This window comes from Dromiciops gliroides, chromosome 2 (genome assembly GCF_019393635.1).
Source record: "Dromiciops gliroides isolate mDroGli1 chromosome 2, mDroGli1.pri, whole genome shotgun sequence".
Taxonomy (NCBI): domain Eukaryota; kingdom Metazoa; phylum Chordata; class Mammalia; order Microbiotheria; family Microbiotheriidae; genus Dromiciops; species Dromiciops gliroides.
Window position 1 is genome coordinate 674,423,695 of NC_057862.1, and position 121,896 is coordinate 674,545,590.

A 121,896-nucleotide genomic window follows, 5' to 3' on the forward strand; every position below is an offset into this window, starting at 1 on the left:
GAGAATCTTGATAAAGTGTGATAATAGTCCCAGCATATTGTGCCCTGGTCAGACTTCATCTGGGATATTTTGTTATTCTATGCATCAGCTCCCCCAATAAGAGTGTGCAGCAAGGACTGTCTTCTTTTTCTACTTAGCAAATAGCAGGCACTTCATTTAGAATGTCTTTTTTTCATTCATTTGCTGTATTCACTTCTAGATGCCACTCTTTAGGAAGGACATCAATCGGCTAGATCAGGTCCAGAGCAAGGAGACCAAGGTCATGAGGAGCCTCAAGACCAAGTCATATGAGGAAAGAAGTTGAAGGAATTGGAGATGTTTAGTCCAGAGAAGAGAAGGCTTTGGGAAAAGATGATGGCTGCCTTCATGTTGATATTCTGCTCATCCCCAGAGGTCAAGAATTAGAGTCATGGTGGCAGCTAGATGGTGCAGTGGATAGAGCACCAGCCTTGGAGTCAGGAGTACCTGAGTTCAAATCCAGCCTCAGACACTTGACACTTACTAGCTGTGTGACCATGGGCAAGTCACTTAACCCCAATTGCCTCACTAAAAAAAAAAAGAATTAGAGTCATGGGTAGAAGTTATGGAGGAATCAGAAAATAAAATCCATATCACCAAGAGCTATATAAAAGTAGACAAAGCAGGGGCAGCTAGGTGGCACAGGGGATAAAGCACTGGCCCTGGATTCAGGAGGAACTGAGTTCAAATTTGTCCTCAGATACTTGACACTTACTAGCTGTGTGACCTTGGGTAAGTCACTTAACCCTCATTGCCGTGGAAAAAAAAGTAGACAGAGCTACCTCAGTGGGCAGTGAGTTTACCTCAGTGGAAGGCTTCAAAAGGGGGCTGGATGACCCACTTGTTTGGGAATCTGCCCCTAGGTCAGATACAGATACTGACTGAGCTAGATGGTGTCTGACACCAATGATAACTTTGAGTTTCTTCTGTCTCCTACCCAGAGCCAGAGAAAATCAGAGCTGGAAAGGATTTAAAAAAAAAAAGCCTGGCTAGTCCAACCTTCATCAGTTTGTAGATGAGGGAACTGAAGCCCTTAGGAGAAAAGTAGGAAGGATGCTCAAGAATACCTAGCTATTCAGCACCAGAGACAGCAATTAATTCCATATCTTCTGATTTCCCAGTTCAGAGTACTGTACCATGCTGCCCCTTGGACTACATGACTACCAGCCATCCATGACCTATACCCCCAGCAGATTAATCTTTCCAAAACACTACATTTATCATATCACACTCTGCTGAGAAATTTTTATTGCCTTACCTCTGACACTTCCCAATATGAGCCCTTCCCTTCACTACAGCCTGAGCAGAATCTTCACTCTTCTCCAAACATATAGCATTAGACCTAAAATCAGGAACACCTGGATTCTAATCCCACCTAAGATATTTACTTGCTATGTGACTCTGAGAAAGTAACTTAACTTCTCTGTGCCTCAGTTTTCTAATCTCTAAAATTTGGGGACGGGAGAGTTGGAGCATGTGACCTGTAAGTTTCCTTCTAGTTCTAAAGCTATGATCTTTTCATATTTAATAAACAATGTAATTTAGTTGAATAAACAACTCAATAAACAAACATTTGTTAAACCCCTATTAGATGTGTTTGGCACTGTAGGGGCCAAATTTAATATGGGGAGAGTCAATTGGGTGTATCACCATAATATTGGGGTTCAGAAAATAATGAGGGACCTCTAAGTCCAAAGTTTCCTCTCTTCCAAACTACCTTTTTTAGTTATTTCTCCCAGGCCAATAAGAAAGGAGATTAATAGCCTCTTTTCCACAAACAAAACATATAACAAAGGTGAAGTTAATAAAGCTAGTGACAAGGGAATTGGGGAAGAGAAAAATGGATAAACTCCCTAGCTCTAGCCAAGACTCAATACCCAAACTTGCTTCCAGCTCAACTAATTCAAAGAGATTTCTATGAACTCACCACCTGGGGTCCATAGTTTCTATGGGAGTCAGCTGTGCATCCCCTCTCCAGTTCACTCTCAGAAGCCCACCAACAGGAAAGAGAGAGTTCCCAGCCTCAGCATGCTCTTTTCTACCTTTTCTCTCCTTCCCCCAAGAGGGAGGTCCTTCAAGTTGCATGGCTGAGATTGGTCCCCCTGCTGACGTCAGCAGTATATGGCACTCAGGGCAGGCCAGGTGTGGCCTATCTCTAATCATCCCAAGTAGGTACTTAGTTGGTTTTTCAAGCAATACGAAATCAATCAGGTGGGGCCCCTGGGCATCTGCCAAATTCCATTATTTTATCACAGTGCTAAGGATAGTTATGCATTGGACAGTCTCTGCTCTCAGGGTACTTAGAATGAACTCTGTCCATGCATGGGTAGTCCCAAGTCTTGAATCGCTTTGAGGATTGTCTAGCCATCACAGCTGGCTTGAAATCAATCTAGATGATTCTTGAGGTCCCTTCTGTAGTTGGGTGCTATGATATTATAATTAGGAAGGAGGCAACCAGGGCAAGGTCACCAGAGACAAAGGCATTCTCCCAACCACCAAAGGTGACTAGTAATGTCCTTTAAAAGAAATTCCCACAGTCTATAGCTTATTATTCCTATTAATTATTATATTGTTGATACTTATATAATAATAACAATTTTAGATGAGGGAAATAGGACTGAAGTGGTGATTTCATTAATATATAAAACTTCCCAGCATGGAAACTTCTCCCACTGAGGCAGATGGGAAATTCATCTGCACCTTCCCAGAATCACAGAAAGTTTATAGTTGGAACAAATGTCATTGACCATCTAGTCCAATGCCAAAGGAATCCTCACTATAACCTACAGAGAGGCTGTCATCCAGCGTTGGGTTAAGACCTTGGTGGAAGAGGAACCCACCACCTTCGAGGGCAACTCATTCTGCTTTGGAAGAATTTAGAGTCTGGGACACCAAGGTGTCAAGTGATTGACCCTGGGATCTCCCCATCAACATGTGCCAAAAACAGGACCTGAACCCAGGTCTTTCTGATGGCAAGACCAGCCCCTTCTCTCAATACTCTGTGCATTCTCTCAAAATAATAACAAGAGAATGAGTTTGGAGAGCTTTAAGATTTCCCGAGTTCCTTAGATAGAAAGGCAGCATGGTAGAGTGGAAATGCTGGGTTTGTCATCTGAGGACATGAGTTCAAATCCCAGCTCTGGCACTTAGTACCTGAATAACTTTAGCCACATGAATTAACCTCACCATGCTCAATTTGCTAATCTGCAAAACAAGGTGAGTAGACTCCATGGATGCCAAGGCTCCTTCCAACGCTAAATTTATGACACTAGGATGGCCATGATGGTCAGGGCACCTTGGGAATGGGTACAGTAGAAAGGATACTGAATTTAGGATCATGAAGGGCTGGGTTCAAAACCCAGTTTGGCCTCTAATACCTGAGTGAACTTGCGTGTCTCTTCATTTTTCTGGGCCTCAATTTCCCCTTCTGTAAAATGAGAGTTCTAGGTCCCTTCCAACTCCTGCCTATAATCTACAATCTCACTGGGTCCTCATCATAGCTATAACTTACACAAGCAGCTGCCCAAGGGGATTGGGTGTTGCTTAAACCAGCTGTGAGGCACTACAAACAGCCAAACTTGCTGAGAGGGGAGGCAAAGAGGGGCCTTTGAAAACGCCCCTTATTGTCAGCAGCTGTTCTTAGACAATGCCAGCCCTGCCTGCACTGCCCACTGAGCCACAGCAGGCCAGGATCCAGCTTTCTCAGCTCGGGGCAGAGGGGGCCCAGGCGACAGCCAGGGACTGGCTTTATTGCCAGCCCCGTCTGCAGCCGTTCCAGCTGGGCTCCAAAGGCCTCTCCTAACAGAGACGGCAGGAAGGCGATCCCCGCTGGCTCTTAATGGTGCACATGAAAATGGGCTGCTTAAAAGCAGCCGCTGCCTTTCCAGAAGAGCAGGGTGGGCTCCTGTGTTTTCAGTCCTCAGAGGAGAACGGATTTTCTCACATTCCATGGAGATAAAAAAAGGGAAAGGAGATCAGAGGAAAGAAGGGTGGCGGTGTCACAGACATGCAAGGCGCTGGGATCAGATCCTGCCTCTGAAGCTTACCATCTGGGTGACCTAGGGCCACAGGCTTGACCGCTACCCATAAAACCAGGGGTTTGCCTGAGGCGGCCTCTGAGGCCCCTTCCAGTGCCACATTTATGACACGCTAACAACAACAACAACAATAATAACAGCATAGCAAATAGCAGCATCTTAAGGTTTACAAACTGCCTTATATGCAGTATCTCATTTAATCCTCAAGACAGCCCCTGAGGTTGATGTCTTAAGCACTGTTCTTCCTGTTTTTCAGAGGAGGCAACAGAAGCTCAGAGTGGTTATGTGACTGGCCCTGGGTCACACAGCTAATAAATGTCGGGGGCAGCATATAACTCTAGGTCAGCGGTGCCCTTACCACTGCATCATGATGTCTTCCCCACCCCCCAAATCTTAGCTGCTTATTTATTCAACGATTCTCTGGAACCCCTTTCCAGCTCACAGTCAAGTGCCGGCAAAGTCACAGTTTATAGTTCTGTTAAAACTTACAGGATCCTGAATGTTCAAGTGGAAGATACTGATGCTCCAAGAGCTGATGTGCCTTGGGTCACAGAGCATGTGATCCTCCTTCTGCTTCCGGATTTCAAAAACCCCCCGCCCCAGGTGCCCTCATTCCCTCCCACCCCTGTGAGTTCCCTTTTGGGAGCTGACTTCCCCCATCAGAATAGAAGTTCTTCAAGGTCAGGGATTTTTTTTTTTCCTTTTTGTTTATATTTGTAACTCCAGCCTGTGCCTGTGCCTCTGATTGTCTGTGTGCCAAGATGGGAATCCAGGTCTCTCAACTCCAAATCTAAGATTCTCCTGACCATGCCACAAGCCTGCTCCCTGACTGTCCCAGGGTATGCCAGTACCCACCCACCCAAACTTAATCAGTCCCAAGCAGCCCCCCACACTCTGGGCCTTTCCAATCCTCCTTTTTGTCCATCAATGGCTCATCTCCTAAGAACATGACTCTCTGCTGGGAAGTGAGAAGTTAACCTGACCAATTCATCTGTGCTCACGTGCTCCGTTGTGTATGGGACAGGGATTTATTTGCCCTCACTCCCCACCAATTCTCCCACCAGCTCAACTGATACAGTCACAGGATGTAATCACAAATGGAGAGATGGGAATATTGTTAACATGCACTGATCTTTCCATCTCTCTGCCTCCCCAACCCCACCCCATCTGTCTGTCTTCTCACCTCTCTCTCTGCCTCCCCAACCCCACCCCATCTGTCTGTCTTCTCACCTCTCTCTCTGTCTCTCTGTCTCTGTCTGTCTCTGTTTCTGTCTCTCTCTGTCTCTCTCTGTCTCTGTTTCTGTCTCTGTCTCTGTCTCTCTCTCTCTGTTTCTGTCTCTCTCTGTCTCTCTCCTTCTCTCCGTCTCTCTCTCCCTCCCTTCCTCCTCTCTCTCCCTCACATCCCCTTCCCCCTCTCTCATTTCATCCTCTTCTCACTCCCTTCTTCTCCCCCTTCCTCCTCTCTTTCCCTCCTCCTTCTCCTTCCCCCTCTTCCTCCCTCCCTTCCTTCTCCAACTCAGAAATCTCTGGGGGGGTGAGGGTAAGGTGGAGGTGGGGGTAGGGATAAGAAAACTCTCCTCCATTGGCCATGTCAATTTGAAGTGGAACTATTCACCCAGTGGAATCTACCAGTGCTGCCAGCTTCAGGCTCAGCTGTGACACTCAAAAGAAATACAGCTACAATCTTTCAGAAAGAGCAGGACCCTTTCTAGGTTGGCCTAGGACTGGCAGCAGCCTCTGCAGTTTGGCTCCCTTGGGGGCCCTGAGTTCTGAAACTGGCAACCCCAAATCAGGAGAGGGGGAAATAGGGCTCCAACTAGTGCCCACAAGACTCAGCCTCTCCTTTGGACAACTAACTCCTAGTACCGGCCTGGTTCTGCTCTGGAAGAAACCTCACCCCACCTTCCCAAATCTGCATCTCTGCAGGCAATGATTAAAGCAGTAGCAGCAGCAGTAGCCCATTTATACAGGGGCCTTAAGGTTTGCAAAGTGCTTCCTGTAAGATCTCATTTGATCTTCACAACAATCTGATGAGGCAGATGAGGGGGAAAAAGAATCCAATAGGTGACTCCCACAGGGTCACACAGCTAGTAAGTATGACTCCACAAATGGTGGAAGGATACAAACAGGCAATTTTCAGAGGAAAAAAAATCTAAGCTATCAATAATCATATAAAATGCTCTAAATCACTAATAATTAGAGAAATGAACATTATAGCAACTCTGAGTAACATCTCACACCCATTAGATTGGCTAAGATGACCAAAAATATGAAAATAACAAGTTTTGTAGGAATAGAGGGACAGTAATGTACTGTTAGTGGAGCTGTGAGCTAGCTCATCAATCTTTCTGGAAAGCAATTTGAAACCATGCCTGAAAAGCTATTAAACAGTGCAGACCCTTTGATCCAACAATACCACTACAGGGTCCGTTTCCCAAATAGACCAGAGAACAGGGGAAATAACCCATATGGACAAAAATATTTATAGCAGTTCTTTTTGTGGTGGCAAAGAATTAGAGATCAAGGGGATGAATGCTTACCAATTGTGGGGTGCCTGAACAAGTTATAGTATATGATTGTGACGGAATACTGTTGCGCTATAAGAAATGATGAGCAAGATGCCTTCAGAAAAACCCAGAAAGACTCACACAAACTGATGCAAAGTGAAGTGAACAGAACCAGGAGAACATCGTACCCAGTAACAGCAATGTTGTATAATGATTAACTGTGACTTAGCTACTCTGATCATTACAATGATATGAGACAATTCCAAAGGACCGGTGATGAAAAATGCAATCCACCTTCAGAGAGAGAACTGATGGGGTCTGAGTACAGCTTAAAGTATAAGTTCTCTTTCTTTTTCTTTTGGCTGATACAAATATTTGTTTTGCATATTTGTAATGGGTTCTCTTTTTCTTGCCTTCTCAATGGGGGAAGGAGGGAGAGGTAGTGGGGAGAAAAAAAATTGAAACTGAAAATAAATAAAATTGAATTTAAAAAGAAAAAAAGGGGGGGCAGCTAGGTGGCGCAGTGGATAAAGCACTGGCCCTGGATTCAGGAGGACCTGAGTTCAAATCCGACCTCAGACACTTGACACTTATTAGCTGTGTGACCCTAGGCAAGTCACTTAACCCCAATTGCCTCACCAAAAAAAAAAAAAAAAAAAGCACTCCACAGTTTACAAGGAGCCCAACCACACTGCAGTGTAGGTAGGTGGACAGTGAATTACCCATATTTTCCAGATAAGGAAACCAAATCCCAGAGAGTGGTAGTAAATTGTCCAAGATCACATATCTTGTAAATGACAGAAACTTGACTCCAGCCTAAGGCAAACTGGCAAACATTTTGTGATGTCTAATGGAGGTGAAGGTTCAAAGCTTCCTGGGCCCACAAATGTTCTGGGATGACTCTGCTTCAAACTTCTCTGGCTATAAATGATTATAACATGGGGGAGGGAGGCACAGAAAAAATACTGGACTGAGAATCAGGAGGCCTGGATTTTAGTCTTATTTCTGCCATTTGCTATCTGTGTGACCTTGGACAAGTCACTTGACTGATCCTCAGTTTCCTCTGGTGTAAAATGAAGGGGTTTGACAAGAAGATCCTGAAGGAACTTCTCTCAGTGCCCGAGGCCTCCTAGGCTTGGAGCATCCAGCCATCTCTGCAGTCTTCTGAAGATGGATTATCCCTCTATAAGGTTCATCCCCCTCCCTCATTGGTGAGTTCTTCCAGGAGCCTCCATTTTGTGGAGAGGCCCAGACTGGCCTTCACTCCCTTCCTGGCCCTTCTGGATTTCAAAACCATTTTCCAGCACCAGGTACCTTCCTTCCCCTCTACCCCATCCAGCTCCCTTCTGCACACTTTCTTCCCTGGGTAGAATGTCCATTTCTTGTTTTCCTTTGTATCTCCAGGACTTAGTATAGTGCCCAGCATACAGCAAGCACTTAATAAATGCATATTCCCTTCCTCCCATCTGTTTCCTGTTTCCTGTCTCCTGCCTCCAATAAGTAATAGCTGTTTGACTATGAATTTACACCTTCCCTCTGACGATTACTGACTTGTGTGACCTTGGACTAGTCACTCTCTCAGCTCTAGGCCTCAGTTTTCTCATCTAAAGAAAAGACTAGATGATCTGAAATCATCTTGTATAGTAGAAAGAGCCTTAAACTGGAGTTCAGAGGACCTGAGTTCAAATCCTACCTCTACCCTTAGTCTTCTTCAGTTTCCACATCTTTAAAATGAAAAGGTTGAGCAAGATGGATGATAAAATCTTCCAGACATAAATCTGATGATTTTGCAAGCACCTTCCATCTCTGAATCCTATGATGCCCAAAATATTCAGGAATGAACAGGACTCATGGGAGGGACAGAGAATGAAGCCACTGGTCTTGTTTTAGGGAGGAATGGGCAAGAAGCTTCTTGATAAATGAGATGGGGGCCAGCTAGGTGGCACAGTGAATAAAACACTGGCCCTGGATTCAGGAGGAACTGAGTTCAAATCTGGCCTCAGACACTTGACTAGCTGTGTGACCTTGGGCAAATCACTTAACCTTCATTGCCCCCCACAAAAAAAAATTAAATAGAGAAGTGAGATGGGACCAGGCATCAAAATATTGTTAAAGGACAGTGGTCCTGCCAACAATGGCACCTTTCAGTGGTACCACCGTATTCTTCACCACTTTAGAACTATGGTATACAAGTGATTTTGACCCCACAATCCACAGTTCTTTATCAAAATGGGCATCCCACCCACCCATCCACTCTACCCTGTTCTCATTGACTAACTGCATTAGGTATCAAAGACTGAATTTGACTTCTAGTCTGAGCCCGAGACCTTTCAAAATGTCCTGCCCTGAAGTTGGAGGTGAAAAAAGAGGAGAGAGAAGAGGAAAAGGAGAGTCGACTTCCTTCAGAGCTCAAGGCAACAGCAGGTCCACACCTACTCCCATGCCCTTCCTAATATTCCCCCAATCCATGGTTCCCCACCCTCTGCAATGACTATATGTTTATTTCTTTGCTGTTTTGTATATATTTAAGTATATGTTGCTTCTTCCCTTGCTGGAATGTAAACTAGACGTCGGTGACTGGCTTGCTTTGGTCTTTGGAACACAGAACCACTTGGTGCACCCTTAATAAATACTTGTTGAGTCATTGATTGGTTGATTGAAGAAATAAAGAAAAAGAGCAATGCAAAGACAGACGAACATATGTAACAAAAGACAACCAGAGAAAATTCAGAGAGGTATGAGAGAGAAAGGAGAAGAGGAAGGAGAGAAGTCAAATATACAGACACAACAAAAAGGAGGAGAAATAGTATTACTATGGGCTGATTCTGGAAGAAGCCAAGGACCCGTTGTGGGGGGGATCTGAATGGACCAGCCCTCTAGGTAGGAAGGGGAAATGCTGTAGGGTTGCTGCCAAGTTGGCAGGCCCACCACCCCTGGAAGATGCTCCTGATGGGCCCCCTGGGCCTCTGATTGGCACAGCTGAAATGTCGGCCCTTTAAGCAGCCTGGCTCAGACACATTTTCTGTTTATAGGTTCTCTCCCTTGTTCCAATGACCCACACCTGCCCCGACAATGACTTTATTAACATTGATTATTTCAACAAACATTTGCTGAGCAAAGGTCTATTCTGGGCTGGGAGCTATGGTCCAGAGAGAAGGAGAAGAATCAGCCTTTGCCCTCCAGGAGTTCAGAAGCCAGCTGGGGAGACAAGGCCCCCATTTATATAAAAGTCTCATCCCTTACACAATGCTTCAGCAAGACTGGGATGTTGTTTGTGCTCAGGGAGCCTAGCCTAGAGGAGAGAGTGTATAGGGACTTGGCATCAGGAAATCCTGGGTTCGAGTGCCGCCTCTGAGCCCTACTAGCTGTGTGATTACAAGCAATGACTTTACGTCTGTGGGGTCCCAGTTTCTACATCTATCAAATAGTGAAGCTACTACCTGCATGCCTAGAAGAAGCTGAATGGAATAATCACTAGAATACTGAACTAGGAGTTAGAAAGATCCACGTTCCAATCCAGCCTCAGACACTTACTAGCTATGTGACCCCGAGCAAGTCAGTGCACCTCCTGAAGCCTCGGTATCCTTGGCTGTCAAATAATACCTGCCTCCAATGGTTGTTGTGACAATAAAATGAGATGACCTATATAAACGTCCATTCTTAACATAATTACTTTGTCAATCGATAGATGCTGATAGTGATTCTTGGATATTAAAAAGAGACCTGGGGGAGCTAGGTGGGGCAGTGGATAGAATACCAGCCCTGGAGTCAGGAGAACCTGAGTTCAAATCCAGCCTCAGACACTAGCTGTGTGACCTTGGGCAAGTCGCTTAACCCTCATTGCCCAACTAAAAAAAATTTTTTTTAAAAAAGAGACCTTCATATTTAGAAATATTGAGAACCATCAGTATAGTTTAGAGAGACAGCTAGGTGGATAGAGTACCAGAAATGGAGTCAGGAGGACCTGAGTTCAAATCTGGTCTCAAACACTTAATGGCTATATGACCTTGGGCAAGTCACTTAATCCTGTTTGCTTCAGTTTCCTCATCTGTGAAATGAGCTGGAGAAGGAAAAGGTTAACCACTCCAGGGTCTTTGCCAAGAAAACCCCAAACAGGGTCATGAAGAGTCAGACATGACTGAAATGACTGAACAACAGTATAGTTTAGACCGGGCCCTGGTTCTCAGGAGCATATAATCGTCGATCTAGAAATGGCGATGAGGATGGGGGAGACCCTCAGGGGCCATGAAGCCCTACCCAGAGAAAAGGGAGCAGGCTCCGCAGCCGGGATTCTCACTCAAGGCAGCAGACTCATCGATGCATGACATTTGGCTTAAAGAGGTGCAAACAAGGGCCTATTGGTGGGATCTCAAAAGAGGGGAGGGGGAAGGGGAGACTGAGGAGTGCAGGAAGGCTGTGACTATTAGACTCTTGGGGAGAAAATGAACTGACAAGCTCCCCCACTCAGGGATTGCCTGGGGACTCAGTGATTATGCTCCCCCTCCTAGAGGGATTGGCAGCTTTAGGAAAGCATCATAAGATGGCCTTCCCCGATCCAGAAAATGCCAGCGGCAGAATCTCAGGCACCGTAGCCAATCAGGATGAAGTGGCTTCTGGGTTCTTGTCACATCCCACTATGTAAGTATCCCTTTCATTCCATAACACGAAGGGATCATAGGGTTTAGAACTGGAAGGAGCTGTAGATGCTGCCCCATCCAACCTATTCATTTTACAGATGGGGAAACTGAGGTTCAGAGACCCAAGGTCACACTCTAAGTGACTGAGCCAAGATTTGAACCCACTCTCTCTGCTCCTTCCATGGACTGAGGTGGCTGCTCTAGACCTACTCCTAAAATATAGGTTATTTTTCTCAGGAGAGAGGCCCAAAAAAGATTTGAGAAGCCTGGGATGGATTGCTGATGAAGTTCCAGCTAGGGACACTGCAGCAGGGACAGAGTTAATGCCTCTAGCTGCTGCATATTAAATCTCAACCGTGACCGAATTTAAAAAAAAAAAAAAAGGAAAGAAAGACAAGGAAAAGAAACAGGACAGGGAGTCCTTTTCAGCCGCCTCTTGCCTCCTGTCAGGGACTTTTTCCAGAGATGACTTTAATTGGTCAAACTATGCGTTTTTCACCACCCGGGCAGAAAATGCATAAACCAGAGCATGAGTGATGTTTGGCACGGGGAGCTGCCCCCTGTCAGTCTCGGGAAACCTTTCACGGGAATCTGTGCGAAGGAACACTCTGTTATCTGCTGGGGTGGACAAACACTTGCAGCAGGCATCTCCTGCTCCCTGGCGTTGGGAGCCCACAGACCTTGGCAGGCCAGAGCCTGGCTGCCCTCTTCTGGAAACCCCCCTCACTCAGACCAGAGGGACCCATATTCTCCTTCCTGTCCCCTCTCCCTCACTCCCTCTCCCTTCCCCAGCTTTTTAGAGCTACCACATCTACAGCTGGGATGGTCCTGAGAGCTCATCCAGTCCAACCCTTGGATTTTACAGATAAGGAAACTGAATCCCAGAGAAGTGAATCAACCCACAGGTTGGGAAATGACAGAGGCAAGATTTGACCGGTGGCTGATCCTCTGACCCCAAAGCCAGTACTCTTCCCTCTGAATTCACAATGCCTCTAGCCAAGTTATCTCTCCTTCATAGCTTGAATCTCACTAAGTTCTAACCCAGTAAGACAGCTGAGATAGCGCTGAGTGATCCTGAACAATCCCCTCACCTCTTGGTGCCTCCAGGCAGCTCCCCAGGACCATAAACTGCAGACCAGATTCAGTCCAAAAAGATAACAGACAGCCACCCTTGGGGAAGTCCCTCATCACTCTGAGTGCATTTAGGACAATGAGATCTTTATTTCTAGGATGCTGTGGGGACTAGGAACATTTGCTGATTAGAGAAGAATGAAGAGTGCAAGAAATAAGAAAAGGAATCATAAACAGGAGGACATGGCAAGGGAAAAAAGGCCTCATGGCATCAGGGGTGTGCTGGTAAATGTTTAACAACCAGCTCTCAAAAAACAAACAAACCAATATAGACAAGACTTACTTTAAAGTTTAATCTGTGTTGTGTTCTCCATCCCTTTCTTAAATCCAGACAGACAACAAAACGATTAATTAAGCCTGACTTGTAGCATTGGCCAGTTTCCAACATGTAAATGCACACACTGGAAATTGGACAATTGGTCCATTCGCCAATTTCCAATGTGCAAATGCTCACACTGGAAAGTGACCAATTGCTCTGCAGAGCCCCAGGAGCTGGTTCCAGCGTACCCCCCGGCTGAAGAGTAACTAAGGCAAGCAGAGCACTGAAGCTGCAGAAACCAGCATGAGACAAGGCAGAAGCAGGCAGGACCAGACCTTAGAAGAGACAGGGAACAGTGACTTCCCTGGAGTTCTCCATCTACCTGCCCCCAGGTCACAGGGACTTTCCCTACTGATGTGAGTTCCACTCTTGCCTTCAGCTACCTTGTAGCAAATACACTTTGCATTCTAAAGACAGATTGGTAGCCTTGGTTGCTAACAGAACCCACAAGAAATAAGCTAACTTCTTACATTCTCAGATCCATCTGCTTAGGAGGCAAAATGTGAGCGAGAGAGGTGAGTTGTTTCTGACAATCCACAAGATCCAAGCCAATCCAACTACAAAGTTGGGGGTGGGTTGGGGTTTTGACATCTGCAAAGATGAATAGTTACTCATATATGATGCTGCCTTTCTCACAGAGTCCCAGCCAAAGTCCTTGACTCTGCTGGGCCAAAACAACCACCCTAGTCCATCAAAAAGTCAATCAACTGAGTAGGGGGAAGTACACTGAGGCATCTGGATTGGCATTAGTCAAATAAAACTGCCAGTCTTGCAGAGCCAACTTTGGAGAACTTTCCATGCGATTTTTTTATTTTCTGTTTCCACTGGTTGTACACAATTAAATACCCTTGGAATGAATTTTTAAAAGCTAACAGTGATCTCCAATGCCCTTAATGCTCCTCCAGGGAGGTGCTCAGGAAGGAATGCTTCAGGATCAATTAGGATTTTTTTTTGTTAGTCCCCACATACAGAACCTTCTGGATTAAGGGGTGTGGTAGGAGAGACAGAAAGAAAAATCAGAAGATACTCTTAGAGATGCCTCTTTTCTTAGGGGAGTAACAATGGCATCTCCAAAGATGGGGCAAGAACCAGCCCCTGTGCTCAGCGAGCCCCTATTCCAATGAGGGAGACAAAGCACACTCATTCATTGATTTGAGTCCCCCCTCCCTCCTGAATGCCCCTCACCCTCCAACTCACTGTGCATACGTGTTCTCCTGCTTCGGAGCCCAAGTCCACGGAGGCACATCCCAAACCAGTCAATCCCTGTCCCTGGCAACCATTCAGCAAATGCTTTGCAGGGGGAGAAGGCGATGTATTTGTTTTTTAAATGAGGCTTGGAAATTATCCATGCGTTTCATTTATGCAGGCTCCCCCTGCCCACGATTACCATTAATAATCATGAGCCTACTGCTGCTGAAATAGAATTTCTGGAAAGAAATGGGAACATTGGAAAGAATTGCCTGGGGATGAGCAATGCTTTGTCAAGTCCCCTCACCTTTGCTCCCCATCCTTTGCTGGGCTAGCACAGGAGCTGCTTTATCTGGGAACACATAAGAGTGTATGTTCAGGGGAAGCTAGGTGGCGCAGTGGATAGAGCACCGGCCCTGGATTCAGGAGGACCTGAGTTCAAATCCAGGCTCAGACACTTGACACTTACTATCTGTGTGACCCTGAGCAAGTCACTTAACCCCAATTGCCTCAAAAAAACAAAAAACAAAAACGAGTGTATGTTCAGGGGACTCAGAGCTGGAAAGAACTGCTACTAATGCCAGCCTCCCCGTGATTCTGTACACAACACACTCCATTTCTAGACTCCAGGCATTTTCTCTGGCTGTCCTCTCTGCCTAGAATGCCACCCCCTCCTTTTCTGTGCCTGCAGGCTCCCCTGAAGTCCCTACTAAAATATTAGCTTCTAAGAGAAGCCTTTCCAGATACCCCTTAATGCTAGGGTCTTCCCTTTATTGATTACCTCCAATGAATCCTCTCTATTTCTTGTTTGTGCATAGCTGTTCTCATGTCCCTACTAAACTATAAGCTCTTTGAGGGCAGGAACTATCTTTTGCCTTCCTTGATATTCCCAGCACATAGTGGACTCTTAATAAATGCTTATTGAATGACTAGCCATAGAAATCATAAAACCCAATCCCCCTCTTTTGATGGCAGAGGAAACTGAGGTCAAGAGCAATGAACCTAAATTCGTGTTCTAGATTGACCACTTAGTACCGAGGTGGCCTTGGGCAAGTAGCTGCTGCTGCTGCTGCTCTAGCCGCAGATTATCACAAGAACCACCTAGAAGGTATAGAAGGACTGCATTGTGGGTTGCTGGAGAGAATGAATACGCACATGGATGAAACCACGAAATCTTGAAATAAGAAAATCCTAGTTAATCTGTATGTGAAGTCCTAGAATCTCAGAGTTTGCGTGGTACTCAGGGCCAATATACTTCAGCCCACAGGTGAAGAAGACTTGCTCTGCAACATAGGCTAGGAGGACTCATCCTGCCTTTGGGAGAGAGAGGGTGAGGGGACCCTGGATGTCATCGGATCATAAACATGGAACCGGAATAAATGTGGGAATGTGGTTGCTCAGAAGGAACCTAGTCCAATCACCTCATTTTACAGATGGACAAACTGAGCTCCAAAGTGGGGGAATCATTTGCCCAAGGTCACACCAGTAGCAGTATCAGAAGTGAAATTTGAACCCAGGTCCTCCAACTGCATCCAGCAGTCACTTTCCAAGTATTACATTATTTCCCATTTCAAGGAGCGAGTATCCTAGACCTGCCCACAAAACTAATCACAAAGTGAAAAACTTAGTGACTGAGTGCATTTGAAGTACATGTGGGAACAGTACAAGGCTTTGAGATGTAATTTCACTGAATCGACTAATTTTTCCCTGTATTTAATGAACTAGTTGTGTACATAGACACGGACACCATGAGAATAAAATAATCAGTTAAATTGCTCATTGGGGAGTCTGCAGGCAGAAGCCTGTCCTACATGCAATTGTGGAGTGTGGCTTGGGTATCTCTGACTCTCCCTTTCAGTGTTTCTTCCCCCAGCCCAGCCCACAAAGCTTTCCTGTTGTCTCAGGTCTTTCTTGCCCAGAAGATAAATGGTATGAGAAGTTCCATGAAGCAATATATTAACTTCTTATTGTCTCTTGATCACAAGAGACAACATGGTGTAGTGGGCAGAGAGCTGGCTTGGGAAGCCAGGAAGACCTGAGTTCAAGTCCCATGCTTGATATTTGATGACTGAGACACTGGTCAAGTCATGACGCTCTAGGCTGCTCTCAGGTGACTCCCAGAATGTGCCCACCTGAATCAGGGGAGGGAATTTCTTCACCTGGGAGTCCCCTGTTCTAATAAATTCACAGCTTCATTCCCAATTCCTGTTCCCAGAATTGCAGGTTTGGAAGGAACTTCGGAAGCCATCTCTTCTAACCCATGCCAGAACTAACTTCTATAACACATTGAACAAGTGATCCCCATCCTCCACTCAAAGGTGGCCACTCAGGAGAAGAAGTCCTTCTAGATAGCTCTCACTGTTAAAAATGTTTCCTTTACCTTTAATCTAAATTGACCACTTTGCATCTTCTAACAATTATTCCTGGTTCAATAAGGATTCCATCAATAAGTATACATTAAGCACCTACTACACACAAGGCACTATTCTAGGCTCTTAGGAAAAAAAGACAAAACTGAGACTTCCCTTGTCCTCAAAGAGTTTATATTCTACTGGTGGGATAAAACCAGAAGTGTGATGGTGAATGTTTAACCACTATGTCTCCACAGGAAAAAATGTACACATGACAAACTCTTAAGTTTAATTTGCATTATTAGGATTTTCTTCATCACTTTCTTTTTTCATGTTTCTTTTGTTACCTGACTTTTAAAAAATAATGCTTTATTTTTTCCTAATTTTATGTAAAAACAATTTTTGACATTTTTAAAATTTTGAGCTCCAAGTTCTATTCCACCCTCACCCCTTCCTCCCCTCTCACTTGAGAAGACAAGCAATTTGGTATAGGTTATACATGTGCAGTCATGCACAATATTTCCATATTAGTCATTTTGTAAAAGAAAACACAGGACCCCCCCCCAAAATCAAGAAAAATAAAGTTTTAAAAAGTATGCTCCAATCTGCATTCAGATGCTGTCAGCTATTTTTCTAGATGTGGGGTAGCACTTTTCATCACAAGTCCTTCAGAATTGTCATGGATCATTGTACTGTTGAGAATAGTTAAGTCCTTCACAGTTAATCATCATACAACATTGCTATTACTGTGTACAGTTTTCTCCTGGTTCTGCTTGTTTCACTTTGCACCAGTTCATGTAACTTTTCCAGGTTTTTCTGAGAGCATCCTGCTTGTCATTTCTTATAGCACAATACTATACCATCACAATCATATACCACAACTTAGTTGGCCATTTCCCAATTGAAATCCCCTAAATTTCCAACTTTTGCCTCCACAAAAAGAGCTGCTATAAATATCTTTGTACATATAGATCCTTTTCCATTTTTTACCTCTTTGGGATACAGACCTAGTAGTGGTATTGCTGGGTCAAAGGACATGTACAGTTTTATAGCCCTTTGGGCATAGTTTTGTTTTGTTTTTTGTCGGGGCAATGAAGGTTAAGTGACTTGCTCAGGGTCACACAACTAGTAAGTGTCAAGTGAGTCAAGTGAGACTGGATTTGAACTCAGGTCCTCCTGAATCCAGGGCTGGTGTTTTATCCACTGTGCCACCTAGCTGCCCCTGGGCATAGTTCTAAATCATTCTCCAGAATGGTTGGATCAGTTTACAACCCTACCAATTGTGCATCAGTGTCTCAATTTTTCCACATCCCCTCCAACATTTGACATTTTCCTTTTCTTTCATATTAGCTGATCTGAAAGGTGTGGGGGTGGCACCTCAAAGTTGTTTTAATTTGCGTTTCTCTAAATAATGATTTAGAGCATTTCTTCATATGACAAAAGATAGCTTTGATTACTTTTTCTGAAAACTGCCTGTTCATACCCTTTGACCATTTTATCAATTGGGGAATGGCTATTATATTTATAAATTTGACTCCATTCTCTATATATTTGAGAAATGAGGCCTTAATCAGAGAAGCTTTCTGTATACATTTTTTCAGTTATGATTACTGTATATTTCCCTCCACCCTATTTTCCCCATTTATCCAACTCTCTCTCTCCTTTCACCCTGCCCATCCTCAAAAAGTATTTTTCCTCTGACTACTACTTCCCCCAATCTACCTTCCCTTCTATTCACTGCCCCCTTTACTTGTCCCCTTCCCCTTCTACTTTCCTGTAGGGTAAGCTAGATTTCTATTCCCAAATAAGTGTATATGTTATTCCCTCTCTGAGCCAATTCCAAAGAGAGTAAGATTCAATTATTCTCCCACAAATCCCCCATCTTGTTCTTTACCGTAAAAGCTCTTTCATGTCTCTTTTATATGAGATGATTTACTATTCTACTCCTCTTTCTCCCTTTCCCCTTCTCCCAATGCATTCCTCTTTTTCACACCTGAATTTTATTTTTTTTAGATAGAATCCTATCATATGCAACTCATACTCAATGCCCTCCTTCTAACTGCCCTAATAATGAGAAGGTTCTTAGGAGTTACAAGTTTCATTTTCCCATGTAGAAATGTAAATAATTTAATTTTATTGAATCCCTTATGATTTCTCTTCCCTGTTTACCTTTATATGCTTCTCTTAAGTCTTGTATTTGAAAGTCAAATTTTCTATTGAGCTCTTATCTTTTCATCAGGAATATTTGAAAGTCCTCTGTTTCATTGAATGTCCATTTTTTCCTGTGAAAATTATAGTAGGTGAGTCTTCTAGCCCCTTTGCCTTTTGGATTATTATATTCCAAGTTCTTGGATCCTTTAATGTAGAAACTTCTAAATCTTGTGTGATCCCTGCAATGACACTACAATATTTGAATTGTTTCTTTCTGACTGTTTGCAATGACCTGGGAGCACTGGAATTTGGCTATAATATTCCTGGGAGTTTTCATTTTGGGTTCTCTTTCAGGAGGTGATAGATTCAGATTCTATTTTACTTTCTGGTTCTAGAAAATCAGGACAGTTTTCCTTGAAAACTTCTTAAAAGATGATGTCCAGGCTCTTTTATTGATCATGGCTTTCAGGTAGCCAAATAATTCTTATATTCTCTCCTCTATCTATTTTTCAGGCCACCCATTTTTCCAATAAGATAGTTCACATTTTCTTCTATTTTTTTCATGTTTTTCATTTTGTTTTGTTGCTTAAAATTGTTTGGAAGGGAATATAGGAGAGTGCAGGTAAGTCCCTGCTTTTTCTCCACCATCTTGGCTCCACCCTTCCATCACTTTCTTAAGTGTAGGCAATCAACAAAAACAATAAATCAGTTTGTTGGTTTATATACATATAAATCAGTTGAATAAATCAAATGCTGATTTGCAACATTTGCCAAGTCCAGAAATGTAAATGTTCACACTGAAAACTTAACCATCAGCTTTCAAGAGCTCCTGAGAATTAGTTCTAGAATACTCAATCCACTCTAATGCAGTAAACACTTATTAAAAAGCCTACTACACACCAGGAACTGTGCTAAGTGCTGGGGATACAATTAAGAAAAAGAAAGAGGCTTCCTGTCCTCAAAGAGCTTATAATCTAGTCAGGGGAGACAACCCACAAAGGATGGCTAGAAAAGGGGGAGTGGGAAGATCTCCAGGGATTTCCTAGCTCAGGGGCATCTAATTCTAGGTAGATGAAGCCAGACAGAGTGACAGATGCAGAGTGGAGTGGAGTTATCCCCCTACCTACAACATGCACACAAGTAAATACTTTTTTTAAAAAAAATGCTTTTAAACAAATCTTTCCTACACAGAAGAGCTCTTCAGATTCTTAAAGATGGCTATCACATCTCCTCTAAGTCTTTTCTTCCCCTGGCTACATATCCCAACCTCCTTCAAGCTTCTAATATGACCCAGGTCCCAGGCTCTTCTTCACTTTCCTACTTGTCCTCTTCCGAAGGTTCTCTGGATCATCCATGTCCTTCCCAATGATGGCACCAAAACAGAACACAATATGTCAGTGTGGTCTGACCAGGGCAGGTTGGGAGGTATTACTGATACATCCAGGTAGAGCTAATCGGGAAATGGGTGTAAAGTGGAAGTCTGGCATTTGGGAAAGGGTCTGTGGCTGCAAGTAAACATTTGGGGGTCATCCACAAAGAACCAATAGCTCCCCACAATTCTGTCTTGAGTGTCCATGTTTCCCAGCTAGGAAGTTTGGCCACATCAGGGTGGGATTAGCTGTAGCCCCCCTTTCAGGATCCCAGTAGCCGGTGTTAGAAGGGACCTCAGAGGCCAGCCGGTCCAAGCCATGCTTGACCAAGAAGTCCCTCCACACCAGACCTGGAAAAGGGCCATCCGACCTTGGCTCAGAGATGCTAGCTTCCTCTTGGAGCAGCCCATTTAATTTTTGGATAGCTACGATTGTTAAAAAAAAAAAAAAAGCTTGTCCTGGGATTGAGACCCAGGGGGAGTCAGGAGGGGATGAAGATATCCTCCCTTTGTCTTCCCTTCACCCCCTCCCCAGTCACCAGGTAGCCCAGGCTCTGTTGGGGTGCCTAAATCTGAAAGGTGGGCAACTAGATAGAGCAGTGAACAGAGCTTTGGGCCTGGAGTCAGGAAGACTCATCTTCCTAAGTTCAAATCCAGCCTCAGATGCTTACTAGCTGTGTGACCCTGGGTAAGTCACTTAACCCTCTTTGCCTTGGTTTCCTAGAGAAGGAAACAGCAAACCACTACAGTATCTTTACCAAGAAAACCCCAAATGGTATCACCAAGAGTCTAACACAACTGAAACGACTCAGTAACAATTATAACAGGCCTGGAGGGAAGAGCAACAGGACTTTTCACACTGTTTAGATAAGCTCTAGGTCAACAACTCTATTCCTTCTGGTTAGACATAGTAGTGCTAGGCTTCTCCAGACGTGTGTCCTCTCTGAGAACAGGATCTTCCTCTCTCTGCTCCAGGCATTTTTACTGGTCTTCTCCCATGCCTAGACTGCTCGTCCATCTCCAGGCTTCCCTGGCTTCTTTCATGTCTCTGCTAAAATCTCACCTTCTACACAAAGGATTCCCGATCACCCTTAATCCTATTATCTTTCCTCTGAGGATTATTTCCAATATATCCTATGTAGGAGGCAGGCTAGAGTCAGGAAGATGAGTTCAAATCAAATAGTAGGTCCTTAATTAAGTCATGTTTCCTTCTGTCCTTCCTAAACCTTGTTTGTACACAGTTGTTTGCACATTGTCTCCATCGTCAGACTGTGAGCTCCTTGAGGGCAGCAGATGTCTTTTACCTTTATATTCCCAACACTTGGCACAGTGCCTGGAACATGGCAGCAGCTTCATAAATGCTTCTTAACTTGATGTTGACTACCCCTGCAGACCCCAGGGCTCTATCATCTGACTTGCCCATGGCCTTGCCATCTACCCTGCCACTGACCCTTAGGACTGCTTGGCCTTTCAATCCACCCTATAGCTGAACTTTCTTTTTTGTCTTGTTTCTCCCAGTTAGTATGAGAAAGCAGGCCTGACTCAAATTTTGTTTGTATCCCCTGCGCTTAGCACAGTGCTTGCTTGGCACATAGTAAGCTCTGAATACATGGAAAGCCATGTATACGTGTATTCATGTATTCATTTTTCCATTCAAACCCCTATTTTCATACACCTCCAACCCTTTGCTCCTGGTTTTCCCCTCTGGGGCCAAACCAAACCAGCTTAATTCTCCCCTCTCAGGACGCAGCCCTTGGAATATTTGAAAACAGATTTAATGATGTCCCCTGTCTTTTCTTCCCTTTTCCTACTAAACTGGGATTAACATAAACAGGAAGCATCATTTTTAATATTTATTTTTCCCCAGTGCCTAGCACAGTGTCCTACACACTCAAAAAGTCCTAATAATAGTTTATTGAATTTGTGGTATGGTAGGCATTTCATAACTATCTGCTGCATCGAATTGAATTTGTACATAACCTATGTCAGTTTCCAGTCCTAAATTCTAGGATTCGGTGATTATTTTGAGATCTGCTCATTTTTACTTTGCTTAGTCAAGCACGAAAATACAGCTTGACAACATTTTATAGTTTTACACTTCTAATACTTTGCCAAGAGAGATGGGTGACTGTTAAGAAGGGGTGATTCAGGCAGAATTAAATATTCCACAGTAACGTAGGCGTTCTCATTAATGTATGCCTTCTGATTAGAGCCACCTGAGCATACCATATATCAAATGGAATTGGATTGCAGCCCACGATAATGGAGCTAATTAAGGTAGGAAAAGGGCAGTCGACGTCAGCAGCTCATTCAGAAGGTGGGGGAGGCAGCCTTGCTGGAGTGGAGAGAACCCTGGGCCAACACTTGAGAGACCAGGATTCTGGTTTCAATTCAGAAATTAACCATGACGCTGAACAGTCCACCATAAATGTCTCTTGGCTTTATTTTCCTCCTCTATAAAATGAGGTGATCCCTCTTCCAACTCAAGACCCAGTTACTACAGTCTTTTCAAGAAGTCTATCATTCTACTCCTTGAAGCTGGTGGCAGAGCATCTCTCCTGTTACTAGGGCCTGGGTAATATCTGGGAAGTCATTCTCACAAAATCTGCCTCCACCCTGGGAATCCCTGGGAATCTCAGTGTCTAGCTCATTCTGAAAATCTCTCTGCCATATACCCCCACAGGGAAACCCTGGGAACCTTATTCTATGGGTCATTTTTCTTTCCCAAAAGGGCCCTCAGCTCCTCTACAAGCATTCATGGTAATAAGACAATTACATTAAAAGGGTTTTATTTTTAACACAAAAAAATACTGTAAAGACCCATTATTGAACCCAAAGTCAGTCAAAAACTCTCTCTCTCTCTCTCTCTCTCTCTCTCTCTCTCTCTCTCTCTCTCTCTGTCATCCGTCAGTCTGTCTCACACACACACACACACACACACACACACACACACACACACACACACACAGAGTCCCATGTGGCTCATAGAAAGTCAAACAAGTCAATTGCATTTATTGAGTGCCTACTATGTGCTAGGCATTGTGCAAGTTTTCTTGATGCCTTACTTTTCCAGGGTGACACAGCTATTATCTGTCCGAGACATGATTTGAAGGTGGGCCATAGGGAATTGGGCTTATAAATTTGTTCTCTTACTACTGTATTTTAATCACTTGGGAAATCTTCTGCATAGCATAGAATAATGGATACATTGGTCCGGTGATTCTCCTCTGGATCATTTTACACAAAGGATCCACCCCAAGACCTTTCTCAAGTTCTCTTGACATTGTGAAAGCCCCTGGCATGTCCCCTGGCCATCCCTCACTGTTGATTACATGACCAGCCCCTTACATTTTTCCAACAATAAATTCATTGTTGACATCCTTTATACTCTTGCACAGAAACACACAATCTGAAACCTGGAAGGGATGCTATCACCCATCCAGCCCAATTCATACCCCAAAGCAATCACTATTATAACACAACCATTGAAAGACTTTCATGAAATACTGAAAAATGAAATAAGCAGAACTAAGAGAAAATGTCATATACAGTAACAATATTGTTCAAAGAATAATTGTTAACAATCAAGTTATTCTGAGTACCACTCAAATCAACTCTAAAGGACCTTTGAAGGAAGATGCTATACATCTCCAGAGAAAGAACTGATGAATAGAACTATGCATAGTATGGTTTTCCATATATTTATTAATCTGTGTAAGATGGTGGCCTTATCTAGTGCAGGACAGAGAAAGAGAGAAGGAAACAGTTTGGAACTTGAAATGTAACACTAAAAAATTAATTTAATTTAATTTTTAAAAAATATCACACACCCAACAAGTGGATGTCCATTCTCTGTTTGAAAATTGCCAATAAGGGGCAGCTAGGTGGCGCAGTGGATAGAGCACTGGCCCTGAAGTCAGGAAGACCTGAGTTCAAATCTGACCTCAAACACTTAACACGTACTAGCTGTGTGACCCTGGGCAAGTCACTTAACCCCAATTGCCTCACCAGAAAAAAAAAAGGAAAAAGAAAAAGAAAATTGCCAATAAAGGAGAACCTACTACTTCTTAGCCCATTCCATTATTGATTGACCAGTTCTTATTTTAGTTAAAGTTCTTCCTATTATCAAGCCTCAATTTGCCTTTAATTTTCCTTTTTCTGTGTAATTCCTTCATAACATATTACACCCTGCTTATGCCCATATTATACCTCTCCATGCCCCTTGGGTGATCTTCGATCCCCATTTTTGGAGATCATAGTATGACATAACCAATGGCCGTACAACATCACCAGAAGAATACCAAGGTTAGAAAGATAGAATGTTGGGTCCTCCTGTCCATGTCCTTCCACAAAGCCTCCAGAAAGAGTCTATCCAATGCCTTCTTCTGGGCTTTTTAATATTTTGTGGGTTCCAGTGCACCACTGGAGCTGGCAGCAACTCTAGTCTTCACCATATGCATGGCCCATCTCCTTTTCAGAGTACACCTATTCCTCGTGAAGTCATTTGTGCTACTTCCCCCTGAATGGGTGGGTGAATCAATCAACAAGCATTTATTAAGTGCTTACTGTGTACTAAGCACTGTGTTCATTTCCCATCTGACTGTACTCCTCAACTTCACCATACCCTCCAGAATCTCATCACACTGTGATATCACATTGACCCTGAAATCCATACCTCCTCAGTACCTGGGGTTTCTCCCTCCCTCTAACTGGAGAGGGTAGAAGAAGGTGGACATTGGGAAGCTCCTCCCAGGTCTCCCATTTAAAGAGAGCACCTGTGGCAGCATCTCCATTCTTTCTCACCTGGCTGCACTTCTGGATTGCATCATGCCTCTGAGCCAGGTAACCACCCTCCAACCCCACCCCTCCATGTCTACTTCACCTTCTTTTTATGTGTTGTCTTAACCATTAGAATGTTAGCTCCTTCAGGGGAAGAAATGTCTTTTGCCTTTCTTTGTATCCCCAGAACTTAGCACAGTGCCTGCTATATAGTAGGTGCTTAATAAATGTTTATTGAGGGCAGCTAGGATAAAGCACTGGCTCTGGATTCAGGAGGACCTGCGTTCAAATCCAGCCTCAGACACTTGACACTTACTAGCTGTGTGACCCTGGGCAAGTCACTTAACCCTCACTGCCCTGCAAAAAAATTTTTTTTAAATAATAAATGTTTATTGACAGATTAGGGGCAGCTAGGTGATACAGTGCAGAGATTTGACCTAAGGTCAAATCTCACCTCAGACACTGACTAGCTGTATGACCCTGGGCAAGTCATTTAGCCCCATTTACCTTATAACATCCGGGGCCATCTCCAGTCATCCTGATAACATATCTTGCCAATGTACCCAGATGGCTCCAGGGGAGAAAGTGAGGTTGGTGACCTTGTATAGCTCTGCTTCATTTAAATCCAATTCAATGAAAGTCATGACACCACCCCAATGTCATAGTCCTCTTCAAGAAACAAAGGACAAACAACATTGACTGATTAAGAGTTGGAGTTTTTAAAAACAACAAATACAGTCTCTACCTCAAGGTACTCATTTTCTAATGAAGAAAATAATGTCGACCAAAAAAAAAAAAGAAAGAAAATAATGTGCATGTTAGAACACACAAATATGTATAGAATAGATGGAAAGTAGCTTTACAGTAGAAAAAGCATCATTGTCAGTATGCTGTCATTTCCCTTAGGACATCCATGGTCAGTCAAGGGGCTGGCCAAGACATCCACACAGAAGCAAAGTGGACGAAAAATGCATGTGGTGCAGAGTCTGACATACAGGTGGACAGCCGCCCAGTGCAATGGTCATGATGATTGACATTCCTACACATATTAACGTAGTACCACTGGTCTGTTCAATTTAAAGCATTTTCAAATTTTCCATTTAGTTTCTCATTTGAGCCTCAGGACCTACCTTCGATTGGCACTGCAGATGGAAAAGGAGCTGGCCCAGAAGTGAGTAAGAGGAACACATTGGGCTGGCCTTCATTTGGGAAACTGTACAAGGTTTTAATCATTCCAAGCTGTTCTGGTCTGTAAAAGCCTAGCTTTTTTAACACCAATTTTGTCTGAGGGACGCTACTCGGTACGGATCAGGGAACACAGTGATCTCTTAAGAAGCACAATGTGGGGAGGACAGTAGATCCCTGATGAGCCAATGAATAAGAGCCAACATTTATAGAGCCACAAAGCAATTTATGTGCATCATTTCACTTGATCTCCACAGCACCCTCAGGGAGGCAGCACATTGGAGTGAAGTGAATACTAGCTTTGAAATTGGAAGATCTGGATTCAAATCCTGACCCTGCCACATGGCATGCGTACAGTCTTTGGTGAGTAGCTCCAACTCTGTGGGCCTCAGTTTCCTCATATATAAAATTCAGCAGCTGAACTTGATGACCTCTAGGGTCCCTTATTTAAGATCCCTGCAAAGCAAGAGCTACAGGGTTCTCCCCTACCCATTTTAAAGATGAGCTTCAAAAGGTTGTACCGTCTGCCCATAGTCATGAGTTTAATGAGTGTAAAGGGAAAGATTTGAACCCAGAACTCTCCTGACTCCAAGGGCAGCACTCTTTCCACTATACCAGGACTGCTCCAGTTGTGATACATTTTCGCAATCGTGCCTCCTCGTGATGGTGGGATTACATTGAGTGTTAGGTGACCATTATAAACCTTCTTTAGCCCATCTCTTCCCAGGCTCAAAGATAGACTCTGGCCTCCCGCCAAAGAGGAAAACCAATTAAGGCCACAGTCTCCTGGGAGCTAATCCTCATTCTTTCAGATCCCGCTGTACCCAAACAGAATCATATGGATAATAGATTGGAAGCAAGGAATCCTGGGCTCTGAGAGCACATTTACAGAACCTGGCAAACCTTGAGTCCTTATAGAAATGTTAGCCAATATTATCATTATTGCTGGTGGTGGCAGTGCTGGTGTCCTCACTGTGTCACCAGTGACTGGGGATCGAGTCCCTCTGCCCCTTTGGACTCAGTTTCTTCCTCAGTAAAATAAGAGGGTTAGACTAGATGAGTTCTAAGGGCCCTTCTAGCTTGGGCATTTCTTGGATGTCGAGTTTATGCTGGGAGTACCAGCTCAGAGTTTATGGTGACCCCCGAGGGACAAGTCAAGAGTGAACTGGAAAAAAAAAAAAAACACAAACTGAAGCCTCGTGATAGACATCTTGTGAGTCCCTGGGGATCCCCGCCCCCTCCCTATTCTTGGCTTCAGGACTTTGAAGACAAATCTCTGCCACTGTCTTGTACTGGAACCTCCCTCCCACTCGCTGTGAAATATTCAACAACCGCTGTGCCCCTCTCAAGCTGTAGTAACCCTCAGTAACGCCTTCTCCAATTGGCAAATTTATCCTGGAGCCTCTGTTTTGTGCCATGGTCTGGGCTGGACTTCATTCTCCTCCTGGTCCTGTTCCTGGCCTCCAGACTTCAAACCCACACCCTCATTTGGGTGCCTGTGTTTGCTCCCTCTCCTTTTTTCAGTTCCTATTTTTTTGTGTGTGTTTGTCCCCTTTTAGAATTCAAGCCCCTTGAGGGCAAGAGACTGTCTTTTTGTTTGTATTTATGTCCTGACTACTTAGGCTTGACACAGAGTAAACATTTAATAAACATTTGTTTCCTTCCTCTCTTCTTTCTTTTCTTCCTTCCTCTCTTATTTTCTTTCCTCCTTTCTTCTTACCATCTTTGCTCCCCTTTTTCTTCCTTCCTTTTTCTCTTTCTTCTTTCCAGGCCAAAGAATGAGAGTTGTATTACATGGAGGAGAGAGATGTGCATTGTTGTTGTTCACTCATTTTTCAGTCATGTCCAATTCTTTGTGACCCCATTTGGTGTTTTCTTGGCAGAGATACTGGAGTGGTTTGCTACTTCCTGCTCCATCTCACTTTACAGATGAGAAAACTGAGGCAGACAAGGTTAAGTGATTTAACCAGGGTCACACAGCTAGTAAGTGTCTGAGACCAGATTTGAACTCAGGAAGATGAGTCTTCCTGACTCCAGGCCCAGCACTTTGCCACTTACAAAACAGGAGAGGGAGAAATAACAGTATCAGGAATCAGAACTAGGGCTTTCTGAAGAGCTGGCTATCAGAGCTCCCCTTGTCTAGGAGGAACTAAGCATCTCTGGGAGGAAGGAGACTCCCAGACTATTCCTGGAGGGATAATAACTGCCAACACTCAAGCCGTATTTTATCACAGGGTCAAACTTGTTCTGTGGCCCTGTTAGAGAGCCGTCTATCCATCTCTCTTCAAGTTCTCACAGCAATTCATAGAATGGCAGACTGAGAAGTAGAAGGGACCACAGCTGATACCCAGTCCAATCCATAAGGGGACTCTCCATTATAACACACCCTACAGGTGCTTGGTTGTCCAGCCTCTCTCTGAATACCCACCCCCTCCCCTTCCCGAGTATGTTCATATCACTTTGGGACAACCTTCATTTTTAGGACATTTTTTCCCCGATGTCAATATTATTTTTTCTTTTTTCTTTTCTTTTTTTTCTTTTTTTTTTCCTTTTCCTTTTTTTTTTTTTTTTTTGCTGGGCAATGAGGGTTAAGTGACTTTCCCAGGGTCACACAACTAGTGTCAAGTGTCTGAGGCCAGATTTGAACTCAGGTACTCCTGAATCCAGGGCCAGTGCTTTATCCACTGCGCCACCTAGCTGCCCCCCAATGTCAATCTTAAAACAGCCTCTTGCTCATTTCTACCCATTGTTCCTCTTGGGCCAAACAACAAATCTAATGCCTGTTCCACATGACAGACCTCCAGATCCCTGCTGGCTGTTACTATACCGACCCCCCTCCACAAGCCTGCCCTGCTTAACTGGCACAAATATGCCCATTTCTTTCCACTAATCCTCATATTACACAAGCCTTCACAGCCCTGTGTGGTTCACCAGCACAACTAAGGAGAAGAGACTCCAGTTCTTCATTTCTCATGATGCTTGAGGCCTAGAAAGATTGCTCACTGGAAGCAATACTGAGACACCATTCCCCAAGAGGCTGTCTGTCCAACCAAAAGGCAATGCTGTAACTAACTGAGTGAGGACTCCTATTGGTTGGGAGTCTTCTGGGAGTCATGAGGTTAACAAGCATGGCAACCTGAGTACAGGTGTGGGCAGAGCCAGAGTAGAACCAACCTGGCGGCCATCAATATAGAAAAAGGAAAAGGGGCCACATGGATGAATTTTGAGACCCTGGGTTAAATCCTAGGGACACAAAAGAAGGAAAAATTGTACAGTCCCAGTCTGACTTGGAAGACAATGCAAACAATTACATCCAAACAAGATATATGCAAGATCAACAGGAGATGATCCAAGGTGGGAGGCAGTAAGATTAAGATGGACTGAGAATGTCTCCTTGCAGAAGTGGGGAGCAGTGTCTGCAAACATGCCACATGAGCTGGCCCTTTGATTTCAATGGTATAGGGATTTCCCAGTAAGGAAACGCTTCTTACTGCTGTACTTTCTCTGCCAGGCTGATAAGAGCCCCAGCAAAAGCCCAGCATCCCAGACCCAACCATGCGAATGTTAGCCCTTGAGATGTTTCAGCAGCCACCAAGGCCAAACCCCAAACAGAAGCCAAACTGCAGAATGTCTGGCAATGTGTTCCCCGCTCTGTCCACCCACATGGGAGAGATCGCTTCCTTACCCCTTCTAGGACCAGAAATATGGTACCCACTTTGAGAATGGGAGTAGAGAATTATTGCACTGCTTCATTTCCAATTATTATTTGCCTTACTAGTCTACATTAACCAAACATGTTGGGAATGGCCATTGAAGACATATTTGGAGAATTCTGAATCCCCAAAAGGCAGCGTCTCAGTGAGAGCCTAGAGAGTGGGCCTTTGAAACGAGAAAACGAGGCTCAAGTTCCCACTATAACACATACTGGCTATATGATAGAACTTGGTATTAGAACTGGGTAAGAACTGTTGGTGGGAAGTTTTCTGGGAGCCAGATAGTTTAGTAAGCCATTTTAATAAATCATTTAGCCTCTCAATGCCCTAAGCATTCTCTATTACTATAAATAGCAGAGAAAATGCATTGGGTGGGGAGGCTCCTCACTGGGAACTCCCTATACCACGAAATCAGAGGCCCAGCTCATGTCGTATCTTGAAGAAGCAATATAGCATCACAGGAAAACTGCTGGATACGGACCTCAGTTTGAATTCTACTTCCTTAGCGATCCGAATGGCTAACATTTAGTAATAGTTAGCATTTATATAGCACTTGAAGGTCTGAGAAACACAGATGTTGTCTCATTTGATCTCAACAACTCTGTGAGGTAGATCCTATTATTGTTCCCATTTTAGAGATGATGAAACTGAGGCAGACAGGGGTTAAGTGACTTGCCCAGAGTCACACAACTAGTAAGTATCTGAGGCTGGATTTAAACTCAGATCTTCTTGACTCCAAGCCCAGGGCTCTCTCTGCTCTCTCCTGCTTTCCTCCCCTCAGTATAGCTGAGCACAGGGTTGGACCTGAGATATAAAAGGTCAAAAAACTCTTTCCTGCCTAAAAAGTGTGTACAAGTGTGGCTGGGTGTCAGGCTGCCTGTTTGTCCCAGAAGGGCTAAGAGTCTGCTGCTTGGGAATCACTGTACTCATTCATGGTAAAAGAGCCTTAATGATGCTCCGCAGGATTCGAGCTGTCATGGACCATTTTCCTTCAAAGTTCAGAGAAGGAAGGGCCATTTGGCAGCTCATTGTAAAAATGAATCCTTGAAAATGACTTTATGTAACAAAAAAGGCTCTTAACCAACTGAATGAACAGGAAAGAGGTGATTTCCATATTTTTTAATCTTCTCCCGGAAATTGCCCCCCTCCCTAAAGTCTAAACCCTGGGTGCTTTAAAATCCACCACCAACATCTCTCCTCTCACTGCTCCCTTTCCCAAACTCTCTTCAGGGCTGTAACCAGGGCAGTGTGAAGCAGCCTTTGCCCAGGGCACCAAAATATAGAGGGTGCAGACAGCACTGGTCCTGCAGCAGTGTAGAGACCACTGAGGTTAGTGTCTATTGATCAGTAAGTACTTATAAAGTGCCTACTATGTTCCAGACACTGGACACTAAAGACCATGAAAGACAATGAATGAGACAATCCTTTCTCAAAAGCACCTTACATTGCAGTGGGCAAGACCTTGCACAGCATATGGCATGGAAATAACAGGTGATAGGATGATGGGAGCCCCTTGAGAACCCAGTAAAAACAGTAACAAGAGCACAGTTTCTGGAGTCAGAACACCCAAGTTCAAATCTTGCCAATGTTGCTTGTTGCCTGGGTGACCTAACTCTGATCTCCCTCAGTCTCAATTTCCTCATGTATTGAATAAGGATATAGGTCAAAACAACCTCAGGAGTCTCTTCTAGCCTTACATCAATACTTCTTTGCCCCGTGGAATCCTGCCTTGTTCATTTCCCTCCTCCCCAGAAGCAGCACCCACCAATCACTCCAAGATCTCCATGACCACACATCCTCTCTCAGACTGACTGAGGGTGTGTTATGTGCCAGCCTCCTCTTATGCAGTAATTGCTAGTTACAGCTTTGTCCATTATGTTCCTTTTTTCTGTTTGCACAGACTAATTCTTGGTTCTTATCCTCCTAGCTCAGTCCTGAATGTCCCTTTACTGCCCCCAACCCTCCTCAGTTCATTGCCAGCATTTATCTCTTCCCATATCCTAGAACAGGTTTTCAAAAATCTACTAATGCATTGCCAGTGGAGCTGTGAATTCATATAGCCATTTTGGGAAATGATTTGAAATTAAGTAAATAAAAGAAGTAAATAATAAAAAGAAGCAAATGAAGTGTTTATAACCTTTGATCCAGAGATTCTAGTACAAGGCAAATATTCCAAGGATGTCATTGGTGAAAAGAAAGTTCCATCCCATATAAAATGAGATATTTTTAGCAAATCTATTTTTGTGATATCAAAGAAGTGGGATCAAAGTATATACCCATGTTTTGGGGAATTGCTAGACAAGCAGAGTATGTGAATGGAATGGAATATTACTGTGCAATAAAAAATAACAAGTATGATGAATACAGAAAAGCATGAAAAAAACACAGAGATGTAATAGGAAGTCATCAGAACCAAGAAAACTGTGACTCCATTGATGTAAATGGACAGAATGATCCCAAAAGAATCAAAAATGAATGTGGAAAAATGACAAAGAATGTACTTGGCCCCAAAGAGATGGGGAATCTGAGTGTCCCCTCCTTTGCAGGGGTGGGAAGTCCTCAGGGGTGAACAGTGAGTGTATTTTCAAAGTATTCTTGTATTGATTGATTTTAGTGACTACTGCAAGATGGCAGAGGAAAGGCAGTGAGCTCTCAAACTCATGACAAGATCGCTCCAAAAAACATTCAAATAATGTCATAAGACAATTCTTAGAGCAGCAAAACCCACAGAAGAATGTGCTGAAATCATCTTCCAACCAAGGACAGCTTGGAAGGTTGGAAGGGGGCAGCTAGGTGGTGCAATGGATAAAGCACCATCCCTGGATTCAGGAGGACCTCAGTTCAAATCTGACTTCAGACACTTGCACTTACTAGCTGTGTGACCCTGGGCAAGTCACTTAACCCTCATTGCCCCGCAAAAAAAGGGAAGGTTGGAAGGAGGGAGCTGCTGTGCTGAGACAGGAGTGGAGCCCAACCCCACAGTCACCCTGACACAGACCCAGTCCCAGGAAGGCCTCTCCAGAGATAGAGATCCCTAGAGCCTCTGAATCAGCTGCAGCACCAGTGTTGTCTGGAAATAAGATTTTAGTGACTAATTTTTTCTTCTTTTTCTTTAAAAAAATCCTCTAGTATACAAGAAAGTTACCTTGGACAGGGCAAGAGGAGGAATACCTGGGGCATACAGGGTAAAGTAAAAATAAAAGATATCAATTTTTTTAATTGTTTCTAAGACAAAGAAAAAGAGACCCCTTTTCCATGAGGGAGCGTGAGGATCGTGGGACAGAGCTGGAAGGGACCGTAACAGGAGGGGCCTTAGACCTAGAGAAATTCAGTGACTTCCTTCCTTGAGGTAGCAGATATAGTATTATAATCATCATCACAACTGGCATGTATATAGTGCTTTAAAGTTTGTAAGGCACTTTATATTTTATCTCATTTGATCCTCATGACACCCCCTATGAGGTGGCTGCTATTATCCCCATTTTATAGATAGGGAAACTGAGGCAGACAGTGGCTAAGTGACTCGCCCAGGATCACATACCTATCTGAGTAAGTGTCTGAGGCTGGGTTTAAACGCAGGTCCTCCTGACTCTACATCCAGGTGCTCTATCCATTGTGCCACCTAGCTGCCTTGCCCTAAAGCTACTCTATCAGTAAAGCAAAAGACTGATGTTTACAGATTGGAGGCCACAGGTAAGTTCAGGCAGCAGCGCAAAAAGTCTAGCCAAGTGAAAAAGAAAACCAGTGGCATTTGAGCTGAGCCTTGGAAAGAACTAGGGCTTCTGCAAAGTTCAGGGGAGCAGGGAGGGCATTCCAGGCATGAGGGACAGCCTGTGCTGAGGCAGGGCATGACTCATACTGTGCAGGGAACAGCAAGTGGGCCTGTCTGGCAGAAGAATGAAATGTGTAAGAAAGAAGAAAGTAAAATAAGCCTGGAAAGGTGCAGGAGCAGTGGTGTGAAGGTCTTTAAGGACCAAACAGAGAAGTTTTCATTTTCTCTTAGGGCAATAGGAAGCCACCAGAGCTTCTTGAGTGAGTTAGGAACATGGGCAGACCTGCATTTTAGGAACATCAATGTGAAATGTGTGGAGGATAGATTAAAACAAGAGGAGTCTGGATGCAGGGATACCCATTATGGGGCTGGGGCAATAATTCAGGCTTCCAAGTGGAGCAAAGTCACTGCTGCTGAGTGGTTTGTAAGCCAGAGCACCAGCCCATGGGCTAGTGTTATTTTTCAGTATGTGATGTGCCCAAAAGAAAGCCTCTGCCCGGAAAACTCCAACATTTCCTCCAGATGGGGCGTGGGTTTGGAAGGTCCCCAGGCAAGCACTGGGCAGCCTCCTATATCCAGGAGTGAGTCAGAGATGGCTGGCAGGTATATTTTGAGAGAGGAATTGTGGGCATATCAGAGACTTTGTTGCCACGGAGACTGCCTGGTGGTCTCAGGATGGGGCTGCCAAAGAAACAGGAGGATTACCTGGAACCTTTTCTCATCTCAAAACAAACGAACCCATCCAGGTAGGTCCCCCCCCCTCCCCGCCAGGGGCCAGCCTGGCATTCAGCCTCATAGGGAAAATGTCCCATCCCTCCCCTACCTCTACTCATTCTCCCACTGAAGTCCTGTGAGTATGGCATAGCGTGGGGCAAAGAGGGGTGACCTGGGATTCTGGGGAGGCCTGGGTGTTAAGCCAGCCTCTGACACATAGTTGCATAACCATGACTAAGTCACTTCTGCTCTTGAACCTCAGTTTCCCCAGCTGTATAATGAGGATAATGACCCTCTGCTCTTCTCTCCTCTTTCTGTTGCTTTTAAGCTTCTTTCCAGTCCCTTTCTCTGAAAATCTCTCTCAGCCCTAGCAAACCCCCTTCTCCTGCTTGGTCCAGTCTCCCTTTGGGGAAATCTTCCAGCCTAGAAAATTCCATCTCTGAAACCAAGCAGATGATAGTGTCCTCCCACTTGGGACATCAGAGCTGGGAGAGGAAGCAAATGGCCCCAGCAAGACTCTGCCCCTCCCTTTAAATACTGAGTCCTCTTCAGCATTATAGGACCTCCCTTAATATATGTTGAGATTTCCAGGCTTGCTGAGAAATGGGGACATGGGCACCAAGTCTTAGGGGGCAGCCTTCCAGATTCTAGTTGTATCCAGGAGATTCTGCACGAAACAGTGCCAATTACATGTCAGACACTATGCTAAGCACTACAAATAGTATTTCGTTTGCTCCTCACAACAGATGCTATTGCTATAGTCATTTTATAGATGAGGAAACTGAGATAGATGGCAGTTAAGCGACTTGTCCAGGGTCACACAGCCCATACATGCCTGAGGCTGAATTTGAACTCAGGTCTACCTAACTCTATGTCTAGTGCTCTGCGCTCTCTGGCGCCACCTAGCGGCCTTGAAGTCAATTACCTGGGCTCACATCACTCAGCACTAGTTGGGTGTGCAGCCCTGAGCAATTCATTTGCTGTCCATGTGTGTCTTCCTTTTCCTCATCTGTAAAACAAACTGGCTGGACGTGACAGGACCTTTAACTGTGATAAGTCACTCTGCCTCTCTGGGCCTCAGTTTCTTCCCCCATAAAATAAGCGCATAGGACTCCAAGGACCCTACCAGACACGGATCTCTGATCCAAGATGCAAACTATGATTTGGCTGAGTTCCCCTGGGTGGTTTGTTTTGGGTACCCTTCCTGACTCTGCTGTTGCCTCTGGCAGCCTAGGCAAGAAATCGCTGTGTTTGTTTTTGGTTGTTTCCTTTAAAAGCATTAACTTGTCAACCCAAATAGTCACGGGCACTTTCCCTGAGCCTGTTGGAATAAGCATGAGCTGAACAAGATGTTTGCTTCCAGGATGAAGTTTCAAAGACAGCATCTCAGAGGTGCCTCTGGTCTGGTCAGCAGCTCTGCATAAAAAGGCAGGAAGGGCTGGGGAGTAGTCCCTACTTGGACCTATACCCCTCCCCTCCCCAAGTATAAAGCAGCCATAATGCATGAAGCACCCAACCTGGAGTCTGAAAGATTCATCTTTCTGAGTTCCAATCCAGCCCCAGACACTTGCTTGTGTGACCCTGAGAAAGTCACTTAACCCTGTCTGCTTCAGTTTCTTCATCTATAAAATGAGCTGGAGAAGGAAATGGCAGACCACTCCAATGTCTTTGCCAGGAAAACCCCAAATGGGGCCACAAATAGTCAGACATCACTAAATAACAACCCCCACCCAAGGATCTGAAAGCACCTTCCACCCTACAAAGGCTGGCTCCCCAGGTCAAGGGGAAGAAAGAAGACATAGAAAGACAAGATGTTCCTGGAGGCAGTAAGGTCAAGGAGTGGACAGAGCACTGGACTTGGAGTCAGAACTGAGTTCAAATCCAGCCTCAGAAACTTACTACCTGTCATTACCAAAGAGCTTGAGGCCACAACATCGTCCACAATATACTCCACAGAATTCCATCCATTTACTGTCACTAAGAGAATCAAATGTCCACCATTCCCTCTCAGCATGGTAGGATAGAAAGTCAAGTCTTCAATCATTTATTAAGTACCAACTATGTGCCAAGAACTGTGCTCGGTGCTGGGGATTCAAAAGAAGCTGAAAGACAGTCCCTGCCCTCAAGGAACACACCATCTAAAGAGGGAAATGCAAATGGCAACAAACAAGCAAAGTGTAGACATGATAAACTGGAATACTAGATAGAGGGGAAGGCACCAGGAGAATTAAGGAGAATTGGAAATGGCTTCTTGTAGAACGTCAGATTTTAGCTAAGACTTGAAGGAACCCAGTGAAGGTAAGAGTGAGAGGTAAAGAGGGAGAGAATTCCAGGCATGGAGGATAGCCAGTGAAAATGCCCACAGCCAAGAGATGGGGTGTACTGTCTGAAGAATCCTTCTGTCGTCTTTGCTTGTCTATCGTCCACATTACCTCCCTCCTAACTGGGAATGTTTCCCAAGGTTTTGTCCTGGTCTTCCCTCCCCACCCCACCCCACCCCCACACCTCTCTCTGAATATCTTTCTCTCTCTTTCTTTCTCTCCCTCTCCATGTCTCTGTCTCTCTGCATCTATCTACTATGTCTCTCTTTGTCTCTTTGTTCACCTGTCTTTATCTTTCTCTGTCTCTGTTTCTCTCTTCCTATCTCTCCTCTTTCTCTTTCACGCACTCGTGCGTGCACACACACACACACACACACACCAGCATCATCAGGTCCCATGGTTTCTTCTATAACCTCTATAGTCTCTCACCTGAGTTTCAGTTCAGTTCCATATCATCAATTGAGGCAGCTATGTGTAAAGTGAGCTGGAGAAGTAAATGGCAAACCACCCAAGTATCTTTGCCAAGGAAACCCCAAATGGGATCACAAAGAGTCAGATATGACTGAAAACCACTAAACAACAACATATGCCAGGTGTCATCTCATTTGATCCTCATAACAATCTGGAGAGGGGGGTAAGTGCTATTATTTTCACCATTTTATAGTTGAGGAAACAGGCACATAAAAGTCAAGTGACTTGCCCAGAGTCACACAGCTAGCAAGCATTTGAGGTCAGATTTTAATTCAAGTCTTCTTGATTTCAAGCCCAGAGCTCTATCCACTGTACCACATAACTACCCTGCCTAGCATGTAGCAGGTTCTGTATAAATGCTTGTTCCCTTTCCTAATTGCCTGTTAAACATTTCAAACTAGATACGCTGGAGATATAAATTAAACTCAACATCTCCAAAAGATAACTCATTATCTTCCTTCCTTTCCTCTTCTAAATGTACCCATTTACATAGAATACACCAACATGCTCCATTCACTAGTCTCTCCTCCACAAAACCTCACCATTACCCTGGACTCCTCATTTCCCCTCACCTTACAGATCCAGTCAGTTGCCAAATCCTGTTTTCTGCCTCCACAATATGTTGGGGGGCTTTGTTTTTTTGCAGGGCAATGAGGGTTAAGTGACTTGCCCAGGGTCACACAGATAGTAAGTATCAAGTGTCTGAGGCTGGTGCTTTATCCACTGTGCCACCTAGCTGCCCCCCTTCTAAACCCTTCTCAATACTCACTTAGCTACCACGCTAGTGTAGACCCTCCTCACCTCTTGACTAAAAACTTGAATAGCCCCTAGTTTGTGACCTTACCTTGAGCTCCTCCCCACCCCCACCCATCCTGCACATCACTGCCAAAGCAAGTCTTCTTAAACCCAGATATGACCCTGTGACTCCCCTGTTGTCTCTAGGATCAAATATAAACTCCTCTATTGAGCTTTTTACATCTCTCATCACCTGATCCCAAACTATCTTTCCAGTCTTGGTGGCTGTTACTCATGCACTCTGAGGTTCAGCCAAACTAGCCTTTTCTCTGTTCCTCACTCACAGCTCTCCATCTGCTATCTTTTTGCCTTCACCCTAGTCGTTGCCCATGCCTAGAATGGACTTCCTCATCAATTCCAACTAATACAGTCCTATTCATCCAAAAACACCCTGAGGGAAATGATTTGGCCATATTAGAGTCCCCCCTTTTTCTGTTCTCAAGACCTCAGTCTCTGAATGTTGACTTAACCTTGTCTTCTATGTGACCCCACCCAACCTTACAAGGAATCTCTAGTCCAAAGCTTCTTAAACTTTGGGTTGTGTAACTGAATGTGGGGGTTGCAAAAAGTTTGGCAACAGTAAAATGTTATGTACACCTATTTTATATACCTATATACCCAAGGGCATGTAAGAATTTCTCTGGCAAAAAGGGGTAGGGAGTGGGAAAAGTTTAAGAAGCCCTGCTCTAGTCTAAGGTGAATTCCATTCAAGCAAACTGGGGCACAGACAGACCCTTTTGTCTAAATTGGGTTTGTCTAAATTACCTAAGGCTGGGGGTGGTCTGGGTTTAGAGATAGTCTCCCTGTCTAAGGGTGACATGATGTCACTCTTAGCCCTTCATTGTTATATCCATTCTCTCTTTAATTGTTAACCAATCAGAGTTAATTGATCTCCTACTCTTCCAAGGGCATATAAACTGTGAACCTACCACCATTAGGGGATTTTTGGTCTGAGAGAGAGAGCCAAATGACCACCCTTTTATTAGTAAACATGCTAGCCTTATAAATAAAATGATTAAATTACCCAGAAATTATGTCTAGAAAACCTATTTAAATGCCACATCCCCAAGCAACATCTTTTGCTTAAATTTCATCATCCCCAACTGCTAATGCCCTCCCTCCCAAACTACCTCGTATTTAGCTACTTTGTCTGTGTTTTTTAATTTTACATTTATACTGTATATAATTGATATGTACTTGTTATCTACTCCATCAGAGCATGGGCTCATTGTAAATGGAGATGGTTTCATTCTCTGTACTTATCTCCCCACTATCTGGCATATAGCAGGTGTTTACTGTTACTAGTTGATTGATTGACAGCCAACAGATTCAAATCACTTTGACAGAAATTATAAAGGTAACTTTAAGGAATAGAGACGAGCTTTGGAATTGGGCAGGAAGGGAAGGAGGGAGTAATGCCTCAGTCGGCCCCAGCTACGTGTATCATCAGGGTCCTGGAGGGGGAAGAAGCAACTGAAAGAATGAAACCCTTCCAATGGCCAGTCTCTAACCCCCCAGTACATCTCTGCATCTCGATCCACTCTCTGGCTGGGCAGACTCTATTCACATAGAAGGCTCAGCATCTCTCCCCTCAGGAGCTCAATCTCTACCTTAGGTTCCCACTGCAGCGGCAGCCTACTCTTCCTTCCTAGGACAAAAACAAGGCTGTCTGCCTAGACTAAATTTCCCAGAATGCAACAAGTCTCTGAGGATTCCTCCCAGCCTCTGGAAATCTATTTCCAAAATCCTCACCCTCTTAATTAAAGGTTCTTCTCTTTTCAGTTCACATCCACCCCTTCTTCGATGTCCTCATTCTACCTTCCCTCTTCAGCTTTTCTCTTCTCTCCTCTTCCATTCTCCCTTAAAGACTCGGATTCAGGAGTCATTCACCACCACTACCATTGCCTAGCAGATGAGGCTAAAACTTCCCCAACTTGGAAGTCAAGGCCTTTGCTCTAGCTGACTCAGATGACCAGAAAACACTTCAGTTGTCTCCTTCATTTCCTTCAAGTCTCAGCTCAGCTGCCACCGCCTGAAGGGGACCTTTCTTAACTCTTTCGGTTATTCATGCTCCCTCATTCTTCAAGTTTTCTCGCTCTTGCTTCATCATACAAGAGTTGTGTCTCCCCCATCCTACCAGAGGAATGCAAGCTCTTTCAATTCAGTGAGGATTCATTGTCTCCCTCATACCAGGTACGACAGATACAAAAACAAACATGAAATGATCCCTGCCCTCAAAAAGCTTACATTCTGCTACAGTCAACTACCTACATACAGAAAAGCAAAAAAGAGGGGGATTTGAGGTATTACTAACAACTTGGGTGAGTGGAAGACTAACTAGAGGAGCTAAGCCTTGGTGGCACCTAAGGATTTATGGAGTGGAAGTGAGAAAGGAGGACCGTCCAGGAACAGTCTGTGAAAATGTACAGGTCGGCATGTTCTCTAAGGGGGATATATATGTGTAGGGCACACGACTCAGAGAATAGCACCTCTGAACCATTATACCACCAGACAACCAATCATCTTTCCAATTATATACATGCCAAAAGTAAGTGCATCTTGTTAGTAGAGCTGTGAACTAGTCTAATCATTCTGGAAAGCAATTTGGAACCATGCCCAAAAAGCTATTAAACTGTGCAGCAATACTGCTACTGGGTTTGTACGCCAAAGAGATTAAAGAAAGAGGGAAAGGACTTATAGGTACAAAAATATTTATAGCAGCTCTTTTTGTGATGTCAAAGAACTTGAAACCAAAGGTATGCCCATCAATTGGGCAAAAGCTGAACAAATTGTGGTCTATGAATATGTTGGCATACTACTACTATGTAATAAAAAATGATGGTGAGGGTTTCAGAAAAAGCCAGGAAGACTTGTATGAACTGATGCAAAGTAAACTAAACAGAACCAGGAAAACAATGAACACAATCACAGCAATTATTGTTAAAATAATCAACTATAAAATGTTTAGTAATTCTGATCAACACAGTGACCCACTACATCCAAAGGTCCCATGATGAAATATGCTGTCTCAATAGAGAAATGATCAACTCAGAGTATAGATTGAAATATATTTTCTAGTCCTTCTTTCTTTTTCTTGCTTTATTGGAAGGGGAGGGTCATGACTAAAACAGAAATTTATTTTGCATGACCATACTTATTTTTAATAGGTTTTGTTTTTCTTGCCCTCAATGGGTAGGGGAAGGAAAGTATTTGGAACTGAAAATAAAATAAAACTTTAAAAATAAATTTTAAAAGCAAAGGTAAGTGTATCTAGGATGAAAGTAGAGGTGATGAACCACAGAGTTCCAACCCAGGATGCTGCTTCAAACCCAGGATACAGAGATATCTGGAAAGTCTTGTTTTGTTGAACTTGAGGTAATAATTCTTATACTACTTATCTAACAGGGCTGTTATGAGAAAAGTGTTTATAACCCATAAAAATGGGTTTTAGAGAAATTGAATGTTGTATAACTATCACCAAGCTTCTTCTTGAAGAAAAGATGAGAAATCTTCTTTCTTCCATACTTTTTTTTGGGGGGGGGAGGTAGAAAGGTGGAGGACTATGGGTGCTTGCTACTGCACACATTGCATATGCTCTCAGACACTATTAACAGGTTAGCTAGTTTTGCCAAAATGCTTTGATTTTCCTTCTATTTTATTCTTTGTTACAGGGCCCAGTTCACTGGGTCAATGGGGAAGGAGGTTTAGATTCAAAAATAAATATAACATGAAAATTAGTATTTTCTACAAAGGGAGACTAGAATCAAGTCAGTGATCATGGTAATATTGTTGTTGCTGTTGTTTGTCCTTCATTTTTAAAGAGGACCAGTGATTTGTTCATGAATTAGATTTAGTGGTTCACAATAAGTTTTCCAGGGGAGGAAATGTACACACTTTTAAGTTGTATATGCATTATTAACATTTTCTACTACAATAAACTACCTACATACAGATTTGAAGATTTGCATCTGCATTATTAACATTTTCTCCATCACCTTCTCAAGTTAAGCGATCAACAAGTGAACAATCAATAAATTAAAAGTCTAAGCAACCAACACGAGAATAAATCAAGCCCTGATTTGTACAGTTTGTCCACTTCCAAAGCATAATTGCTCATATTGAAAAATGTCATGATTGGCTCTCCAAGCTGGTTTGAGCTGGCTCTAGCACACTCCTAGTAGTTAAAATTTCCATAGCACCTTAAAGTTGGCAAGGTACTTTATGTATCATTTGAACTTGACAAAAACCATGTGAGGGAGATGATGTTATTATCCCCATTTTACAAATGAGGACATCTAGCCTCAGAAAAGTGGTTTGCCCTGGGTCCCCCAGGTAGTGTCTGAGGCAGGATTCCAGCCCAGCTCTTCCTAAATCCAGGGAGAGCAAACACGATCTACTTCTCTTTACTTTTTCTCTGGAGCAGTGTAAGCATCATTGGTCCCATTTTATGAATGGTAAAATTACCACCCAGAAAGGCTGTGACCTTCCCAGTGCCACATAGCCTCCTAAGAAACAAGGTTTAACATCAGATCTCCAGGGGGCAGGTAGGTGGCACAGTGGATAAACCACCAGTCCTGGATTCAAGAGGACCTGAGTTCAAATCCAGCCTCAGACACGTGACACTTACTAGCTGGGTGACCTTGGGCCAGTCACTTAACCCTCATTGCTCCCCCCCCCCGCCCCCTGCAAAAAGCAAACAAAACAAACAACAAAAAAATGACATCAGATCTCCAGAGTCCAAGTCCAATGCAGAAGAAAGGACCCCTCTTTAGGGGCATTGTGCAAAAATCAGCTAACCAGCAGCCAAGTAAAATATATTTGTTGTAATCATTATTGTTAGTCTTATTATATAAGAAAGCCCACTGCCACAAATGGGGTTCAGTTCAGGCTGCCTCTTTATTGCCAAGGCCAATTCTCTTCTGTGTCACCCAGTTCTGGAGGGAGAACCTCCAGGATTATTTGGGTTTTATTGCAGGGCAGAATGGCTGGGGATTCCCAGCTCCAGCCTGGCTGCCTGCCCTTCAGGAGTCAGCTCTGGAAAGAGTTTAATTAATGACTGTAAATCCCAAACTCAGCAGGAGGAGATTCCGGTAGCAGGCGAGGAGAGAACCTCAGAACTTCAGCCAGGAGATGAATCTAAGGAGGAGAGGGAGGGAGGGGAGGAGGCCACAGAGCGAAGGAAAATTGGGGAATTGAGAGCAGAGAGCGAAGGGGGAAATCTCCCGCTAAGTCGGACCTCTGTCTCCCCAAATTTCTCACCCACTTCATGGATTCTGAGGAAAGCAGAACAAGAGAAGTGACAAATATTTATTCTCGCCTTGGTTCAAGGACCCTTAGGGACCTAGGAATTCCTGCACAGACCCTAAAAAAGGTGGAAGGAGATGAAATTGATCTTTGAGGTCCTGGCCAAGCTCCTTTCTCCCTTCTCTACTCTTCCACCAACTCTCCAAGACTCAGTTTGCCTCCAGCCCCCCACAATAAGGCCGAACCTATGTGAGGTGCCCCTTGTAAAGGCCCCCAGAGTGATCTCAGCATGGGGGGGTATGGAATTCAATCAATTTGATTGAACTCCATAAACATTTATAAGCACCTACAATGCTGGGAAAATGTCCTAGGTACAAGGGCAGGGCTTCTGAACCTTTTTGTATGCCATGGAACCCTCCAGCAGTCCGGTGAAGCCTATGTAGTCCCTCCTTAGAACAATGCCTTTGCAGCAGCTAGGTGGCACAGTGGATAGAGCACCGGACCTAGAGTCAGGAGTACCTGAGTTCAAATCCAGCCTCAGACACTTAACACTTACTAGCTGTGTGACCCTGGGCAAGTCACTTAACCCCAATTGCCTCACTAAAAAAAAAAAAAAAGAACAATGCCTTTAAATGCATCAAATAAAACACATGGGATGACAAAGGAAATGAACAATATTGAGATAAAATTTATAAAATGCATATATTTTTTAAATTCACAAACCCCAGATTAGGAACCCCTGGCTAAGGAAACAAGTGCTATGTGCCAAGAGCTAGAAACACAAAGGCAAAACTCCTGCCCTCAGGAAGCTTAGAGAAAAAAACGGATCTTGAAGTCATTTTTCCCTCCCTCTGTCCCTGCAAAAGGTTGGTGCCAACATTATTCAACAGCCTCCGAGAACACAGAGCCCTTCCACAGCACTCTCTCTGGAGGCCTGACCCTAGAGAAATGGCATCCTCTTTCCATCAACGTCTTCCCATTGCCAGTGGACTGGTCTTCAGGACTTCATAGTGATGAAGCTTTATCATGCAATGCACAGTGGCAGAGGACATTTCTCCAAACACACACTTGTGCAGGCACACATGCATACAACATGCTTCTTTGGGGGACTTGAATTGCCCCCTCAAAACTGAGATACTTGAGTTTTCCTTGAGAAGGTCATTATCCTTTTCTTTTTTCTTTTTTTTTTTTGTGAGGAAATTGGGGTTAAGTGACTTGCCCAGGGTCACACAGCTAGTGTTAAGTGTCTGAAGCCGGATTTGAACTCAGGTCCTCCTGATTCTATAGTCGGTACTCTATCTACTGCACCACCTAGCTGCCCCTAGCCTTTTCATAGTTATGGTGACTTTAGCATCTTTGTATCTTCCTTTTGTCTGTTTTTAATCTTCCTTTTTACAAGTTTTTATCTTCCTTTAGCATGTTTTTATCTTTTGCACGTTTTTAGTCATCCTTTTGCCTGTTTGTATCTGCCTTTCCAACATCTAAAGTCTCTGCTAAAGCTCTCTCACCTTATCTAAGACCCTGACTAGTCTACAGTTTCACTCACCACTAGAAAGCTATCTGACGAGCCAATTTGTGCTAAAATGTCAACAGCTGATAATGGCTTCATATGCTACTTTCCCATGGGACATCCATATTTTAACAAGGAACGCTGCCTTTATCCAAAGAATGAGACCATAAGGATAAAAAGCCAGACACTTACAGATAAGGAAGATATTAGGGGCTTAGCGTTTGCCACCTAAGCCCTTTGAAATTCAATTCGGGTCAGACAATCGTAGACCTAAAGCTAGAAGAGACCTCAGAATCAATCTAGTCCAACATCTCATTTTACAGATGAGGAAAATGGGGCCCAGGGAGGTGGGGACTGGCGGAGGTCATGCTGGTTTCAAGCATCAGAGACAGAATCCGAGTGGCATTCTTAAGTGGCTACCACGTGCCTGGTGTGCTGCTAAGTGCTAGGGTTACAAAGACCTATATTAAACATACCCTGCCCTTAATAAGCTTCTGTTCTACTGGGGAGATGTGACATGTTATCCTGGCAGGGAATATAAAAGCATAGTCTGTGATGCCAAGTCATGATAAGAGGTAGAAAGTACTATTAACCAGGGGGAGAAGGGCAGGCCCGGTCAGGGCGGGGTCACCGGAGCTGTGCTTTGAAAACAGGTAGAGACTGGGAGCAGGGGTGCACTACAGCCATGGGGAACCATTTGGGCAAAGGCAAGGGGAAAGATGGAATTTTATGTGAGGAGAACAGGACCAGGTCAATTGTCTAGAATGGAAAGTAAGAGTGAGGATGGTGAAAAAGAAGACTCGAGAAGGAAGTGGGAGTCAGTTTGTGGAAGGCTTTAAACACAGGGCTGAGTTTGAATTTTATCACTAGTCCTTCTTCCACTCAGCTGCTAAAGCCATCTTCCTGGAGCATGGGTCTGACCCTGCTCTCTCCCACTCCAAAAACTCCATTGGCTCCCTACTACCTCTAAAATCCAATTGAAAATCCTGACTTTCAAAACCCTTCATAACCTGGCCTCTTGGCTCTTTTTTCCAGTATTTTAATGTGCTATTCCATTCCATACATGTTACAACTCAGGAAAACTGACTGCCTTGTTTTTCAGCAAACAGACCCTCCAGACATTTCCCCCTGGAATCCTCATCTCCCTCCTTATCTCCACCTTCTGTTTTCTTTGGCTTCCTTCAAGTTGACATCAGCTCAAATCCACCTTCCATGGGAAGCCTTCCTCAGTCACTCTTAGCTCTAGGGCTTTCCTTTTCTTGATTATTTCCAATTTATCCTATCTATATATTATTTCTGCATGTTGTCTATTCCATTGGACTCAGAGCTCATTGAGGACAGGGACTATTTTTGCCCCTTTTTTACATTTCTGCTGCTTAGCAAAATATTTGGCACATAGTAAGCATTTTCTGAGTTGCTTTGAATTGACTAGTGAAGGAGACAATGGAATAACTTAAGTAGGGAATGATATAGTCAGAGCAATGCTTTAGGAACATCGATGTAGCAACTATATTAAGGATATATTGGGCAGGGGAGAGCCTGGAGACAGAGATTGGCCATTTAGGATGTGATTGTAATAGTCCAAACCATAGTATGTAGGCATCCACCGACTCTGGGATGAGTAAGGTCAGCCCTGGTCCCCCTTTCTCACAACTCAGGACTCTGGGATTATAAGAATTGGAATCTCATTCTCATCAGCCTGATTTTGGCCATTTCCTGCCTCCGGAGCCCTTTCCTAATTGGTCTTCCATGTCATGACCCTAAAAATTGGCCCTTGCCCAGTACCACTAAATTACAAGTTGGGATGTGGGGGTAGATGAGAAGCTCAGGGTGCACAGAGATGGGGAAGTGGGGAAAATAAACACAGCAGTGACACCGGAAACCACAAGTTTCCATTTTGGCCGGAACAGCTGGAAGTTCAAAGCAGTTGGTCCTTGCACCCCATCCATCAGACAGCACATGGGCTGAAGCCCAGATGTGACCTTGTTGGTCTTCCCCATTGTCCTCTGGGCATATTTCAAACCCTCATTTTCTCCAGCCTTTCAGTCTCCTCTCACTGATTCATCCAACATTAGAGCCATTTAACCAAAGGGAAAACTGAGGCCCTGAGAGAAGTCACTTCCCCAGAGTCTCACAGCTAGTTGGTGGAAGACTAGACCCCAGAATTAGAGGGTCTTTGGGGAAAGGCGATCTGACCAACTGCACTGCTTGAAGTACTTAAATTGACAAAACTACAATCCAATTGCCCATATGGACCAGGAAAGAATTTCCACCTTGGAGATCCCTAGCACTGATTGAAATCACAACCCAAAGGCAATGGCTTAACAGATAGAGATTGGCCTTGAACTCAGGCCCAGGGTAAAGCCTCACCTCTGACACATCCAATTGTGTGACCAAGGTCCAAGCACCTCACATATGTGGGAGGTTCCCATTGGACAAAGGAATTACTTAACCCTCTTGTGTCCCAAGCAATTCTCTAAGCCCAGATGTATAACTAGAGATTCTGACACTCAGGAAAAGTACAGGGATGAAGGGACGATGACCCTAGACACTCAATCCCCACATCACAAGAGGGTAAGGAGAGGCAGTGGAGGGTGTGGTGATAGGAGAAAGTCCTCAGAAGAGAGTTCAACTGCATCGAGACCCCAGATGTGGAAAAACAGGACAGGACAGCAGAAGTCTATGAGCTGCAGGGAAAGCAGTTTAGAAGACCACCAGCTTGCCTCCAGTCAGATACTAGCACCCTTAGGCAAAGCCCTGGTTGCCCTTCCAGGTTATGGCTGTGTCTAAGACTAGACATTATAGACAAGCTGCTGCCACTCTGCATTGGTGGACGGCCTTGCCACACAGGGAACACACCCATATGAATGAAGTTACAAGTCATACCAAAGCAAACAAGCAAAAAGATCTAAGTGGAGGCAAGAGACAAAGCTTCCTAGAGGTTAAAGTTGTCAATGAAATGACCTTCTCCCTTTCCACATTTTATTTTCTCTCATGAAAAAGGAGAAAGTCAGAGTCACTGAGGACCCAAGAAACAAAGACACTTGCAAAGCAAGTCCTACTGGGACCCCAGGCAGCTCCTGATTATCCATCTCTGGAGCATTGGGCAACAAGCCAACCAGCTTGTACTTCATGTGGGAACATAATTTCTGGTACCGTCTCTCCTCTCCACCCCATCCTGTGCCTGACTCTCCCCGCCTCCCCCTTTCATTTCCAAGGCCAAGGAAGCCACAGTGACTAATTTCCAAATCAATTAAATTTACCCCAAGCACAGCATAAAAAAGCAAAGACAACAACATTTACATTTTCCCCTGCAGCTTGTCTCCACAGAGGGTTAGAGAGTGGGAGAAGAAATACAGAGCCTCTGTCCTGCTCATCTTTCATTGTTCTCAGTGCTACTCTTTCTTTCCCAAGGATAAAGCCCCTGGACCACCATCACCACCACCATCGAGCATTCCATCATAGCTCTGAGTTGTGCTACACAGCTGCAGAAATGGGCTGCACTGAGTCATCCCTCCCCCCCCCTTCTTGGTCCTCATGATCAGTGGCCTGTATTCATGAGGTGTCTGTGCCAGGGATGAGGAAGCCTTTCATTTCTTAGATTAATGGTCATTGTGTGGCTGGGTTTAGGGTAGCCCCAACATGGAATTAAGTATCAATCTGCAACCTGTATTCACTCTATAGTCAAGGATAATGGTCAGTTTGTGGCTTAGGTTAGGAGTCAGCCTGTGACCAAGATTTGTGGTCAGCATGTTTCTGAAGTTTGGACCAGTCCATGGCTTGGGTCAAGAGTCAGTCCATGGCTGGAATTAGGAGTCAGTCTATGACTAGAGCTAGCATGTCTCTGACTCAGAGTTGAATGTCAATCTGTAGCCTATAGCAAAAGTCTTTAGTGGTGAGGGGTATGGATCAACTTGGGTATGGTGATTTCTTTGGGGCTAGAGCTAATGGCCAGACTGAGTTCAAAATGAAGGGTCAGTCAATAACCATGATTAGGGATTGTGACGTTTAAAATGTAATGTGTGGTCACCTTATTCCTGTCCTGTCAAGTATAGGAAAAGCTAGCTAGGGTTTACTTATAAATTAGAAGCTTTAGCACCAGTTTGGGGCATTAAGCATTTATTAATGAAAAAAAGAAAACACCTGGGTCAGAAAGCCAAGAAAAAGCTTATCTAGCCTACAGTTCTCCATCAACAGCCTGTTTGAGCAACAAAATAACAGAGGAAGCTCCCTCTGCATCCCAAGGAGATGTGGTCCTTCCACACTGCTTCAAGCTAATTGGAGAGCATCAACCAAATCCATTGGTTCACTGGACTTGAGGGTGGTCCCATGCTGAGGTCAGAGTCCACAGCTTCTGAGAACAATACCCTCTTGGGGGCCAGGAAGATGTGGTTTCAATTGAATTAACTTTAAGTAAACTAATCAGCAAAGTCAGTCAACCTCAGTCAATCCAATCAATCTGGGGCCTTTGGGCATTGGCAAAGCCCATTATTTTCTTATAAGATCATAGTATCCTTGGAAAACATCTCACCTGTGCTTCAACTTTCTTTCAGGATTTCACTGCCAGTGATCTTTGAAAGATATAGAGACTGGGAGAGAGGTCATATGACTAAAGAAGGACTAACATCCCAGTTTTCAAAATGGGAAAGAGAATGGAGTCTGCAGACTGCAGGCCAATGAACTTGATTTTGATTTCTAATAACATTTTAAAGACATTATTAAAGAGGGATGGTTGGTGACTATCTAGAAAAGGAAGCAGTGATCGGAAAAAAGGCAGCCTGACTTCATCATGAATGGGTCATACCAAATCCCTTTATTCAGGGGAATGCTATGGCTGTGGTTTATCTAAATTTTACTACAGCATTAGAAGAAAGTATCTATTCCTTTGGAAAAGACAATAAGACATGAGTCACATGATATTACAATAGATTAATTCAGAACAGAATAACTAGCCAACCTCTAAGAGTAAGCATTAGTATATTAACCTGAGGGATGTCTCTAATGGAATTCCCTGGGGATCTATGTTTGGACCTAAGCTATTTAACATTATTAAGCCTGGACGAAAGCATAAATAGTATGATTAGAAAATTTGCTAATGACCCAAAACTGGCAGGGAAAACTAACAGGACATTGATCACAAAATACAGCCGACTGGAAGCTCATGAGGTCAATTTAATACGATGAAATTCAGTAGGAATAATAATAGCTCTTTACATAGAGTTGTACAGTTGATAAACATTTGACAAATATTATGCATTTAATCCTGGAAGGAAGTGCTATTATTTTCTCCACTTTACACTTGAGAAAACTAAGGTTAAGTGATTTGCTCATGACCTCACAAATAAGATCAGGATTTGAACTCATGTCTTCTTTTTTTTTTTTTTGCGGGGCAATGGGGGTTAAGTGACTTGCCCAGGGTCACACAGCTAGTAAGTGTCAAGTGTCTGAGGCCGGATTTGAACTCAGGTACTCCTGAATCCAGGGCCGGTGCTTTATCCACTGAGCCACCTAGCCACCCCCGAACTCATGTCTTCTTAATTCCAACTCTATCCATTAAGCCACCTATTTGCCTTACATAGGTTAAAAAAGTCTTCACAAGTACAAGATGGGAAGAGAGTAGAGCAACTAGAAAACAGCAGGTAATCTGAAGAAGTCCAAACGATTCAGTGTGTGAGATATGACAAAGTAGACAGTCGATAAAGCCAACACAACCTGGGCATGTATTGAAAGGTACCATGTCTGAAACTAGAAAGGTAACAGTACTACTCTACTCCACCTTTATCTGCTGTATTTGGAGCATCCTGTTCATTTGACACATTTCAGGAAGGACATTTAGAAGCTGGATGGTACCCAGAGGGAGATAAGAGGGAAAAGCCTATTAGGAACTGACTCTTTTTAGTCTTGACAAGGGGACACAGGAACATAGACGGAGACTTTGTCATCAAGCTCAGCCTTCTCGTTTTACAGATGGAGAAAGTGAGGTGCAGAGAAGTGACTTTCCAGGATCACAGGCTAGTGAGTGTCTGAGGCAGGATTCCAAACTGCATCATCCTGATTGCAAATCTACTTCCTTCACAACTAGGCCTTGGTGGCTTTCATGAGGAAGAATGAGGGCTGTCTTCAGGCCCTTGAAAGGCAGGCACAAGGAAGAGGAATTCTAGAGCTTTTATTTAGTCCCTCAACCCCCCCAAAAAGCAGAGCTAGGAGCCGTGGCAGGGAAGGTGCAGAAGGACAGACTTATCTCAACTCCCCATCAGGATTAAAGATCTAACCATTGGAGCTGCTCTAAACTGATGCTGGCAGCTAACATTGATATAGCACCATATATATATATATATATATATATATATATATATATATATATATATATATATATATATATATGTGTGTGTGTGTGTGTGTGTGTGTGTGTGTGTGTGTGTGTGTGTGTGTATGTATATATATATGTATATATATGTGTATATATATATATATGTGTGTGTATATATATATATATATATATATATATCCAGGCACTATGCCAAGTGCTTAACAGATATTCTCTCAGTTGATCTTCACAACAACCCTGGAGGGGAGGGGAGGTGCTATTATTATCTCCATTTGAGGAAGCTAAGGAAACTGAGGTAGACAGAGGTTAAGTGATCATAGAACCAATAAAGGATATGAGACTGGATTCGAACCCAGGTTTTACTGACTCCAGGTCCAGTGGCTCTATCCACTGTGCCACCAAGCTGCGTCCCAGTAGTGGACTCCTACTTCTTGAAGATCTTCAAGAGAAGGCTGGATGACATTTCAGCCATCAATCCACGGCCAAAGATTTATGAGCACTGCCTATGTGCCATGCCCTGGGCTGGGTTCTGGGGATGACAACCTGAAATGGAAACACTTGCTGGGAATATCGTAGATGGGAATCTCATTCAGTTGGGTAGGAGAAGGATCAGATGGTGTCTGACATAGATCCCAACTGAGAGAGTCTGTGATTGTTTGATTGTTCTTTCATTTGAAAGAGAATTGACCCTGCCTTCCCTCTCCCAGCAGGCAGATAGGAAGGTACTTATTCCCAATGATAGGGAATGTCAAATGGTGTCCAGTTTCTTAGGCACTGAAGGGAGAATGCCCTCCTTGAAGCCTTTATTCCATATTTAAGTACCCTCTGTGTCTTCCAGGGTCTGTCTGCCCCTGCTTCTTCCAGCTCTGAGGAAGAGTGTAGAAGAGCCCATGACCACTCTTCCCAAAATCATCCTTACAGTGCTGGGATTGGCCTCGAGTCTTCCACACTTTCCCTCTGATCCAGAAAATGGCCATGTTTGAACCAACCACTGTGAGCATCTAGACTAGCCCCCTTCATTTCAGAGGAGGAACCCACAGAGAGGAAGGGATTTTCCCAAAGCCATACATCTCACAACTGTCGTACCTGGGCCCTCAGACTTCCTAACTTCTCTTCTGGTGCCATCTCCACCAGGAGATCCTGTCCTCCCTCTGGACCATGCTCTTCAAGTCAAGCCAAGATGTATTTGAGTGAAACTCTTTAAGGGGCCACCCCTGAACTGTCCTGACTCTTGGCCCATAATTCTAGACCCCACCAAAAAAAAATCAAATGATTCCAGAAAAAAAAATGTCAAGAAATCGCTAAACTGTTCTGATGTCTTAGAGAGATAAGATGGTGGACACCACAAGCCCTGAAGCTTCAGATAAGCTGCCATATATAGTTTACAGAAGATCCAAACTTTACCTTCCATTATTTTTTCCACCTTTGTTTTATTTTTCATTTATAGAATAAAACAAGCATTTCCATAGCATAGTGTAATGAAATATGATTGCACATGAAACTGCAAATCTATCATGTATAAATTCTTATTCCTTTTAAATATATAATAAAGTTATCATGTAAATGTCTCTTTTTTCCTTCCCCCCTCAGAAATGTCTACTATTACACACAAATATATGTGTGTATATATATGTAAATTATTCTAAATAAACTTCTAATTATCAGTGCTTCCCCTGGATGCAGATAGCATCTTTCTTCATATGTCCTTTATAGTTATTGTGGAGATTTGTAAGAGTTGAAATGATTTATTCGTTCAATGTCATTCTTAAAACAATATTGGGGGGAGCTAGGTGGCTCAGTGGATAAAGCACTGGCCCTGGATTCAGGAGTACCTGAGTTCAAATCCAGCCTCAGACACTTGACACTTACTAGCTGTGTGACCCTGGGCAAGACACTTAACCCTCACTGCCCAGCAAAACAACAACAACAAAAAGAAACAATATTGGGGCAGCTAGGTGGTGCAGTGGATAGAGCACTGGTCCTGAAGTTGGAAGGACCTGAGTTCAAATCTCACCTCAGACACTTATTAGCTGTGAGACCCTGGGCAAGTCACTTAACCCCAATTGCCTTTAACATTGGGGGCCATTTGTCCTGATATATATCTTGCCACTGGACCCAGAGGGCTCTGGAGGAAAGAGTGAGACTGGTGAATTTGCACAGCCCTACCTCACTTAAATCCAATTCAGTGCAAATCATGACATCACCCCGATGTCATAGTCCTCTTCAAGAGTGAAAAACAAAGGGGCAGCTACGTGGTGCAGTGGATAAAACACTGGCCTTGGATTCAGGAGGACCTGAGTTCAAATTCAGACCCAGACACTTGACACTTACTAGTTGTGTGACCCTGGCAAGAAACTTAACCATCATTGCCCCCCACATGCACACACAAAAAGTAAAGACGAACAATAACAAATAAACAATATGGTTGTTACTGTATACAGTGTTCTTTGTTCCACTCATTTTGTTCTTCATTATTTCATGCAAATCTTTCCATGTTTTTCTAAGATCATTGAGCTCATCGTTTCTTATAGCACAGTAGTATTCAATCATAATCATATATCACAATTTATTCAGCCATCCCCCAGTCGATGGGCTTCCATTATTACAATGAATTATTCAAATAGCGCAGGTCAGATGAGGGTGCCTGTCTGGCCACCCCAAGATCATTTCCCATCAAAAAAATAAAATAAAATCCAAAGCACAGGGAGGATTCTGGGACCCTGAGGAAAGACAGGACTCAGCAGAGGAGGAGGAGAATTTTATCCATTGCTCGTGGGCTAATATTTGTCCTTGCATGTTTTCTGCATTTCTATCCTTGTAGAAAAGATGAGAAGATTTGGGCTAGATTATAGGGCCATTAAATGGATTAACTAGGTAAATATCCAGAACCAAAGAGGAATCATTAAGGATGCCAAGTCAGCCTGCAAGGATATCTCTAGGACAGGATTCCCCGAGCTTGGTACGTGGCCCTACACTGCTTCACATTTTTACAGTGACTGCGATAAAAGCATGGGTGGCAGACTGTTAAATTTGCATATCAGGATAAATTGTCATGGTGGAAAGTAATAGCTAATAGTTGGATGATAGTATCAGGAGCACAAAAGGTTAGGATGGGCTAGAACATTTGGTCCAAATCTAATAAGATAAATTCTAATAGAAATCGTTGTTTCAAATCTTACATCTGGGTTTAAGAAGTCAATTTCATAGGTCCAGGGTGAGGGAAGCAGAGTTAGATAGTTTGTCTGCAGAAGATCAGAGTGTTTTACTCTCAAAGGCTCCCAATGTCTCTGCAGTTCTATGGTGGCCAAAGGATAAATGGGCTTTAGAGAGGCCAAGTAGTTGAAACTAGGGGGATCCAAGTCCCACTCTGTGGCGTCCTGGTCAGACCACAATTAGACTCTTGTGTTCATCTAGTACACCACATTTTAGGAAGGTCACTGACCAACTAGTGTCCAGAAGAGACTGGCAGGATGGCAAAGGGCCTCGGGATCTTGTTAAACGAGCAACTAAGAAGAAAAGACTGTCATCGTGCATTTTGAAGATCTGTCTGTGAAATCGGGATTAGACTTATTCTACACATTCCCTTGAGACAAAACTGAGAGAATTAAGGGAAAACTTTCCAATAATGAGAGCCATCCCAGAGTAGAATGGATGGTCTAGAGATCTCCAGGCAAGAGCTGGGTGGCCACGTGGTCAGGGCCATGGTAGAAGGGATGCTCCTTCAGGCATGTTTTGGATTAGACATCTTTTGAGGTGCCCTCCAACCTTGAGGTCCTATCATTTGGTGACTGTTGGATGGCGTTTAGAATGGCATGATCCAGGGAACAGGGTTGAATCTTCTCCAGAGAGCCCCCCCAAAAAAAAAATCATAAAATCACTGGCCTACCTATTCGACCTTTTCACCACCACCTCCTCCAGGCAAATCTCTAGTACTCCAAACAGGAGAACTGGTGTCAATCTGCATTGGTAGAGGGGGTGTCCCCATTGGGAGCTCCCTTTAACCAATTGCAGTTAATTAATTGTTGACCAATTTAAGTTAACCAACTAATTAATTAAACAATTGATTGACCAATTTCGCCAAAATGATGACCTATGATTATAGGTCTGGCTCCATAGTCCTAGATAGAGGCCAGGCATTTTTCTCTGCTTCTGAGTGGTACACAGCACACTTCTGGGCAGACAGTAAGCCCTGAGGTTAATGACAGGACCCAATGATGACCCCCCCCCTCCCTCCCAGGATTTTCTGAAGCCTGGATCCAATTTGTGGAGTGCCTGGAATAGGGAGGCCTAGCGGAGGTAGATAGCTGGCTGACTGCACAGAAGGACTGGGAGTCGGATCCCAAGACAATTCGATTGGGTTAGAACATCGCTTCTGCAGAAGCGGAACCCGAGAAGAATCTCAACTGCCTGCTTCCCTCTAGTGGCTGGTGCGGGGAGGACAGAAGCATCTTTTCAATAAAAATTACAATCACATATAGCGCTTTACGGTTTGCAAAGTGCTTTACATATTTTAGCTCATTTGATCCTCACAACAACCCTGTGAGGTAAGTGTTATTATTGTCCCCATTTGGCAAAGTGACTAAAGAAATGAGGGATGGGGGAGGCATAGAGGTTTGGGACACTCAAAGTGAGAGAGATGGAATTAGGAGAAAGGGGAGAAGTAGGGGTGATAAGGGAAAAGAGAAAGACGAGAAAGGAAAAGGAAGAAGCTGAAGGGGAAAGAGGAAAGGAGAAAAGGGAGGGGAATAAGGGGAGAAAAGGAAAAAGAGGAGAGAATTAGAAGGGGAGACGGAGAGACAAGGACAGAGAACAAGGGGACTGAAGGAGGGGAGGGAGGTGAAAAGGAAGGAGGACAGAGAGGGAGAGACACAGTAAGGAAAAACGCAGGACAGGGAGGGAGGAGAGGAAAACGAAGGGAAGGGGGAGCCAGAGGAAGGAGGGAAAGGAGAGAGAGGAGGGGAAAGGAAAGTGAGGGAGAGGAAGGGGAAGAAGCGGGAGAGCAGAGGACAGAAGGAAGGGACAGAGGAGGAGGGGGAAGAGGAGGAGGAGGGGGACAGAGGGGGAGCTGGGAAGGGGAGAATTAGGGAATGAGGCTGCGGCAGAAGGCTGAGCCCAAGCTGCGGCTGCCGGCTGCCCACTCCTGAACCCACTGGAAAGTCAGACCCGCCCCTCCTCCTTCTCCCTCTCCTCCCTCTCTCTTCCCCAACCTCCGGATCCCTTCTTTCCAAAAGGAGTTTCTAGCTCCCCCCACCCCCGCCCTCCCAGAGCCCTCCTCCTGACGGCCCCTCCTCCCGGCTCCCCAGCCCCCCTTTGCTGCTCTCTCTCCTCCGCCAAAGTGCCAGCCGAGCCCGAGCCGAGAGCAGTCGGGAGACGAGCGGTGGCAGCCGCCTGGACCGCAGCCCCAACAGCTCCCGGACCCCAGCCGCAACAGACCACACCGGACTGCACCGCACCGCACCGCAGCTGGAGCCCAGCCTCCTGTCCGCTCTAGCCGGCTTGGCTTAACCGTGCTTGGAGATCCATTCGCTCCACCTCGGGGCTCGCCGCCTTCACCTTGGAGCTGGGTTTAGGGGAGCCCCCCAAGAGCCTCCTGCCCCCGGCCGCCCTTCCCAGCCCGCTCCGAGGCCCCGCAGTGCCCGTGGGAACTTGTCGGAAGGAGCCCGTCGGGGCTGAGGGGGGAGCGGGAGGCGGGGCTGACAGGGGAGCAGGAGGAGGAGGAGGAGGAGGAGGAGGAGGAGGAGGAGGAGGAGGAGGAGGAGGAGGAGGAGGAGGAGGAGGAGGAGGAGGAGGAGGAGGAGGAGGAGGAGGAGGAGGAGGAGGAGGAGGAGGAGGAGGAGGAGGAGGAGGAGGAGGAGGAGGAGGAGGAGGAGGAGGAGGAGGAGGAGGAGGAGGAGGAGGAGGGCAGCCGCCGCAGCGGGAGGGCCATGCCCAGCTCCCCGCACCCCGCCAGCCCCGCGTTCCCTCGGGTCCGATCCCCGACGGCAGCCCTCTAGGATGCCATTCCCGGACCTGCTCCAAGTCGGTTTCGACGGGCACGGCTCTGACAACGGGCCGGGAGGCAGCGGGGCCGGCGGAGGGGGCGGCGGGGGCGGCGGCAGTGGCGGGGGCTCGGACAGCCCGGGAGTAGTTGTCACCGGAGTCCCTGCCACCGCCGGGGGTGCTGCCGTAGTCGGAGCGGGAGGCGGCGAGGGCAACCGCACCTTCCCGGGAGCCCCGGGGGTCGCGTGCCCCGCGGGCAGCCCCGGCAGCGCGGGCGAGGTGAACGACACAGCTGCCGTGGGGGGCGTGGTGGTGAGCGCCCAGGCGCTGGGCGTCGGGGTCTTCTTGGCCGCCTTCATCCTCGCGGCCATAGCTGGCAACCTGCTGGTCATCCTCTCGGTGGCGTGCAACCGCCACCTGCAGACTGTCACCAACTACTTCATCGTCAACCTGGCAGTGGCCGACCTCCTCCTCAGCGCCACCGTGCTGCCCTTCTCGGCCACCATGGAGGTTCTGGGCTTCTGGGCCTTCGGCCGGGCCTTCTGCGACGTGTGGGCAGCTGTGGACGTCCTGTGCTGCACCGCCTCCATCCTCAGCCTCTGCACCATCTCGGTGGACCGCTACGTCGGGGTGAGACACTCGCTCAAGTACCCGGCCATCATGACTGAGCGCAAGGCGGCCGCCATCCTGGCCCTGCTCTGGGCCGTGGCCCTCGTGGTGTCTGTGGGGCCCTTGCTGGGCTGGAAAGAGCCCGTGCCCCCGGACGACCGCTTCTGCGGCATCACCGAGGAAGCCGGCTACGCGGTCTTCTCCTCGGTCTGCTCCTTCTACCTGCCCATGGCCGTCATCCTGGTCATGTACTTCCGGGTCTACGTGGTGGCCCGGAGGACCACGAGGAGCCTGGAGGCTGGGGTCAAGAGGGAGCGGAGCAAGTCCACGGACATCGTCCTCCGCATTCACTGCCGGAGCTCGGGCCCCGAGGACACCCGAGCCGCCAAGGGCCACAACTTCCGCAGCTCACTGTCTGTCCGGCTGCTCAAGTTCTCCCGGGAGAAGAAGGCGGCCAAGACTCTAGCCATCGTGGTGGGCGTCTTCGTCCTCTGCTGGTTCCCGTTCTTTTTCGTCCTGCCCCTAGGTAAGTGACATACACACACCTCTTTTCCTCAGGTCCTTTCCTGGCCCCCAAGGGCTGCCTCTTTGCAGAAGGGCCGGGCTTCTTTGCCCTCCCACATCCCCGACGTCCTAACTTGAATTGTCTCTGGTTGATGGCATCTCCAGCTTGACGGATGGGTAAAAAGAAAACAAAGCTGATAAAAATACAGCTGGGAAAATTAAGGTCTGCACAGAGGTTCTGTTGGTGGGTCAGGTTCGCTTGGGTGTTTATATGTGGGGGGGGGGGTTTACGTTCAGTGTGTGTAGGGGGCACTCGTGTTGGCATCCAGGTGCTAAGAGAGGGAAGAAAGCATTCTATCGTCGGTCTAACTTTCCCTTCCGGACTTTTCTAATTAGGGCCATGAAACTTCCCTCCTCCATGATGTTTCCCATTCTAGAACCCATGTAGCCCAAGGGTGTGAGAAGGTGCAGCTCTTGGTGTGCCTGAGTTCTCTGTCCATTTGTGGATTATACCCATGTAGAGAAACTCAGCCGGGCACATGTGGGTGCACACTGAGAGGCAAAGGGTACGTGGAGACCTGGGTTTTCTTTCCGTTGCAAAGGAAGGATCACTTGGAGTGGCATCAGAGAAGAAGCAGTGGACCGGGGAGTCTGGAGACTTGGGTCCCAGGACTAGCTCTGCTACTGCCTTGTTGTGTGACCTTGGACAAGGCCCTTTTGGCTTCTGGTCTGCCTCAGTTTCCTCCCCTTGTAAAATGAGGTCAGGCTGGGTGACCTCTCAGCTCCCTCAGCTCTGACAAATGTGCTAAAGCCACATCGCTCATTCTTAGATAAACCTGGGAATGCCCAGGTAAGCTCCCCTCTTAAGGGAACAGTACCAGCAGCACTCCTAGACACACACACACACACACACACACACACACACACACACACACACACACACACACACACACACACACACACACACACACACACACTGTTCCTTGCAGAGGAACCAGTGCTGCTGTCCGCTTCCTGCATTCACTCCAGGAGCCTCAGTGGGGAGAATTCTCTGTTCAGTACAATGTGACCCAGCTGCAGGTTCTAGCATCTCAGAGCACCAACATAACATCGTCCCCTGAGCAGCGCTCCCCTGTCTCAGTGCACGGGAGAACTCCAGACCCCTGCAATGACACAAACTGGGATGCCACCCCTAGAACATGCCGGCTCCACAGCCCAGGCAAGAGAGGAAGATGTGGGTAGCTCCCTCCTAGTCAATGAGGACATCTGATGATTCCCATGAGTGTGAGTGGCTATGCATACCTCTGTGTGCACCCATTTATCACATGTGTGCAATGATGCACATTAATGTGGTGTGCTTATGCAGGCAGGCAAGTGCATTGTTGAATTAAGAGACACATGCTTATGAATGGGGAGACAGCTTAGGTATAGCTGACCATCACTTTAGAATGGAGGGAGAGTAGAGGCCAACTAATCCAATCCTCTCATTTTACATCTGATAAAACTAAGGTCCAGAGAAGTCAGATGACTTGTCTGATCCCCAAGTAATAGGCTTGAGGAATGGAAATGAGCTGGATCTGAGTTCAAATCCTGCCTCTAACCCTGATTTCCTGACTATTCTTTCCCCCTTGGGCAACTCACTCTCTGGGTTTGTTTCCTTATCTGTAAAATTATGGGATTGGAACAGATGCATTTTCACATCCCTTCTATGGGATGTCCCCTCCATCGGTCCTTTGAGAACAGGTCCCATGTCATTTTTATCTTTATATTTCCAGGCAGCATGACATAGTGCTGGCCTTGGAGTGAGGAAGTATTATATCCCAAACATGGCACAGTAGATAAAGAGCTTACCTCCAAGTAAGCAAGACTTGGGTTCAAATTTGGCGTCAGACACTCACTAGCCTGTAACCCAGTACCCTGTGACTCTTAATCTCTGTCTGCCTCAGTTTCCTCAACTTTGAAATGGGGATAACACCTCCCTCCCACGGTTGTTGTGAAGACCAAAGAGATAATATCTGAAATGCATTTAGCAGTGCCTGGCACATAGTAGGCACTTAATGAATGATTGTTTTCTTCCTTCTTATTCCCTTGCATCCTCAGTAACTGATATATAATAGGTTCTTAATTGATTAAAACCATTCATCAGTGATAGGTAGCTATTCCCAAGACTCTTAGTCCAGAGTGCTGTCTCCATCAGGGTCCGAGGAGGGATGGTGGTCAAGGTGGTGGGAGTTTTAGCTGCCTGGCAGGTCACCTTTCTTCAGCCAGGCTGCTTTGTCTGCCCTGTGAGTGACAGTTGGTCAGAAGTTGGTGGCTTTACAGAGTATTTTGATTTGGGAATTCCTACCCATCCTCAAAGCTTCATTCAAATGCCCTCCTGCTAAGAAGCCTTCAGTGGATGGCCTTCCACATCAGCCCTTCCCCACAACCTCACTTGTGTTTCTCTCCTGCATTCATCGTGTACATTATGCTGCTGTGAGTCTGTCTTGTCTCCCCACTAAATTGTAGTGGGGGGAGGGAAGACTCTCAGTCAGACTCAACCTCATTATTATTATTAATTATTTTCCTCCTTTTTCTTCTCTTTTCTCTCTGTCTCTCTGTCTCTTTCTGTCTCTCCATCTCTCTCTGTCTGTCTGTCTCTCTGTCTGTCTCTGTCTCTGTCTCTCTGACTCTTTCTCTCTCTCTCTCTCTGTCTCTTCTCTGTCTCTCTCTCTGTCTCTCTCTCTTCCTCCCTCCCTCCTTCCCTCCTTCCGAGTCTAACATAGGCAGGCTATATTTGTAATGAACAAGTGATTGATGAATAGATGAATGAATGAACTAATGAATGAATGAATGAATGAATGAATGAATGAATGAAATTGTAGAAACTGAGGTGAGGAAGGAGGGTATTCAAAGCAGGGGAAGTATGTGTATATACATATATACATGCATGCATGCATACATATATGCATACATACACACATATTGCTGGGTTTGCCTATATCCAGTTTGCAAATATAAATACATTTAAGACAATATACCTGTATATACTTGCATGGACAGATGAGCTATGTCCATACTAAATATGAATGCCTGTGTGTAAAGATACATGTTGAGCTGGTACGTATATGCATTTCTGTGTACACATGTGTGCACATGGTGTTGCATGTCCATGTAAATTCGGTGTGTGTATAGAATGAGGATGCAGCTTGATTTGGGTGCACATGTATATACCTGGATAGGTATGTCTCTAAGAGTATTGTCAATGTAAATGTGGTATATTTCACTGTGTGGTGGCATTGCATGGGTGGGTGTTCATAGGGCTGTGTGGACAGTGTCCCCGTAATATGCATCTATGCAAAAGTGTGATAGAGTGGAAGGGGCCCTGATCAGGAAGACCTGGGTTTGAATTCCACCTTTGCCATTTACCATCTGTGTGACCCTGGACAAGCGGATTAACCTCTCTGGGCTTCAATTTCTCCATCTGTCGAATGAGGCAGTTGGACATGACTTCTAAGGACCCTTCTTGTTCTAAACCTATGATGTTGTGATTAGCAGTGCCCACAGGAACAGGAACAAGCGTGCCTTTCACCACGATGAGCTCATTAGAGACCTACTCCTCCTTTGTGGACCACATACACACACAAACACACACCCACACAAACATACATACACACACCAAATCACACACACCCTATACCACACAGACACACCACATCACACAAACACACGCCACATACCACATATACACACACATCACACATGCCACACACAAACATACATGCACACACCATACATACATACCCCATACCACACAAACACATCATATCACACAAACACACACCACACACAAAAGCTCACATACACATACTCCATACCACACAACACACACACCACAACATGCCATGCACACATCACACACCACACACCACATCACATACCACAAACACAAGTACACATGTATACACACCACACATAAGCGCACATATACACACTCCACACACACACACACACACACTCCACACCACACACCCCTCCAGCTATGAGCTACTTTATTTTAGCACCCATAAGGTCCTCTATCCCAGCTCACCGAGCCAAATGGGGAGAGGGGAGGGGAAGGACAGGAGCCCCCAAAGGGAAAGAGAAAGGCTGTTGGTGGGTTTTTCTCGAAGCTTCCAGGGACCTCCTGAGCATGGCCCCTGATGTCCTTGAGCACATCTCCAGGCCATGCTGGGCTCAGCAGGAGGCCCCGGCAGGGGGAGGAGGGGCACAGGACTGGAGCGGGGGTGTTTCTATTCAGAGTGCCTTCTCTGCAGGTTGGAAGCTTCCTGAACACCATGGCCTGCCTGGCACCTGCTCACCACCTTCGGCCCCTGCTGTCCTTAGCAAGCAGCGTGGGGTAGCAGGGAGGCTGGTCCGCCGGCACTAGCAAACCTGAGCTCCGATTTCTGCTTGGCTGCCTGCTACCTGCATGACCTCAGCAAAGCCCCTGACTCCCCAGGCCCGTGTTCCCTCCTGTGTAAAAGGAGCAGGCTGGGCCAGCCCATCTCTGGGGCTTGTCTCACTGTGAAATCGCCCCCTCCCCTGGGACTTGCCCTGTCTTAGTCCTGCGGCAGAAATGGAAAGAAGTCGGGGAAGAGCTTCCAGAAGGCCCCGGGGAGACAGGGGCCTGAGGGAGCCCATTAGTCTCCCTCCAGAGAAGCCCAGTTGCCCTCACTTCGTCCTCCCAGAAGAGCATCTCATGGTTGTCTTGTAGCTTCCAAGGTTACAGCTCACTGGTCGGGTCAGCCAACCCTAGCTAGGTGCAAAGGAGAGAGGCCGAGCCCTCTGTTCCTAAATGCCCTGCACGCAGGCCCAGGGGCCGCTGGAGACGGCGCCCATTCTGGATCCGTAACAGGGAAAACCAGGGCAAACCAGGGCAGGGGGTGGGGAAAGGTCGGGACCATGTGACAGACAGATAGATTTTTTTTTTGTTCAGTTGTTAACAGTTGTTAACAAATCCTCTTGGGGTTTTCTTGGCAGAGAGGCTGGAGTTTGCCATTTCCTCCTCCAGCTCCTTTTACAGATGAAGAAACCAAGGCAAACAGGGTTAAGTGACTTGCCCAGGGTCACACAGCTAGTAAGCATCTGAGGCAAGATTTGAACTTAGGTCTTCCTGACTCCAGACCTGGTGCCCTAATCCTTTGTGCCACCTAGCTGTCCATGACAGATAGAAAGATCATTTATTAAGCATGCACTATGTGCCAGGAACAGTGCACATGGAGGCATCTAGGTGGCACAGGGAAAGGGCACTGAACTTAGGAAGACCTGAGTTTGAATACTTATTAACCGCAACCTCAGGCAAGTCACTTAACTTATGCCTGCCTCGGTTTCTTCATCTGAAAAATTAGGAAAATAATATCACCTACTGCCCGGTGTTGTAAGGAACAAATGAGATAAGATTTGTAAAGCGACTTGAAAACCTTAAAGCACTAGAAATCCAGAGCCACTGCTCTACCAGCTACATTGCCTCCTTAATTAGTATTTAATTAATGTTAATTAAATGCCATTCCTTAATAATAATAATACCCTGACATTTGTATAGCGCCTTAAGGTTTGCATAGCTGTTTGTTTACATGTTATCCTTTTTTGATCCTCACGAGAGCCTTGTTGGGAGAAAGGTGATGTTATTAGGCCTATTTCAGAGATGAGGAAACTGAGGCTGAGATAGGCCCTATCACTTGCCCAGGGTCACATAGCTAGTGAGGGTCTGAGGTGGAATTTGAACTCAGGCTAGAGAGATTAAATGATTTGTCCCAGGTCATCCAGCTAGATAACGGCAGAGCCAGGATTTGAACACAGGTCCTTGGGTGTCAAATCTGGCTGCCATTCCACTTCATTGCTACAGGGTGCTCACTGCCCCACAGTGGGATCAGACATGGTCAAGAATTATTTTGGTGTAAAGTAGAACGTGATAGGCCCAAGAGAGGAGAATAGTAAAAACGGACAGAACCAAAGAAGAGCAGCAGCTTATCGGATCATAAATCTGGGGACAGAAGGTACCCCAAGGCCATAAAGATCCCAATCTGGAAGGACCTCTGAGGTCATCGGGTTCAACTCCCTCAATTTAAAAATAAGGAAACTGAGGCCCAGGGAGGCTGAGTGACGTGGTGGAAAGGTCAAAGTCACATAGGTAGGAAGGATCAGATGTAAAATTTGAACCCAGGCCCTCTGCCTCCACTAGACCAACCTGCTTCCCTGAGTTTTCCAAGGATTGTTTCTATCCAAAATTCATCAAATGTAGAAATGGAAAGAATAAGAACAGGAATAATAACACATGACATTTATATGCTCCTTTTATCATTTCCTTTGACCTTCTAAAAAATAAAATGTCTTCTGATATAGGGACTGTAGGAATGATTGGGTCCATTTTATAGATGGGAAGGCAAGTGACTTGTGTCAGAGGTGGGGTTTTCCTGACAACAGACATAGCGTAGAAGACTTAGAGACTTGGGAGCAGGAAGCGCTCATGATTTCTGGCTGGGGGCTGACACGACAGGGAGGGCTTCCTGGAAGAGGTGACCTTCGAACTGGACCTTGGAAGGCCAGCCATTCAATGGACTAAGATGGAGGAAGGGGAAAGGGAAGAGACATTTGAGTTTCATCCTCCTAAAGTGATTGAGTCTCCAATGTGCCCGGCAAGGTGCTAAATACTGAGAATACAAAGAAGTACAAAACACCAGGCCTGCCCCCAAGAAGCTTCCAATCTGGTAGAAAGTACAAGACATAAATGCTGCACTTTAGAGATGGAAGGGGCCTAGGTTGAGGGAAGGGGCTTACGGTGAGCCCTGAAGGATGAGTGGTATTGAGGGGGGGGGGAGGAAAGAAGGCATTCAGGGTGGAGATTGTGTGGGGCACAGTATGAACAAAAGTGTGGAGGTGGGAAACAGGCACTTGATATTTGAGGAACAGTCCAGAGACTAGCCATTCTGAAGGAGGGGGGCTGATATGTTGGGGAAATGGGAGAGCAAGTCAGAAAGGCAGGTTGGAACCAAGCTGTGGTGGGCCTCAAATGTCAAGCTGAGTAGCACGAACCTGATCAATAAGAAGCTGGGAGTTACTGAGAGGCTTTGAGCAGGGGTGTAGCATCATCCAGCATGTGTCATAGGAAGGTGAATCTAGCAGGCCAGGAAGGGGAGAGAGTGGAGACAGGAAGACAACCTAGGAGGCTTGTTAGGGAATTTCAAGTGATCCTTCCTCTCTTTTCAGAGGTGGGGAATATGGGTGTGGAATGCTACAAATGCTATTGGACATGGCTTATTTGTTCATTGGATAGGGAAGGGAGAGGGATATTCAGAAACCAAGAGGATATAAAAACAAAGAATGTCAACAAAGCTTTTATTATTTTTTTTTAATTTTACCAAAATGAGAAATGTCCAGGTCTGGGTTTGGAGTCTGAGGCTCTGGGTTCAGATCCCATTTCCATTGCTTACTGCTTGTGTGACCTTGGCCAATCTACCTCACCCCCTGAGCCTCAGTTTCTCTCTCTGTATGATGGGATGGCCTTTGAGGGAGAGTCAGGAAAGTGGAACAATCAGCAGGGCTTGGGGGTTGATGATGCCAGGAGTCCATCTCCTGGGGAGGGAGATCTAGGGATCAAGGTATGGTGGAACGGATGGGGGATCTGGAGTCAGGGAACCTGAGTTTGAATCTGACCTTGAGTAAATCAGATCCAACCATCTGAGCCTCAGTTTCTCCTTCTGTAGAGTCAGTGGGCTTAGGGTTAGAAATGGCATGTGGGAGGGGAGAATGAAGCAACAAGCTTGAGACCAGAAGCCATGCAGAACCCAAATGGAAAACAATGCCCCAGGGGAGGGGGAGAAAGAGCAGCTCCAGACTGGGCATAGAATAATCCAGATATTGTGGGTGGGGTCTATGGATGCTCCACCCAAAGCTAGAAAGAGATCTGGGAACGGGGCAGGATACCCCACCACCACCACCAAAGTCTTCGCCTCATGAGCTGTCATAACAACCCAGGGTCAATGACCAGAAGAGGAGATCGGATGCTCACTGGTCTCCTTCTATGAGTAAGGACCTCAGAGAAACCACAGGGATCAGGAGGGACTGAGAGGTCGACTCCAGAGCCCCCTAAGCGCCTCTTCAGGCTAAGGGCAGTGTTGCCCCATGGATTGAACAGTAGACTAAAGTTAGGAAACCTGGATTGGCATCCTCCTGACTCAGATCATCTCATTTTTCGTTTGTATCTCGGGTGCCAACACAGGCCCTGGCATAGAGTGGGCACTTAATGTTTGTCGATTGACCGACAACTAGACACTTCCTAGCTCCATGACCCGGAAGAGGCCACAACCTCTCTGTGTCCTCAGTTTCCTCACCTGTAAAGCAGACATAATAACATAGAACCTCCTTGACAGGATTGTGCTGAGGACTGAAGATGAAAGCAGATGGAAAGTGTTTTGCAAACCTTAAGGCACCATCCCAACATTGGCTAAGATTATTATGGGTTTGGATTGCAAAGATCTAAGTTCAGAACCCAACTCTGCTGTTAACTGGTTGCGGTCCCTTAAGCGAATCACTTAATTCCTCTGGGCCTTCATTCTACATAATAAGATACTTGGACTCATATCTCCTAAGCTCCTTAGAGCCTTAAATCTTGTGATTGGTAAAGGACAATTGCATTTTCATCTTTTTTTTTTAATGTTTTTGGTGAGGCAGTTGGGGTTAAGTGACTTGCCTAAGGTCACACAGCTAGTAAGCGTCAAGTGTCTGAAGCCAGATTTGAACTCAGGTCCTCCTGACTCCAGGGCCAGTGCTCTATCCACTGTGGCACCTAGCTTCCCCTTCATCTTTGTATTTTAAACCAACCACCCAGCATTGGGCCTGGCATATCAAAAGCGATTAATAAATATCTATTGATTGACTGGTCATTTGATATGTGGACACTCTTGAAGGGGGTGGTGAGTGTGGCCCAGGAACCCGGTTCCCAGCCTCAGACAGGACATGGGGAATCTGGCATGTAGGGATCAGGGGAAGCCATTGAAGGTGAAACCACAGGGCATCTCCATTCCCTCAGTGAAAAGTGACCATAAGGGACCTTTTCCCCACTGGGGAGTCCCAAGATTAAGATGGAAATAAGACCAGGAAGGAGAGCCCTAGAATGGTATAAATGGAAGGAACCTGGGAGATCATCTACTCTGACCTCGTTGTGTAGATGATGAAACTGACCCTCGGAATGACTAAGGGACTTGTCCAGAGTCACCCATCTCAAGTCCCTTTGTCTCTTTCCTTGTCCGAGGCTTCATTTCCTCCTCTGTTAAATGAGGGGGAGACATCCCTCTGGCTCTATTCTGTGAGTCTGTGGAAGAGGAGAGAATCCTGCTCTTAGAAGGGGAAGATGCTCACCGAGCTGAGGAGATTTAATGGGACTTCTTGAGAGCCCGTTGAACATTCCCTTTAATGAAGCAGTTTGCCAGGCTTTTGGAGAAGAGACCGGGATCAACGTGAAGCGTCTTTCTGTCTCCTACCTCCATCCCCTACCATGTTTCCTGTCTACAAATGCAGATCAGCCATTCTCCCTCAGCACTCTCTCTCCCAAGCACGCTCAAAAATCATCCACTTTCTAGGCTCTCTCTAAGGGCAGCAGCTGAACAGCCTAGACCGAGGGCTGAGGCGAGAGCCTGGACTCAGAGGGGAGGGATCACGGTCATGGCCCCTATTCTATCCTCTATTCCTCGGGAGGATTCCTAAGTCCTTCCCTCTCCCAGACTAGTTGTGTAACCCTTGTGTAGACCTCCTGAAATTCACCAAGCTCCCATCCCAAACCTTCAGGGACTGCATTTCTATATGCTCCAAACAATTTGCTGAAGTAATAACTAAACAGAGAGAGACAGAGAGGCAGAGACAGAGACAGAGAGAGACAGACAGACAGAGAGACAGATACAGAGAGAGACAGAGATACAGATACAGAGAGACAGAGACAGACAGAGACACAGAGAGACAGACAGAGACAAAGACAGAGATACAGATACAGAGAGAGACAAGACAGAGACAGACAGAGACACAGAGATACAGAGACAGAGACAGAGACAGACAGAGAGACAGAGATACAGAGACAGAGACACAGAGAGACAGACAGAAAGACAGAGACAGAGAAAGACAGAGATACAGATACAGAGAGAGACAGAGATACAGATACAGAGAGAAACAGAGATACAGATACAGGGAGAGACAAGACAGAGACAGACAGAGACACAGAGAGGCAGAGACAGAGACAGACAGAGACACAGATACAGAGAGACAGAGACAGACAGAGACACAGAGAGACAGACAGAAAGACAGAGACAGAGAAAGAGATACAGATACAGAGAGAGACAAGACAGAGACAGACAGAGACACAGAGAGGCAGAGACAGAGACAGACAGAGACAGACAGACAGAGAGACAGATACAGAGAGAGACAGAGATACAGATACAGAGAGACAGAGACAGACAGAGACACAGAGAGACAGACAGAGACAGAGAAAGACAGAGATACAGATACAGAGAGAGACAAGACAGACAGACAGAGACACAGAGATACAGAGACAGAGACAGACAGAGACAGAGATACAGAGATAGAGACACAGAGAGACAGACAGAAAGACAGAGACAGAGAAAGACAGAGATACAGATACAGAGAGAGACAGAGATACAGATACAGAGAGAGACAAGACAGAGACAGACAGAGACACAGAGAGGCAGAGACAGAGACAGACAGAGAGACAGATACAGAGAGAGACAGAGATACAGATACAGAGAGACAGAGACAGACAGAGACACAGAGAGACAGACAGAAAGACAGAGACAGAGAAAGAGATACAGATACAGAGAGAGACAAGACAGAGACAGACAGAGACACAGAGAGGCAGAGACAGAGACAGACAGAGACAGACAGACAGAGAGACAGATACAGAGAGAGACAGAGATACAGATACAGAGAGACAGAGACAGACAGAGACACAGAGAGACAGACAGAAAGACAGACAGAGAAAGACAGAGATACAGATACAGAGAGAGACAGAGATACAGAGACACAGAGAGACAGAGTGGGGCAGATGGGCATTTTAGATAACCAGTGTGGAGTAATAAATAGCATGCTGGACTTCTGGGTAAGGAAAATGTGAGCCCCAATCCTACCTGACACCCACAAGCAGGGGTGTGGTAGAAATAGAAGAATTTTTAAGAGCCAATTGCTAAATGTTCATTCTGAGCATTTGTACCTCATAAATCACCAAAAAAGTGATATAAATCAGGGTTTGGTTTATTGTTTTATTGATTATCTGGACTTTAAAAAGTGACGGAGAAAATTTTACTAATGTAAATTAAACTCAAAGATATGATCTACAAATTTTTTTTTAAAAATTTTCTGGAGAGCCACTTGTTAAATATTTACCAGCACACCAGTACTTATAGTCCTGGGCAAATCATATAATTTTGCCAATCCTCAGTTTCCAGGGTAGAGAGGGGGATGATACCTATAGTCCTTACTTTACAGGGTTGTAGGGAATCTCACATGAGATAATGTATGTAAAGTGCTTTGTAAATCTTGAAATGCTATGTAAATATCTGTTAATATCATTCTGCAGTGGCCTTCTGGAGACCATGCTCCTGCAGGGGTAGCCTTCCAAAAAGACACAGCCTTCCATAGAATCATGGGATTTAAAACTGGAATAAAATTTAGAGATAATCTAATCCAAACCTACACTGGCCACCATTTTACAGAAAATAAAACTGAGGGGGCAGCTAGGTGGTGCAGTGGATAGAGCACCGACCCTGGATTCAGGAGAACCTGAGTTCAAATACGGCCTCAGACCCTTGACACTTACTAGCTGTGTGACCCTGGGCAAGTCACTTAACCCCAGTTGCCTCACCAAAAAATAAATAAATAAATAAAAGAAAACTGAGGCCCAAAAAAGTGAATGCCTTCTTCAAGGTCTCAGAACTAATAACAGAATTGTTATTGGTCTCTCTGACTCCTAAACTCATGTTCTTTCCTTTCTAATATTTTTCTTAGGCCCCTTGTGCACCAAGATCATAAATCTAAAGCTGGAAGAGAGGGCAGAGGCTGCTTAGTCCAACCTCCTTATTTTACAAAAGAGGAAACTAAGGGGGCAGCTAGATGGCGCAGTGGTAAAGCACCGGCCCTGGATTCAGGAGGACCTGAGTTCAAATCCGGCCTCAGACACTTGACACTTACTAGCTGTGTGACCCTGGGCAAGTTACTTAACCCTCATTGCCCTGCAAAAAAAAAAAAGAGGAAACTGAGTCACGGGGAGGTTATGTCATTTGTCCAAGGTCACATCAGTGGTAATCATAAGAGATGAGATGTGAATCCAGGCTCTCTGACTTCAGAAGTAGGGCCGCTGTGCCACGCTAAGCTCCAAGCTAGCGTGTGGACTTGGTGGAAGTTGGGCCTGGAATCCCTGGGACAGATGCAGGGCACCTCCAAGACCTGTCCTCCTGGCTAGGGGATAAGGGGAAGACTCTCCCAGCTAGGCAGCCCCATATCTCAGGCAGGCTCCCCAGGGAACCATCAGCAAATTTGGGAAGTGGCTATTGAGGAACAATACTTCACTATGCAACAGCCACAGAGTGATCCAAAGACAGGAATAAATTCTAGAAGAAAACAACAGGAATCCTGCCTGAAGGCAGGGGGATAGCCAATATGACCTCTCAAGTCATCTCCAACCTGAGAATTCGAAAATACTAGGACAGGACCCCGAACATGCCTGGTTATCATGGGCTTGGTTCTTTTCCCTCTTCCCCCTCCCCCCACCATTCAATTCAATTCAATTCAATCCAAGAAATATTAATTAAGCACCTACTGTGTGACAGACCAGAGGTGGCATGGGTAGTAGATAGAAAGCCAGTCTTGGCATCTGTAAGACCTGGGTTCAGGTCTTGCCTCCGGCACATCCTGCCTGTGTAACCCTGGGCAAGTCACTTAACTCTCAGTGACTCTCAAGAAGCTCTCTGAGGATATTGGCTGCAGAGAAGTTGCTGACACACATGGATTGGTAGCAAAAAATGGTCATTCTAGTTTTTTTTTTTAAAGTGTGTGAGTTGGGGCAGCTAGATGGCGCAGTGGATAGAGCACTGGCCCTGGAGTCAGGAGTACCTGAGTTCAGATCTGGTCTCAGACACTTAACACTTACTAGCTGTGTGACCCTGGGCAAGTCACTTAACCCCAATTGCCTCACCAAAAAAAAAAAAAAAGCGTGTGAGTTACTGTATTGTCCCTGGACAAAAAAGAAAACAGTCCTGTCCTCAAAAGGCTTACATTCCAATGAGAGGACCCACGTGCTCACAGATAGACAAAGACAAAATGATTCAAAGATAATTCAAGAGGAGAAGAGGGCTCTGACTTGGGGGGATCTGGAATGGTCTGCCAGAGGAGGTGCTATCTCAGCTGGGCTTTGAGGGAGGTGAGGGAGGCAAGGAGATGGAGGGGAGGAGGGAGTGTAGACAAGCAGTGTTTGTGTGCCCTCTTTCTCTTAAGGAGAGCTCCCAGATTAGCAGGAGGGGCAAAGCAGGATGGGAGCTAGAAGGGATGACTCACAGCCATGAGTCAGGCAACAGAAGAAGACAGGATATGACCAAGAGCCCCAGTGCATATGTCAGAGTCTCCATGTTTGCAGGAAATCAGCGAAGGGAGAGATGGGGCTGGACCAGGGGAGCGTGGGAAGGCCGCCTGGGGGTTGTGGGCCTTTGATCTGGGGGCCCTGAAGGACAGGGGAGATTGCGATGCTATAGGGGCAGAGCAGCAGTGCAGGACAGGAGAAAACTCCAGGGGAAGGGAGGACACAGACAGAAGGGTCCCAATGGCTTCAACCTCTGTGAGAGTTGGTGCCTGCTCCAGAATGAATGCAGGGATGCAGGGTCATTACCTGCGCCTTGTGGTTAGAGATCAGCGCCTCTCCTGAGGCTTTCAAAAGAGACTCTCCAGAGCCCCTGGGGCTACTTAGCTCAAGTCAGAGTCACATAATGGAGAAGATCCCTGACTTGGAGTCAGGGGACCTGGGTTCAAATTCTGACTCTCCTGTGTGACCTCAAGCAAGTCACTGAACTTATCTGACCTTTGACCACCTCAGTTGTAAAATGAATGAGTTGAACCAACATCTAAATCTAATAATTACTAACATCTAAAGGGTGGTGTTGTTCAAAAATCTAAACGTGGGTTCTAATCTGCCCCTCCCCCAGTTTTGGGGGGAAACTGGCTAAAATCACTAATAAATTCACCAAGAGTTTAGGCTTTTAAGGGTTTATTAAAAGATATATTATAAGATAGTGAAGAGAGAAAAATTAAGAACAGATTCCTTATAGCATGAGATGAGAGAGAAAAAAGAATGTGTGTGTGTGAGAGAGACAGACAGACAGACAGAGACAGAGAGAGACAGAGAGACAGAGAGAGAGACAGAGACTAGGGACATCAGGGAAGGCTTCATGGAAGAAGTGGCTTTGAAGAAAGACAAGGACCACAGAGGAAGAGTTGACAGAGACACAGAGAGACAGAGACAGAGAAAGACAGAGATACAGATACAGAGAGAGACACAGAGAGACAGACAGAAAGACAGAGACAGAGAGAGACACAGAAAGACAGAGATACAGATACAGAGAGAGACAGAGATACAGAGACAGAGGCGTGTACTAGGGAGGGGAATAGTTTGAACAAACGAGCAGAGGCTCAAATGTCACACTTGAGGAAGAGAAGGTAATCCAACTTGACTGGAACATAGACTGGGCAAAGGGGAGCCCATAAAATAATGAAATAAGGCTTTGGGGGAGGTCAGGTTAGAGCCAGGCTGGAGAGCCTAAAATGCTAGACTGAGGAATTATATTTAAACCTGGAGGTAAGAGTGAGCCATAGAAGGTTTCAGAGGAGGGGAGTGGTGTGGTTAGACCTGTGACTTTGGCGGCTAGATACAAGGTGAATTGGAGAGGTGAGAGAGACTTCTGCTTCTGCAGGGAGACCCAATGTAATGGTCCTGGGGACAAGTGATGAGGGCCTGAAGTAAGAAAACAGTTGTGTGAGATAAGAAGAGGTGATGGGTGCAGAAATCTTGTGGAAGTAGAAACAAGAGGACTTGGTAACTGATTGGAGATGTTGAGCTGGGGAAAGAGAGTAAAGAGCCAGATGCCTCTGAGACAGAGCTGGAACTCGACATTATAAACCCAGAGCCAAGGTTCCCCAAATGTAACTGGATCGAGCAATATGGGCTCTGTCCTCAGACTGACTTTTCATTTTATTTTATTTTTTAGATGCAATTGGGGTTAAGTGACTTGCCCAGGGTCACATAGCTAGTAAGTGTCTGAAGCTAGATTTGAACTCGGGTCCTCCTGACTCCAAGGCCAGTGCTCTATCCACTGGGCCACCTAGCTACCCCAGGATCACCTTCTTAGATTAATTCAAGTGAGCACAATGAGAAGTCACTGCTATCGAGGTCACTTTGGGAGAGGTGGAGCCCCTGCTAGAGAGGTGGAGGAAGGAAGCTGCCATCTGGTGCCTTCCTGTTTTCATTCCTTGTTCTTGCTAATGAGGCGTTAAGCTATCAACACGTGTTTATTAAGTTTCTCCTGGGTACCAGGCTCTGTGCTAGGCAATGTGGAGATACAAAAACAAAAAGAAAAAATACAATTGACTCTGCAATTAAGGGAAGCTGTTTCTAGCTATAGAAGAAGTACAGACGCTCTCAGCACTCTTTAAATTTGGATACCCTGGGAAGAAGCCCTAGCTGCCTCGGGCTTGTTATAGCTCTTCTTGAGCTTACAAACGTGGGTGACTAGAAGAATGATTAGTACCCTCAATCAAAATAAGGAAAAAGAGGTGGCACCATGGGCCTGAAGTGAGGAAAACCTGGGTTCAGATTCCGCCATAGACTCTTTTTTTTTTTTTTTTTTGGTTTTGGTTTTGGTTTTTGTGGGGCAATGGGGGTTAAGTGACTTGCCCAGGGTCACACAGCTAGTAAGTGTCAAGTGTCTGGATTTGAACTCAGGTACTCCTGAATCCAGGGCCAGTGCTCTATCTACTGCGCCACCTAGCTGCCCCCGCCATAGACTCTTACTAGCTGTGTGACCCTGGGCAAGTCTTTGAAAGTCTTACCAGCCTTGTTTTCTCATCTATAAAATGGGGATAATAATATGTCACAGGGCTCTTGTGAGGCTGAAACGACAGAACATGTGTAAAGGGTTTGAGGAACCTTAAAGCACAATATAAATGCTAGCTACGGTTGTTGTTGTTGTTATTCATGACTCCATAAAATGTTTCAGGACAACCAAAAATGCATCCGCAGGCAGCAGGCAGCTCCATGGGGGAAGGGTTTTGACTGACTTCATCAAGAATGGCAGCTTTTAATAGTAGCATGAGGCAAAACGGTTTTCGGTTTCAACCACTGATTAATGATTCTGGCTCTCCCAGGGCATGTGGGGAGGGCTTGTGGCCCCGGGGGGAATGTGTGCTGGCGGAGTACCCTGAATGTTTCCAGGGGGACAGAGGGGAAAATCCTACCCTCGCTTGTACTCTTCACGGGCAATAAGGGCATCATCCCTGATCCCTCTTTCCCAGAACATAGCCTCTGAACTGTGAACTAATCACTGGGGATGGGCTACCCTGAACCATCCCCACTCCCTCCCTCTGCTGATTCGTCCTTGAATGAATTAATGAAAAAGCATGTCTGAAGCACCTACTAGGTTCCAAATACCATGCTAACTGCCAAGTATATGGAAAGGAGAGGAGAGAAGAGGAGAGGAGAGGGGAGGGGAGGGGAGGGGATGAAAGAAAAAAGAACAGAAAAGAAAAGAAAAGAAATAGTCCCAAGAGCAGCTAGATGGTACAGTGGATAAAGCACTGGCCTTAGGTTCAGGAGAACCTGAGTTCAAATCTGGTCTCAGACACTTGACACTTACTAGCTCTGTGACCCTGGGCAAGTCACTTAACCCTCATTGTCCTGAAAAAAGAAAAAAGAAAAAAAAAGAATCCTATGAAAAGAGATAGTTCTTGCTCTCAAGGGCTTCACATTCTGACTGGAATGTACAACACATATAAAATGAGTTCACCTGAGGCCCAGGAACCTTAGAGTACACCAGCAGATCATACAATATAGCAGCCAGTCAATTGGTAAAGCCCAAAGGACTTCAGGATGCAGGGGAAAGTTAGATGGGAAGACAAGCTCACCGTCCATTTCACTAGAAGACTTATGGGTGATTCCCAGCTCATCCACATGGAATGAATAGCCATGATACCCTTCCTATCTGGCTGACCCAGGTGGGATCTGTGCAGACAGAGGAGGCCCAGGAAAAAGGCTAGGGGGAAGGTGCCCTACCCACCACCCCCAGAAGTATTTTCCCATTCTCCTTGTAAGGTGCAATGTCCTATCACTTTTATAGCTTATGTGTAGGGCCATATGGGTTTGTCTAAAGGCAACCTGCAGGAATGTTCAAATAAAAATCTCTGGAATCTCATGCACCCCTCTCCAAGAGGTAATTTCATTCCTGCCCAGAGGGTAGCAGGAGATTGGAGTCATGAGGCTGGTGCTTTTTTCTCCTCAAAGAGTGGGTACTAGACTTGAATTAGATCTCTCTAAATATTCCTATTCTAGGAAAGATGCTTTCATTCTTAGCTTCAAGTCACTGTCCTGGTCACTAGCCCTTAAAAGGGAAGGGTTAAGGGCAAGTAGGTGGCACAGCAGATAGAGCACCAGCCCTGGAGTCAGGAGTACCTGAGTTCAAATCCAGCCTCAGACACTTGACAACTTACTAGCTGTGTGATCCTGGGTAAGTCACTTAACCCCAATTGCCTCACAAAAAAGGGAAGGGTTACCACACTAACATCTGGAGGCTTGACTCCACTCCACCAAATGCTAGTTATGAAAAGGCTACCGCAAATACTTAATGAGGAACAAATCCATTTATCCAAGTAGATAGCAACCAGAACTCAGAGTAGGTATACAGATTAGAATATAGCAAATAACACACAGAGTGAATAACTGGGAATAACTAGCCACCTGGGAGTTAGTTGTCTCATCTGAAGAGTGGGGGGAGACAGAGAGACCCAGAGGTAGAGAAAGACAGAGAGAGAGGAGGGAGGGAGGGAGGGGGGGGGGGGAGAGAGAGAGAGAGAAGATGAGAAATAGAAAGAGGGAGAGAGAAAAAGAGATTGAGGGAGAGAAAAAATGAAAGGAGATGAGAGAGAAAAACAGAGAAAGAGATAATGAGAGAAAAGGGGGAAAATGAGAGAGAAAGAGGGAAAGAGCAAGAAAAAAGAAATAAGAGAAAATGAGAGAAAGAGGATGAAAGAGAAAATGAGAGGGAAAGTGGGAAAGAGAGAATGGGAAAGACGGGGAGAGAAAGTATGAGAGACGGGGTGAGAGAGAATAAGAGAAAGGGGATGAGAGATAATGAGATAGATGGAGAAAGAAAGGGGGAGAGGGAGAGAGAAAGAGAAAAAGAAAAAGAAACAAAGAGAATAAAAAAGAATGAGAGGATGAGAGAGAGGGAGAGAGAATGAGAGATGTAGGAAGACAATGAAAGAGAGAAAATGAGAGGGGGGAAGGAGGGAGAGGGAAGGAGACAGAGAAGGGGGAGAGGGAGAGAAAGAGGGAGAGGGAGAGGACAAGAGAGGCAGAGAGAGGAGAGAAAGAGAGAGAGAGAGAGAGAGAGAGAGAGAGAGAGAGAGAGAGAGAGAGAGAGAGAGAGAAAGAGAGAGAATGTATCAGTCTCCCTCAAGGGGAATTCCTCTATCTCTAAAGAGGCAAATTGGAATTCAGAGACATATTGAGGTTCCTACACATCTGCTGCTTATTAAGGTCTTTTCTCCTTCTCCAGTACACTATCTCTGAAGCAAGCTTTGGGATCATGTGTGTTCTCTCAAACCAAAAAAAAGGTCTCATCTCCCAGGTTCTCACCAACATCACCTCTCATATAGAAACACAGCTTCAAGTGATCATTCTCTCCACCGGAGAGAAGAACCTTCTGCAAACACACCAGGTTAAACCCTGGGTAACACCCTGTTTGTGAGTAGAGCAGTTAGAGTTAGGGGTCAGTCTGTGGCCAGAGGCAGGAGTTATTCCTCCATCTGGCCCCCAACTACCAATCAATACTTATTTTACCTTATTCCCCTTCACCTAGTATCTATTCTAGCAAAACTATCCTGCCCCTACTTCCATATACATGACATTCCTTTCCCATCTCTGAGCCTCTTTCCCTCTGCCTGATGCAATCCTTAGCTTCCTTCAAAGCAGAGGTGTCAAACTCATGGCCCAAAACTCCTGCACCAGAACCAAATTAAAATATAATTGGAAAATGTTTAACAAAATATAATTTAAAACAATAAAACCTAGATAATGTTAATTTGTGGTTTTCTAAGTCAATATACAGCATGGGGAGTTTCTTTTTGAGTTTGATGCCTCTGCTTCAATGCCTAGTTCAAACACTATCTGCCTTCCAAGGCTTTTCTTGATTCTCCTTCCCTCTTCCCCCCCCCCCCGCCCCAGTTTTTAGTTCTCTCTCCCTCTTGAAATCTTTCTTATACTAACTGCACTTAACCTGTGTCTATATTGTTGTCCCCGCCCCCAATAAAATGAAAAGTTCTGAAGAGCAAGAGCTGTTGGGGGGGGGGGGTGTCTTTGTGCCCTTCCCAGCTTAATGCCTTGCACATAGTAGGTTTTTTAAGTAATTTTTATTTCAGTTTCAATGACATGAACTGGCCAAGGATCAGGGTCACTTTGTAGCCTGGGTTAGGGCTTAGTCTGTGGCCAAGCTTAGAAGTCCCTCTGTCAGAGGTCAGGATGTTCCCAGATTTCAAGCTCAGCCCATGGTCAGATGACTTAGGGATTTATTTAATGGGTGGTGAAGACTCACCCAGACCTCACAACTGGAACAAACTTTAATGACCTCCAGGTTGGTTCTTCTGTTTAGGAAAACAGCAGCATCCTCATGTGGCATCAATCCATAAATCCATAAGCATGGTGATATTAATGACTATAATAATACCTAGCATTTCTATCTCATTGTAAAGTTCACAAAGCACTTTACAAATACGATCTTATCCTACTGGGAGAGAGAGGTGCTAGTATTATTCTCATTCCAGTTTAACAGATAAGGAAACTGAGACAAACAGGGTTAAGTGACTTGCCCAAGGTGACCCAGCTAGTAAATTTCTGAGGGTGGATTTGAACTCAGGTTTTCCTGACTCCAGGTCCAGTAGTCTATCCACTACCCTACCTCTGGGTACAGAGAGCATTGGCCTTGGAATCAGAGACTGTAAATTCAAATCCCACCTCTGATTCTCGCTACCTCTGTGACCTTGGGCAAGTCACAACCTCCCTGTGCCTCTGTTATCTACAAAATGAGAGGGTTGAACTGGATGGCCTCCGAGGTTCTTTCTAGCTCTAAGACTACCATTCTATGACCACCCAGAAGGGAGTACAGTCCAGGTACTGAGGATACTGCCTGTGTCCCCTGTACAAAGGCTTGGAGGTTAGAGGTGAGCTGTTGTGTGTGGAAGAAGGTTTAAAACCTCTTGCCCATTCCACAGGGTGGACCTAGAGCCAGTGAGTAGACTTAACAGGAGACAAATTATAGCTCAGCGTAAGGGCTTCCTTCCCCCTTCTCTGTGAAGGCTGGGCAACTATGGAATGAATTGCCTTGGTCAATGCCACCTCAGCTGGCCAAGCCCAGGAGCAACTGAAGGATTCACTGGTCACATTCCCTGACTGCCCTCAGTGACCCCAGGATTTCCCCCAACCTTTACTGACCCCATAAGAGAAAAGGATGTGCAGAGAACAGAGCTTCAACCCTGCCTTTGCTCCTTACCACGTATATGTCTACAGACTAATTGTGCAGCCTTGCTTAGCCTCTTATGCCTCAGTTTCCTCATCTGTAAAAAGGAGGAGAGTGGCCTAGGCAATCTCTAAGATTTTATCCAACTCTTGGGGCTAGAGGCACACTCCACTCTGAAAGAATTTCTAGCTGTCTCTGGAAAATTTATTTTCCTTCTGTTTTCTACCAGTGCATTAGGGATAAGTGGGGAGGAGGGTCTTATTCCCAACCCAAGAGCTGTGTGAATAGGAGGATCATAAATGTGGGGGTGCTGGTGTGGTTACACTGGGGTGGAGCAAGGTGAGAAGGGGCTGATTTCATCCCTGTGTGGGAAGCCCCTCAGTGGTCACTTGTCTGAAATATCTAGTGGAAGAATTGCCTTGCTCACTGAGAGTTGAAATGACTGGCCCAAGGTCACACAGTATATTTCATAAGCAAAGCTCCCTGATTTCAAGACCAACCTTCTGTCCACATCACCTCCAAGCTTCCTGCCTTGCACCTAGCAAGGACTTAACAAATATATTTTGAATGAATGAAAGAATAGATGAATGGAGAGACAGGGAGAAGTGGAGAGAGATGAAAGAAAACAGAAGAAACAGCCACCCAGTTCCCAGCAGAGTCTGGGCTGCCTTGGGTTTAGAATTTCATGGCTTGCTTTTCTGAGAAAATCTCATAAAAGTGAAGATTAGCGTGTCTAAAGAAAGGAAAGGAAGCAGCATGGGGTAGGCAAGGGGATGGCAAAAGCAACAAAACAGAGGGTGATTCAAGGAAGTTGAACAGATGCAGGGCAGGCCCGCCTGGTGGGCCCAGCAGGTGCCCATCACCTATGGGTGCTGTCGGAGGTTCCAGAAGCTTCCCCTCCCCAAAAGATTTCTTCTCCCCAAGTACAGTCTTCCTTAGACAGTGCTGGTCTTTTTGATCTACCACCCACTTAGAGACTCTCCCAAGTTAGGCAACAAAGCCAGAAATATTCCAGACTTCCCCTATGAACATGAGCAGGACTTTCTTCCCAGGGATGGAAACCCTGGGCAAGGAGGAAGGATGCTCAGGGCATCTTCTGCCGAAACAAAGGCCTAAATTAACTCATCAGATGAGTACATTTGCCCTGATGAGAGTCTGGTCCTAAGAGACCGCAATAAGTTCTTTATGCTGTTATTGGGGTTCTTCTTTTAATCTTTTTAAAATCTTTTCTTTTGTCATCAGTTCATTCCAGAATACCCAGGGTAGAAATATAAAAATATAATAATTATATATAGCCCTAATAAACTTGACCCTAAACAAGACAGAGGCTTTCTTTACATTTGAAAGCTAGCCATCCTTTGTAACACAGAATAAAAAAGGAAGAGAGGGGGCACCTAGGTGGCGCAGTGGATAAAGCACTGGCCTTGGATTCAGGAGGACCTGAGTTCAAATCCAGCCTCAGACACTTGACACTTAACTAGCTGTGTGACCCTGGGCAAGTCACTTAACCCTCAATGCCCTGCCCCCCCCCAAAAAAAAGGAAGGGAAAAGGCAGGGAAAAGAGCTGAGCATAAATATCTAACACACCAACTAAGACTGAAAATATACCCAGTGTTCCAAATCCATAGTCTCCCACTTCTTCAAGGAAGGGAGCAAGGTGCATTTTCTCATTTTTTCCCCGAGGCCAAGTTTGTTCATCATAATTACACAGAATCTGGTTTGGGTTTTCTATTTTTCCACTTATATTATATAATTTTATATATATTTGTGTGTGTATGTGTGTATATTGTGTGTATACATACATATACAAATATATATATATAGTCCTCCTGGTTCTTCTTACTTTACTTTGCCTCCATTCATATGTCTTTGGATGACTCTCTGAATTCTTCATATTCAGTCTCTTTCAGCACAGTCATATTCCATTATTTCCATATGTCACGATTAACTTGGCCACTCCCCAATCAATGGGCATCTACCTAGTTTACAATTCTTTGCTGCCATCAAAATTTTTGCTACAAATATTTCCATGTAGATGAGATCCTTCTTTCTGTCTTTGACCTCCTTGAAGTAGGTGACCAGCAGTGGGCTCTCTGGGCCAAGGAGAATTGGCATTTTACTTATTTTTAGCCCATTTCCAAATTGCTTTCCAAAATTGTTGGAGCAATTCACAGTTCCACCAATAGCATATTAGTATATCTCTCTTTTTTGCAGTCCCTTGGATTGGATTTGAAGTAAAGATTCATCAGCTTAAAGTATTGGGGAACTAAGATTAGAGAATCCAGCCTGAGATGGAATCAGGGAGCAAGGACTAGGACAAAAAAAGGGAGGACCCGTTCACAGAGAGATAGGCAAGAAAAGAAATTAAATGTCCCTGTACTGGGAAACACTCAAGGGCTTTGGCTTAGCAAATAAATATAATTCTTTCCAAGTGACAAAGGAGGAGAAACCGTAGCTAGAAAGAGAGAGGGGGATGAGGGAGAAAGAGGAGAAAGAATGATGGAGAGAGAAAGTGGGAAAAGGGAGCAGAAAAGAAGGAAGGAAGCAAGGAAGGAAGGGAGAGGTGGAAAGAGGGAAAGAAGGGAAGAAAAAAGGAAGGGAAGAAGGAAAATGTAAAGAAGGAAGGGAGAGGGGGAAAGGAGGAAAGGAAAAAAGGAATGAAGGAAAGGAAAAAGGAAGGAATAGGGGGAAAGAGGAAAAGGAGGAAAGGAAAAAGGAAGGAAGGAAAAGGAAGGAAAAATGAGAAAATAGAAATAGGAGAAAAGAAGGAAGAAGAGAAGATGTGGTTAGAAGAAAGTGGGACCCAGTACAAGTGAGAACTATTCTAAGGGATAACGAGTCAGGAAGGACAGAATCTACCTGTCCAGGTTGATGTGGCCGCATCTTACCTCAAGACCTGGTACATTGCCCTTGAGCCCTGTCTCCTTTCCCTCCTCCTCTGGGGCCCATCGGGTGGGTCTCCACTACCCTTTTTAGCATGCCCCCTTAGGCTGAGGAGCTAGGGCCAGAGCCAGAGTGAGATGAGGCTGCCTGCCAGCACCAACCCAACCCACTCGATCGTGTCCTGGGGGAGTTGGCCAGGTCCCTGAGCCAGCAATGATTTCATGGGAGATTTCTCCATGATGCTCTCTGCTTGTTTCAGGTGCCAGGGGGTCCCAGAGGACCAAGCCAGTGGCCTTCAAGCACTGGACAGATTGTGGGAAACTAAGAGTATGAGGCACTCAGTGACAGTCCCAGGCTTCAATGCTGAAACTCCAGGACACACCAACTGCCCTGGATTCACCCTCTCCCTACCCACTTCCACCCCTACAATTTCCTGGCCTGGCCTGACCAAAGAGACTACTTTTGCCTCATGAGCTCAGAGGTCCCTTCAAATGCCAGTAGCCACCTCCTCCAGGCAGCCCTTCATCACCAAACCTGCAAGTTGGGCTTCCGGGCTTAGCATCAGTTTGTGTGTGTCCAGAAGTAACAATTCAGACCAGGGAGCCCTGGAGGTCAGGGATCAGGGAGCATGTCTCCCTCCAGCAGACCAGAGGCTCTATGAAGGCAGAGACTACAGTGTCTATCCCATGACGTGGCTAGGAAACAGAAACTGTGTCTCAGCCATCGGATCGGAGCCTCCCTGAAGGCAAGGATTTTCCCTCCCTAAGAGCAAAGACCACAGGTCCTTTATCAGACCACAGGGTCCTTGAGACTGAGAGTAACTCCCTCATTAGGTGCCTGACACAAACTTTTTTTAGCCCTAGTAATATACTCTGACAAAGCACGAAGTCCAATTTTGATCCCTGGAGCCTGGAATTCTCTGTGTCTGTGCACAATTAAAATAATGTAGCCAACTCACCCAGTTTTCCTCAGGCTCCTACCATGTACCTAGCACAGGGCGTCCTTTTGTGTGAGAAACAGGAGATTGAGAAGGGGCTGCTCCTCCCCTGGCCAGGATCACCCAGTATAGTTGGACAGATAAGATCCGCACATGTGAATTCATTACAGAAGGAGACAGTCTGCCAACCCAAATGTAATCTCATGCCAAAATAACTGACGCGTCGTTATGGGCAGTCAGGAAGGGGGGCGATCGGGGTGTTGGCAGAATGATCCTGGAGTCCCCAACTTGTAGAGCTGAAAGAGACCTTAGGAATCATCTAAGAATTGAATGGACTAAGCAGAGGAACTTGGGAAATCCTATTATTCCTTATTAATGGCCACCTATGTGAATGAAAAATCTTGAACGAGTGGCCAAGGGTTACAGCTTTGCTACTGGAGCCAGGGAGGTTAATGATGGCCGCTCAAATGCAGGTCCCTGCCGCCAGAACACCAGACGGGCTATTATCCCCAAGATGTCAGAACTTAGTGATAAATGGAGATTATTAAAGGAAATGAGAGAATCTATGTGGCACAGCCCTGCCAGCTGGAATTTTTTAGCACCTCCCAAATACCAAGTAAAACATCCCCTGGCCACTGGAATTAGAAATGAGGAGCCTGCTCTCCTTCACGGGCCGACGAATGGCAAATTCCCATGTTCTGAAGACAGACCTCAAACTGTGCTGGAGAATTCAACCAATAAACTATCTTCAAACCAGACCATAATGATAGACCCAATGGCTGCCCGCAGTAGCCCAGACATTGCATCGATCTGTAAGAACTTAGGAATGAGGTTCTTAGTAGATGTCACCATTTTGAAAGCTCAACATGCCAAGCTACATAGAATGGAGACCTTTCAGAAGCTAGAGATCGAGCAGAGGAGGTAAAAAAAAGAGCATGGGGGGCAGCTAGATGGTGCAGTGGATAGAGTACTGGCCCTGGAGTCAGGAGTACCTGAGTTCAAATCCGGCCTCAGACACTTAACACTTACTAGCTGTGTGACCCTGGGCAAGTCACTTAACCCCAATTGCCTCACCAAAAAAAAAAAAAAGAGCATGGGACTCAAAGGAAAGATACTGTCATCCCCATCATCCCCATCATCCCCATCATCTCCGTCATCTCCATCATCCCCATCATCTCCATCATCTCCGTCATCCCCATCATCTCTGTCATCCCCATCATCCCTGTCATCTCCATCATCTCCGTCATCCCATCCTCTCCTGGAGGTGGATCAAGGACGCTCTCAGAGAGCCTATGAAGAAGGGGCTCAGTTCCTAGTGCTTTCTTTGCAGCTGCTTAAAGCAGTCGTTTCATCCTGCTATGCAATACTCTTTCAGACACTGAATATGAGGAAATAAGTGGATAGTGGCTTGTCTCGAGACTGTATTTATCTGAACCCCATTGAAAAAGATGAGAAGAATAAGATGATAGTTTAGATTGATATGACATCTCAAGGTCTACAAAGCACTTTGTACATATTGTCATTGAGTTACAAATACCAGATTTAGGAGGGGCATAAGGTCCTTCGTGTGGTCCAGTTCCCTTACTTTATAGAAATGGAAACTGAAGTCCAAGGAGAAAATGACTTGACCAAGGTCACATAGTAATTGGAGCTGGGGCAAGAATCCAGGTGTCCCGGATCCTAAGCCCATGTTTTTTTCTTGATACTACACAGTCTTTCATATTTGAGGGAGAGGGGCTGACAAGGACTTCAAAGATTATTTAGTGCTCTAAGAAGCCACTTACCCTCGGGGATCCCACAGACAAACATATGAATGCTATTGTCTGCCTCGTTTGGAAAACAGTAGGTTAAAAAAAAACCTAGAATCTCAGGATTTTCAGGGACTGTGGCCCACTGTATTAGAGGAAGTATATAGATTACCTACAATAAGCATAGTGTAGCAGAAAGACAGCTGGGTTTAGTCAGAAGACCTGAGTTCAAATGCCACCACTGGTCCTTGCCGACAATATGACCTTGAATGATCACCTTGCCTCTGGGGTTCATCTGTAAAATGGGGGTATTGAGCAGGATGGCCTCTGAGGTCCATTCTAAATCTCCTGTTCCCCAAGTGGGAGAAATGGCTTGAGATTGGGGGCTTGAGTCCCAGGACTGGAGTTTGCTAAATGAGAATGATGGGAAGCAGGAATTCACCCTGCTCGTTGCCACGTCGGCTCTGAAACCTGGGGAGGAGCTTTGGGTGTTATGTTGAAGAAGAAAAAAAAAAGAGTGGTCGGCAGGAGAGAATTCTCTGATCTGGACTGGACCTAGTTGGGGATATGGGTTTGACATTTCCACCCTTCTCTGTGAATTATCAGCAGTGTTGGGCCTGAAGCCCCAGGGAAGGGCCAACAAAATGTTCTCCCCTCGCTTTGCCAGAATATAGCTGTTAATCACCCTGTCCAAGCTCTGTTGGCTCCATAGTTATCTGCAGTCTTTGGTCTGAGAGCTTTGCTCTCCCTTGACCCCTTCCCCGTCCCCTCTGCTGCTGCTGCTGCTGCTGCGTTCTAACAGGCCACCTTCTTGCTTGGGAGTGGGGGCATAGGCAGGGTTCCAAGGGAGAAAGAAGGGACTGGCTCTCTTGAGTATCCACTGGCTGGATCAGCTGTCAGCAAAATTCAGCTCAACCAGCCTTTGTTCAACACCTAGTCTGGGCCAGGTGACAGCGATTCCATGGCGAAGACAAAATGGGCCCTATCCTCAACGAGATTACATTCTTCTTTGTGAGGCAATAGGGGTTAAGTGACTTGCCCAGGGTCACACAGCTAGTAAGTGTTAAGTGTCTAAGGCCAGATTTGAACTCAGATCTTCCTGACTCCAGGGCCGGTGCTCTATACACTGTGCCACCTAGCTGCCCCAAGATTACATTCTACTGAGGCTGTCAACATGTGTGCTTCAAGTTATATTTATTAAAGCTATCCAGGGACGGTGTGGTCCAATGGAAAGAACATGGGATCCAGAATCAGAAGATCCAGATTAAAATTCTTCCTTTGACCATGGACAAAGACAATGATAGCTACATTAATATAGCATTTTATGGTTTGCAGAGCACTTTGCATATATTATCTCATTTGATTCTGACATTATTTTTGTATTATTATCTCCATTTGCTGATGAGGGGACTGAGGATTGGAAAGGTTTTAACCTTGGCCAGAGTCACACAGTCACTTTGTAGTTGGGGCAGGTTTTGAACTTAGGTCTCCCTAACTATGTCTAGCTCTACCTACCAGGTAGGCATCATCTAGCTGCCCCAAGTCACTAAAACTCCCTGGGCCTCAGTTTCCTCTTTTGTAAAACAAAAATGTTGGACTCAACAGCCTCTGAGATCCTTTCAAGCTCCAGATCTCTTATCCCATGTGTCCGGCCATTATGTAAGTGCCAATGTCCTGGGAAGGCTTCCCCATTTTGATGCAATGGACAGCTTGGAACCTGAGGCTTCCAATAAGCAGTCACTTTACTCAGCAGAAATACAAATGAGCGTGGCTTCTTTCCATTTTCCATAAAAAAGTGCTCAGCTCCCAAGGAAGTTCCATGAAATCCCATAAAATTGCTCCATCTATAGACTGGTCTTTATGTACTCCTTACCCCAAAAGCCTACAGCTTGATTCAGGTCAATTCCCCTGAGGTCACAGGTTAACTCAAGCATATCTGTTTCTCAAATTACTGGATGAGGCAGAGTGACCTGAGTTAAAATCAGCTCAGTCATTGTTCCTGGATGGTGTGTGTCAATCTATTCTGATAAGGGCCCTTGTAACTTTCTGTCCCAAAGTGTGCCCCCTCTGCCCACCTCTCCCTTTTGTGTGTTTTCTCTCCCATTAGAACAAAAACTGCTAAAGCTCAGAGATTATCTTTGGTTTTTTGCATTTGTAACCCCAAGACTTAACATGGTGCTTGGCACTTAGTTAACCCTTGATAAATTATTTCTAATTCATTCACATCCTGCCTCTACATGATTTACTGTGTGACCACAGGTATGTCATTTAACCTCCCTCTACCTCAGTTTTCTCATCTGTGTAACGGAGATGAGAACACCAATATCACTGACTACATTTCATAGTTTCTAAGCTCCAAGGAGAGATGTGCTGCTAAAATTCTTTTCAAACCTCAAAATGCCCTATAAATATCAGTTCTCATTAGGAGTAAGACACAACCTCTCAGAGAGTCACCTTTTTACCCATAAGGAGGTCCAGTCTAACCAATAAGAATCCAACAAGAGTTGAAACTGGAGTAGAAAGGATTTTAGCTCTTTGTAAGAACTGAGAAATAGGACACAAAGTAATAGATACCTAGGGGATATTAGGGCAAAATGTTACCATTTCTCACCTTCCAGGAGGGATGATTATGAGGCAACACAGCCTGGAGGCAAGGGGCTGAATTAAACATCTCCTCGATGAGTATCATTACAGAATCAAAGAATTATAGACCTTAGTGACTATTTATTTATTTATTTTACATTTGGGGGAATGGAATCCCCATTAAGGGAAGTGACTTGCCCAAAGTCACATAGATCATAAAGGGAAAAGGTGAGCTCTCAGTCCAGAGTGATTTTCCCTATTCCCATGATACCTTCAGACACAGGGCAATTTCTCAGATGCTGAACCCTGTATTGTCTTCCCTCTCTGTATGGTATAGTGTCTTCACTGCTGGACTTTGAGTAAGGATGACCTGAGTTCAGATCTTGCCTCTGTTTGCTATGTGACCATGAGCATGCAACTTCATCTTTCAGAGTTTCACCCTCATCTCTAAAATAAGCATGATAATACCAGTACTGCCTGCCTCACAGGTCTTTGAAGAGGGACTGATGTATGAAAAGTGCTTTTAAAGCTGTTATAGATAGGTGCAAATCAATCAATCAATCAATCAACGAGTATCTTTTAAGTGGTTATAATGTGGGAGGCACTAAGCTAGATGCTGGAGATACAAAAAGAAAAATAAATATTCCCTGTCCTCAAGGAACTTATAGTCTAATGGAGAAAATAATGTATATACATTTAAGTACTTAAAAATATAGACAAAGTAATTCAATTCGGGCAGCTAGGTGTTGCAGTGGATAAAGCACCGGCCCTGGATTCAGGAGGACCTGAGTTCAAATCCGGCCTCAGGCACTTGACACTTACTAGCTGTGTGACCTTGGGCAAGTCACTTAACCCTCATTGCCCTGCAAAAAAAATTCAAATTAATTCAATTCAATAAACATTTATTAAGCACCTACTATATGTCAGTCACTGTGCTAAGCACTGAAGATACAATTAATGAAAAAGTAAGACAGTCCCTGACCTCAAGGAGCCTACAATCTAACAGTGGGGAGAGATACACACAAAAGGAGGCAAGAAAAGAGGTAGGAGAGGACACCAGACCAAACAGCAGATGTAGAGTGGAGTAAGCCAGAGACCAGCTTCTGTCCTCTATAAAGGAAGACATGCCCTTCCAATCAGAGGGGAGAGAAGTATCTGCCCTGTGAGGTACATACTACTAGTATTATTCTCATTTTAGAGATGAGGCTGAAACTCCGAAAGATGAAGTTGCTTGTTCACGATCACATAGCAAACAGAGGCAAGGGGGTGGGGGAGAAGTACTGTCAATCAAGGCTTCAGTTAGCTTCTGAAGGGCAAGACCAAGGAAAACCTAGCGTAGTCGGTGCTGCTTGAGGTGACCTTTGAAGGAAGCCTGGCATTTCCTAAGAGGTGGAGGTGACAAGGGAGGTAGATCCATGGCATGAGGGATATCACACAGCTGATCATCTTTCCCACCAAGAAAACCTCCCAGGTGTTAGCTTTGAGTCCCGCTCTTAGCTCCACTCTCTCCACCCTGGTAAACTGAGCCAAAGGCAAGCAGCATCCATTATCTACCAAAACATTATGTAATTCTTCATCCACCACAGCAACTAGTGTTTGCTGAACGCCTCACACTGTGAGTCATGAGAGGCACATACTTCAAATGTGAGTACAACGCTTTTCCTGCCTTTGGTGTCCTTTTACATTTCCAGCATGAAGGGATCCAAGCAACAGGCATTTATCATGCACCTACCATCTTGCGGGCACTATATTAGGTGCAAGATACAAAGACCAACATATAAAACAGCCTTTGTCTTCAGTGAGTTTTAATTCAACCAAGCAGGCCACAAATGTAAAAAAAAGAGAAATAATTACAATAGGTAGCATAGGCTAAAATCAGGAGAGGAGAAAGGAATGGATGAACTGAACGCTCACTGGGTGCTGGGGCACTCAGACAAAGTGGTACTTCAGTTGAGCCTTGAAAACCGTGTAGCTTTCTTAAAAAAACAGTTTGGTCTCGTAACACATATAGTCTTGGAAGCTGAAGGGTGAAGGAAAGATGGCACTATATTTTTAATCTTCCCTGCAGCCAAACTGTTCACCAAGCAGCTCTTTTCTGGATATCTGTGAATCAGATTGAACCAAACAGCAGATCATAGTGTGAAGGATAAAGAAGGAAAAAAATCTCACTGAGACATCTTCTCCAGAGCCCAGCCTGTCAAGTGCATAATCACAGTGTTGATTTCTTTTGGGGGAACAAACCTGTCCCTTCATCACTGTAAGGATTTCCCAGTGTGGAAACAGTCCACTGATATGCCATCAATAACTTGTGAGTAACTCGCAGTGCTAGTGTTTCTTAGAGCACTAAAAGTTTAAATGAGTTTCCCATGGACAGAGAGCCATAAGTGTCTGAGGCTGGGTTTGAACCCAGTTCTTTCTTACTCCGGGCTAAGAGCTCTATCTGCGATATCAACAGCTGCTTCAGACCAAAGAGCATTTTTGTAAAGCACTCACCACATTTCTAGCACAGAGTAGGCATTACAGAAATGCTTATTTCATTCTGTTGTAAAGATGTGAACCTAAGTCTTTCTAAGTCCAAGAAAGCTTTGCTGTCTTTTACATAATACTTTCGAGTTAGAAAGGAACAAATAAGAGATGATAAGCTGTGAGACATAATAGACCATTCACTCAAGTCTATCCATGTTTGCTGTGTGGACTAACATTGACACCTTCCTGAGTCTGTCTAATGTTCAGTCATTTCAGTATTGTCTGAGTCTTCATGATCCCATCTGGGGTTTTCTTGACAAAGATACGAAAGTGGTTTTCCATTTTCTTCTCCAGCTCTTTTGACAGATAAGGAAACTGAAGCAAACAAGGTTCAGTGACTTGCCCAGGGTCATACAGCTAGTAAGTGTCTGAGGCTGGATTTGAACTCAGGAAGATGAGTTTATTTGAACTTAGGATTCCAAGTCCAATGTTATATCCATGCAGAAACCTAGGCAAACAAGGTTCAGTGACTTGCCCAGGATCACACAGCTAGTAAGTGTCTGAGGCTGGATTTGAACTCAGGAGGATGAGTTTTCCTGATTCCAAGTGCACTGCCCTGTCCACTGCACCACATAGCTGCCCCAATCTATGCTTGCTATTTGGTATAATGCTAGTGTCTTGTCTAGGGTCCAGTCAAAGAAGAATGACTTAAAGGCACCTGAGAAAACAAGCAGGAAAAATGGAAAACAGGGCCAGAAGGAATAAAAAGTTCAACTTTTTCCAAAAAAAAAAATTATTTTTAACATTCTTTAAAAAAAAAAGTTTTGAGCTCCATATTATCTCCCTCCCTCCTGCCCCTCCTTCATCCATTGAAAAGGAACATGATGTCATAGATGAGCTTTTTAAATGAAGGATCCAGAAGAGACTAAAAATAGAAAACAATGCTATCCAGTAGGTTATTGAAACCATTCCAAGGAACTTCTGGGTATGGGCAATGTTTGCTTCCTTGCTGGAGACACTTGTCAATTTCATGTATGTCAAATGAGCTGGTCTTGAAACAGCTTGAGAAATACCTTTCTGTGCTCTGTCTTATTATGTAAAATGAAAAGTCCCTAGAGAGGATAGAAAAAAAACATTTCTAGGGAAAAATCAGGAAATAAAAAATTCTGGGGAAGTTGGGTGAAAAAGAATGGAAATGTGAGTCAAAAGTTTAGTGAGTGGGATAATATAGCACAAAAAAGAAAGGGAAGGAGAAGAAGCAGTCATTAGGACCTTAGGCACAAAGCTTGTCCCATTTAAAAAGACTTCAGATTTTCTCTGGACTCTGGAGAAACATCTCAGCAATAATGAGAAGAGAAGCTGCAGTTTGGGGGTGTTTATAACTCCCTACTGAGAGCCCAGAATTTAGATTTACTGAATATGCATATATCACTTGATACTATTCTGGTGATTTCATTCAAATGAATGAATGACAAAACATTTATTGCATTTACTGTGTTCCAGATACTATACAAGGCTGTGTGGGGATAAAAAGAAATAAAAGTGAGATAGTCTCTGCCCTCAAAGATCTTACATTTTGATATGCAACTATAACACATATAGGGGAGTTTGAGTTTGGAGAATCACAGGGATGGGGATTTGGCAGCTAAGGGAATAATTGATTTAATAAATGATTCTTAGCTGTGTAACCCTGGGCAAGTCACTTAATCCCAATTGCCTCACCAAAACAAAACAAAACAAAACAAAAAACTAATCAATCAAAAAAATGTAAGTACCATGGAGTAAGGACGCTCTGAGTTCAAATCCAGCCTCAAACACATACTAGTTGTATGATCCTGGGCAAGTCACTTAAATTCTATTTGCCTCCTCTATAAATTGGGGGTGATAATAATAGAATCTACTTCAAAGAATTATTGTAAGGATTAAATGAGATCATTATAAAAAGGACTTAGCCCAGTTTCTTACTGACACATAGTAGGCACTACATAAAAATTTATTCCCTTCATATAAATCAGTAAATTGCCCTGCCATTTCTCATAGCAGTGATTCTAGAATTACTTTCCCAAAGTCAGACAAGAGCTATGATAGGTGTAGGGATGGTCACAGTATCCATACTGGCTACTTCCTTGTCATTTGAAGCATGGTCAAACTGGCTAGATATAATGGATTAGGAGCACTTACCCACCAATCAGGATGTCTCATCCCCAGGGTGGCATGCCCAAACAAAGTGAATTAACTTTCCCAGTGTAGAGGGGTTTGGTGTTTCAAGTCCCAAGAATGATGGATATCACCAAAAGAACCCTTGAAAATATTTCCAAGGATGATAAAGGCAGGAAACTAAAATATCTTGGTTTTTATTACTTCTTTTTATTAATGGTTGAGTATTTATGAGAGGAAGGAGGATATGGGACTGAAACTCCCCTCTCCAAAGTTACCAAGGATATTTTAATTGCTTAATTCAATGGTCTTTTCTCAGTCCTCATCCTTCTTGACCTCTGTGTAGCCTCCAGCACTGATGACCACCTGCCCCTTCTGGACACGCTTTCCTCCCTAGGTTTTTTATGGTGCTGTTCTCTTTCCAGCTGTTCCTTCACTTTGCTGAATCATCATGCATCTCCCCCCACCCCACCTCTGTGGTTCTTTCCTGCTCTCTCTCTGTGTCTCTGTCTCTGTCTCTGTCTCTCTGTCTCTGTCTCTGTCTCTGTCTCTCTCTCTCTCTGTCTCTCTCTGTCTCTCTCTCTCTCTCTGTCTCTCTTTGTCTCCCTCCACCCGCTCTGGTTCTGTCCTGGACTCACTCATATTCTCTCTCTGTCTCTGTCTCTCTCTGTCTCTGTCTCTGTGTGTGTGTGTGTGTGTGTCTCTCTCTCTCTCTCTCTCTCTCTCTCTCTCTCTCTCTCTCTCTCTCTCTGTCTCCCTCCACCCCCTCCTACTCTGGATCTCCCTCATCTTCTCATATCATGACTCCCACAGTTCAGTTATCATCTCCATTGCAATGACTTTTAAATCTATATATCCAGTCCTTCTCTCTCTTGGGCTCTAGCCCGACATCCCCTTTGCCCAATGGACGTCTCCATTTGGATATCTTGTGGGTATATAAAACCCAACATAACTAAAAACATTGCTCATCATCCTCCCCAATTTTTAAAAAAACACCACCTACCCCTCTTCATAATTATTTGAGTAGTGGATATGCCCTGTCATTCCTTCACTCACTCAGTTTCACAACATCACATAGTGAAATACCTCTTCCTCACCACCCCCCACCCCGAATAATCAGTTTCAAAGCTTTGACTGTTCTATCTCATGGGATCATAAAGTGGACCTTTGAGGACACTAAGTATAGCCTCTTGATTTTACATATGAGGAAACTGAGGCACAGAAAAGGGGCATGATTTACCCAGATCACACAGCTAGTTATTGTGAGAAAGTGGATTTGAACCCAGGTTTTCCTGCCCTCTTTCCATTATACCACAATAACTCATGTCTCTCCTCTTCTCTGCACTCACATAGCCACTACCTTATGTCATTGCCTATTGGTTGGACTAGTGGAGTAGCCTCCTGGTAGGTCTCCCCACTTCAGGTCTCTCCCATTTCCAAACGGCACAACTGCTAAAATGACATTCCTAAAGCATAAGAAGCTTCCGTGGCTCCCCATTCCCATGAGATAAAATACAAAATTCTCTTTTTGTCTCCTAAAACCCTTCAGAGTCCGACTCCAACCTGTCTTTCCCAACCAGTTGTATATTACTTCCCATCTGCACTCCATGTTCCAGCCAAACTGGATTATTAGGCAAAATCTTATAAAGTTATTGTTGTTCAGTTGTTTCAGTTGTGTCGGACTCTTCATGGTCTCATTTGAGATTTTCTTGGCAAAGATACTGGAGTGGTTTGCCATTTCCTTCTCTAGCTCACTTTACACATGAAGAAACTGAGGCAAACAGTAAAAGGCCCCACCTCTCCAAGTCTTGGTGAGAGTTACATATTTACATGCTTGCATTAAAAACTCATCTTGGGGCAGGTAGGTGGCACAGTGGATAAAGCACCGGCCCTGGATTCAGGAAGACCTGAGTTCAAATCTGGCCTCAGACACCTGACACTTACTAGCTATGTGACCCTGGGCCAGTCATTTAACCCTCATTGCCCCACCAAAAAAAAAATCTTAAAATTTGCTTATAACATAATGTAAAGAATTAATTGTTATTTGAGGTTTTTATGCCTCGGTATTCACTGGCCTGGGGCTCCGCAAACCGCATGGTGCTCCACCCACTGGTTGTAGCCATTGCCATGGAGCTGGCACCTTACATCATCACCACTCTCCAATGCCTACATGGGCCTGGCAAAATTATAATGATTGGAAGCCTAGTGAGGGCAGTCATGTGACTGTCAGAGTGGCCATCCCATTGGCTGGGGCTTATGTGGGGGTTTTTCTGGGATTAGAGGAGGAGAATTGGGCATTCTAGCTGGACGCTGAAATGACAGGAGTTTTGCTGCATATTCTCAGCTGATTCCTGGGCAGTGGTATCTTTTGAGGTTGTATAATTTCCCTTTCCCCATTTTATTTCCTTTCCCTTGATCCTACTGATCCTGTTTGTATTGGGGTTTTTTTAAGTTCTTTTTTGTTAAAATAAATCCTGTTCTGTTTTGAGAGAGGCTGCCGGTCTCCTTCCTTTCCCCAATATTGTGGCGAGCCGCTCAGCTAACACTCCCCAATTAAAACTTGGTCCCCACAATACTTGAGTACATAATCTTGTTTAGATCCCAATGATATCAGACTGTTGGGTCCCCCTTTCTTCTACAATCATACACTCTGGATAAATGAAAGAGATCACAAGGACTCAGCGCCACTGGCCTTGTGACACAGATTCACCCTTGCCAGTCTTGTCGATCACGGGCAGCAAAATCAGGAGCCCAGACCAACACATAAGACTCCTCTAGGGAAGATATTCAGCTCACTTTCTCAGAAACCTGGAAAGAGCTGAACCCAGAACTGGTAAATCACTTTGCTATGAAGAGGTCCTCCATGACTTTTCCCTCCCTCCTCCAATAGTGAAGATGATTAACAAGCTATATCAAGGCAACCTCAGGCATTAGGAACAAACCCTTGCTTTCCCAGCATTTATAGGTTGGCTACAGGCATCAACCAGTACTGGAGAGAGATGGAGGCTCTTTTCAGGGGTATAACAAATGTTTCCATCCTTCCTATATCATGTCATCTCTTGTCGTCATCATCATGTCTGAACCTGTGATTTCAGCAATGAAAAGTCAACATAGAATATTAACAATGATGAAAATCAACAAGAAACATTAATAATAGCTAACATTTATATAGCGCCTTAAGGTTGGCAAAGCATTTTTCATATATTATCTCTTCAAGCAGACTCGATATGGGAGGTGTTGTAGAAAGCATGCTGGATTTGGCATGAGTAAAGACCGGTGTTCAGATGTGGCATTCAGTGTTTACTACTCTTGTGATCACAAGCAACTCATCTCTCTTCTCAGAATCTCAGTTTCATTATCCGTTAGATGAGGATAGTCACTTTTGGACCACCTCACAAGAGTGCCATAAGAAACAAATGAGATAATGTATGTGACATGTTTTGTCATTGAAAAGCACTGTATTAATGTCAGATAGTATTATTGCGTGCACCTGTGTGGACACCAACATGTATGATTTTCTAGGAGCACGCTATAGCCCAAAAGCCAGAGGTAAGATGTGGATGATCCTTTCCTCAGAGAGTTTACAAACCATCCCCGATGAAAGATATGGAGGTGCTATACCTTATGGCTAGCACAGACTTAGAGCCAACATACCTGAGTCTGGACCAACCTCAGATTCTTACCAGCTACATAATGGGCCAGTAAATCACTTAACCCCTCAGTGAGGCTTAGTTTTCTCATTACTAAAAGTGGGATGGGGGCGGGGGCATCTAGGTGGCGCAATGGATAGAGCACCAGCCCTGGAGTCAGGAGGACCTAAGTTCAAATTCAGCCTCAGACACTTAACACTTACTAGCTGTGTGACCCTGGGCAAGTCACTTAACCCCCAATTGCCTCACACACAACAAAAAGTGGGATGAGGATACCTGTAGTACCCCCTCACCAGATTGCTGTGAGGATCAAATGAGATGATGTTTTTAGTCTTTTTGAAATTGTAAAGGGCTATAGGGTGTTACAGTGTAAAGGACTGCACTGAGGGCAAAGTGTAAAAGTCACACTAAGACTTTTGGCACACCCTGTAAAAACTATTATTCTATGAATCTCTAAGGACATGTACTTACCTGAAGAAGAGAATGTGGTAGAGACTATTCAGATGAGGGTAAAAATAGAAATGATCTTTTAGGAATGTATTATGGGGACAGATAGGTGGCACGGTGGCCTGGGATTCAGGAGGACCTGAGTTCAAATCTGACCTCAGACACTTGACACATACTAGCTATGTGACCCTGGGCAAGTCACTTAACCCTTATTGCCCTAAAAAAAGGAATATATTATAAACCAACTTATCAATCAACCAGAATCTATGAAGAAGCTGGTACTCTGCCAGGCATAGTTGCTAGGTGCTGGAGATTATTATTGTTCAGTCGTTTTAGTCATGTCTGACACTTTGTGACTCCTTTGAGGTTTTCTTGGTACAGATACTGGAGCGCTTTGCTATTTCCTTCTGCAGTTCATCTGACAGATGAGGAAAGTGAGGCAAACAGAATTACGTGACTTGCTCCGGGTCACACAGCTAAGAAGTGTCTGAGACCAGATTTGATCTCAGGTCTTCCTGACTCCAGGCCCAAGCTTTATCCACTGGGCTACCTAGCTGCCCACTAAGTGCTAGAGATACAAAGACAAAAATTAAACTGTTCCTTCCCTCAAGGAGACACAGTGCCCAGCACATAGTAAATGCTTAATAAGTGTTTACTGATTCATCAGTTGATGTCTACCTATATGTAGATTCAAGCTATATAAAAACAAATCCCAGGTGATTCCAGGGTAGGGGGAGGCATTAGCTGTTGGAGGAATTAAGGGAAAGCCTCACACAGAAGGTAGCACTTGGCCTAAGTTTTGAAGAAACCAGGGATTTTAGGAGAAGCTCCCTGTGCCAGCTTGTGCAAAGGCATAGCTATGAGAGAAGATGTGTTGTGTGTGAAGGAGAGTAAACAGACAACTTTGACTGGACTGTAGAGTATGGGGAGGGGGGTGATATGTAGCAAGCCTGGAAAGGGAAATTGGAGTCAGGTTGATCTCGAGCCACTGAAGTTTATTAAGCGAGGAGTGACAACACTTTGGCAGTTGTGTGAAGGATGGATTTGAGAAGGGAGAGACTAGAGGAAGGGAAACCTATTGGGGGGCAACTGCAACAGTCCTGGAAAGAAGCTACGAGGAACAGAACAATGGTGGTGGCTGGGTGAGGAGAGAGAAGGGGGCAGATGATGAAATTGTTGTGGAGACAGGAACAACAAGACTTGGCAACTGGTTGGCCATGGGGGTAGAGGAAGGAAGAGTGAGGTGGAGCACATAGATTATGTTTTCTTAATAGCATTTATCAAACCTACCTGGAATTATATATACATGTATAGTTTTGCATATATGTATGTATATAGTATATAATTTATGTATATGTGTATAGTATACATGTATAGTTTTGCATATATGTATGTATATAGTATATAATTTATGTATATGTGTATAGTATACATGTATAGTTTTGCATATATGTATTATATAGTATATAATTTATGTATATGTGTATAGTATACATGTATAGTTTTGCATATATGTATGTATATAGTATATAATTTATGTATATGTGTATAGTATACATGTATAGTTTTGCATATATGTATGTATATAGTATATAATTTACGTATATGGGCATAGTGTACATGTATATAACCCCAAAAAACCCATTGGAGAAATGAATCTGCAGGTAGCAGAGCACCTGATGAATTCTTTTCTGGCTTTGCTGACAATTTAACCTCTCATAAGGTAGCGAAAGCAGTGAATGAAACTAATATTTTATGTTTGTTTTATTTCTAATTAATAAGGAGGGACTGGTTGGTGAAGTGGAAATGACAGAAAACTGGGCAAAGAGGGAAATACTGAGCACAGTCAGATGGAGAAAGAGAAAGGAAGGGAACAAGCATTGATTATACTATGTGCCTAATACTCGGCTAAGCCCTTTACAAATACCATTGCATTTGCTCCCCCAAAACCAACCTGGGAGGTGAATGCTATTGTTGTCCTCTTTTTACGAAGAAGGAAATTGAGGCAGGCAGAGTTGAAGTGACTGGCCCAGGAGCACGCAGCTAGTAGGTATCTGAAGCCAAATTTCAATTCTGGTCTTCCTGCCCAGCCACTCTGTGCATTACAGTGCCCCCTAGTGGCCTCATGACTATTCCTAACTTCATGGGTGCCAGATGCATATGTGAGCCTTTAAGAATGCTAATTTCAAAGAAAACAGATAACTATGGGATGAATTATATTAACTGAGGCAAACTGAGATAAGCAGAATCAGGAGATAGATATAGATAGATAGATAGATAGATAGATAGATAGATAGATAGATAGATAGATAGATAGATAGATAGATAGATCAGTTTCATGTACAATCATCTTTTATTGAACTATGTTATGGAAATGTTTGTTTTATTCCATAAATTAAGAATGCTAATTTCAAAGAAAACAGATAACTATGGCATGAATTATATTAACTGATGCAAACTGAAATAAGCAGAATCAGGATAGATATAGATAGATAGATAGATAGATAGATAGATAGATAGATAGATAGATAGATAGATAGATAGATAGATAGATCGGTTTCATGTACAATCATCTTTTATTGAACTATGTTATGGAAATGTTTGTCTTATTCCATAAATTAAGAATGCTAATTTCAAAGAAAACAGATAACTATGGCATGAATTATATTAACTGAGGCAAACTGAAATGAGCAGAATCAGGATAGATATAGATAGATAGATAGATAGATAGATAGATAGATAGATAGATAGATAGATAGATAGATAGATAGATAGATAGATAGATAGATAGATAGATATAGATCAGTTTCATGTACAATCATCTTTTATTGAACTATGTTATGGAAATGTTTGTTTTATTCCATAAATTAAGAATGCTAATTTCAAAGAAAACAGATAACTATGGCATGAATTATATTAACTGATGCAAACTGAAATGAGCAGAATCAGGATAGATATAAATAGATAGATAGATAGATAGATAGATAGATAGATAGATAGATAGATAGATAGATAGATCAGTTTCATGTACAATCATCTTTTATTGAACTATGTTATGGAAATGTTTGTTTTATTCCATAAATTAAGAATGCTAATTTCAAATAGCTCAAGGAAAAGAAGTCGGTAGTATGATATTGTGAAAAGAGTATACACTCTACGGGGCAGCTGGGTGGCGCAGTGGATGGAGCGCTAGCCCTGGATTCAGGAGTACCTGAGTTCAGATCTGGCCTCAGACACTTGACACTTGCTGGCTGTGTGACCCTGGGCAAGTCACTTAACCCCCATTGCCCCACCAAAAAACAAAAAGAGTATACACTCTAGAGTCAGATGTCCTGGGTTCAAGTCCCATCTCTGACACCTCTGTTTGCCTCAGTTCCCTCATCTGTAAAATGGAGATAATAATGACTCTTACCTGCTAGAGTTGTAGTAAGGATGAAATGAGGTAACACATATATAATATCCTTAAAGGTCATATAAATATGAGCTGGCATCATCATGATTATTAAGTGATTTATTTATCCAGGATCACACAGGTCATTAGTGGCAGGGCCCGTGTTCAAACTCAGGACTTCTGTCTCTATATCCCTTGCACAATTTAATGGGGAAGGGAAAGGAAAGATATGGATGTTATCGGTCAATCAGTCAATAAGCATTTATTATGTGCCTCCACTAGACCTAGCCCTGGGGTCCAAAGAAAGGCAGGACAAAATAATCAGATCCTTCGGTTCCTGCTCTCAAAGAGCTGGCTGGCTTCGAGTCTTTGTCCATCCTGGCCATCATCTGGAAGATATATCTTACTTTAGTCTTTGTCCCTCCGGAGAAGGGCCAGGGAGGAATGAATGGAAGCTGCAGAGAGGAAGGGTTAGTAGAGCCAAGTGATTCCCAACCATTAGAGCTGTCCCAATGTGGATTGGACCTCCTCAGGAGATAGCGTGCTGGCAGCCATCAAGCAGAGGCTGGTTGACCACTCATTCATTGACCATGTCATAGAAGGGGTTCATAGCTTAAGTGAGAAGGGGCTGGATGGGTGACCTCCAAGATTCCATCCAAGTCAAGGATTCTACAACCTCTGTGAGCCAAGGAGTATCATCATCTCCATTTTACACAGGACAGAACAAGTCTAGAGAGGTTAAGGAAGTGCCCAAGGACACACAGCAAATTAATGGCAGAGCCAAGCCTAGACGCCATATCCCCTAACTCCTGGGCCAGAGGCAACACGATGCAGAGAATGGGGAACTTGGTGTCAGAAAGACCCGAGTTTGAATTTTGCCTCCAACCACAGATTGTAGAGGTCAAACTCAATGACCCCTAAAGCCCTTTCCTGCTCTAAATCTATGATCCTCTGATCCAAAATCATTTCACCTCTTTCAGACTCAGTTTCTCCATCTGAAAATAGGAATAATAACAATAGCCCCCACCCCACATTCATTGTGAAGAACTAATCAGGTAACAGACATACAGCATTTTAAAACCATAGAGCACTATATGTGTCCCCTCCTGTTATTATGATTTCCAAGTGTGAATGAAAGCCCATCTCCACTCTTGGGGAAAAGTGAACGCTATTTCACCACTAGCCTCCATTTCCATATACAAGTCTCTCTCAGGAAATTCTTGCCTCCTGTCCAAACTCAGTCCCTCGGGATGCAGCTTAAAGCCCTGCATGGGAAGGCAAAGAGACCCTCAGATTGTTGATTATGCAACCTGGGTCTTGGCCAAGAATTCACTGTCCCAAGGCAGAGTCATCAGCCCAACCCAGGCTGACTCAGTCAGCACGAGATTTCATGGTGGGATTTTTTTTAACTGTGATATTGTTTTAATGGAATTAACCACAGCCTTTTCAAAGATAAGACAAGACTAACAGCTGCAACCAGACCCTTAACACACCTTGCCATTTTCTGGAGAGATGCACTTGGCTGAATATGGTCACTTGGGACAGGAGTTTTCATATTTCTATGAAAGGGCAGGAAGAGTCCCTTGGAAAACTTGATACAATGTTCATCTTGGACATCAGCATTCCTCTGATGGCTCAGCTTCCAGAATTTTTCATATTCCTCTATGCCTCTTCAGCCAACCATGGACTGTGTCCTCAGAAGGCACTCTTCAGTATTAGAGAAGAGAGTAGAAACTAATCCACTCTTTCCAACAAGCTTTTTGTAAAAATTAAATATATTTATTTATATTTATGTGCATAAATACATATTTTTGTTGTTAAGTAATTTTTCAGTCATGTTGACTCTTCGTGACCCCCTTTGGGGTTTTCTTGGCAAAGATACCAGAGTGGTTTGCCGGGGCAGCTAGGTGGCACAGTGGATAGAGCACCGGCCCTGGAGTCAGGAGTACCTGAGTTCAAATCCGGCCTCAGACACTTAACACTTACTAGCTGTGTGACCCTGGGCAAGTCACTTAACCCCAATTGCCTCACTAAAAAAAAACAACAACACACACACACAAAAAAAAAAAAAACAGAGTGGTTCGCCATTTCTTTCTCCACCTCATTTTACAGATGAGGAAACTGAGGCAGAGGCTCTATTTGAACTCAGGAAGAGGACTGTTCCTGACTCCAAGCCCAGAGCTCTGTGCACTATTCTACCTAGTTGCCTAGAAATATAGATATACATGTATAATATAAAAAATATATTTATAATTTTTATTAAGTCCCCACCATGTACCAGGTACTATGCTAAGTGCTGGGGAAACAGATCAAAGCAAAAACAATCCCTTCCCTCAAAGAGTTTATATTCTATAAGGGGGATACAATATGTAAACACCTTGGAGTCAGGAGGACCTGAGTTCAAATCCAGCCTCAGATACCTACTAGCTGTGTGATCCTGAGCAAGTCGCTTAACTCTATTTGCCTAAGTTGCTCATCTGTAAAATTCACAGGAGAAGGAAATAACAAATCGCTCTAGTGTCTTGGCCAAGAAAACCCCAAATGGGATCATGAAGAGTAAGATGTGACTGAAATGATTGAATAATAACAACAAATTTGGACTGAAGCAAAGTGGGGAGGTAGAGTTAGACATATAGATCTTTGAGTCATCTGCATAAAGATTAACATTAAACCCAAAGGAGTTAATAAGGTTACCCAAAGGATGGAGGAAGAAAACCAAAAGAGCCCAGAAAAGAACTTGGGAAACACCCACAATAAAGGGGTGTGGTGTAAATGATGAGTCAGGAAAAGAGATAGGAGGAATGATGAGATTAGTATGAAGAGAATTGCAGGGTAATGTCATAAAAAACAAGAGTGGAAGGGCTGAGAAAAGACCGTCCAATGGAGGCATTAAGAGAACATTGGTAGGGGCAGCTAGGTGGAGCAGTGGATTAGAGCTTGATATGAGGGAAATTCCTAACAATGAGGGCTCCCCCAAAGTGGAATGGGCTGTCTTTGAAGTCAGTGACTTTCCCCACCCCCATGACTGAAGGTTTGACTGTGGGGTCAGGGATTCAGAACTGGAAAAGACCTAAGATGTCATGGAAAGGGGCATGGATAGAGCACCAGCCCTGGATTCAGGAGGACCTGAGTTCAAATCTGGCCCCAGACACTTGACATTTACTAGCTATGTGACCCTGGGCAAGTCACTTAACCCTCATTGCCCCACAAAAAAAAAAAAAAAGATGGAAAGGCTACCAATGAACCTTCAGGCTGTATGCTGATTATCCCTTGCTCTTGCTTTGTGAACAATTTGAGTTCTTTTTGTCTCATGCATGCTCTTTATGACACCCTTTACTCCTGTCCTTCTTGAGAATCCCCCACTGATTATATGCTACAGAGCACCCACACCCATCATGCACCTCTCTCTGTCATTTGCTGGGCAACACTCATTTTCAGTTATCCAGGGGGAAAAGAGGTGTTCCTTTACTCAAAATCATACAATGATACCAATAGGGTATTAGTATTAGAAATTTGAGGCTGTGTGACCCTAGGCAAGTCACTTAACCCCAGTTGCCTCACCAAAAAAAAAGAAAGAAATTTGAGGGCCAGCTAGGTGGCACAATGGATAAAGCACCAGCCCTGGATTCAGGAGGACCTGAGTTCAAATGTGACCTCAGACCCTTGACACTTACTAGCTGTGTGACCCTGGGCAAGGCACTTAACCCTCATTGACCTGCAAAAAAAAAAAAAAAAGGAAAAAATTAATTTGAGCTTTATATAAGGGAGAAACTTGGGGTTCAGTAAAAGAACTCAGCAATTTTTCAAAAGCCATCAAGCACCTTTTTCTCCTCCTTTTCATTTTTGAGCCCCATTCTTTGTTATTTTTCTCAATTACATGTAAAATCTTTTTAAAATTTTTTTAAACATTTGGGTTTTTTATATTGAGTTCCAAATTCTCTGTCTCCCTTCTTCCCTTCCTTTCCCTTGAGAAGAGAAGCAATTTGATATAGATTATTTATGTAAAGCCATGCAAATGTATTTCCATATTGGCCATGTTGCAAAAGAAAACACAGACCATAAAAAAGAAAGAATAAAGTTAAAAATGTGCTTTGATCTGCATTCAGCCTTCATCAATTCTTTCTCTGGGGATGGATCACATTTTTCATCCTAAGTCCTTCAGAATTGTCTTGGATCATTGTATTGCCGAGAATAGCTAAGTTAATCATCATAGAATATTTCCGTTATTGTGTATCTCTTTGGGATACAGACCTAGTAATGATATTGAGGTAAAGGGTATAAACGGGGTTTTTGCCCTTTGGGTACAATTCCAAATTGCTGACCCCAACTATTGTCCATCTTGCCTTGGGTATTAACTTTGCAACCTTGGGCAAGTGCCTTAACTCTTCTCTTCCTCAGTTTCTTTAACGTCTATAAAATGGGAATAATAATTGGATCTACCTCCTGGTAACTTTGTTGGTTAAGTTGAGAAGTTAAGGATTAAGTTGAGACGGCTAGTAGCACAGTGGATAGAGCACCGGGCCTGGAGTCAGGAAGAGCTGAATTCAAATGTGGCCACGGACACTTACTAACTGTGTTACCTTAGGCAAGTCATTTAACCTCTGTCTGTTTTAGTCTCCTCATCTCTGAAATGGGAATACAATAGGATATATCTCACAGGGTTGTTGTGAAGATCAAATGAGATTACACCTGTAAAGCACTTTGAAAACCTTTCAGTGCTTTAGAAATGTTAGTTATTATTATCAGCAAACCTTAAAGCACCATATGTATTAGATACATAGCTATGTAGATGTCTGTGTATTGACGGATGACCTCTACAGGTCTAAGTACATATCATAGGCCTTCTTCATCCACTTGATTTTTCCTGTATGAATGATTGGTTCAAACTGTTCTCAGTGATCTCTTCCCAGAGGCCAGGGAGGTAGGTCAGGGGTTCTTATTTTTATTCTACAGCTGCCCCTTGGAGAGTTTAAGGGCTGGTAAATGCAGGGAGCAGGACTTGACCCTGACTCTGCACCAGGAGTTTTTAACCTTTCAAGTGTCATGGACCCCTTCTCAGAATAATGTTTTTATTCATTGATTTTTGTGGGGTAATGAGGGTCAAGTGACTTGCCCAGGGTCACACAACTAGTAAGTGCCAAGGGTCTGAAGCTGGATTTGAACTCAGGTCCTCCTGAATCCAGGGCTGGTGCTTTATGCACTGCGCCACCTAGCTGCCCCCTCAGAATAATGTTTGTAAATGCATAAAATAAACTGAGTAAGCTTTGGAAGGAAACCAATTATACTGAAATGCAATTTTCCACATGATAAAGAAAAAGTTCCCAGCCCCCTGAAATGACTCCCAGATCTTCAAGGGCTCAGTAGAGTCTAGATTAAGAACTACTCTAGAACAATGGGTCTCTCCAACAGAAAGTGCTCCCAATATGACATCAGAGCACTTTATTTAGATCTCGTTTTTATCCTTATCACTCAGGTCCTGGAGAGAAGGGATGTCTCTATAGCCCCAGAGCCTAGAGCAGAGCCAAGCACCCAGGAAATGCTTCATCGATGCTTGTGGGCTCATGGATGATAGATGGCACATTGGATCAGACTTTGACTGAGTCTCTTAAATGCTCCAAGAACAGTGGTGACAGCCTCCTTCACAAAGCAGCCATGAAGATGAGGTAGCTGAGGTGTGTGCCACTGTGTCCCAGAGAAAGCTGCCTGGAGGAGGCGGCACTTGGGTGAGATCTGGAAGAAATAGAAAAAGCCTCTCAGTCGGCAGTGAGGCCAGGGAGGAGATGTCTGAGCCTGGGGTGGAGGCACAGAAATAGGAAAGGAGGTCATCTAGCAGAAACAGAACGAGGTTGGGACCCACTCCTGGGGCACAGTCCTCCGCCCAGGGCAGGATCAGAGAATCATAGACTTAGAGCAAGGTCATGTAGGCCAACCCCATAATTTACAGATGAGGCAACGGGCACAGAGAGGTCTTGCTCAGGGTCACACAGCTAAGAAGTGTCCGGTTGGGATTTGAACTCAATTCTTTCTGACTCCAAGTCACATATACTTATCTACTGCTGTCACACTATCTCCATATCTCTAAGAGAAGAGAAGGAGGAGACTCTAGATCTCAGGTCTAGGGAAAGGAAACAGGTATGGGCACCTGAAAAGCTGGGTGAGTGTTGAGCTTGAAGTCAGGAAAACTCATCTCCCTGAGTTCAAATCCAGCCTCAGACACTATCTCTGTGACCCTGAGAAAGTCACTCCACCCTGTTTGCTTCAGTTTTCTCATCTGTAAAATGAACTGGATGAGGAAATGTCAAACCATTCTAGGATCTCTGCCAAGAAGGCACCTAATAGGGTCACATAGAGTCCTACATGACTGAAACAACTGAACAACAGCATGGGTACCTAAGGAGATGCTGCCCCTCCACGCCAGGCACAGCTCTGGGATCAGGATCATTACATCTCTTCCATGGCCCAGAGATAAGCAGGGGATGAAGTCATCCTCCAAACTATTTTCCACATGCACAGGGGAACTGTTCTGGGGTCTCACTTTTCCAAGGAGGGATTATATTTCTGTGGGCTTCATTCCAGGTCAGGGGAGAGAGACTTCAGGTTTTCCAATGGGTCAGGTCCTGGATAAGGAGTAGCCAAATAGGAGGTCTTTGAATGAATGATTGAATGAATGAGAAATCATTTATTAAGGGCTTACGATATGCCAAGCACAAGCCTAAGATCTGGAAATATAAACATAAACATCTTGGCCTCAAGGAGCTTATATTCTAATGGGGAAAACAACACATGCAGAAAAGTGATAGCCAGAGAGAAATCCTTTGATCCAGAAAGTTAAAGGGATGGTGAGTGGTGCCACAGGGGAGCAGATTGGCATGACCCATCCAGGAACAATGGCAAATTAATTGAATCATGGTTTGTGGTTCCAGAATGTGGAGAGGGTAGGAAAGGGTGAAACAGTTAGTAAGACCAAGAGGAGGGAATAAAGTAAAGCATGGCAAGGGCTTCTCTGAAAATAATCACCTACCATGTCCTGAAAATAGTTATCTAGGAGAGAGAGCCACCAATCAAGAGAACTGGAACCCAGAGAGGAAGTTCCTCTAGAGTGTAACCTCTGGTATCCATGGCAATATGGTTAGAGAGGATGCTCTGAAGCTATGAAGGAGGTGGCCAAAGAGGAGGAAGCGACAGAGATATTGTTCCCACAGACCAGGCATGACCCCATGCAAAGAGGTGGCCAAGAAAAAGCCATGTCCTGGGAAGTCAGTGTCAGATGATGATATGCCCATGGAAAGGGGCCGTGAACTTCTAGGGACAGGGTCCAGGGGTTCTGGGTCAGAAGATATCCTTCTCCACACCATGTTTACTTAAAGGAAAGGGTCAGCACAAGTCCCAGGCAGGCCCAGAACAAGGAGAAAGTCATCCTGCAGACCATGACTGGTTCTTGTACCAACCGTCCCCAACAACCACATTAGTCCTAGGTGCCAGAGTCCCTAGTTACAACTCTGAACACTGATGTGGAATTTAACTGGAAAGCAGAAGGTGTGAATATTGTCCTGAACTCTCCTCAGGGATGTTCTTTTTCTCAATCCCAAAGAGTGACACCATGCGTTATTTTTATCCAAAGGACCATGCCACCCAGGAAAATACTGCAGTGAGACAGAAATGCCAGTCCCATCACCAAACAACATTTTTCCACTTGGCGCCAGCGTCAGCCCCGTTAGTCAATGTCCCCGGGTGACTTCCAATTCAAACAGCATTTCGGTTCATAACAACAACATCGTAGAGTTTCCTTTCTGTGGCTGGGTTCTCGGCTGCCAGCCCCAGTTTAAAACCATAATGGGACCTGGATCCCAATCTCCCCTTCAGACCTCCCGGGCAAAGACTCATCTGTGTCCCTGTAGATGTCAGAATAATAGCTGGCGAGGAATCCTGGTGCTTTGAGGTTTGCATTCATCATCACGCCAGAGCTTGCAGGCAGCTGAGTAAGGGTGGTTAGTGACAAGATGACAAATGAGGAAACTGAGGCTCAAAGAAGGGGAGTGATGTCCTGCCTGTTTCCCATTGGGCAGAGGCCCCCTCACCAGCACCTTGACCACTACCCCTACACCCTGAGGCAGCACGGTGAAGTTAAAAGAATGTTGGCTTAGTAGACAGAGGACCTGGGTTTGAATCCCAGCTCTGGAGTCTATGCCTCAGTTTCCTCGACTATAAAAAATAAAAGCATTGGATTAGGCGACTTCTAGGATGTCTTCTAGATCTATTTTCAGATACCGGGATGAGTTCATCCAAGTCATATCTTCCCATGTGGGTGGATTCTTCAGTTAATTCTTAGTACTCAACCAGGGCATCCCATTCCCTCGAGTCTATATTCACACTCCAGCCATCTCCCCAACACTTCAGAAGTGCCTTGTCCTCCTCCTTTACCCGAAGTCCCACCCTCTTTCCACCTCTTACTCTAGAAACAGCAATTGGGTCAGCACTGCTATTCTAGGGAAGGATGGAGCAATCAAATCAAAAAGACTCCACTGACTTTCACTGTGACTGGCCAGACAAAAGCCCTAGACACCATTCCCCATGTGTCTTGTGTTTCTCTTTTAGATGGTAAACTCCTTGAGGGCAAGAACTATCTCACCTTTTTTGTACTCATGCCTCCTGCTCTTCCCTCAGTGCCTGATACACAGTAAGCACTAAATAAATGCTGTTTCATTCATTCATTCATTCAGATAATGCCAGCCTGGCTATACCTTCTCACAGGTAGCTCAAAATATTTTCAGAAAATGAATTCACAAACCACCACCACCATCACCCCAGTTAAGGTGTCACAGGGGATAGAGTGCTGGACTTGGGGGGTCAAGAAGATTTGAGTCCAAATTCTGCCTCAGACGCTCGATGGCTGCCGGACTTTCTGGGTAAATCACTTAACATTTCTCAGCCTCAGTTCCCTCAGAGAGCTGTTGTGAGGATCAAATGAGCTAACACATGTAAAGTGCTTTATAAACTTTAAGGCTCTGGTGTGAATGCTAGCCATCACTGTCATTGCTCTCACTATTTAGAGAAGGGCTAGTCTACGGGACAAGTTGTCGGTATCAGGAGGAAGAGAGGAAAGCATCTAGCAAGAACAAGAGCCCCTCCTGATGGGCAAAAGGGGATGCCTGGAGGTCCCAATTAGTGCAAAGAAGAGCCCCAGGCAGGCCATGTAGCCTCCCCACCCAGATCACCAAAGGATGATCCCATGAACAAGAGGGACCCCAATGTGGGGCTGACTACTTTGCCCCCAGGGATACCTGGCCTCCAGGATCCTTCCCTACCACCCACTGACAGTGATGAATCCACAGGAAAGGATCCCTGACTGCTTCAATTCAAGTCAACAAGATGGTCAGCAAAACCTCTTTCCCCCAACCTTGGCTGCACCTATTGGACATGCCATTCTACAAAGCTGATTGGAGATCAAAGTTCATGCTGCTTGCCCCAGGGGTAGAGATTGCTAGCAGTGGCTCAGATTGGGTGACCTGGACGGCATTCCCAGCTTGGCATATCACCAGCTAGGGGCCCTTAGCATCAATTTTCTTCTCTGTAAAAAGGGGGCTGAATTAAGTGGTCACTATGGTCCTTTCCAGACTCAAATCCTGTCATCTGATAAATGGCTGTTGCAGGTCCAGACTTGGGATGTGATTTCAGTCCTGGGTCTAACTTTGGAGATAAGAAGTCAGGCCTCACTCCAGTGATAGAGCCAATATGTGAGAAACAGGAGAAAACACAAAACTATATCGCCAAAGGGTAGATTACGTGGGGTGAACAGAACTGTGGAAATGCTGTAGTGGAAAGGGTGTTGGTCTTGAATTGGAGACAAGAGATCTGGGTTCAAATTCTGTCTCTGGCACTATGATCTTGGCCAAATTGTTTCTGTTCTCTGAGGCTCGGTTTCCTTGTCTGTGACACAGGGATGATGTTATTTGTGCTGCTTCCCTAACAGAGGGGGTTTTGAGAAAATCACTTTTAACCTTAATGTTTTTATGATTGTGATCTCTCAGCCTCAGTTTGCTCATCTATAAAATGGGAGTAATAATAGCACCTACCTCACAGGATTGTCGTAGGGACTCAATGAGATCACAGATACAAAGCGGTACACAAATGCTAACTATTATCAGCTCAAAGGAGGGGAAACTCAGCAAAGGCTGGAATAGACAAGAGTGGGCTTCTCGGAGGAAGTGGCATTTGGGTTAGGAGAAAAGGAAGGAAAACCAACCAAATGGAATAATGTGTGTAAAGCATTCTGCAGAACTTAGCTCTTTATCGGCGGATCATAGATTTAGACGTGGAAGGGATTTCATAGGTCATCCAATCCAACCCCTTCATTTTACAGACGTGGAAACTGAGGCACAGAGAAGTTAGGTGACCAGGCAAAAGTCACAGCCATGAAGTGTCTGAGGTAGAATTCAAACCCAAGTATTCCTGATTCCAAGTCCAGTGTTCTATATATTCTATCATGCTGCCTCTGAAATCCAGAAAGAAACAATCCAGAGACAAACCATTATCCAACTCTCTCTTTTTTAATTGTTCCAGTCAGGAAGACTAGCATGAGCTGAAGTAAAAGGAAAGGGTAGCCATTGGGGTGTGAGTGAAAAGTCTGACCAGACTAGAGGAGTCATGTGGGAGAGCACCGGCAAGGTTGGGCATGAGAGCCGGGTTATGGAAGGCTTTGGTCGGCTTCTACTCAGCTCCCTCTCCAGCGGAAAGTTTCCTGTTTGGTTTTCCTGTTCTGCTGTCGATTTATTTCAGTCATGTCCAACTCTCCATGACCCCATGTGGGGTTTTCTTGACAGATACTGGAGTGGTTTGCCATTTCCTTCTCCAGCTCTTTTTATAGATGAGGAAACTGAGGCAAACAGGGTGAAGTGACTTGCCCAGGCTCACCCTGCAAGTAAGTGTCTGAGGCTTGATTTGAACTCACGAAGAGGAGGCTTCCTGACTCCAGCCCCAGTGCTCTATTCACTTCACCACCTAGTTGCCCAGCTTTCTCAGCAATTAAAGCTTAAATAGACCCACATGTGGATTCAGCTGCTTTCATTCTTCCCTAACACAGAGTAACCCCCAACCCATGTGGTAGAGTGACTCCCACCCTGCCCATTGACTGGTCCCTATTCCAGACCAAGACTCACCTCTAGCCCTGGCCACATCATGACTCCTGACCCAAACATAGACGGACCTGTAATGATGGTCATAGAATAGCCACTCATGGGGGTAGCTAGATGGCACAGTGGTAAAGCACCGGCTCTGGATTCAAGAGGACCTGAGTTCAAATCTGGCCTCAGACACTTGACACTTACTAGCTGTGTGACCCTGGGCAAGTCACTTAACCCTCATTGCCCTGAAAAAAAAAGAATAGCCACTCGTTTTGGCCACAGGCTGATCTCCAACCCTAACCACAGACTGACCCCTAACTCAGACGCAAACTGACATCTAACCCAGAACTATTGTTCAGTTATATCCAACTCTTTATGACCCCACGGACCAGAGCACACCAGGCCCTTGGGTCCTCCACTATCTCTCAGAGTCTGTCCAAGTTCATGTTCATTGCTTCCACGTCATTATCTCTCTGTCTCATCCTCCGCCGTCCCCTTTTCCTTTTGCTTTCTATCTTTCCCAGCGACTTCTGCCTTCCCATCGTGTGGCCAGAGTACTTAAGCTCCAGCTTCAGTCTTTGACCATCCAGTGAATGGCCTGAATTCGTGTCTCTAAGTGTTGGCTGTTTTGGTCTCCTTGCTGTCCAAGGGACTCTCAAAAGTCTTCTCCAGCACACCATGTGACCGTCAATTCTGCAGTGCTCGGCTTTCCTTACGGACCGTCCCCTAATCCAAATACCGACTGACCTCTAACTTTGACCATAGAATGGCCACGAATTTAACTCTAGCCACAAACTGGCTCCTAAGACTAATAAAGACTGACCTTTAACCTGGCCACAGACTGATTCCTAAAGTAGACATGAACTAACCCTTAAACTACATACATTCTGGCCACTGATCCTGGCCACCAATTGAACCCTAACAATAGCCTAAAAGAACATTCCCATTGGCCCTTGCCCTTCCCCTTCCCATCAGAGACAGGATGGGTAAGGGCCTGTCACTATATGCCTAATAAACACTTGCTGATCAACAGCAGATAAATTGATGAATCTGGAGGCAGGGTGAGAAAATATCAAGAAAAAGAAGGTGCTTTAGCTATCCCACATTTTTCCCAAAATAAAAATTCCTCTCAATGGCATCCCTGAAAAAAGGATGCCTCAGCCTGATCAACCCCAATGACAGACTGGCCCACTTCCTCTTCAGGAAGAGCCAAAGGAAATGTTCCCTGATGGGTGCTGGCATATTTTATCCACACCTTATGCTCACTTATTCCTCTAATCTCACCCACTCTAGTCAAAGACCCCTATCCCACCGGGCATCTTTTAAAGGTGGTCTGATGGAAGAACATGAGGGAGTGAAGAGGAGAGAGAGACAGAGACAGGAGAAAGACAGAGAAACAGAGAGAGAAGAAGAAAAGAGAAAGAGAAGAAAGAGGAGAGGAGGCAGAGGAGATAGGGATGGAGAGAAGGGGGAAGAGGAGAGAGGGGAAGGTGGAAATGAGAGGGGAGAAGTAGAGAAGGGGAGAAGAGAGAGGAGGAGAAGAGAGATAAGAGAGGAGGGAGAGAGGAGAGAAAAAGAAAGAGGAAAAGAGAGGAGAGAGGGAAAAGAGGCATGGGGCAGGGGGAAAGAGAGAGGAGAGGGAGAGAGAGAAAGAGGGAGAGAGAGAGAGAAAGAGAGAGGGGGAGGGAGGAAGGGAGGGAGAGAGAGAGAGAGAGAGAGAGAGAGAGAGAGAGAGAGAGAGAGAGAGAGGGAGGGAGGGAGGGAGGGAGGGAGGGAGGGAGAGAGAATGTGGCTTCTGTAGAAGCCATCCGACTACTGCAGACACATTTCCTTTAGGCAGGGAGGCAAGAACATCTCACCAATGCACAAATGGTGGTACATTATATGAGTCTCAGTGCATGCTCATCTCTAAAACAGGAATATTCATCTCTGCCCCATTTCCTTTCCAGGGCTTTTGGGAGGAAATTGGTTAGTAAAGACTAAAGCAGCAAAGAAAGGGGAGGTATCACTGTTCTGAGAGGGATGAGCAAAATGGGAAGGAACCTGCCCTTCTCTGGGATCCCCGGCTGGACTTTGTTCTTCTGTTCCATCTTTAATCAGGATAGTCATTCGTCCTGGTCCTTAGCCCTCCACTTGCCAAACCACTGGCCTGTCTAGGCCCTTATTACCTCATGCCTGAATTATTGCAACAGCCTGTTGGTTGGTCTCCCTTCCCTCAAGTCTCTCCCCATTCCAACCCATCCTCCACTCAGTTGCTAAGATCATCTTCCAAATGCAAGTCTGACCGTGTCATTTCCCTCTCAGTAAATTCCATTGACTCGCTGTTACATCCAAGATCAAATTTAAAATCATTTACAATCTGGGCCGTTCCTGCCTTTTCAAGTCTTCTAACGCCTTACTGCATAGCCCACAATCCAGTCTTCTTATTGAACCGAAAGCGAGACCCTCCATCTGCTGACTCCTGACTTTTTCCCAGTCTCTCCCCCAAGCCTAGAGTACTCTTCCTCCCCCCCCCCAACTCTTGGCTTCCTGTCCTGGTTTTCACAAGACTCAGCTCAAGTCCCACCTTCAACAGGAGACGATCCCCCCATTGACCCTGAATATATCTTGGTTGTACAGAGTTGTTTGCATTTTGTCTCCTCCGTTAGAATGTAAGCTCCCTGAGGACAGGAACTGTTTTACATCTTTCTTTGTATCCCGGATACTTGGAATAGTGGTGAGTGCTTCAGAAATGCTTCCCAACTGACCAACGGACTTGTCAGCCAGTGGCCATCACTGGAGGCTCTTCAGGAAGCTTTCTGTGGAAGGGCATGCAGAAGAAGCGGTTGCAGAATGACATCTCTTGGAGCTGGAGCCAGCCCTCGAGGCTGACCTGAACTGGCCTCGGACCTTTGGCCGCCTGCCTCTCGAGCTGTTGGGACGGAACTCTCCTTGGTGTGAATGGAATAATAAAGCTAATGATAATAATAATAATGTTCCTAAGCCAAACGCAAGCTCAAAGCTTGGCAGGGTTAACCCAATGATTTGTCATCCTAGGCTTAAATTAAAAGAAATTCACCCTGATTCAAAAAGTGATTATCCAGCCTTGGTGGGTTCAGCACCAGAGGGTGGCTGGAGACCCCTTTCTTCTAGTCTCTGGCGCCACCTGCTGGCGATAGTAGGAATACAGCCAGGACTAGTGATGTGACAGAAATCTCCGGTACCAAATGTGGGTGGGCACCTTCTCTGCAACTTAAAGGCTTACGGAAGTGCCTAGGGCTCTTGGAGGGCAGGGGCAGCATATTTTGCCTTCCTACATATCCTCAGCACTTGGCACAATGCCTGCCACATGGTAAGCGCTTAATAAATTCTTGTTGATGAATTGAGAAAGAAGGTGGCATATTGTGTCCCCACTGATGTATAAATGACCATTATCAGACCTTTTCTTAAGAGTGGGATTTTCTGGAGAGATACCTTTCCAATATTCTGGTTCTCTCCCTGTGGTCACTCACAGTATTGCAATAAAACTTGGGGAACTGAAAAAAAAAGAGGGATTTACTTTGGGTGAGGACGTTGAGATGATAATTAAGAGGAGAAGGTGGAGGCGATGATGGCAGTCAACATTTCTATAGCAACTTTTCGAAAAACGACTACACCATCTATCTTATTTTATCCTCACAGAGATGGGTACTATTATTGTTCCCATTTTATAGGTAAGGAAACTGAGGCTAAAACAGATTTATCAAGGGTCACACATATAGCAAGTATCTGAGGATAGCATCTGAAGTCAGGTCCCCAAGGGGGTCAAGTCAATTCAGCAACTCCACAAGGATTTATTATTGTTGTTCAGTAATGTCCTACTCTTTGTGACCCCCATGGAGTTTTCTTGGCAAAGATACTGGAGTGGTTTGCCATCTCCTTCTGCAGCGGATCAGGCAAACTCCAGGCCAGGCAGTCTATCCACTAAGCCACCCAGCTACCTCAAACATTAAAGACTCCACTATGTGCCAGGCACTGTGTTAATCCCTAGAAGTAGAGAAAAGACATAGAGCAAGGAGGCTAGAAGCACTAAAAATATTTTATTTTTAAATTTCATACATTTGCCAAGGTCCAGGTTGTATCTTCAGTGATTCTCAATTGCCTTTAGGGTAAAGCACACTTCTCTCGGTCTAGCCTTTATGCTTCTGTACCATTTGGTGTGGACCTACTCATCAAATCTTACATCTTTCCCCTTCAAGCACTATACATTCCAGTCAAATCAGATTAGTAGTTTCCAAACTCAGCCCCAGGAAGGGAAAAGAGCAAATGTCTAGATTCTCCAAAGAAAGAAAGAAAGTCATCTCTGCAAACAGGCCAATGAACTTGACTTTGATCGACACTAAAAGGTGGAATTCAATCATGTGTGGCTAGTGAATATCTCTTTCAAAAAGGAAGCAGTTATCACAAGGAGCTAGCATAGCTTTGTCAAGATTTGGTCATACCAGATTAACCTTATTTCCTTCCTTTGCCAGGGCTTTATAACTGGTAGTCCAAGTGGATACGGTAGCTATAGATTTTAGCAAAGTGTTGATAAGATAAAGTCTCTCAATGTTTTCTCAAGTGAAAAGGGAATGTGAGCTAGAGAATAGGAAGATTAGAGCTGGACAAATGGTTAGGTGTTAAGGATTAGTCAGCTTGAAAGGTCTACAATGGAGTGCATCAGAGATCTCAACTGGCAAGGATTTACTTCTAATGGCCTGAACAAAGGCAACACTTATCAGAGTTGCAGATGACATGAATCTGAACTCTGAATGACAAGTCAGGATTCAAAAAGGTTTTGGATCATCATCTTTTGTTAGATGAACTCAATGGGCATAAATATAAAGTCTTACACTTAGGCTCAAAAAATCAACTTCAACACTAAATTTCAGATGGGGCACCAAAAAAATATATCAGATGGGGCTAGATGGCAGTTCATATGAAAAAAAGATGATGAGGGGCAGCTGGGTGGCGCAGTGGATAGAGCACCAGCCCTGGAGTCACGCGGACCTGGGTTCAAATCCAGCCTCAGACACTTGACACTGTGTGACCCTGGGCAAGTCACTTAACCCCAATTGCCTCACCAAAAAAAAAAAAAAGATGATGAAATGGAGGGGGACAAGATGCCTCGATTCCCAGGTGCTGTCTGCCCTTTTGTCCCAACTCTTCTGGCTTCTTATTCCCCTCACCTTTCATCAATATTTACCCATCTTCCCTTCCTCTCTGCTGAATAGCAGAGTGGAGAGGCAGAAAGTAGTCATAGTTAAGGGAAGGGCTATGGTTCACCAGTGCTCCCAGAGGTCCTTCTTCCTTATTGTCAGTCAGTAAGATGCTTATGTGCCATGTGCCAAGCATTGTGCTTTATAAGGTGTTATAGTAGACTGAGCACTGGGTTTGGAATTGGGAAGACCTGAGTTTGAATCCTGCCTCAGATCCTTAATGACTTTGTAACACTTAAAGACACAATCTTGGGGCAGCTAGGTGGCGCAGTGGATAGAGCACCGGCCCTGGAGTCAGAAGGAACTGAGTTCAAATCTGGCCTCAGACACTTAACAATTACTAGCTGTGTGACCCTGGGCAAGTCACTTAACCCCAATTGCCTCACCAAAAAAAAAAAAAAAAAAAAAAAAGGACACAATCTTTCTGGGCCTCAGTCCCCTCATCTGTAAAATGAAGGGATTGGACTAGATGAGTTCAAAGGTCCCTTCCAGCCCTGCATCACTGATCTTAGGATCACCTTCCACTCTTTCCCAGTTCCCCACAGGGATACTAAGCATCAGGCCGTCTCTTCGTGGCTCATTTGAGATGTCTCAGAAAAACCCTGCAGCCAGGTCTGCATCTTTCAGCCGGGTGGCCTTCCCTCCTTCCCCCTGCCTTGACCACTTCCTGAGGAGTGGAGGAGGACCTTACTGACCAGCCCTACCTGCTAGAAACCTTTCTCAGGGTAGGAGCTGTCCAAGACAACTGCGAGAGCCAGCACTCTACGGCTGACTTTGTTCTTTAGGGATAACATATGAGAAGCACTGGGCAAAGACTCTTGGGGAATGGTGGGCTCCTAGGCCTCAGAAGTCCTCACAAAAGAGCTGGATGCCCACTGGTGACGTGGGCAATCCCGCTTAGGCACGAGGTGGACCAGATCCCCACCAAGCTCCCTTCCAAACGGGGATCCCCAAAGCATTCCCATGTGAGTCTTCCCCAGAGGCAGGTTGCTTTCTGACCAAACCAGATTCAAATGTAGTTCCTGTCTGATTTTAATGTGTTCAAATATTAATTTTCTAAAAAAGAAATCGATAAACATGTGTGATTTTCTAAGTCCATATGAGGCCCACAGGGTTACTAATGTATGACTTATTGCCCCCCCAATTCTATTTGAGTCCGACACCACTGGTCTACCCTGTCTCCCTCTCTCTCCTGTGCTGTTTGTCTCTCAGGTATGTGCTTGTTTACTTTCTCCCCTATGAGACGAGGGTTTCCCCAAAGGCAGGGGTGGGGACTACCTAAGGGGCTGTAGTAGATATAGAGTAAGAATGTTCCTTAGAAGCCATCAGGTTCAGTGGATGAGGAAGCTGACTGGCCCAGGATGACTCGACGAGTAGGTGTCTCTGGCAGGATTGGAATTCAGGACCTGATTTTCAAGCCCAGGACAGCAGTCTGCACCACCTAGGATTAGTGTGCCTCCTCTATCAGACCTGGGGTTCCCTGGAGACGGGGCCCCTCTCCCCCATCGGACTAGAGGCTTCCTGAGAGCAGGGACTCTGTCTCCCCTTTTAGATTTTCCCAGGTGTTAGAAGTGTATGGCCCCCATCAGGCCTGAAGCTCCCCCCTTAAATTGGGGCCTCCCCAGGACACTGGCTGTCTCTCCCGCATCAGTGTCTCGGCTATTAGACTGGGGGGTTGTGGTGGAAGGACTGGCCTGCCTCCTCCCTCTGCCTCGGCTGCCGGGCCTCACACAGCCCCGGCTCCTCCCCGCCTCCCTCTCACTCTGCCTCTTTCTCTGTCTCCCTCTCCCTCCAGGCTCCCTCTTCCCCCAGCTGAAGCCGTCGGAGGGCGTCTTCAAGGTCATCTTCTGGCTGGGCTATTTCAACAGCTGCGTGAACCCCATCATCTACCCCTGCTCCAGCAAGGAGTTCAAGCGCGCCTTCCTGCGCCTGCTCAGGTGCCAGTGTCGCCGCCGCCGCCGCCGGCCCCTCTGGCGCGTCTACGGCCACCACTGGCGGGCGTCGGGGGCTGGGGCAGGCCCCGGGAGCTCCCGGCGGGACTGCGCGCCCCTCGGGGCGGCCCCGACGGCCCCGCTAGCCCGGCCCGCCTCCCTGCTGCCCGGAGGCCCGCCCGACGGCGCGGCCGGGCCACGGCTCAAGGCCACGGCCGCCTTCCGCGACTGGAAGCTCTTGGGGTCCTTCAAGAAGCCCACGACGCAGCTGCGGGCCAAGGTCACCAGCCTGTCGCACAAGCTCCGCGCCGCGGGGGCGTCGGGGGGCTCCCCGGGCGGGGGGCCGGCGGGCAGCCCCTCCCGCAGCGAGGTGGAGTCCATCTGCCTCGGGGTCCCCCAGGATGGCGTGGAGGCGGCCGCCTACCACGCCTACGACTTGGACGACTACAGTGGCCTCCGGGAGACGGATATTTAAAGGAGCCCCCCTCCCCCGCGCGGTCCGTGGGGCCCTGGCCGTGGGGTCTGCTTGGGGCTGGTGTACGATGGGGAAGGGTAGAGGTGGATGGAAAACTGGCCCGAGACGGAAGGGTTACTGCAGGGGGTGCGGCCCCGCTGAGTCCGGGGCATACACTGATCGCACCAGGGCACTTCCGGCCGTGAGTTCAAGGGCAGCTGCGGCGGGAGGGGCTCGGGCTCAGCGGGGATCAAGGCTGCGGGTCAGACTGAGCCCCGATGTTCCATCTCCTGGGCTTGGGACCCTTCCAGCATCTCTCTCAGAAGGGAAGCCCAGCCCCTCGGATCAGTCCAGCAGGTTGAAGAACACCCACCTGAGGGTGCTGGCAGGGGCTGAGGGCTCCGGGCCAGGGGCCCTCCGGACCCCAGGACCAAACCCCCCCTCAGGCTCAATCTGCCCCGGACCCTGGGCACCTCCAGACACGGAGCCAATCTCCATCCCTAGTAGAGTAAAGGCACCCCGGTCTGACTTTCCACTTAAGAGCCCATTGGGAAAGCTTCCCACACCCAAAGCTGGACCCCAGATGTAAGGGAAGCCACAACCTACTACCCCTTGGAACACTCCTGCCCCTCCCCCTGCCCAACCTCTTGCTATGGCCCTAGGACAGGGATCTGCACTTCTGTCTTCTGTGGGAGAGCTTAAGGTCCCTTCCCGCACTAATAATATCTGAGTCTATGAGAGAGGCAGTGTGGTGGAATGGATAGAGGGCCAGCCTTGGAGTCAGGAAGCCCTGGGTTCAAGACCTACCTCTGACACACACTGACTGTGGGCAAGTCATTTCACTTCTTGGTGACCCAGGCAACTAACTCATTTAAGACTCATGTCCCAGATGAGGTCCTACATGAGTGGAGGGAACCTTCACCCAAGAAGTTACCTGCCTAACAGGCTCACATATCCAGAATATATTCCCCCTGGCAAAATAACAGAACTCCTATGATTCTTTCATTCCTTTCCTGGGTGTTGTGGTCCCTGGACCTCTCACCCCTAGGTGCTCACTGGTCTGGCTCAGGGGAGGGAAAGGTCCCCCTGGTTCTTCTACAAGTACTCTTCTCTTGGCCCAGCCTCAAATCACTGAAGCCGTGGGTGAAGACCATGAATTGCAGTACTGCCCCTCCCACACACATACTATTTGGAGTTCTACTCGCCAACTGCCCCCTTTTCCAATGGGTGTCTCGCCCATTGGGAGTCAGTGGCGGGCGGCCCATCCCCCAGTAGCCTCTCTGCCCTGCAGACTCCCCCTTCTGTCTCTTTTCCCTCTGCCTCCCACTGCTTCTCCAAGGTAGCTGGAGAAAAGGAGGACCACCTCTGAAGATGTAGGAGCTGTCCGTCCCCAAGTGCACACCTACCCAGCCAGGCCCCTGCCACTGAGCAACACTCCCACCTGGACACGCCTCTATCCTGACAGGCCTCCGGCCACGGTTGCTCCCCACCGCAGCCAAATTCCGCCGTCCTTACTGTTTACACTGTACATATCTTGCGTGCATGTTATAATGCTTCTTGCCAGTGTTTGGGAACATCGATGGAGTGTTTTTTCTTTTCCCTTTTTTTTTTTTGGAGATGTATTTATTGGTCAGAATATTTCTCTTTTGTGACTCGCTCTGTGCCACCGTACCCCCTGCAAGTCCCTGCTCCCTTCAAAATAGCTTTGCTTTCTTTGTCTAAAGTCCAGCGGGCATTCGGTGGCCAGATAATCAGCTGCATGCAGACTGGCTTTATGCTGCTGTTTCAGGTTTATGCTGTATGAGGGAAGAATAGATTCTAATTGTTTATTCGACTGATTGCTGCTATCCTCAGAAGCTGTTAGCGTGGCAGAAAGGCCTGTGAGAGAAGCAGTGTGCTCCAGTGGGTAGAGGGCCAGTCTTGAAAGCAGGAAGCACTAGGTTCAAAACCTACCTCTGATATCTAACCGGCATTAAACATTTTTTCAAACAAAACAAACCCGTTAACTCTCCTCGGGGACATAAGCACAACTTTTCACCTTGCCTTGTTCAACAGGTAGGTTCGAGATGTGCCCAGAGTCCCAAATGAAGAGGCAGCCGTCAGTTAAATGAACAAAGCATGACATTGCAAAACAGAAGCAGGAGAACAGGTTGATGGCCCCAAGATCCTCAGATCTGACTGTCATCTTTGGCTCCAATATCCAGCTTTTCATTTCCTGTATCCTTCCCAAAACTAATAAGCTTTTATCTCTATGCTGCTGTTGTCAGCCTGGGAGAAATCACCCTGGTCCCAAAGGCCCTTGGGTTCCTGTTCACAGCTTGGTAAGGAGCATACCCTCTTAAGAAACTCAAAGAGATAGAAAAAAAAAAAAACGGAAAAACGGAAAAGAAAAAAAGAGGTAATTTGAGGATGTAAAACCCAGACAGCATGGCCCAAAATTACCATAAGGGAAAGTTAATGATATACAAGGAGAGAACAGAAGCTTAAAAATTACAGTAATTTCAGACCTATCAAACTTCTCCCATCCAAGATTAAAAGGGTCCTGTAATTTCAGGCTTGTAATGTCTGAGGGGAAAAATGCTGGTTTACCATAATTTCCAGCCTATTGCATGCATGGGAAACTCAAATTTGACTTGAAAGAGGCTGATGTTCTCTGATTCTCTACCACTTTCCTGTAAGATTGAAATAATGTTATCTCAAGCCTGTATTGTACCCTCTTAATTCAAGGGAAGAAGTACGGGGTTACCATCATTTCCAACTCATCCCAACCTGTGGGGTGAATGGAGCGCTTTTAAGATTGATGGGGAGGGGGGCAGTTAGGTGATTCAGTGGATAAAGCACCAGCCCTGAATTCAAGAGGACCTGAGTTCAAATCTAGCCTCAGATACTTGATACTTACTAGCTGTGTGACCCTGGGCAAGTCACTTTAACCCTCATTGCCCTGCAAAAGAAAAAAAAAAAAAGAGTGATGGAGGGACATGGTTTCCAACCGCTCTCACAAGGCTGAAAGGTCACCTTGTTTGCAAGGCAAGTGGCCTCCCCCGGGCTGGTAAGTCCTCAGAAGCCAAAAAAAGTAAACTAAAAACCAGTGTGGTATTTTCAATTTGTGAGGCTCCTGGAAGGGTTTGAAGTAGGGAATCCCCAAAGGGAAGCATGTTCTGGGTGGGGGAGGGTTCTGTCTGGTTAGCAGCACCTTGTCAAGTTCCCATGGCTGTGTGTAATCGGCCAGAATTGCCAGATGGAGAAATGAGACCCCACAAAAGGCAAGGAACTGGGATTGTTCCTCTGGGGAAAGTGAAAACTAAGAAAATATCACAGGCTTCGAGTTCATGAACAAGGTCTGGGGGAAGAAGGCCAATGTTGCAGTAAGAATTTGAGATGCTGGACCCTGGGATGAGCATGGGGAGTCCTCAGATGGGGGAGGGAGCATCCATCACCTACCCTGGGGATTACAGAAGGAGGATAGGGGAGAGAGTGAAAGAGCCCCTGACCCACGGCCCCTCCCAGCAGCCTGGTCTTATTTGCAGCTGTCCATTAACACATTGTGAAGTGAATCGTCTGTCTCCCCGCTCCCCGACCCGTGTCAGGCCCCTCTCTCCAGGTGCCTAGTGCCATCATGGGCACTGCCAGTCCCAGGCAGAGTCAGCTCTCCCTGCCCGGCCCCGACTTATTTGGTCAGGGAGGATGAGAGTACTCCTCGAAGCTGAGGGACTGAGCATATCAGGGAGTCGGGAAGGGGTAATTTCCTGGAGGCTGGCCTCCCTCCCACTGCCAGCCCCTAGCCACCACTCAGTGCCATCTCTGCCAGAATCTGTGCCCCAAGGGGCTTCTGTGGAAACTTGTTCTAATGATCAATAAAACACCATGCTTAGTAATCTTGGTCTCAGGCTTCCCATCTGTGGGCTGGGCCTGAGAACTGTATCAGCGTCCGTAGGAGAGGATGTCCTGGACACAGGAAGAGCTCAGTGAGTTTGTTGTTTTCTGATTCTGTTTTTATTCTTGGGGTTTTTCATTTGTTTTCTCTCCTTCTTACCTCTGCCCCCCCAAAATGAAAGGAAAAAAATCCTTGTAACATATATGTATTCAAAGCAAAACGAATCCCATTAGCCACGTCCAGAATGCATGTCTCCTTTGGCATGTAAGTCCATCACTTCCCTGTCAGGAGGTGGGCAGCATGTTTGATCAGCAGTCCTTGGGAATCATGCCTCGTGCTCAGCACTGTAGGAGGAATCTGTGGGTGGAGGACTGGGAAAGGGATGTGGTCCCTGCCCTTGGGAGCTCACAGCCTAGTTAAGGAGACAAAACAGACACAGGAAACTAGAAAACGAGTGTCACTGAAAAAGAGAGTTCCCAACTGTATGGTGCAGACCCTTAAGAGATATAAAAGTTCAACTGAGGGGGCAGCTAGGTAGCACAATGGATAAAGCACCAGCCCTGGATTCAGAGGGTCCTGAGTTCAAATCCAGCCTCAGACACTTGACACTTACTGGCT

General features: G+C 45.2%; 1 protein-coding gene across 1 annotated transcript; it reads left to right on the forward strand.

The window, feature by feature from the left end:
- The first annotated feature begins 56,492 nt into the window (after window positions 1-56,492).
- ADRA1D (adrenoceptor alpha 1D) lies at window positions 56,493-121,259 on the forward strand. Its single transcript, XM_043989940.1, has 2 exons — window positions 56,493-57,654; window positions 116,815-121,259. Exons 1-2 carry the CDS (start codon window positions 56,535-56,537, stop codon window positions 117,423-117,425), a joined length of 1,731 nt encoding a protein of 576 aa, XP_043845875.1. The 5' UTR covers window positions 56,493-56,534; the 3' UTR covers window positions 117,426-121,259.
- Window positions 121,260-121,896: the final 637 nt, after the last annotated feature.

Bases quoted from the DNA above. Each gene is read 5' to 3' on its own strand.
- ADRA1D (XM_043989940.1), top strand. From the start codon at position 56,535: ATGCCATTCCCGGACCTGCTCCAAGTCGGTTTCGACGGGCACGGCTCT. The intron at 57,655-116,814 runs GTAAGTGACATA...CTCTCCCTCCAG, and splicing joins CTTTTTCGTCCTGCCCCTAG to GCTCCCTCTTCCCCCAGCTG.